Source organism: Aethalodelphis obliquidens, unplaced genomic scaffold (genome assembly GCF_003676395.1).
Source record: "Aethalodelphis obliquidens isolate GAN/ISIS:26980383/991018 unplaced genomic scaffold, ASM367639v1 scaffold63, whole genome shotgun sequence".
NCBI classification, from domain to species: domain Eukaryota; kingdom Metazoa; phylum Chordata; class Mammalia; order Artiodactyla; family Delphinidae; genus Aethalodelphis; species Aethalodelphis obliquidens.
In genome coordinates, this window is record NW_020838007.1 from 3,208,342 (window position 1) to 3,352,028 (window position 143,687).

At 43.0% G+C, this 143,687-nt stretch overlaps 3 protein-coding genes, 1 long non-coding RNA gene and 1 pseudogene across 9 annotated transcripts in view; 2 read left to right on the forward strand and 3 right to left on the reverse strand.

The window, feature by feature from the left end:
* Window positions 1-27,123: 27,123 nt before the first annotated feature.
* LOC113610556 (uncharacterized) lies at window positions 27,124-27,512 on the reverse strand. Its single transcript, XR_003429124.1, has 2 exons — window positions 27,412-27,512; window positions 27,124-27,238 (listed from the first exon to the last, which is right to left on the reverse strand). It is a non-coding gene; the product is annotated as an uncharacterized LOC113610556 (long non-coding RNA).
* PTPN2 (protein tyrosine phosphatase non-receptor type 2) lies at window positions 27,388-102,915 on the forward strand. 4 transcript variants are annotated; one of them, XM_027088819.1, is made up of 11 exons: window positions 27,388-27,629; window positions 53,281-53,371; window positions 67,646-67,746; window positions 74,274-74,372; window positions 78,777-78,914; window positions 85,891-86,100; window positions 87,286-87,438; window positions 92,398-92,579; window positions 95,997-96,098; window positions 96,885-96,969; window positions 100,095-102,915. In XM_027088819.1, the coding sequence occupies exons 1-11, from the start codon at window positions 27,468-27,470 to the stop codon at window positions 100,194-100,196; spliced, it is 1,425 nt and encodes a 474-aa protein (XP_026944620.1). In that variant the 5' UTR covers window positions 27,388-27,467; the 3' UTR covers window positions 100,197-102,915. The 4 variants fall into 4 exon arrangements, with proteins under 4 accessions (XP_026944620.1, XP_026944623.1, XP_026944625.1 ...); XM_027088822.1 differs by having other exon boundaries at window positions 102,548-102,915; XM_027088824.1 differs by lacking the exon at window positions 96,885-96,969.
* Window positions 94,827-95,628, reverse strand: LOC113610555 (prefoldin subunit 4 pseudogene; annotated as a pseudogene).
* A 22,462-nt stretch (window positions 102,916-125,377) lies between the features above and the next one.
* Window positions 125,378-142,656, reverse strand: PSMG2 (proteasome assembly chaperone 2). Its single transcript, XM_027088889.1, has 7 exons — window positions 142,497-142,656; window positions 140,865-141,036; window positions 138,119-138,177; window positions 130,065-130,183; window positions 129,034-129,207; window positions 126,514-126,634; window positions 125,378-125,677 (listed from the first exon to the last, which is right to left on the reverse strand). Exons 1-7 carry the CDS (start codon window positions 142,551-142,553, stop codon window positions 125,585-125,587), a joined length of 795 nt encoding a protein of 264 aa, XP_026944690.1. The 5' UTR covers window positions 142,554-142,656; the 3' UTR covers window positions 125,378-125,584.
* A 112-nt stretch (window positions 142,657-142,768) lies between these two features.
* Window positions 142,769-143,687, forward strand: part of CEP76 (centrosomal protein 76) — an 18,530-nt gene continuing 17,611 nt past the window's right edge. For 2 of the 3 annotated variants that reach the window (XM_027088886.1, XM_027088888.1), the window contains exon 1: window positions 142,769-143,051. In XM_027088886.1, coding sequence (XP_026944687.1) covers window positions 142,989-143,051 — 63 coding nt within the window. In that variant the 5' untranslated portion in view covers window positions 142,769-142,988. Of the gene's footprint in view, window positions 143,052-143,093; window positions 143,331-143,687 lie in introns of those variants that run through there. The other variant, XM_027088887.1, reaches the window with a different exon arrangement.

Sequence of the window (143,687 nt, forward strand, 5' to 3'; positions counted from 1 at the left end):
CATCCTTGCTCAACGTTTGGTGCTGTCACTCTGCTGTTAGCCCCCACCCCCACCCCCACCCCGCCCCAGTGGGTGTGAAAGGACACTCATTGTCCTTTGGTTTTCAGTCCTTTTGTTGCTGTTGGTGTTGAGCCCCTTTTCATGTGCTTATTGGCTATTCAAGAGTCTACTTTTGTGAAGCATCTGTTCAAGTCTTTTGTCTATTTTTAAACACTGGATTATTTGTCTTTTTGTTCTTCATTTGTGAGAAGTCCTTATATATTCTGGATGCAATGCTTTTTTCAGACAAATGACCTGGGGATATTTACACCCCTCCCCCCCAGGTCTATGTGACATTATTACTTTTTAATCTCCCTACGATGCCCAGGTGATGCCAAGGTTGAGACCACTCACTTGGTGCTTGTTTCCTTTGTTTTCTGGAGGACGAGATCAGCGTCCATGGGGCAGGGCTTGGAGTCAGAAGGCCTGGTGTTGACGTGGCTTCGACCCCAGCCTGCCTCGTGAACTTCGGCGAATCCTGTTAAATGATAAAATGAGGCACGTTAAACATTTCAAGAGTTTATTTGAGTGCATGAGTTGGAATGTGGTTAGGAGCCCTCCACAGCCGGAGCGAGGTCAGGTTTTTATAGAGAAGACGCAGAAACAAAGCGAGGGAATTATTTGCTTGGCTGCAGCTTACGCCGGGGCTCTATTTGGGAGAGTTGAACTGTCTGTGGTTGTTCTGATGCTTCGTCCTCTGGGATTCGATGCCCTGACTCTGGCTTTGGTGTGGGTTTGCTCATGTGGGCTGCCAAGGCATTGCAGCCATCCAGTCTGTCGGCCTCCGTGTTTAATTACTTTACCAGTCAATTAATAGCTCTGTACCTCCTCTTCTCACCACTACAATGGAGTTAATAATAGCACTAGGAAGAGTGTGGCAATAATTAAAGGCAATCGAATGCAGAACCCTTGGTGCTAACTGGCTCTCGGGACAGTGTCAGGGCTTCAGATCAGAATTTCTCATATTTACGCAGAATCTTAGGCAAAATTTCCAGGTCACCAATATTCACCCTGCGTGAAAGCCTGGTGAGGGAGGAGGGGACGGTTATAACGCTTTAGATACATAAGGAAATCCTTGAAAATAATGTCTCCACTGCGTATTTGGTTTCCAAACACCTGTGCATCAGATTCTCCAATTGACAGTGGACAGGAAAGGAGGCGGCAGCGGCTGACAGTCACACAGAGTCTGGCTTTGCAGGTTTTTTCTAAATGCAAAATTCCAAGACTGAAGGTGGCACTGTGCATGTCAACGATTCATAGAGCTGAACCAGGTCAATCTCACGACCAAGGCTCGTGTCTACCCCGCACTGCGTGAGCCTTGACACACAGACGAAGCAGCTTTAGTCAGTGTGCACACTTTAGAGAATGCTCTTTTGTTTTTATGTTAGGTTAGCTGACTGCGATACTCTTGTGGAAGGGATGGAAAGGAATGGCATGCTGTCTGCAGCTGCACACAAGGAGCTGGACTCGGAGGTCACGCAGCTGGTAAAACTCAGACCTGGCACCAGAGCTCGGGTTTTCCAGTTCCAAGCCCAGGGCCTTGCCCCCTTCACCAGGGTTTCCCAAACTCTAAGGTGTGTCGCCTAGAGGTCTGAGAACTGCAGATTCTGGCTCAGGGGGCCCGGGTGGGACCAGGTTCTTTATTTCTGATAAACTCGCAGGTGATGGTGACACTGACCCCCGGACCATATTTGATTGGCAGGCATGACACCACCCTTCGTTCAAGGAGTCAGCATGTCCAGAAGCCATGGTCCCATGCTGCTGCCCTCTAAGCAGACTCATGGAGGTTGGCTTCCAGCCAGGACCACCATCCAAGGGGGAGCCTCACTAATCACCAAACCACTGTAGTTTTCCCTTAGCTGTGCTCCTCCTTTTCTGGGATGAACTAGGGGAATAAAGCAAGAGGACATATCCAGGTGATGAAAAGCTCCTTGTGCCACAAACGTGTCACCCTAAACTTTGCCAAGAGCTCTGCCTGGAGAGGGGGCAGGAGAGGGCCTCACTCCTCACAGGAGCTCTGTCTGGGAGGAAGTGGGAAATGGTAGAGAAGATGTGACGTGTGGCCAGAAGTGCATGCAGGTTACCATTCTCATTCTGGAATCTTCCTGCGAATGTGTGAGGATGTATGTTGGTGTCAAAACAGGCAGGAATTAATAAAAAGATGCAAACAAAATAAAAAGGCATAGTTTTCTCTAAAAGCAAAGGACACAGAGACTTTTCCACACCAAGAAGGTGACACAGAGGAGGAAATAACGTGGCCTCCGCCCCCTGTACCCCTGGCTGGACATGCGGGTCCCAGAACTCCTGAATCCTCCTGGGACATGCAGCTGCCACTAAAACTTGCTCATGGAAGAGGGCATGTCAGGCACAGGGAGACCGTTTGGATGTCCTGAGGGGCCTATGCCCTCTGAATGCTCCTGATGGTCCCTGGAAGCTCAGTGCCCTTACTGCCCGGCCACTGTCCCACTACCTGGCAGGACCCAGGCGGGATCCAAGGAGTCCCTGATGGCTGTCCCACCAGCAGGTGCCTGTGTGTGTCCCTGTTCCTTTTTTATTCCCCTTTCTTGGCATTTCACCTTTTTCCTGCTGTTTTCCGTGAGGCTCCTCCTGAAACCCAGTCTCCCTAAAACTGAGTTCCTCTGCTGAATTTATGATTCCAACACCTGTTCCCCTCAAGACTGAGGAGTTTCAAAAGGGGGGTTGAAACCGAGAGGACCCTGTGGGGCCTCCCTGGTACAAAAGCCTTTCCAAGTCCTCTGTTTCTCACTTGTGGGAAAAAAGCTTCAGCCTCCTAGACCTTCCCTGAGTTCCAAGGGGCAGATTCAGTTACCAATTAGGGAAGTGAGGGGAGGCAGAAACAAAGGAGGAGCACTCACAGACATAGAGCAGGATGGGGCAGGGTCCTGGTTCCCCCTTAAGGGATGCATGTAACCATCTGATATAGATCTCTGAGACTTTCTATAGCAACTAAGGCCCACACCCAGGTGGAGGATGGTCACTTCAAGCCAAGCACAAGCATGTGGACCCTAGACTGGTTGGAACCAGAAGGCTGATGATTGAGATTCCTGGAACATCACTCAATACCTCCCCATCAACCAATCAGAGGAAGGCCACACACCCTGCAGACCTCCCCCCGGATTTTGCCTATAAAAACTCTTCCCCAGGGGCTTCCCTCTTGGCACAGTGGTTAAGAATCGCCACGGGTTCAAGCCCTGGTCCGGGAAGATCCCACATGCCGCAGAGCAACTAAGCCTGTGCACCACAACTACTGAGCCTGTGCTCTAGAACCTGCGAGCCACAACTACTGAAGCCCGTGAGCCACAACTACTGAAGCCCGCGTGCCACAACTACTGAGCCCGCATGCCTAGAACCTGTGCTCTGCAACAAGGGAAGCCACTACAATGAGAAGCCCACACACTGCAACGAAGGGTAGCCCCCTCTACAATGAAAAGTAGCCCCCGCTTGCCGCAACTAGAGAAAGCCCACGAGTAGCAGCGAAGACCCAAAGCAGCCGAAAATAAATAAATAGATAAATTTATTTTAAAAAAAACAAAAAAACTCTTCCCCAGAAACCATCAGGGAGTTCAGGTCTTTTGCGCACAAGCTGCCCATTCTCCCTGCTTGGCCTTGCAATAAACCTTTCTCTGTTCCAAGCTCCAACGTTCAGTGCATCAGGCACATGGACTTGGGTTCGATAACATTCCTACCCTGGTTTGGTCCAGATCAGAACACAGCTCCCACATCTCCTTCCCAAGGCCACATCTCCTGGAATGTTCTGCCTACTCTTTTGTACCTGGAAACATCAAGGGGCCAGAGGAGGGCGGGAGTTCGAGCAGGGCAGACGGTTCACTGGGAAGCCCCCATTCAGCCTGCGGATGGGCGTCCATCCTGGCTCTTCCACATTTCTCATGCCTCCTCTGGGCCTGGGGATGCAGAAGTACAAGCAGCTCTCAAGGGGGACCAGGGAGGGTCAAGCTCAGCACAGGCTTTGCAGGCAGAGCCATACCTGTACCTGGGCTCCTGCTGCCATCAGCCTCTCATTTCTGTGTCTGTGCCACACATGTGCTCAGAGAGCCAGGACCTGAGCTCACTTAACCCCTCAGTTTGGAGAGAGTAAGGAGTCTGGGCCTCTCTCCCTTTGACCCATCTTTAGAGCAGCAAGGACGTTGCTTATTCTGTCCCCTGAGGCTTTCCTGCATCAAGAAGCTCCTGAATGTGACAAGAATAGCACTGGGCCATCAGAGAATAACTTGCCAGGCAATTACTGTCTTCGGAAAGTGATGTTGCTTTGCAAAATGTTTTAAAATAAACTGCATGTGCACTTCCACTTAGAGAGTAAAAGCTTATCATTTGGTTTCATTTAATAATGATTTACATGATGGTAAGAAAAGCAAGCAAATTCAAATGAAATTATTGATTTTTATGATTATAGATGAGAACTTCAACAAGAGTAAACGACAGTTTTCTATCTGAGTAAATGCTAATTCTTAGAAAGCTGCATGAAAAACACATATTAGCCACTGTATTTGATGAATGGATATGCTGACATTGCTATTTATAAAGTCCTTGTTGAGCGCAGACCTTCTCAGTGAATTAGCAGATGGACATTTCCTCTGCAGATGCTGGAGGACGACGTCATGGTTCTTCTGCATCTATTCCCGTTGGTCAGGGCTGCACCACCTGGTGACGGATGCTTTCCAGGCAACTAATAGAAATTGCTAGTAATAACTCAGTATCCGTTGAATAATCTGAAGTAACAATGAAATCCAATTCAAAAACAAACCTCAGTCTACATAAATGTTTGTGATTCATCCATCATTATATTGATTCCGTTTCTCACATCACATCCACAGTGTTTTTTAATGGGGGAGCCTTATTTATACTACGGCTGGAAGACAGGAGTGAGATGGGAAATTTTATATCCATAGAAGTTTACTTCCAGGTGAGAGATTTGGAATAAGGAACTCTCACCTAGAAACAATTTTCCCATCTCTGGGAAACAAGGAGCACTGACTGCCAAGGTATTTCATTACTCGCTATACCTAGATCATAGTTTGTCCACCTGGAATGAATGATTAATACATTGGCAGGCGCAAATGTATTTGTTCAAATTGTAAACAAATGAAAATCAGCTCCATATATTCTTTCATGCTAAAATTTTAAGTCATACTCATATCCATGAACAATTTACGCTGTTTCTGCCTATAAGACTAACAGAAAGTCCTACATCATACTAAATATATTCCTGGGATTCTCATAAACTAAATAAGCCCCTAGGGTCTCGGACTGTCTACAACTTGGGATGTAACTTAAATCCCACCTTCACTTACCTCTGCTCACTCACTCACTGTAACAGAAGGCCTGGAACAAATTCCAAGTCCAGACCAACAGCCGCCAGATACCTCTGGTCTTCTCCAAGTGCTTGTCTCTGCTTCCCACTGACCTCAGGCAGGTGCCATCTCACGGCACTTGGCTTCCGTCTGTCCCTCTGGCCTCCTGCCCAGGCTCTCAGTTGACAAGGAGGCATGGGATGAGTGGACTCACCCTCAGTGCCCATGTGCTATGTGGGCGTTAACTCCCTGTGAGGTGATCTTCTGCCCAGGATGTTGGAGCTGGCGGCTGTTCTGAGGTCCAGTTATTCAGCCGCTTGCAGGACTGTCCCAGGGATGGTCGCCTGCACTCAGCAGTGCTGACTCCAAGCCGCTGTCTCCAAACCGCTGTCTCCAGCCAGCTCTTCTTCCTTCTGGTTTGGTTCCTCGGCCTTGACCTCTGCTCCCTGCAGCTGCACCCCTGAAAAATGGAGCACTTGACCCTTTGCCCCAGGCTCTGCCTTCTGGGCCTTCCAGGCAAAAATGGATTCCTTTGATTGAGGCTTGGTTTCCCCATTTTCAAAATGGGGTAATACCCCCCCTTAGAGGGTTCTTTGAAGATTCAATACAGGTTATTTAGACAACAGCATTTTGTAATGCATCATGTTCCTGCTGTACCTGTTCTCCCCTCAGTACAGTCGGGGCTCTCCCTCCTCCCCATGACGTCCTGAGCCCTGCAGTAGACAGCTCCTGTCCATTCGTCTTGACCCCTGTGTTTCTGCAGTTTCTTTGTGTCCTGCTCGGCTGACCTACTTGCTGCGCCCAGACTTGTGCACCTCAACTGTCGCCACCATCGTGCATCTTTGTTCATGTGGGAAATTCATGATCTCCCAGAAGCCGTCCAAATTCCTGTGCTGCGTTTCATGTCAAGTGATAGGATCTCATTTTATTAAACCACTTATGGGCTGAATTGGGATTTGGTATATCAGAAAATGAGCAAACTGATTCAAAATCTGTACTTTTATAATTATGCTGGAACTGAAATATTGTACTGTTTACTGTAAATGGCATTTGGTATAAAGTTAATTTGGTTTTTTACCGCATTTAGTGTATATCCATTGGGTTTCTTGGTTGCCACCTTAAACATAAGCAGCATTTATGGAGAGATATTGGGGTCCACAGAACCGACAGGAGGCTAGACGATCCAACCTGGAAAATAGGCGGGACCTGGAGTTTTGGAGGCAGCAGAAACTGTAGCAAAGCTGAGGCCATAGGAACGGTTTGGTGCACACAAGGCAGCTGCGTGTTACCAAGAAGATAGCATGTGTCAATTGATCAGGATACGTTTCTTGCTTCCTCAATGGTCCTCAGGCCAGTGCTCCCTGGGACAGCTCCTGTCCACGTAGGGACTCGGGGCGTCAGTCCACTTACCTCCTGCAGCTCCCAGGCTGTCTCAGGGAGGTTCAGGGAGAACTCGAGGGCTGGAAGGACATCTCATTGCCTCAATCTGCAACTGACATGCATCATTTTCTTTCATGGCCCATTGGACGTGATAAAGTAAAATACATATTTTATGGCAAGACAAGAAAAATTTAAACATAAAAATTTTCTCTGCCTGTTTGTGCCTCCTTCCTCCCCTTTAGTGTGTGTTGTGCACCTGCATTAACCAGACCTCCTTAGGAGATAACATTCCTTCCTAATGCTTTAAGGTATCACAATGACTCACTACTCACTTTGTATGTGCAGAACTGGACTAGGTAAATTGTCAATACGTCATTTGATGTATAACCCTTTGCCTCAAAAATGTGTATAACTGTGCTTTGACTTCTAATGGGCAGAACAGTCCTCGGAGCTTTCTGAAAGACTGTCTCCCAGGTTATAATCCTCAGGTTGGCTGAATAAATTTCTCCATTTCTTTCTTAGATTGACTATTGATGAATTTTTCCTCAACAGACAGAACTGGTCACTGGCTAACTACAAGGCTGCCAGGAGGATAGTTTGTCCTATTCCTGAAGTGCTCCTCTGCCACCCCTCCTCCTAGCAAACTTTCCTATTCACTTCATAGTGCAGCATAAGCATCCTGTCCTTTGTGAAGTTTCCCAGCTACATGGACACAGATGACAGCCACTCTCTCCTCTGTGCTCCCAGAAGCCGTGGTTCACAGCCTGTGGTCTTTAACTTGCAACCTAAGTCTCAGTGGGTCAGCCTTTCTTTCAAAGGTAAATGAAATATGGCTCAAACTAAGATCCCTATAGGACGGCTGACACAGCTACCCTGGGCCCCCCCTCAAAAGTCCTACGCTGTTCACTGGGGCTTGACGTTCCTCCCAGTCACCTTGTTTCCAAATTCGGCTGCCATGAATCCTCAACCTCTGTCGCACCCGGGTTCCTTTGCTGTGTTGATTAAGTTCCCTAAAATAAATTCACACAAAATATCTAAGTCACTGGCAAAGTTCAGTGAAGGGTTGGGGTTATGGAGGACATATACATCACATAAATACCATTTAAAATTGAATACCAGACATATTTGTCCTTTGATTTTGTTTAACCTTTGTATAAACAATTTACTCTAAATAGCAACACAGACAAAAAGCTATATAAACACAAAGGAAGTCATGTGGAAATGAGATTGTTTACTCTTTTTATTATATAAAAGTATTAAACGGTCATGATTTTAAAATTCAAAAAACAAAGGGAAAGATAAATACCCCTTTAGCACTTTCTCCCTTCTTCCTTTTCTGCTTTCCAGAAATAACCAGAATTATGTTTTTTAAAATGTATTCTTCCAGAAATTTATTACGCACATATATTTTTTCAAAAATTGGATCCTATTATAAATAAGATTACTTTGTGATTTGCTTTTTTCACTCAACATTATATCTTGGCCCTCTTTTAGGTATAGGTGTATGTGCATATATATATATATATATGTATATATATATATTTAACATGCTCTAAATGTTTCATTTTATGCATGTACATATGCATTCATTCATTCAATAAACATTTAGTGAGCATTTATATGTGCCAGGCATTGTGACCAGTCTCCCACTGGTGGACACTTGGGTCCAGTTTGTTGCTTTACACACAGCGCATAATGAGCATCCTAGTGAAGCCACTGGGTCACAGAGCAGGTGCACTGTGAGCTCTGACTGGATGGACCCTTTGCAATGTCGCCTCGGTCATAGCCTCACCAGCAACATCCCCATACCCTCTGGAAGTCCTGGGATATCATTGTGCTTTTCCATTTTTCCTTGCGTGATAAATAACAGTGGCCTTACTGCTTAACTCTGCATTTCTCGCCTTCTAAGTGAGGAAGTACATCTCTCCACATTTGCTGGAGACCTCTTTGTTCTTGTAAGTCTGGAACTCTGTCACCAGAAACGTTCTCCTGGCCCCCTTACTCCCCAGTCCCATTGGATTGTTGGCCCCTCTGGCTCCTCTCCAACCTCTTTTTTCTCTAGTTGCTCTACCCTGCCTCAAAATTCCTTTTAAGGGATTCAGGTCAACAATTGTGAAACTGCTACACATATATTGAACAATTTAGTAAATGGAAGATATTTGGTGGGAACCACGTTCCTCAATGTTGAAATAGGAGGTCACAGATAAGAAAAGGCGTGGAGTGGTACTTCCCTGGTGGTCCAGTGGCTAAGACTCTGCGCACGCAATGTAGGGGGCACGGGTTCAATCCCTGGTCAGGGAAATAGATCCCTCATGCTGCAACTGAGTTTGCATGCCACAACTAAAGATCCTGTATGCCACAACGAAGATCCCGCGTGCCACAACTAAGACCCAGCACAGCCAAATAAATAAATTAAAAAAAAAAAAAGACAGAAAGAAAAGGGGCAAGGTTAGAATGATTTTTATGGTAATGAAGTAGAGTTGGAAACGTCAGTATGAACTCCACTATTGCTTAATACAGATACAGATTTTTACGTTTTGAAATATTTCTAGATATTAGTAAGCACACGTTTCCTTGCTCTGTCAGCTGAGCAGGACCTGAGGCAGATCTTGGTTTCTAGTATCATCCTCAAAGGACACAGGAACCAATTGGAAGAGCTCCCAGGGCCAAAGCTGGAACAATTTGGTAGAATGCTAGCAATTCAGCGATCTTTCAATGACAATACTGCGCTCACATGTAAATAAGACAGTATTGACCCGTTGGTGCACAGCTGGAATTACCTGTGTTACTTCCCTGCCCTGAACAGTGGGTTTGCACAGAACAGCCCAACTTTCTTGAGTACTTTTTCAATGCACACTTCTTTACTAAGCTTATTATTAATATTATTATTATTTGGCTGTGTCGGGTCTTAGTTGCGGCACACGGGATCTTTATTGTGGCACACAGGCTTCTCTAGTTGTGGTGCATGGGCTCAGTAGTTGCCACACGCAGGCTCTCTAGTTGCTGCACAAGGGCTCTCTAGTCGTGGCATGCAGGCTCTAGAGCATGGGGGCTCAGTAGTTGCAGCATACCGGCTTTGTTGCCCCGCAGCATGCGGGATCTAGTTCCCTGACCAGGGATCTAACTTGCATCCCCTGCATTGGAAGGCAGATTCTTAACCACTGGACCACCAGGAAAGTCCCCCTCTTTACTAAGCTTATTGACATCATGTTTTTCATGAGTAGAATTTATTTAAGTATGGATTTAAAAAATCTGATCCTGAACTGTTTAATGCTAAACTTCATTCCCCTGAATGATGAAAAACAGCCATTAAAACAAAATATTTATGGTTCACAAAGTGTCCCTTAGGTAAGAATCTTTTTCTTAAGCAGCTAAAATGTGACATTTCACATGCTTACAAGAGCTTTTAGGTAAATACCAGGCTATTTGCTGTTAAAATGTTTAAAAGACTTTTCTAAAAGAGGCAGCTTGATGTTGAAATGGAGTCTTTTCCTCCTTTCCTAATCAGTGCTATCCAGTTGGAAAATAATAAACCTTTATGTATCAAGTGCCCCATAAACGTGATTTGGCGAAGTTGCTTGAGCAGTCGGTTACTTGGATGATCTTCGTTGACGATGCAGAGGCCACCGCAGCTGCAGGGAGACTCTGGGTGCCGTGAGAGATGTCAGGGGGATGGCATCCCCTGAGACTGAGACCCAAGACTCCCCATCCCTTGACATTCCCTGTCTATGATGACTTTTCTATGACATGTGGTTTATTCTGGCCTCACAAAGCCCTACACTTGTTTGTTTTTGTTTAACTTCTTATTTCTTTGCTGTTTTGAGCGTAGTTTGTGGTTTGGCAGCAAGACTTTTCTTTATGGCTCTTGTTAAAATTTAGTTTGGCACAAAGCTCACAAATGGGCATGAGGGACACATCACCTCTTTCATTATGGAGTCAGGGTGATCTCAGGCGCTTTTACTAAAAGCCATTAAATTTATAAAAGAATGGTTCTTTACGGTAACATTTTATATTATCATAGATCATTGCCCCTTTCTCTACATTAGTAGTGTGTGTGTATGAATTTCCAAAACCAAAGAGTTAAATTTCTTTATCTAAATTTAACAAACTTTACAAGCATATACTAAACTGAAGGCTATTAAGTTATTCTCAACAGAGGTGGATTGGAAATACCATTGGCTACATTCAGGCTTTCTATCTACACAGAAGGACCTGCCTTAATTCAGTAAGATCAACCTTTCCTATGTATCTATATAAAGTAAAATAACTTAAATGACTGGTAGATTCTAAATCTTTAAAAATTTTTTAATTCTAATTTTTGTATTGTATTAAAATGCACATAACAAAGTTTACCACCTTAACCATTTCTAAGTGTGCAGTTCAGTGGTATTCATATTGTTGTGCAGCCATCACTGCCACCCATTCCCATAACTCTTTTTACCTTGTAAATCTGAAACTCTATACCAATTAAGCATTAATTCCCCATTATCTCCTCCCCTAAGCCCCCGGCAACCACTGTAATACCTTCTGTCTTTGATTTTGACTACTTGAGTATTTCATAAAAGTGGAATCATATAGTGTTTGTCTTTTTTGTGACTGGCTTATTTCACTTAAGTCCTCAAGATTTGTCCATGTTGTAACATATTGCAGAACTTTCTTCCTTTTTAAGATGGAATAATATTCAGTTGTATGAATATTCCACATGTTGTTTATCCGTTCATCAGTCAATGGACACTTGGGTTGCATCCATGTTTTAGTATTGTGAAAATGCTGCCATGAACATGGGTGTACAAATGTCTATTCAAGACCCAGCTTTTAATTCTTTTGGTTATGTACCCAGAAGTGGAATTCTATTTTTAAATTTTTGAGGAACCTCCATAGTGTTTTCCACAGTGGCTACACCATTTTACATTCCGCCAACAGTGAAAAAGTGTTTGAATTTCTCCGCATCCTCACCAACCATTGTTATTTTCTGTTTTGGATAGTAACCTAATTTCTACCTGGGTACTGACAGAGTTAATTCAAGTTGAGCACGGAAAATTTTTTTTTTTTTTTAATGAGAAGGGTAAGGTTTATGAGACAGCTTGAAATAAAGCCTTCATACAGCTTAACATAGACTTTAAAAGTAGAGGGAGGGGCTTCTCTGGTGGCACAGTGGTTGAGAGTCCGCCTGCCGATGCAGGGGATACGGGTTCGTGCCACGGTCCAGGAGGGTCCCACATGCCGCAGAGCGGCTGGGCCCGTGGGCCATGGCCACTGGGCCTGCGCGTCTAGAGCCTGTGCTCTGCAACGGGAGAGGCCACAACGGTGAGAGGCTTGCGTACCACAAAAAAAAAAAAAAAAAAAGGTAAAGGGAAATACTTTCGGGGCAGGGCAGTAGTCCATATAATGTTCTTTTGAGATATTATTCTCACTACACTGAAAAATTAATTAACGTTTTTCGAGAATCAAATAAAACATTCATAACCTCATGGATTCAGAAGCCACCTTCAGACAACATCACACCTCCCTGTCTCAAACTGTAGTAAAATGACACATAATGATGAAGATGCTGACTCCAAGATAAAAGTTTTAAGAGTGCAGCACCACAGAAATTCATGCCATATTTGACACCTCTCACTTCTTTTTATCTTAGACCATCACAGTCTAATTATAATTTTATATAATTAATTTTTAAAAAATGAGAACAGTAATTATATGTGTATAAGTTATATTTAAAACAACAGAATAGGGCTTCCCTGGTGGCACAGTGGTTGAGAGTCCGCCTGCTGATGCCAGGCACACGGGTTCGTGCCCCGGTCCGGGAAGATCCCACATGCCGTGAAGCGGCTGGGCCCGTGAACCATGGCCGCGGAGCCTGCGCGTCCGGAGCCTGTGCTCCGCAACGGGAGAGGCCACAACAGTGAGAGGCCCGCATACTGCAAAAAAAAAAAGCACAAACAAAATTTTAAAATCAAACAATAAACCAGAAAAAATTTAAGCCATGGTGACAGATAATGGGTTAACTTGAAAATCTCTTACAGATCAATAAGAAAATGTTGACCACAGCAACGGAAAATAAGCAAAGGTCATGAACTCAAGGTGCGTGCATACACACATACACATGCACACACACAAATATTAGTGCCCATCAATATCTGAGAAAAAGTTCAATCAATAAAATGAAAATTTTAAATGAAGGACTTATTTTCAACCTAACATATTGGCATGGACAAAAAAAATAAGAATGACAAAAAATAGTAAGTTTTGGGGGGATGGATTTAAACAGGGGCTGCCATACACTGCTCGTCCAAATACAAGTTAGTTGAAGGCAATACGCAATACACATTAAAATATCCACACAGTCCAGCAATTACACTTCTTGGAATTCAGCTCTAGAAAAAAAATGTGGATGTATTCAGAGATTCAACTACAAGGATGCTTCTAATGCAAAATATTGGAAACAATGGGGAATTTATAAATAAGCTATGCTTGGTTTAACTCATAAAATGAAACATGTTGCAGGCTTCACAAACTAGCTGAATGTTTAGTGGTGTCTCAGGAAACTTTTGGTCTCTTTAAGCGGGTGTAAGTGCCCTAAGTCCCTGATGACTAAGGACTGGAAAGAATGCATCTGGGCCACACTGGGGATTCAAAGCCATCCGAGAGGCCGCCTCTCTCTGTGTTTCTGGGGCCACGAGGTCTTCACTTTCCACGGCTCTGTATGGACCCTCCTCTCTCCAGACCAGATTCCTCCGTGATGCGCTGGGCTTCTGCCTTCAACTGGTTGCAGCTCCCCAGGGTCTTAGAGCTGTAGGGTCTCCCTCTGTATGACTGGCTTGGTCTCTGTCTGCAAAGTCCCATTTCTTGAGAAGGAATGTCTGGCTGGCTTAGGTGAGCTGGTGGCCTGGCTCCCCTGGTGGGCAGTGTGATCTGAGCTGGGGCCAGGGCTGGGGCCAGGGCGGGGGCCAGCCCGACACACACAGGCTCGGGCAACTTAGCTTCCTGCTATTATGAGTCTTGGGCCCTCAGCATCCCTGGGGGACCTCTTTGGGATCCCAGCCATGGTGCCCTCTGCTTTGTGATTTGTGGGGATATGACTATAACGCTTGTTGGGGTTGGTTAACTGAGCCGGTGCCAGTCCTCTTCAACCCGGTGACCACAGAGCCCCTGCGGCCTCACACATCTCTGAGGGGCGACAGCAGGACAGGAGCCGGACTGTGAGGGCGTGAGGCTTTCCCTGGCTGCTCACCTCCCTCCTTCGCAGAAGCAGGAATTCTCCGCATTGGTGCATCGATGGGTTCCTAGAATAACAGAGCTACAAAGGGCAGAGAGGTCATCATGCAAACGCCATTTTACATCCTGCAGGCGTCCAAACTTGGGACCAGGAACACAAGAGGATTAGACATCTTTTGTAGACGTCTTTCTGTGAGCAGGGACTATGCATTCCTGCACCATGCCAATGTTCCTGGTTTTTCTGTATTTTTATGCCACCTATTGCCTGGGACAAAGGTGTAGCAAACATATAGAAACCACAACTTCATATCTTTTCATATCCCTGACTCTGTGATGCTGGTGTACTGTGAGGATCAGACTCAATCACTTGAAATTTTAAATTTTTGGTTAAAATTTGCATATCTCTACAACAAATTAAGTATGTCTAAATCTGTATACTTAAAATACACAAAGTATCGATTAGGTAAAAGAATTATGGACTTCCCTGGTGACACAGTGGTTAAGAATCCGCCTGCCAATGCAGGGGACATGGGTTTGAGCCCTGGTCTGGGAAGATCCCACATGCCGCGGAGCAACAAAGCCCATGCGCCCCAACTACTGAGCCTGTGCTCTGGAGCCTGGGAGCCACAGCTACTGAGCTCGCGTGCCACAACTACTGAAGCCTGTGTGCCTAGAGCCCCTGCTCTGGAATAAGAGAAGCCACCGCAATGAGAAGCCCTCACAGTGCAATGAAGAGTAGCCCCCCGCTCGCCACAACTAGAGAAAGCCCATGCACAGCAACGAAGACCCAATGCAGCCAAAAATAAAAAAATAAATGAATAAATTTATTTTTTGAAAAAATTGCTATTTGCAATTAATATTAGTGAATAGCAGCTTTCCTGGGGTGGTGAGAAGGCGTTTTAAGTGTACACGACTTTGGCAGCCCTCCTGGCGGGAGGCTGGTGACATCAGAGCAGTGTTTAACTGGGGAATTGAGCAGCTCAGCAGTGCGGGAATTACTTCTGTGATATCATCTATGTTATGCTGCCAGTAAGTGTTCTGAAAATACTCTGCTCCGGAAAAGCTATATCTGAATGAGAGAAGTCAGTTTTCCAAAACGATTCTAATCAACCCCTGCCCCCAAACAACCTAGTCATGTAGACCAGAGATAAATACAACAGGTTGGCTTTGCAAGGGGGCACTACTGAGAATTCAGGGGGAAGGGACTGTCTGCTGGTAATGACCTTCAAACATAGACACAAATGGATGTCATTAGATGGATGGCCCATTAACTGTGAACCCAGAAGTTTCTATCTTCTCTCTCTCTCTTTCTCCCTCCCTCCCTTTCTTCCTCCCTCCCTCCCTTCCTTCCTTCCTTTTCTCTCTCTCTCTCTTCCTCTCTTTCCCCCCACTTCTTTCCTCTCCTTCCTGTCTCCCTCCCTCCCTTTCTTCTTTTCTTTCTTCCCTGGAAGAGAATCAAAAAGGCAGAACTACTTATGTAAATTTTTCATTTGAAAGCTAATGCGACATCCTAGAGAATGCAGGATGGTTAAAGACTAAAAGTTTCACCAAGTTTAAAATCTATGCAATGAAGAAAAAATTATTCACTCTCACAATACAAGGAAGGTTCTTACCAGCCCATAAAAGATTAAAAATTGGTTTAAAAAAATTCCCCAAACTCCCACAGTCTTTTAAGCCACATATTTTTGTTAATTAAACCCTTACTTTTGCTTTAAAATAATCCCCGGAATATTAAAAGGAGAGTTGATACAGCATTTTTCACAAATCCAGACTCTGAATCTTTGTTTTAAAAAGGTTATTACTTGTTTCCTGGAACTGTTTTTTTTTTTTTTTTTAAAGTCATTCCTATCTATTTTGGCAGGCTCTGTGAAAACATTAGGCTTCCTTGCAATGACACTTTAACAAAAGTTAGTCTGGAAGCCTAGCTAAAGAGAGTAAGGGATCCAATAGCCTATGAAGCAGACTTGTAGCTGGAAGAGGAATACTAAAAAATCAGCATGAGAAGTTATCTTTAGTTGATAAGAACTATGTGTCCCCATACTTGCCTCCCTTCCTTTATAAGCTATTCCTGTACATTTTCCAACAATCTGGCTAAACAGAGCACGGGGGTGCCCCTGACTGGAGGGCATGAGACTTTCCACATTTGCTTGGCTGGTATTAGACTCACCACTGACAGTGGCAATAAAAATAATCCTCCCTCTCAGTGAATATACTGCAAAAGCCATCATTCAGTTACTGCTGTGGGTGGTAGCCTGGGCTATGCCTTTAGATGGGGGATCTGGAGCCAGAAGCTCCCTGCGTCCTGCATTTCTCAACATCTTCTGCCTCCCCCTGAGGCGGGGCCACCTGGGTGGGCACACTCGTCCCAGGCCAGGTCACTCAGAATCTCACAGCCCAGCCCTGTCCTTCAGGGCACACATGGACTCTCTGCTCTAGTCCCAACGAGCTGGCAGGGGTAGAGGGGAGGAGGGAGGGACCCAGGACTCTGTTGGTGGGGTAATTCGGGGGGGCGGCGGCAAGGGGACCACAACCCCTTGCTGGTACAATGTTTCTTTCCCAGAGAGGCTTGAGAGATGGGGTCCACAGCGGTGCTAACACACAGGTTTGGGCGACTCTCCATCACTTTGGTCCATGTGTGCGGCTCCACGTGGCCTATCTGGGTTGGATGCTGCTTTGGCCACAGCCCCTGAGGGCAGAGGGCTGACACCCAAAGTGGCCACAACACACCTACCTGTGGGGGCCTGCATGACCTCTGCTCTCCAATCCAGGCAGGACCTCCACTGATGGCCTCTTGCCTCCGATCACTGTGATGATGTCTTGCTTTACCTGGTCAGTCTCAAGTCCTTCAGGATGAACCTCTCCTTATCGACATCAAGCCCCCCCAGCTGGTGGTAGGTGGGGAAGCCAGGGTGGAGTCGATCCTGGAGGGGATCACATTCTAAGAGTGTGGTGATTATAGCTTAAAGAGAACAAGAAAAGACGTGGTTGGGAGGTTGTTCTACTTTGTGCCGTAAGATTCCAAACAGTACCTTCACCCCCAGAAAATGAACTTTCGCCTGCATGCTCCTGCTCACTCTGGGTAACCGTGGCGGGGGGCACGGCGGTGGAGCGCAGGGGCCCCATGGAAGCCAGGGCACAGACCCCCGCGTGCAGACCCCATGCTACAGCCCCTGAGGCGATGGTGCGCAGTGGCAGGACGGTCCCCACTGGGCAGCACTGACAGGTGCCAGGGCCACGCACTGCAAGCAGCCACCACGTGGCTGCTTTCTCTCAAATGGAAGCCAGGACACCACAGAGAACCTTCACAGGCCCTGATGGACAGCAAACAGGTGTGGACGTGTCTCTTCTCTGGCCGCTATTTTAAATCTTTATCAATAAATCCATTTACATCACACAGACCTATGTATGAATTTTGTAATACATTCATTTTTTGGAAAAGATTTATTTATCATTTATTTATTTATTTATGGCTGTATTGTTCTTAGTTGCTGCAGGCGGGATCTTTCGTTATGCACCGGCTGGCTTCTCTCCAGCTGTGGCGCATGGTCTCTGTAGTTTGCAGCATGTGGGCTCTAGTTGAGGCGAAGAGCTCAGTAGTTGTGGCCCGCGGGCTAAGTTGCCCCGCAGCATGTGGGATCTTAGTTCGTTGACCAGGGATGGAACCTGCGTCCCCTGCATTGGAAGGCAGTCTTTACCACTGGACCACCATGGAAGACCCCTGTAATATATTCTTAAAACGAGCTGTGCATACATTTGTTTTAAGACAAGTTGTATCCATTTGTGTAGGGCACCTCACATCCTGGATTTTCACAGCCAATTCGTATTTCCAGGCTCCCGGGCTTTGGTCACACAGGGGAAGGGAATTAGGATGGCGTCTCTAGAGGGAACTGTGGCAACACGCATTATTTTACTGTTATTTATAATAGTGAAAAGTTGGAAACAACCTAAATGCCCAAAAGTAGAGGATTGATTCAACAAATTGTAGTGAGACATTTCAATGGAACTATGAAAATTAAACTGAAGCCTGAAAGTCAGCTGTTGTATTTCTAAATTTAAATTAAGGGAATTTACTTTCTTTTCATGAGACTCAGCATAAGGCAACATGATTTCCAGTAGGTAGTCGTGTGAAAGTTTCCTTCTGGCGTCCGCAGGTGTCCACCCTGCCATCTGCCCGCAGAGATGCCAGCTCAGGGCTGCGTCCCTGCGATTGCATGGGAACAAGAGAAGGAGGAGCATTCTCAGAGCTGGGCCGGTGCTGGTGGCAGCAGGAGGATGGAGTCCTGCAGCCGCGTCCCCGAGGAGCTGCCACCTGAGAGGCGAGACCAGCAGGAAATTGTAACAGGTGCCAGGTGGCATCGCTGGGGCCGCTCACAGCACAGGAGGGACGTACCGCTCACTCTGAAAGCACAGGACCGACTTCCCAGAGAAACGAGGAGACCTGAAAGGGAGGGAGCAGCAGGTGATGGGACGACGGAGCTCATGGGGCTCTGGTCTCAGTGTGACTCAGATGGTGAAGGCCTCTGGGTACCACACTGTGGCCTATGCGCCCCACCCCACTCCCTGCTGAGCCGACGGTTGACATCCTCCAAGAAAAACTCTGCTCCGGTTTCCGTTCTTAAAAATTATTTAAGGGGGTCTTCCCTGGTGGCACAGTTGTTGAGAGTCCGCCTGCCGATGCAGGGGACACGGGTTCGTGCCCCAGTCCGGAAAGATCCCACATGCCACAGAGCGGCTGGGTTCGTGAGCCATGGCCGCTGAGCCTGCGCATCTGGAGCCTGTGCTCCGCAATGGGAGAGGCCACACAACATTGAGAGGCCCGCGTACCGAAAAAAAAAAAAAATTATTTAAGGGGACTTCCCTGGTGGTCCAGTGGGTAAGACTCCCGCTCCCAATGCAGGGGGCCAGTTTGATCCCTGGTGGGGGAGCTAGATCCCGCATACCGCATGTCGAAACAAAGATCCCCTGTGCCGCAACTAAGACCCGGCAGCCTAAATAAATAAATAAATATTTTAAAAAATTATTTAACAACAAGGTCCTACTGTATAGCACAGGGAACTATATTCAATATCCTGTGATAAACCATAACAGAAAAGAAATGAAAAAGAATGTATAACTGAATCACTTTGCTGTACAGCAGTAATTGACACAGCACTGCAATCCAACTATGTCAATAAAAAAACATAAAAATAAATTAAAAATTATTTATTAACCTTTATAATTTGTTTATTTATAAAAATAATTTAAGGTATGGGGATTTCGTCCAGGGTGATGAAAAAGTCTAGAAATGGTGGTGGTGACAGACATGGTGAATGTACTTTACATCACTGAATTATACACATTAAAAAGGTAAATTTTGTGTTGTATTTTACCACATTAAAAAAGATACCAAAAACAAAACAAAACAACACAATAATAAGACAAATATCCATGTAGCTACCACCTGGAATGAACAAATATGAACATCATGTCATATTTTACTTAATATAAGTTTTAAAAATAAAATATTACCAATTTAAAAAGTGATACAGAAGTCTTAATTTCAAGTGGGGCCTCAAGAAAATACATATGTGTATTTTCCGAAGTCAGCCATCTATGCCAATGAGGAGGATCCACAAAGAGAATCAAAAGTAGATTCACCTGGGATGAGCAGCTCAAATAGTGAACCAGTGCAGATGCCAAGAAGATCGCGATCCCAGAGGACCACACTATGACAGGAAGTCAAAGTCCTGGGAAAGATAGTGAGAGCTTGCTTCTGACCCCCTTTATTATTTATTTATTTATTTATTTATTTGCGGTACACGGGCCTCTCACTGTTGTGGCCTCTCCTGTTGCAGAGCACAGGCTCCGGACGCGCAGGCTCAGCGGCCATGGCTCACGGGCCCAGCCACTCTGTGGCATGTGGGATCTTCCCGGACCAGGGCACGAACCCATGTCCCCTGCATCGGCAGGCGGACTCTCAACCACTGCGCCACCAGGGAAGCCCTGACCCCCTTTATTGATGGATGTTGAGGAAAACAGCCATGTAATAAGTGCTGGAAACCACTGATTGCTCAGTTAGCACTGCGTTGGGCCAGGCACCTATGATTGGGTTACTACTTAGTTCAGTTTACACGCATCCACCCTTACCTTCCACGATCCTTCTGGCTTTTGATGAAGACCACCATCCTCCATCCTGACGTCCCTTCTGGTTATTACTCTCAGCAATTCCTCCTAGGATTGCTCCTAACTTTTATCTTGATGGGTTGGGGGCAGTTTCAGTGACTTCTCCCCATGGCTCTTATTCTACATGTCAGGAAATCCTTGTAAGGATTCTGCAAACTACTATGTATCATCCCAACTATATATGTGGAACTGGGAAATAACCCCAGGCAGGTCCCCAGTGGACCCAGTGGACCCGCTGCAGGGTGTTCTTGGATTGGAACTCCAATCCTCACCTGCCTTCATAAGCCCAACTCTAACTGCAGGAACATAACAGTATTTCAGTTCAACCCAGATTCTCTACCCATTTGCTTGGGCACCATTATCCTGACATGTGGCTGTAGGTTCCTCTGGGGAAGGGGTGGGTCATGTTTATCATTTTTACCATTGTAGTGGTGTTGCAGCGTCCTTCATCAAGGGGAAGCCTTGGCAGCCTTCCCTTCAATCATTGTGCTTTCAGGTCTGTGATTTGATTTGGCTTTGGACAGTGAATGAGAGATTGTGACTTTCCATTGCTGTGGCTAATTTCAAACTTCAGCTTTCCAACACTTGGACCCTAGTTGGCCAGCTGCTGTCTCTCACCCCCAGAGCAGAGCCCCTGGATCTATTGGTCACCAGGGCACAACTTCACAGGTCCAGCAACTTTTACTCTGGCCATTTCATCTGGTGCATCTCTCCCTCCACCGCTATTCCAGGACCCCGTCGGCAGCACGTTCCACTGGTCAGCTCTGGCCCACAAAGGACGTGTCCCGCCAGCCTCTCAGAGATGACCGTGCCTCCCTCACCAGTGCACTCCTTGTGCTTTAGGAAGGGAACTCCTCTCAAGTCTCCAAGGAACACAGCCAGGCGGTAGGGTCTCTGCTCCCACAAGTGGAGCCATTCTAACATAAGCTTCCTGAGCTTTTCTAGTACTCTGCCAATGAAGTTCAAACTTCACCTCATTCACTGTGGATCATCATCCTGTCTGCGCTTTGAGAAGCTATTCTAGCAGTGATTTAGGAGTGGATGCAGGTGTCATCACAAGGACTCCCAAATCACCAAAGTGTTCCTGTATCAATAAATTGTCCTCTACCCATCCTCATACTTCCCTCCTTCTCCATTCAACACCTTAAAATTTACAATTGCCCATTTTCTTCTCCTTTCTATTGGTGCATATGAGCCAGGCCTTTCAATTCTTTTGATTGTATAAGCTTTCTTCCTGAAGTATGAACTGTTTTTCCCAACTCAAGCTGCACTGAGAGTGGACCCTGATTATCAGTTAAGAGGCAACACATGGTGCAGGGTAAATCTGGAGAAGTAGAAGCACCATTTTGGGACACCTCTTCAGGCAAATCTAGCCAGAATGAGGGGTGTGCCTGGAGGGTCCAAAAGATCTGGAGTTGCAAGATTCTCAGGGTCATGCACCCAAATATTTCTTGTGTCTCTGATTTTGATGATGAGAACTTTTATGGCCATGCATTTATTCCCCTTTGCATCTCTGTTTTCATTACAACAGGTTTGGTGCCTGATTTTCATCCAGCACACTCTTGGGACTAAGGAGCTGTCTCCTTGAACATGGTCATAGGGGCTCCGCTGCCTCCACGACTTGACTCGAGTTGATAGATGGCGATCAAAACCTGTCTTTTACCTTGTTCAAGTCTTCCAAAGCATTTGACAAGTCCAGCCACCTCCAGTATCTTTATCCATTTAGGTGCTAGAGCCACCATGCAGCCCCATGTTTCATCCTCCCAGCTGCACCTCATCCCAAGCACTGCAGGTGAGATGCTTAGCAATTGTGATGTTACCGCCAGCCACTCACCTCCAGCAATGTGTTCCGGATTGCTGTGTGCCACGGCTCCAAAATCCCATCTGGAAAGTCTGTTTCTAGGACCACTTCTGAGACTAAATATCTTAGCTGGAATCCCTGAAAGCAGAGTCTGAGACAAAGGCTCATGCGCAGGAATCTGGGAAAGTGCTTCTAGGGGGCAATGGTATAGGATTGGGGTGTGGAACAGGTAAGGAGACAATGCTGACGGTAGGATGCCTTATCATGTTGGCCACCACTAGGGACAAATGGTGCTCATTGCCACTGGGGCCCCACAAGAAACCTTAAGAAATGTATCTCAGGACCATGTGCCTGGGGGTAAAAGAAGAAATCATCATTGGTCAAGGGTGACTCCACCCGTGCTAACTTCCCTGACCTTCTGAGTTAGGCGTGTTTGGGGGAACAGTGGGTTCTTTAGGGTGTGCCATGCGTCAGCATCAGAGAAGCCCCAGGGCAAGAAGGGAGAGGTGCTCAAAGACAGAATTCATACTGCTATGACGCTGAGTGCACCTGATTAAGATCTGGGGATTTGAATGTGTTTTCCATAGCAAAAACATACTTCATAAACAATTTTTAATAAAAAAAATTAATTAAAACTGTGTAGAGCCTCTGTTCCACCTGGCAGAAAAAGCTTTTTGCAACAACAATTCCTTTGTGTTTTTATATTAACTTAGTTGTAATTCAAGTGTAAATTGCAGCCCAATTTACATACAAGCATAAAATAATAGGAAGTGGGGAGCAGCTGTAGATAAACAAAAAGCAAAAGGAAAAAAATGCAGTGCATTCAAATATGCTAAGTTTCTTAAGAATAATGATAATTGCTAATGTTACTAGGGATGTGGGTAAACTCATATAGTTTTAGATGTCTACCTGTAGTATACATTGGTTTTCTTCCTTCATAAAGCAAATTAGTATTGCATTTCAAAAGCTACAAAAATATCTTTAGTAGATTCTCTAAGTGCCCTGCCCATATCCCCTCAACAGCCACCTATACTCTTAGAGGTTATTTTCTGCTTAAAGATGTTCTGGCCATGGGAACTGTCCATTTGGGCTGCTATAATCAAAATCCCATAGATGTGCTGGCTCAAGCATTTATTTCTCACAGTTCTGGAGGCTGGGAAGTCCAAGATCAAATGCCAGTAGATGTAGTGTCTAATGAGAGCCAGCTTTCTGGCTCATGGATAGCCGTCTTTTTTTCTTCTCGCCTTTTCCCCCTGTGCAGCAGTAAAGGAGCAATAGAACTCGCTGAGGTTTCTTTTAATGAGGCTCCACCGTTGTGACGAAATTGCTTCCCAAAGGTCCCCTCCATTTCAACATGTGAATCAGGGGGAGAAGTAGACACGCATCCACAGCAGGAACACGCTCAGCTTACACCAGGGCAAGCTGGAGTGCCAGAGCACCAAGAGCCTCTAGAAGCTTTCTTCAAACCATAACAAGTGGGGAGTTCGTGGTAACACCCCAGCTTCCTTGCCTTTCGGTTTGGATAGCTCAGCAGTAGTTCTGGACTTCCTCTTGGAGCTCTCCAGGGGAACCAGGTCCAGTTGCCTACAGCGGTAACGGGTTGTTAACAAACCCTTTACGGCTTCCTTCCTCTCTGTCCCTGCCTCCCTTCCACACTCTTTCACCAGGGTTTCCTGGCATCACCTCCCACATAACATACTTGCACTCAAATCTCCTTCTCAGGGCTTGCTTCTGGGAAAATCTAAATGGAGATAACAGTGATACCTTTTTGCCCAATAATTCCACTTCTGGGTATTTATCCAAAGGAAATAATCCTTAAAAAGGAGGGAGGAGTTATATCCAAAAAGGATATTGCAGCATTTTTTTAAAAAATTAATTAATTTATTTATTTATGGCTGTGTTGGGTCTTCGTTTCTGTACGAGGGCCTTCTCTAGTTGTGGCAAGCGGGGGCCACTCTTCATCGCCGTGTGCGGGCCTCTCACTACCGCCGCCTCTCTTGCTGCAGAGCACAGGCTCCAGACACACACGCAGGCTCAGTAATTGTGGCTCACAGGCCCAGTTGCTCCGCGGCATGTGGGATCTTCCCAGACCAGGGCTCGAACCTATGTCCCCTGCATTGGCAGGCAGATTCTCAACCACTGCGCCACCAGGGCAGCCCTGCAGCATTTTTATATGGCAGGAAAATTGGAAACAATCTAAATGTCCAACAGAGATCCATTCAGTCACATTTGTTTTTCATCTACTGTATTCCAGGCACTATGCTGGACGTGGGATTCCCAAATGGAACATCATACAGTTAGATGGGACAGGAGACAAGGCAGGAAGATGATGAAACCTCAACTAAGGGAGCAGCAGTGGGGGACAGAGTGGAGCAGAGAGAGAGAGTCCTTAGAAGGAAGAATCAACAGAACCAAGTGACCTGTTAGACACAGAAGAGAAAGGATGGGGAGACGGTGAGGATATCGTCCAGGTTTCTAGCTTGGGTAAATGGGTGATGGGAGAGAGAGTGCAGAAAAAGAAGCAGGTCTCAACAATAAGGTCTTGAGTTCAGATTTGAATAAGTTGAGTTTGAGCTTTACTAGATTGCTTCAACATTATTTAACGTCTGTGGACCCTCATGCCACTTGACTCTACAAGCCAGGCTCCTGGACTCCTGTCTGCATGAACTTTCACTCAAAAGAAACAAAAATCCAACTACACAAGCTTTGAAGAATACTTTAGATCTTTCTTATCAGTTTTCTTCAAGTCTTGTTTCAGGAGTTTTCACAGGATATACCCCAGAAACATCCCAGAAATCCTCTGGAGACATTGCTCCTTCTTCTCAAATTTCCTGTGGTCATAAAAATACCTCCTCATTGTCTCTGAAGCAGTAATTCTCCCACCACCGTTCTTCTCTCTCCATTCATTTCCTCCTCTGCTCTCTGCCCCTCCCATGTGTCTCACAACTGAAAGATACCATCAGGAGTACCAACCGCTGGAGGCCATGCTGAGCCTCTCTAGGGAGACTGGAGGGTCCAGGGCAACCCATCTCCCCCATGGAATGAGGTAGACGGTGCCACGTGGGGAATGTAGTTCATCTCTGTTCATTTCATGGCTCGCAGTCAATGCAGATGCTGCTGGGGTGAGAACCACTGCCTTAGAATCCTAGCTGCTTGCAGCAAACTAGGACAAACTGTTAGAGGGCCAGCGCTGCTTCCCCAACTGGGGGTTGACAAGTGAGTTCCTGAAGGATGGTGTGCATCTGGTGACAAGAACTGTTGCTTTGAGATCAAGATTTGATGAGGTGATTGATGCTAAGAATCATGGGGTATCCCAGGAGATACCATGCCTTTAATCTAAATAATCAGTTTCAAGGACAGAACTTCAGAAACCAGGACAATTAGATTGTGGGGCACTTCTGGAGGGAGATCTTATATATTCCTCAATTATACTCTGTAAGTAGAAAGGCTGATTGGCTGCTTAATTTTCTTTATTACAGTTTCTTCTTGCTCCCACAGCTTACTGGTTTTTTCTGATCAGTGTTTTCATTATTTTATGTAAGGACACTTTTTTTTCCCCAAGTATTTTAAACCCCTCATGTAGCTCTGTTCCACAGAACTTCGATGATTTTTATGCTCTGCAATACTTTAGCCACTAGCTCATGTGGCTATTGAGCATTTGAAATGTGGCTAATTCAACTGTGGAACTGAATTCTCAATTTCTGTTAAAGAAAAAAATTATTCCTGACACTTATAGAAGATGATGGGGTAAGGAAGACTTTATTCAGGTGTGTGTGGGGCGACTACTGTGACAGGTATAGGGACAATGGCAATGGGTCTTGTAGTGGGGGAGAGATTGGGCTCAACTCCAAATTCAGAATGGGAAGTGGGAATTTATAGCCAAGCTGGGGGAAGGGGGGGGGTGTCAGTGGATGGAAAATTACTAAGAGGTGTTAAAAAATGAAATTCAACTGAGTAAAATTTAAAGATCTTATTGGCTTTATTAAACGATTCATGTATTGGGCAGATGGACAGGAGCTCCAAGAAGCTACACAAAACTAAAGACTTACAGGCAGTAGGGAGTTGGAACAAGGGAGTTATCCCAGGCAGAGAAGTGAACTGGTTACTGCAGGGTCAAGGGCAGGGGTCTATCAGGCAGATCACCTAACCAGTGGTGATTAGTGATTCTTGATTTACTCCTTTAAGTTCCATTTCTGTGAGAGCTGAAACTACCATCAAGTTTAGGTTTGGTGACACGGGGCTTCCCAAGCGACTTCATTTTGGGCCTGTAGTCTTTTTTTTTGTTTTTGTTTTATTTGCGGTACGCGGGCCTCTCACTGCTGTGGCCTCTCCCGCCGCGGAGCACAGGCTCCGGACGCGCAGGCCCAGCGGCCACGGCTCATGGGCCCAGGCGCTCTGCGGCACGTGGGATCCTCCCAGACCAGGGCACGAACCCGCGTCCCCTGCATCGGCAGGCGGACTCTCAACCACTGCGCCACCAGGGAAGACCTATAGTCTTGTTTTTAACAGAGGAAGCACGGGGGGTTCTGGGTAAGCCTAATATGATTCTAGCTGAAGGCAGGCCACGGATATCAGATGTCACCCCGGGGGACGGCAGAAGATGCAGAACCTGGTTAAATATCAAGAGTGATCACAGACTTCCCTGGTGGTCCAGGGGTTAAGACGCCATGCTTTCACTACAGGGCGTGCAGGTTCGATTCCTGGTCCAGGGAAGTTCTGCATGCCGTGAGGTGTGGCCAAAAAGAGAAAAAAAGAAAAGAAAAATTAAGAGTAACCAGATACTGAGAATGGGGGATTCTGGTTAACTGACTTACCAGGATTCTTGCTAAAATTCGACAATGCAGAGAGAAACAGGGCAGCCCAAAAGTTGAGACTTAGCTGAAAAAGAGCTCAGAGGATCCTGAGTAGAGTTTGGTCAAGGAGAGAATCTTTGTCATTTCATTTAATTTTAAGTAAAATTTAAATTTCAGTGTTGGACAGCACACTAACATTTTTCTAACCCTTCACATTTCTTCCTGAAGATTATAAGGTGTCCTAAGCACATGAGTTTCCCTATGTGAAGCGAGATGATTTCCATAATCAGCACGTTTGTTTGGTAACAGACGATTTGCTCTTTTTACAGGTAACACTAACATTTAAGTTGTGTAACGTTTACTTAACAAGCTGTAGACTCCAACCTCCAGGAGAGGTTGCTTCTCCTTTTGCTGCAGCGGTTTATTTGGCACAAAACCCGCGGGCGCCCAGGAGCGGGCATCAGTCCTGGTTTACATTTTCCGAGAGGAGAAAGTGGGGCACAGGCCGTTAAGCTGACCTAGAGAAGGTTCAAAATAAAAATCAAACCCCCAAGCACTCAACCTGCTGGTCTCCCCGGAGTCCTGCCTCTGGCGCCGCCAGGCCCCGCCCCCTCCACCTGGGCACCGCCTGGACCACGACTCCCCCGCCGCCCGCCCCGCACGGCGCAGCCGGCGCGCTGACGTCACGAACCAGGTACTTTCCCTGCGGCTGGGGCGGCGTGGGGGCGTGGCGGGCCTGGAGCACGCATGCGCAGCAGCGGCTGCGCGCTGCCCGGATCGTGCGGGGCCCGAGCCTCTCCGCCGGCGCAGGCTCCCTCGCGCCAGCTCGCGGCCGCCGCCATGTCGGCCGCCATCGAACGGGAGTTTGATGAGTTGGACGCTCAGAATCGCTGGCAGCAGCTGTACCTGGTGAGTGGCGGGCTCGCGCAGCCGCCGCCGCCCCCTCCGAGGACCTGGCTTGCGCACGCCGGTGCCCTCCGGCACTCGCCGCCTCCGCCGCCTCCCGCTGGGGCGGAAGTGGCGGCGCGCGGGCCGCCTCAGGGCGCGCGTGCGCCGCCCGGGCCTCGGCGCTCGGGCGCTCGGGGTTGGGGCGGCCGCGTGCGCGCAGGCGCAGTGGGCTCCGGGGGGCGGTGCCGGGGGGCGGGCGTGGGCGTGGACGCGACGGTACAGGGGGCGGCTGGGGGGTCGGGGGGTCGGGGGGGCCGGGGAGGGTCGCCGAGCCGCGGTGGGGCGGCCGGACAGTCGCGGCCCGAGCGTCCCCAGTACGCCGTCGCCCCCTCAGAGCTTTCTGGAAGGAGCTCGGTGAGTCAGGGTAGGCGCCGAGGGGTCGTCCACGCCCCGGGACCCGGCCTGAGGGGCTCGGGTCTCCGGGCGTCGTGAGGCAGCTCCCCGAACGCGGCGCCCGGCGTGATTTCTGGTCGCCTCGTGGAGACGCGCCCTGGGACGGTCTCCTGGGTCAACCATGGAGCCTTTCGATCGAGCAGAACTTAATTTTATCTCTTTTAAAGTGACCTAGTTGTCTGCTTCCTACTGCTAATTATTGCATGTTATTTCCAGGATTGCAGTGAGTGGTTGTGAGCTAAATGCTGCTCCCGCTGTCAGCTCGCTCTGTGTACAGTAAAACGACAAAAAAAGGGCTTTCCTGTAAATCTAGATGCTCCCGGGCTTTTCTCCTTCCCGTTTAATTAGATGACAGTTCCTCTTGTCATTATGTTCGTAATGTAACGTTTTCTTCTTGAGCACATTAGCAGGACGTGTAATAAATACCCTGATTCACGTGGGTCAGAGTGTGTTAGAATAGGGTACTAACTTCAGAGAATGCTGGTAAGGACTTTCCCAATTATAGAAAGTTTTAAATGCAAATTCTCGTAGGAAGCTCTATGTGAGAGCCTGCCAGCTGTGTCTTCTCCAGTTGCATTTGTTTTAGGAGAGGCTGCTGTCCCCAGGTTGCGAGTGGTTTATCAAAATACAGGTTTGAGAGGAAACGATGCATGCTACAGCTTAATTCAGCTTGACATTTTGATTAAGTAGTTTGGCTTTTTTGGTTATGATTAATATCCATGAATATTCAGTGAAAAGTGTAATCCATCTCACCAGAAAAATGCATTTATATCCACTGAAAATTGCATTCAGTTTCATAGAGTTCAGGAAATCTTTCCATGGGCTTCTGCCTAGGAATCCTTTACTGGATTGGTCAAAGCTCTTATTATTTTTTTTCCTAGTGGAAGAACAAGAGCATTTGTTCGGTCAGTGCAAATCATGCAATATACACTGGTGTTTTGTTTAAAGTTGGTCACAAACCAGGAAAAATGGAAAGCAAGTCCAGAAAGAGTTTTGACTCTGAGTGTTTTCTTTTGACTCTAAACATCCTCTCAGCCATTCTACAGATTGTGTTGTGCACCCTGCCCTGAGCCTTGGGGATTCATCAGAGAGCCGCTGACCAGGTTCCTGCTCCTGAGGCACTTACTTTCTGGGACTTGGTCTCTTGAAGGCCTTATCACAATTCCATATTTTCATTTACTCACTTGTAACACCTTAAAATGTGCCAATGTTAGACGGAGTCCCTGCTCTCCAGGATCCAGCCAACTGGGGAGTGGTAACTAGGGAAGCAGATGAGAACATGAGAGTAAGAACGCAGAAGCTCGTGTTAAGCACGGTGTGCTGTGCATCCCCCACAGGATGCATCTGGGAGTCCTGGCACAGCTTCCTGGAGGAGGTAGGGCCTTGCCTGAGTCTTGAAGAACAAGTCGGCCAGGGGAGGAGAATGAGGGAGGGAGAGAATTAGTGTTCAGAGGAAGAAGAAATGTGTGCGGAGACACAGAGCATAGAAGACCAAGAGAATTGCCAACGGCTGAGCCTGGTGCAGAGTGCGGTGTGACGTTGAGGTGCCAGGGGGACAAGGCCAGACAGTAAGACGGAGCCCGTGGGCCCTTGTAGATCAGTCTGAGGACTGTGAGCTAGTAGATAGCACCCACTGTGGAATTTGATGCTTGGAAGTACCACAATCATATTCTCTTTACTCTTTAGCAAGACCATTCTAGCTGTGGGTTGGGTGTGGCTAACTGTGGGCAGCTGGTACAGGGAGGGGGGCTCTTTGGGAGTCAACCTAAGGAGAGATGTTGAGCTCTTGAACTCAGGCAGTGGCAGGAAGAATGAAGGGGAGATACAGATTTGAAATGCTAAGGGAATAGATTTGTTTGGTTTTGAAACTGTTCAATTTGCTTCCTGTAAGACATCGAAATGGGAATAGTTTAATATGTAAATTTGGAGTTCAGGAGAGGTCTGAGTTGTAAATGATTTTGGACATCATGAGCATGCAGATGGTATTTGAGGTCCTAGATGCAGGTGAGATCACTTAGGGAAAACAGAGAGGGTTTGGAAATGCCGAAAGCCAAGGACAAAGTCTTGACAGATAACAATGTTTAAGGGCATAGGTAGAGAAAGAGGAGCTTGCAAAAAGAAAGGCTAGAGAGGAATAGCCATAGAAGTGGGGGGAAGATTGGTGGTGGGTGTGGAGGGAGCTGATGCTCAGCAGGCACGTGCTGCAGGGGCACCAAGGTCAAAACCGAAAGTGCCCGTTAAATTAATGGCTAGAAGATCAACAGATTCCTTGCAAAGAGCAAGTTGAGAGGAATACGGAAGTCAGATGTGGGATGGAGTGGGGAATGGTGGCTGAAATGAAGCATGAGTATGTGACTTCCCTACTTTAAACCTTCAGTGGTTTCCCATTGCTCACCATGTAGACTTCAAACCCCTGCCACTGCTCACAAGACCACAGGTCCTGCCTCCCCATATGACTTTCTTCCCTCTTTGTCATTGGGTTCTTCTGTTCCTTGAAATGTGCTGTCTGTCCTTCCCTTAAGGCCTTTGTAGATATAGTTCTCTTTGCCTGAGCACAACTTTTCTTTCCCTTTTTCTTTCCTCCTTTGCTTAACTACCTCCTCATTCCTGGAGTCTCACTTCCTCAGGGTGAGGCGGTGGGAGGAGCTTCCCGGCCCTCCCTTGCAGGGTTGAATCCCCTGGTATGTACCCATAGTGTCCCATGGCCTCCCCTTTCAAGGCAGGGCATTGGATGTGATACAGCAGCACAGGACTTTGAGACCACAGTTTCTGTTAAGCAAACCACTATCCTTTGAGTAGGAAAAAGTGTTACAGTGGGCTTTCTTCTTTGTAGGTCACAGCAGTGGGTATATTGATGATAACATTTGAGAAGAGGTATGCTTTTTTTGGCGATACAAATTTGACTAGGAAAAGAAAGGTTTTGCTCCTGAGCAAAAAAGCTAAATATAACTAAGAGCTAGACTTGCTTAGTGGTGTGAGGACTTTTGCTTTATACCTTATTATTCAAAGTCTTGTAGGAAAAGGGAATGTATTATTTTGAGACTGATACTCTGGCCCCTTACCCTTTTTTTAAAAAAAATTTCTTATTTATTTGTTTTTATTTTTGGCCGCATTGGGTCTTTGTTGCTGTGCGCGGGCTTTCTGTAGTTGGCGGTGAGTGGGGGCTACTCTTCATTGCAGTGTGCAGGCTTCTCATTGTCGTGGTTTCTCTTGTTGCGGAGCATGGGCTCTAGGCACGTGGGCTTCAGTAGTTGTGGCACATGGGCTCAGTAGTTGTGGCTTGAGGGCTCTAGAGCACAGGCTCAGCAGTTGTGGCACATGGGCTTAGTTGCTCTGTGGCATGTGGGATCTTCCCAGACCAGGGCTCCAACCCCTGTCCCTTGCATTGCTAGGCAGATTCTTAACCACTGTGTCACCAGGGAAGCCCTGGCCCCTTACTCTTTTTACCCCCTTTGAACAGTTGCTCTTATAACTTTTGAAATGGGAGGTTTCTGGGAATGAATGACTGGATTGGAGCTGACTCTTCATCTTTTCTTGGCCTCATTAGCCTTCCTGCAGGCTGTGCCAATGCCTTGTGCAGATTCAGGCACCTAGTGGGCACTTGGTATGTGTTTGCTGAACATGACTTCCTACCACAAATGGGTGACTTGATGTGTCCACATGATTGGGGAGGGGGGAAGCCTAAAGAGATTGGAGATTGAAGAAAGAGAAGGGAAGATTATTGGAGCCAGAAACCTCAGGAAGCAGGAGCTGATGGGATCAGGAGCACACGGCAGAAGACTTGCCTTGAACGGGCATGGTTGGCAGAAGTGAGATTGCTGGAAAAGTCTAATTTGTCTGAGCGACAGACTAATAACATTAATGTAGTCTGAGGTTAATTCTGGCTTTTTGAGAAATGTTCATGATTGCTTTTTGCTTTTCCTTTGTCGCTGATGATTGCTGTCTGAATCAGGCTGGGGCATTAGAAGGGCAGAGGAAAGGAATGGAGTACTGTGAGCCGTTCGGGGAAGAGAGTAAAACTGTAGGGAAATGGCAAAAGCTAAGTCATGGAATAATGTTTCTAGTAAGTGGTAGCTCAGAAGGAATTTGGTTGATTAATCAGACTTTGTGGAACTCTTAACTGACTGGTCATTTTTCTTTATTAGAAATTCGTAGTTCAAATATTGTCAGAGTAAGAGCAGTTTTTACCATTTGTGATTCAACTAATTTTTAGAAGTTAAATATCAAATGAACTCTATTCTAGTACTTACAGTGAGCAGTCAGTGTGGAGGATAAATCAAAGCTATCTTATTGTAAAACACTTCCCTTGCAGTGTCTGTTGCACATTCTCCTGCCAGCCTTTAATTTAAGTTCTCAGTGCTTGCCATATTAAACTCCTTGAATTTCCTTGAGAATCACCTGCTTTCTCACACCTTGGAGTCTTTGCACATGTTGGACATAATCTGTGTCTACGTTATTTTCTGGGAAGTGTCTCCAAGACTAGACTTTAGTTATATGCTCCTTCTCTGATTCCTGAACCCTCTATATTCTTTTATTAGAGTATAAGTCACATTGTTTTATTTTTAAAATAAATTTATTTATTTATTTATTTTTGGCTATGTTGGGTCTTTGTTGCTGCATGTGGGTTTTCTCTAGTTGTGGTGAGCAGGGGCTACTCTTCATTGAGGTGTGTGGGCTTCTCATTGCGGTGGCTTCTCTTGTTGTGGAGCACAGTCTCTAGGCACGGGCTTGAGTAACTGTGGCAGGCGGGCTTAGTTGCTCCGAGGCATGTGGGATCTTTCCGGACAGGGCTCAAACCCATGTTCCCTGTATTGGCAGGCAGATTCTTAACCACTGCGCCACCAGGGAAGTCCAGTCACATTGCTTCATAACTGTCTACTTGTCTGTCTGGCTCCTTGAGGGCTGCCTCATTTTCCTTTGTTTCCCCAACATCTGCCTGTAGACCTGCAGTGTGTTAGATGCTCAGTTAGTATTCTCTAAACAAGAGTACTGCTCCCTTTGTAAGATGTCAGCACCTTGGTTTATTCCAACCCCTCACTCACAGCTGAGGAGACACCGTCCAGCACGAGGTTGTGACTTCTGTAAGGTTACCATATCCATTAGTGATACAGCAGGGACCTAAATCCTGTCCTTGTGATTCTCACTGCAGCACTGTCCTGCTTGACCAGCATGACAGCCTATTTGCTTTCTTCTTATGATCTACTTGAGATTAATGGTACTGAGAGAATCATTTACACTTTTGACGGCAAGAAGAGAGTAGAATGTGTTATAATAGGTTGGGTCATTTTGGGACTGGAGGCCTTTAAAACAGCATCTGGGATCCATGGATCAGACTGGAAAGGGATTTTCAAGTCCCCTGAAACTGTGCTAACTTGTATGAATGCCCTAGGGGATGTAGTTTCTGGGGGATTCCATAGCTTTGGTCAGATTCTTTCTTTTTTAAAAAAATTATTTTATTTATTTATTTTTGGCTGCATTGGGTCTTCATTGCTGCACACAGGCTTTCTCTAGTTGTGGCGAGCGGGGGCTGCTCTTCATTGCGGTGCGTGGGCTTCTCATTGCCGTGGCTTCTCTTGATGCAGAGCACGGGCTCTAGGTGTGTGGGCTTCAGTAGTTGTGGCATGCTGGCTTAGTAGTTGGGGCGCACGGGCTTAAGTTGCTCCGCAGCATGTGGGATCTTCCTGGACCAGGGCTCGAACCCGTGTCCCCTGCATTGGCAGGCGGATTCTTAACCACTGCGCCACCAGGGGAGTACAGCTTTGGTCAGATTCTTAAATGGAGCTCTGTGATTCCTCAGAAGGTAAGAACCACTGCTTTAAGGAAAAGCAGCTGGGGGAATGATTCTCCAGTGAAGAATATAGAACTCGAAATAATACTGTTTTGCCTTTGACAGGTTCTGTAGGTTACTGATACCTATAATCATGGAAATCCAGATAGCTGTGTTGTCCCCTACTCTTTCTAGCTTGCCTCTTGTTCAGTTTTTTTATTTTAACCAGAATCTCCAATAGCCCTTTTTGGCTTCTCCCAGATCATTAGTATCCACAAGAATTCCCTGTTCCCAGTTGGAGAACTATCACAGCTCTTGCAGTCTCCTGCGGTTCAGACACCCTGTCTGGTTGCTTTGTTTTCTTACTCTGTTCACTCTTCCAAAGAGTAAACCAGAGATATGGACAGATAAGATCTAGGAGAGCAGAATTAAAATTAACATAAGTGTGCTCTTCACTTTCTCAGATAAGCATTCATATGATTTGTTTCCTCTGAAAATTCTTATCTAGATTCTCCGTGCTCTGTTCCCTGTTGGTGGTGCCATTAAAATGATTTCTTATTGGTGAACTGTTAGGGGCAGAGAATATTTAAACCAACTAGTAATTTAGAACTTTGGATAATACCCTTTGTTACTTTGGATAATAGTGACTAACCGTATACTAAGTCAACTTAGCATATAAACTTAAAACATAGCAGCTGATAACTAAGGAACAGATACAGTTCAGCAGGCTAAGTGTTAAAGCATATAAGTTCTGACTCTGCTGTTCTGAGTGGAATAGTAAACTTTTCTGTTACATTCTTAGTTGGAATGCTGTTGTACCTTGCTGGGCTGTTGTCTGAAGTGAGTGTAGTGTTATTTTAAATATATTTAATGTAGTGCTAATTTAATGTTCTATTTATGGTACAGTAGTAGTAATGTTTCAGGAAGCTGTTTTGACTTAACAGTGAAATCCTTGCTTTTAAAGATTGTGGACACCTTTAGACACCTTTAAGATGAAACCTGTGAACAAGAGACATGCCCACATACATACAATTCCCCCACATTTGGCATGTGATTTCAAGGGTATCATAGATCCCTAAGGACTGTTGAGGTTGATGACCTCCAGGAAGCTTGTATCTGTGGATTTCTGGTATCTTTTTCAGTTTGGGAGGTTTGTTTGTTTTTATGTGCTCCTATTCCTTTCACAACCCAGGACTCTGATTTAATGTGCTCTTTGTTATATCACCTAGTTCATTTGGGTCATGTCACTGATCACTGATAACTTTGTGTTAAACTGCCTTCCTCCCTCTAAAGAAAATCTCATACTAAATTATTTTGTTTCTTCTTTCACTGTATTCAAACAACCTTATACTCTGAAAGCTATCATTTCCTCTGACAGGTTACTTAGTAGTGCTTCCAGGAATTCTTGAGGCAGTCTGGGGTAAGGTTCCCAGGGGTGGCCCACTCCTCCTAGTCAAGGCTGGGACCTTAGACCATCCAGGTGGTACTCCACGACAGCGGGAACTGATTTATGCCTCAACCAGTGAAAACATAGTTTCACATTTCAAATCTTAAGTTTTTATTTTTTTAAATCTCTATTACTGTAACATTGTCAGGGTGAGATAGTTATAACACTTTAGTATGATATAATATTAAATAATACTTTAGTGTTTGGTACATAGCTTTGTTCTATATAGTACACAGAAAACGTTATATCCTTGTTGTACTTTAGAATATTCTACCTCGAGCTGTTGTGATGGAACAGCAAATAAGAATTTAGGAAATTGGAAAAGAGATATTAATTTTATAAGAAAAAAGTAGGACTTTAAGGTAATCCCAAATTGATAGTTTCTACTTATGGGAGAAATACTGAAATTTCTTTCTTTATACTTAAGGTCCCTAAGTGAATCCTCAATTATATGATGGTTAAGTGTTCACTTTGTTTTATTAGTCAAATCTTTGTGTATATACTCTGTATAAAGATCCTGTGGATGGACACAGTGAAGTAGGAAGCTAAATATGTTGCATGTGTCAGGGTGTTCAGTTGGTCATGGTCCTTCGTATTATACCCATCGCTGGTTGGGGAGATAAGATTCCTGGTGGAATAAGTTCTGCTATGTATCACACTTCTTTCTGAGAGGCCCTCCTCTGTGAGGAGAAGACTTTGATAAGAATAAAATAGGGATTCCCTGGTGGTGCAGTGGTTGGGAATCCGCCTGCCAATGCAGGGGACATGGGTTCGAGCCCTGGTCCGGGAAGATCCCGCGGAGCGACTAAGCCTGTGTGCCACAACTACTGAGCCTGCACTCTAGAGCCTGTGAGCCACAACCACTGAGCCCGCGTGCCACAACTACTGAAGCCCGCGCATTCTAGGGCCCGTGCTCCGCAACAAAGAGAGGCCACCGCAATGAGAAGCCCACGCACCGCAACGAAGAGTAGCCCCGCTCGCTGCAACTAGAAAAAGCCTGCACACAGCAAGGAAGACCCAATGCAGAAATAAATAAATAAATAAATAAACAAACAAACAAACACAAGCTCTAAAATTCAGTCCTGGATTCCTATCTGGATCTACTGCTTAACTGCAGTATAAATTTGGAAAAGTTGAATCTCTGTTTTCTCATTTGTAGCCACCTACAAATAAGTTACATAGCATTTGCGTGATACAAAGTAAGAGTTTAGTCAAGATATGCTATTTTATTCTTTTTTTTAAAAAATAAATTTATTTATTTATTTTTGGCTGCGTTGGGTCTTTGTTGCTGCGTGCGGGCCCCCTCTAGTTGTGGCGAGCGAGGGCCACTCTTCGTTCCGGTGGCTCAGTAGTTGTGGCTCACGGGCTCTAGAGCGCAGGCTTAATAGTTGTGGTGCGCGGGCTTAGTTGCTCCGCGGCATGTAGGATCTTCCCGGACCAGGGCTCGAACCCGTGTTCCCAGCATTGGCAGGCGGATTCTTAACCACTGCACCACCAGAGAACTCCCAGAGCTTGTGGTTTAATACACAAATAAGTAATTTGGTTAGGATTACATGAACATGGCAAAAATGAGAACAGTACAGAAGGGTGTGTAGTGGAAAAGTAAGTCACTGCCCCCATGCTCCCTCATTCCTTCCCTGTAGGTGATCACTCTCCTCTCTCCCTTCTCACTCCCTCTCTCTTTATACAAACCCTGTGAAACAAACAGCATACTGTATTGCACCTTGCTTTTTTCACTTATATTTTGAAAATCCTTCCTTTTAGATCTCATGTGTTCATTTTAACAGTTGAATGGTATTCATTATTTAAGCACTCATCTATAATGGACATGTGGGTTGTTTCTAGTCTTTAGCTATGGTAAGCAATGCTGCAGTGAATAACCTTCCAAAGAAGTTGTACATGTCCATCAATAAATAGTATAAGAAAGTGCCTGTTTCCCTACACCTTTACCTAGTTTTTTAATCTTTGTCTGATAGGTGGAAAATGGTCTTACTCTTGTTATATTTTGCAGTTCTCTTATTGTGAATGAAGTTTAACAGTTTTTATTTTTAAAAGTCATTTGTATTTCCTTTCTCTTTCTGATATGTAAGAGCTCGTTACATATTAAGGAAGTTAAGTGTTTGTCATATATTTAAATACTTTTTCAATTTATGGATTATCTTTTGACCTCGTTTATGATGGTTTTTCATGTAGAAATTTTAAATATTTATGAAGTCAGATTTATCAACTTTTTCTAACTTTTTGTGCCATGGCTCAGAGAGAGCTTCTCTATGATTACAAAAAATTTTCTCCGGTATTTTTCAACAGTTTTATGGTATTTTCTGATGATGTCCATTCTAACTGGTGTGAGGTGATGCCTCATTGTAGTTTTGATTTGCATTTCTCTAATAATTAGAGATGTTGAGCAGCTTTTCATGTGCCTCTTGGCCATCTATATGTCTTTGGTGAGATGTCTGTTTAGGTCTTCTGTCCAATTTTTGATTGGGTGGTTTGTTTTTTTCATATTGAACTGCATGAGCTGTTTATATATTTTGGAGATTAATCCTTTGTCCATTGATTCATTTGCACATATTTTCTCCCATTCTGAGGGTTGTCTTTTTGTCTTGTTGATAGTTTCCTTTGCTGTGCAAAAGCTTTTAAATTTTTTAAGGTTTCATTTGTTTATTTTTGTTTTTATTTTCATTACTCTAGGAGGTGGGTCAAAAAACATCTTGCTGTGATTTATGTCAAAGAGTGTTCTTCCTATGTTTTCCTCTGAGAGTTTTATAGTGTCCAGTCTTACACTTAGGTCTTTAATCCCTTTTGCGTTTGTTTTTCTGTATAGAGTTAGGTAGTGTTCTAATTTCATTCTTTTACATGTAGCTGTCCAGTTTTCCCAACACCACTTATTGAAGACACTATCTTTTCTCCATTGTATATCCTTGCATCCTTTGTCATAGATTGGTTGACCATAGGTGCGTGGGTTTCTCTCTGGGCTTTCTATCCTGTTCCATTGTTCTATATTTCTGTTTTTGTCCCAGTACCATATTGTCTTGATTACTGTAGCTTTGTAGTATTGTCTGAAGTCAGGGAGTCTGATTCCTCCAGCTCCTTTTTTTCCCCTGAAGACTGCTTTGGCTATTCGGGATCTTTTGTGTCCCCATACAAATTTTAAGACTTTTTGTTCTCGTTCTGTAGAAGATGACATTGGTAATTTGATAGGGATTGTGTTGAATCTGTAGACTGCTCTGGATAGTATAGTCATTTTCAAGTCAATCCAAGAATATGGTATATCTCTCCCATCTGTTTGTGTCATCTTTGATTTCTTTCATCAGTGTCTTATAGCTTTCTGAGTACAGGTCTTTTACCTCCTTAGGTAGGTTTATTCCTAGGTATTTTATTCTTTTTGTTGCAATGGTGAATGGGATTGTTTCCTTAATTTCTCTTTCTGGTCTTTCGTTTTTAGTGTATAGGAATGCAAGAGATTTCTGTGAATTAATTTTGTATCTTGCAACTTTACCAAATTCATTGATTAGGTCTAGTAGTTTTCTATTGGCATCTTTAGGGTTATCTATGTATAGTATGTCATCTGCAAACAGTGACTGTTACTTTTTTTCCAATTTGTATCCCTTTTATTTCTTTTTCTGCTCTGATTGCAGTGGCTAGGACTTCCAAAACTATGTTGAATAATAATGGCGAGAGTGGACATCCTCGTCTTGTTCCTGATCTTAGAGGAAATGCTTTCAGTTTTTCACCATTGAGAATGATGTTTGCTTTGGGTTTGTCGTATATGGCCTTTATTATGTTGAGGTTGGTTCCCTCTATGCCCATTTTCTGGAGAGTTTTTATCACAAACGGGTGTTGAATTTTGTCAAAAGCTTTTTCTGCATCTTTTGAGATGATCATATGGTTCTTATTCTTCAATTTGTTAATATGGTGTATCACATTGATTGATTTGCATATTGAAGAATCCTTGCATCCCTGGGATGAATCCCACTTGATCATGGTATATGATCCTTTTAATGTGTTGTTGGATTTTGATGGCTAGTATTTTGTTGAGGAGTTTTGCATCTATGTTCATCAGTGATATTGGTCTGTAATTTTCTTTTTTTTGTAGTATCTTTGTCTGGTTTTGGTATCAGGGTGATGGTGGCCTCATAGAATGAGTTTGGGAGTGTTCCTTCCTCTGCAATTTTTTGGAAGAATTGAGAAGAACGGGTGTTAGCTTTTCTCTAAATGTTTGATAGAATTCACCTGTGAAGCCACCTGGTACTGGACTTTTGTTTGTTGGAAGATTTTTAATCGCAGTTTCAATTTCATTATTTGTGATTGGTCAGTTCATATTTTCTATTTCTTCCTGGTTCAGTCTTTGAAGGTTATACCTTTCTAAGAATTTGTCCATTTCTTCCAGGTTGTCCATTTTGTTGGTGTAGAGTTGCTTGTAGCAGTCTCTTATGCTTTGTATTTCTGCAGTGTCCGTTGTAACTTCTTTTTCATTTCTAATTTTATTGATTTGAGTCTTCTCCCTCTTTTTCTTGATGAGTCTGGCTAAAGGTTTATCAATTTTGTTTATCTTCTCGAAGAACCAGCTTTTAGTTTTATTGATCTTTGCTATTGTTTTCTTTGCTTCTATTTCATTTATTTCTACTCTGATCTTTATGATTTCTTTCCTTTACTAACTTTGGGTTTTGCTTGTTCTTCTTTCTCTAGTTTCTTTAGGTGTAAGTTTACATTGTTTATTTGAGATTTTTCTTGTTTCTTGAGGTAGGCTTGTATTGCTATAAACTTCCTTCTTAGAACTGCTTTTGCTGTATCCCATAGGTTTTGGATTGTTGTGTTTTCGTTGTCATTTGTCTCTAGGTATTCTTTGATTTCCTCTTTGACTTCAGTGATCTCTTGGTTACTTAGTAATGTATTGTTTAGCTTCCATGTGTTTGTGCTTTTTACATTTTTTTACCTGTAATTGATTTGTAATCTCATAGCGCTGTGTTCGGAAAAGATGCTCTATATGATTTCAATTTTCTTAAATTTACTGAGGCTTGATTTGTGACCCAAGTTGTGATCTATCCTGGAGAATAGATCCAGGAGAATAGCTTCCGTGTGCACTTGAGAAGAAAGTGTAATCTGCTGTTTTCGAATGGAACGTCCTATAAATATCAATTAAATCTCTCTGGTCTATGGTGTCATTTAAAGGTTTTGTTTCCTTATTAATTTTCATTTTGGATGATCTGTTCATTGGTGTAAGTGAGGTGTTGAAGTCCGCCTCTGTTATTATGTTACTGTCAATTTCTTCTTTTATAGCTGTTAGCATTTGCTTTATGTATTGGGGTGCTTCTGTGTTGGGTGCATATATATTTATAATTGTTATCTCTTCTTCTTGGATTGATCCCTTGATCATTACGTAGTGTCCTTTCTTGTTTCTTGTAACATTCTGTAAAGTCTGTTTTATCTGATATGAGTATTGGTACTCCAGCTTTCTTTTGATTTCCACTTGCATGGAATATCTTTTTCTATCCCCTCACTTTCAGTCTGTATGTGTCCCTAGGTCTGAAGTGGGTCTCTTGTAGACAGCATATATATGGGTCTTGTTTTTGTTTCCATTCAGCGAGCCTGTGTCTTTTGGTTGGAGCATTTTAATCCATTCACATTGAAGGTAATTATCAATATGTATGTTTCTATTACCATTTTCTTAATTGTTTTGGGTTTGTTTTTGTAGGTCCTTTTCTTATCTGTGTTTCCCACTTATAGAAGTTCCTTTAGCATTTGTTGTAGAGCTGGTTTGGTGGTGCTGAATTCTCTTAGCTTCTGCTTGTCTGTAAAGCTTTTGATTTCTCAATCGATTCTGAATGAGGTACTTGCCGGGTAGAGTAATCTTGGTTGTAGGTTCTTCCCTTTCATCACTTTCAGTATATCATGCAACTTCCTTCTGGCATGTAGAGTTTCTGCTGAGAAATCAGCTGTTAACCTTATGGGAGTTCCCTTGTATGTTATTTGTCATTTATCCCTTGTTGCTTTAAAATTTTTTTCTTTGTTTTTAATTGTTGTCAATTTGATTACTGTGTGTCTCAGTGTGTTTCTCACTAGGTTTATCCTGCCTGGGACTCTCTGTACTTCCTGGACTTGGGTGTCTATTTCCTTTCCCATGTTAAGGAAGTTTTTGACTATAATCTCTTCAACTATTTCCTTGGGTTCTTTCTGTCTCTCTCTCCTTCTGGGACACCCTATATTGCAAATGTTGGTGTGTTTAATGTTGTCCTAGTCTGTCTACATTTCTTTTCATTCTTTTTTCTTTGTTCCACAGCAGTGATATCCACCATTCTGTCTTTCAGGTCACTTACCTGTTCTTCTGCCTCAATTATTCTGCTATTGATTCCTTCTGGTGTATTTTTCATTTCAGTTATTGTATTGTTCATCTCTTTTTGTTTGTTATTTAAGTCTTCTAGGTGTTTGTTCTTTAATTCTTCTAGGTCTTTGTTAAACATTTCTTGCATTTTCTTGATCTTTGCCTGTATTGTTTTTCTGAGGTCCTGTATCATCTTCACTATGATTATTCTGAATTCTTTTTCTGGAAGGTTGCCCATCTCCACTTCATTTAGTTGTTTTTCTGGGGTTTTATCTTGTTCCTTCATCTGGTACATAGTTTTCTACCTTTTCCTTTTGTCTTTCTTTCTGTGAATGTGGTTTTCATTCCACAGGCTGCAGAATTGTAGTTCTTCCTGCTTCTGCTGTCTGCCCTCTCTGCAGTGTCATTTATTCCATTTACAGTGTTGTGCAACCATCACCACCATTTCCCAAACCCCTTCAGCACCCCAAATAGAAACTCTGTACCCATTAAGCAATAACTCCCTATTCCCTCCTCCCCCAGCCCCTGATAACCTGTGCTTTACTTTCTAGCTCTATGAATTTGCCTCTTCTAGGTACCTCATACAAGTGGAAACATACAATATTTGTTCCTTTGTGTCTGGAAAATTTCACCTAACATAATGTTTTTAACGTTGAAGCATGTTGTCGTCTGTAACAACCTTATTCCTTTTTTATGGCTGACTAATGTTTTTTTTTGTATGGGTATGCCATATTTTTTTTCTCTGGTAATGAACGTTTGGATTGTTTCCACCTTTGGGCTATTGTGAATAATACTGCTATGAACATTGCTGTGCAAGTGTTCATTGGAGTCCCTGGTTTTAATTCTTTTGGTTTGGACCTAGAAGTGGAATTGCTGGATAATATGGTAGTTCTGTGTTTAGCATTGGAGGAACTGCTAAACTGTTTTCCACAGTGGCTGCAACATTTTACATTACCGCCAGCAGTGTTTGAGGTTTCTGCTTTTCTCACATTCTAACACTTGTTATTTACCATTTTTTAAATTATGGTCGGGCTTCCCTGGTGGCGCAGTGGTTGAGAGTCCGGCTGCCGATGCAGGGAACACGGGTTCGTGCCCCGGTCCAGGAAGATCCCACATGCCGTGGAGCAGCTGGGCCCGTGAGCCACGGCTGCTGAGCTTGCGCATCTGGAGCCTGTGCTCCGCAACGGGAGAGGCCACAACAGTGAGAGGCCCACGTACTGAAAAAAAAAAAAAAAAAAAAAAAATTATGGTCCTGCGTAGTAGGTATGTCACTGTGGTTTAGATTTGCATTTCCCTAATGACTAAGAATGTTGAGCATCTTTTTCATGTGCTATTGACCATTTCTGAATCTTTGGAGAAATAACTATTCAAGTCCTTTGCCTTTTTTTGGTTTGTGTTTAATTAAGACTTTACTTTTCTAGAGTGGTTTCACATTCACAGCACAATTGAGAGGCAGATTTCTTATATACCCCCTGACCCCACACCAGAGTGACACATTTGTTTCAACCCATGAACCTACACTGACAGATAATAATCACTAAAATCCGTAGTTTACATTAAGTTTCACTCTTGGTGTTGTATATTCAGTGGGTTTGGACTGATGTATTATATGATATGTATCCATCACTATGGCATAATACAGAGTATTTTTACAAATCCTCTATGCTCCACCTTGTCATCCCTCCAACCCCTGACAACCACTGATCTTTTACTGTTTCAGTAGTTTTTTTTTTTTCCAGAATGTTATATAGTTGGAGTCATACAGTATGTAGCCTTTTCAGACTGGCTTCTTTAACTTAGTAATATGCATTTAAAGTTCTTCCATGTCTTTTCATGGCTTGATAGCTCATTTCTTTTTCACACTGATTAATATTCCATTGTCTGGATGTGTCACAATTTATGTATCCATTCAACCCTTGAAGGACACATTTGTTGCTTCCAAGTTTTGGCAATTATGAATAAAGCTGATATAAACATCCATGTGTAGATTTTTATGTGGACGTAAGTCTTCAGCTCCTTTGGGTAAACATCAAGGAGCATGATTGCTGGATTGTATGTGCAGTTTTGTAAGAAAGCACCAAACTGTCTTCCAGAATGGCTAGACCATTTTGTATTCCCACCAGCAGAGAATGAGAGTTACTGTTGCTCTACATCCTTGTTATCATTTGATGTTGTCAGTGTTTTAGATTTTGGCCATTCATAAAGTGTCTTTGCCTATCTTTTTTTAAAAAATATTTATTTTTTTGGCTGTACCGGGTCTTAGTTGCAGCATGCGGGGTTTTAGTTGTGGCATGCGGATTCTGACCAGGGATTGAATCCAGGCCCCCTGCACTGGGAGCATGGAATCTTAACCACTGGACCACCAGGGAAGTCCCAGGTGTCTTTGCCTATTTTTTAATTGTCCTTTTGTTGTTGAATTGTAGCAGTTCTTTAGATATCCTGGTTATTAATATCTTGTCAGATACACGGTATATAAATATTTTCTCCCAATCTGTGAGTTTTCTTTTCACTCTTTAGATAGTGTCATTTTATGCATGTAAGTCTTTAATTTGGATGAAGTCCAATTTATCTATTTTTCTTTTGTTGCCTGTGCTTTTGGTATCATAATTTAAGAAACCATTGCCAAATTCAAGATCATGAAGATTTTCAATCCCTATGTTTTCTTCTAAGAGTTTCTTATAGTTTTAGCTCTTACATTGATCATTTTTAGTTAATTTTTGTGTAAGGTGTATTGTAATAGTGCAACTTCATTATTTTGCATGTGGATGTCTCGTTTTCCCAACACCATTTGTTGAAAAGACTGTCCTTTCCACATTGGATGGTCTTGGCCCCCTTGTGGAAAATCAGTTGACCATAGATCTGAGGGTTTCTTTCTTTATTTTTTTAAAAAATATTTATTTATTTATTTGGTTGCACCTGGTCTTAGTTGTGGCAGGTGGGTTCCTTAGTTGTAGCTCGTAGGCTCTTTAATTGTGGCTCGCCGGTTCCTGTGTTGTGGCATGCGAACTCTTGGTTGCAGCACGCATGTGGGATCTGGTTTCCTGACCAGGGATCGAACCTGGGCCCCCTGTATTGGTAGCATGGAGTCTCAACCACTGCACCACCAGGGAGGTCCCTCTGAGGGTTTATTTCTGAACTCTGTTGTATTCCATCGATCTGTGTCTATCTTTATGCCATACCATATGCGTTTGATTACTCTAGCTCTGTAAGTTTTGTAATCAGGAAGTGTGATTCCTCCAACTTTGTTATTCTTTTTCAATATTGTTTGGCTTTTCAGGGTCCCTTGACTTTTCATATGAATTTTGGGATGAGTTTTTCCGTTACTGTAAAATTGTCATTGGAATTTTGATAGGGATTACATTGAATCAGTATAACACTTTGGGTAGCTCTGTCATCTTGATATTAAGTCTTCCAATCCACGAACATGAGATACCTTTCTATTTATTTAGGTTGTCTTTAATTTCTTTCAGCCACGTTTTATAGTTTTTAGAGTACAAGTCTTTCACCTTTTTGGTTAAGTTTATTTTTAAGTATTCTTGATTCTATTGTAAATGGGATTGCTTTCTTAATCTCATTTTTTTTTGAATTGCTCATTGCTAGTGTATAGAAACACAACTGATTTTTGTGTGTTGATTTTGTGTTTTGCAACTTTGCTGAATTCGTTTATTAGCTGTAACAGTCGTTTTGTGGATTCTTTAGGGTTTTCTACACATGAGATCACTTCATTTGTAAATAGAAATAGTTTAACAACTTTCTTTCCAACTTGGATGCCTACTGGGTTTTTTTGGCCTGATTGCTCAGGTAGAACTTCCAGTACTATGTTGAATAGAAGTGGTGAAAGTGGGAATCCTTGTCTTGTTCCTGATCAGTTAATTTTTTTTCCTAAATAACTGCTTGCTTTTATCATACTGTTTGTAGAATAATCCATCTTTCCTTCCCCCTGCCCCTCCATTTGCAACACCATCTTCATAATTTGCAGAATCCCTGTATGTGTGTTGGGTGAGTGAAGCATGAACAAATGCCTGCATAATCTGATTTCTCTCCACCTGTTCATCCTCATGTCTTGCATTTCCGTCTCTCATGTACCACAAGTCTTGTGTTGCTTATATACTTCTTGCAAGACATCAGTTAATCATTCTTTCATTCATTTGTTACATACATTCACATCTTTCTGGCTTTGCACAGCTCTTTTTCTGCTTGGACCCATCTTTCCCAGCTTGTTGACCTGACATCTGCTTGCTCATCCTTCAGGTCTGTTCATGCACTGTTATGCCCTCAGGCAAAAATAAATTCTCTTCCTGTGTTTACTTTAAATGTGAGCATGTTTTTCTTATGCCACTTATTAGACTGGCTCCTTGATAGTTCCAAGGAAAATTCTGAGGTCTGATTTTAAAGAGAAAATTGTCAGAGACAATTGTGCAAATAGTAGTAAAAATTGGCAGCAAGAAAAGTAATAGAAAATGAGGAAAAGATATAATTTTCTAGGTCTTTAATTCCATGCAGTAGAAGCTTTTTTGTTGTTCTTATTGATCACTGAAATGCCCAAAACACAGTAATAAGAAAAAATCCACATTATTATTTGACACTATAGAGAAGGGTCCCACCCACATATTTGAGACTCAGAGGATTTTGATAGTAAACAGTATGAGCATCCACAAAACCTTGGGTAAGGGCTGATCCTTTCTGTAAAGATGAACAAACAAATGCTAGACATACGAAAAACTCAGCACTTGAAGAAAATGAGACTGTATCATTTAGAGTATGCCAAATAGTATAAAAAAAGAGAGAAAAGTGGAATTCAGATTCCCAATATGACAAGTGCAGATTGTAAAAATAAAATAAGCTGAGAACAGGAAAGAGTTCTTGAAGTTATAGAATGTGACTGTTAAAAAATTCAGGACTCACTATCAGAATAGATAGTGCACAATACCAAGTTAGCTTGGGACAAAACCTTGCAGAATTTAGGAAAAAGGTACTTTAAATGAATAGTAAGAGAGCATTTAAAACACAGGAAGGGGGCTTCCCTGGTGGCGCAGTGGTTGAGAGTCCGCCTGCCGATGCAGGGGACATGGGTTCGTGCCCCGGTCCGGGAAGGTCCCACATGCTGCAGAGCGGCTAGGCCCGTGAGCTGTGGCCGCTGAGCCTGCGCATCCGGAGCCTGTGCTCCACAACGGGAGAGGCCACAACAGTGAGAGGCCCGCGTACCGCAAAAAAAAAAAACAAAAAACGCAGGAAGATCTCAAATCTGTGATCGGAGTTCCTGGAAGAGAGAGCAGAGGCAGATGAAGCAATAACTGAAGTAATAGTGGAAGAACATCTCTGAGCTGAGGAACACCTTGAGTCTCAAGGTCAGAGTCTCCACCAGGAATATATTTGAAAAGCATAAAAACCAGGATGCGTTCTGATGAGTTTTCTAAGTATTCAGGGTAAAGAAAAAGCAAGAGAAGTTATCTTTAGGGAAGAACAAGTCAGATTTGCATGAGTTCCTTTCCAGATCCTTAGGAAAAGGAGGTGTTGGGCAATCATAATATAGTCACCTCACACATGTATGTAAATTTCAAATACAGCTGAGGAGCTGAATGAATTATTCTCCCAAATAGCAGCTCAGTTCCATTTATTGGTTTGTTAATGCCTTTGTTTATGTCATATATTACCATTCCAGGAGACTGTATGAGTTTATGCGACCACTGGCATGAGCGCCTTTCATTTAAATGACTGTACAGTATTCATTTGGATGCACCATGATTTGTACAACCAGTCTTTTCCCTGACATTGAACATTTAGGTTATTTCTAGCCTTTCAGTGTCATAAATAACTCCATGAAAGACACTTGTGCATGAGTTAGCTACGTTTTGGATCATTGCCACTAAGAAAGAAATAACTAGTGAGTCAATTATTCCTAGCTTTTTTGAGCAAAAATCATATAAAAATCAATAGGATTAAAATTTTTATTTTGGTTAAATTATTTTTTAAAACAAAGATCTTCCCCATTTAAATTTAGCTTTAATTAAAGGTGGGAGTGGGCACTAGATTAGAACAGTGGTTCTCAGCTAGGTGTTGGTGGGGTGTATTGGTGGTAGATTTTGCTGTCCGGGGACATGTCAGAAGAGAATTTTGGTGGTCACATCTGGGAGAGGGGGTGCTACTGCCAATCTAACAAGTAGAGACCTGGCGCTGCTGTTAAACATCCTGCCAGGCACAAGAGGGCCCGCAACAATGTTAGTTATCTAGCCCAAATGTCAGCATTGCTGAGGTTGACAGGTTTTACTGCTAACAGAGACATCCTTTGTGTATTTAGGGCCAGTGTTTATGGGTTCTCTCTGCTATAGGAGGGGAACATTTCAGCATCAGAACATCAGTAGAGCCTTATTTTGCCGAATATGATAGACCTAGGGAATAGTTCAACGCTTGCCTTTCCCATCCCCATTTTGAGAAACACCTTGTATTTTATTGCTCACATAAAGTGCTTATAAAATTGTTTATTTTTGTGTCTTGGGTGGTCCTGAAAATGCCTCATCAGTGTCAGATCTAGTTATTGTTGAGATTTGGCTCTACTGTGTGTATTAGAGACCTGCATTTAGCTGCTTGGAAAGAAAATCAGGCAACAACAAACAGGGACTTCCATTTCTCATGTGATGAGAATTCTGGAGATAGGAGTCCAGAGCTGTTACTGTGGCTCCATCAAGTCATAGATGACCCAGTCTACTCTATTTCTGCTTGGCCTTCCTCAGGATGTGCTTTTACCTTGGGGTCACCAGACAGCTCCTGCCCTTTCCCACCCCTCGCCCCCCACATCAGAGCCTGTATTCAACTGAGCCAGCCCTTTTGATCAAAGCTCTCCTGCATCCCAACCTAGTGATTTCTGCTTATTCCCATTGATTGGCCAGAACTGTGTCCCATGACTGTTCTTAGTTGTACAAGAGGCTGGGAAATACAGGCTCTTAGTTGGGCTCTTTGTAAGTCAGAAAATACATTCAGAAACCTTTAGTAAGAAAGAATCGATGTTGGAATAGGCAACTAGTACGTAGCTCTGGAGCCACTTTCTAAAGTACTGGGGTTCTTCCTAAATGCACTGAAATTAAAGAAAGGTAAAGGAGAACAAATAATAATGATAACATTAGAAATTTGAGAAAATGAACTCTGTAAGAATTCTCTCTTTTAAAAAAAAGTAACTGAGAAAATGTATCTGTTTTATGGTGTTGTAAATTAAGATCTTTTCCCTACCCCAATACTTGGGGCCCTGCCCTATTCTTTTTCTGCAATATCAGTAATGATTAGTTATATTGTACATTTAAAAAAATGTTTTTTAGGCTAAAAATTGGAAACAGCAACCAACAGTTGGACTTAACTGTGGAAAATGGGTGTATAAGCATAACAGGAGTACTGAAGAAGGGCTTGTTTAATGCCCTTTTAAAAATTGTTTTATATTTTAGTTGTAGGAGTTTTTTAAAAAAGTATATTCTGGATATTAATCCCTTATCAGATATATGATTTGCAACTGTTTTCTCACAATCTGTGTGTTGCAACAACTTTTTGATGTGATTTTAAAACTACTTATTAGCATTAAGACTGATATTACACTAGTATTTATTACTATTTTAGCTAGTTTATTTTTAAGTAGTATATAAACTAAAGAATATGTGAATGTATGGTTTAAAATTTAAATGGCACAAAAGGTTTCCAATAAAAAGCAGTTAGAATGACAGAAGGTTACTTTGGAAAGCAGAGAGGAGCAGGGTAGAGAAAAGCTGTGTCTGATGTACTTTATACCTTTTCTAAGAGAAGAAATTTGAAACAAATATGGCAAAAGTGGTAACATGTTTAATCTCACTGGTGGGAACATGGGGTGTCCTATTATCTATATTTTTTTGTTTGAAATCTTTTATAATTAAAGCAAATTTTTAGTTATATAAATTTCTACCCTCCCCTAGATGTTCAGTCCCCCAGTCGTCTGCCCCACAAGTTACTAGTATTTTGACTCCTTCTAGAATTATTCATTGTGTTCTCAGGCATAGTTATGTTTGAGTGGATGGAGTTGGGAGCTACTCAACGTCTTTCATACCTTTTTCACAGTGTGTCCTTGAGACCAGCCCACACAAGTGTTTGCAGCACTTGTGTCCCTTTCCTGGTTCCCTCCTGTCCCCCTAGCTTCCCCTCACCTCTGCTTTACTCCTGCAGGGCACTGAGGTTGCTGCCAGTTTTCCACTGTTACATACAGTGAACATCCTGGTACACACAGGTATATGGCTGTATGCGATATAAATTCCTGGAGGCAAAATTGGTGGCTCAAACTTATAACCTTATCAAATTGTTCTCACAGAAACATTACAGCAGTATGCGCTCTGCAGCAAAGTGTTGGAGCACTTCTTCACTCTCCTCACCTGCCTGATGTTCTTAGAATTTCTTATTCTTGTCAATTATTTTCTCTGCATTTGATGCAGAAGATCTCTCAACATGCATGTTTTAGTATTGTTTTAAATTAATGTTTTTCTTTTATATCAATTATTAACTTGGAATATAAAATTACTTGAACTTTGTAGTGTTTCGACTCTGAAGTGTTTGAGATTATACAGATAAAAGCCAAGACCTGAATGTGTTTGACTTTACCTATAAAACTTATTATTTGACACTTAAAAACTTCTATAATTAATCAGTGGAAATGAAGCTTTATTTATTTTTTCATCCAGTCACAGTAATTTGTTATGATATGCTTTCATGGAAAAGTATTTGAAGCTAAAAGGTAATATTTCTGTCCAACTTATTGTATGAGGCTAGTAGAGCTTTGATACTAAAACTGAATAAATTGTATGGGACAAGAAAATTAGAGGTCAATTCAACTTAAAAATGTAGATACATACATCTTAAAATAATGGTGGTACACCCAAACAATAGAATATCATTCAGCACTAAAAAGAAATGAGCTATCAAGCCGTGAAAAGACATGGAGGAACCTTAAATGCATATCTAAATGAAAATCTATTATTGTAATTCAATACATTACCAGATTAAAGGAGAAAAGTTAAATATCCATGAATGCAGGGTAAACATTGAGTAAAATTCAACACCCATTCATGATGAAAGAAACATTTAGTAAACTAGAAGTTACTGAGGGGAACCTTCTTAACCTGAAAAGGGTATCCACCAGAAACCTAAAGCAAATATTACACTTAGTGGTTAAACCTTAGAAGCAGTTCTTTCAAAATCAGGGAAAAAATATTTCTATTTGACATTGAATAAGAGGTCCCAGCCAATGCAATTAGATAAGAAAAAGAAATAAGAGGTATGAATGAGAAATACGAAGCATAAGGGAGACAGAATTATCACTGTTTGCTGGTATCGAGAGATTCAGAACCAGCTACCAAATGTTAGAGAGCTTAGCAAGATTGCTGGGTGTGAGAGTAGCATTAAAAAGTCAGTAGCGGGCTTCCCTGGTGGCGCAGTGGTTGAGAGTCCGCCTGCCAATGCAGGGGACGCGGGTTCGTGACCCGGTCCGGGAAGATCCCACGTGCCGCGGAGCGGCTGGGACTGTGAGCCATGGCCGCTGAGCCTGCGCGTCAGGAGCCTGTGCTCCGCAACGGGAGAGGCCACAACAGTGAGAGGCCTGCGTAACGCAAAAAAATAAATAAATAAATAAATAAATAAATAAATAAATAAAAGCCAGTAGCAACAATTGTAACATGTGTATGTGTGTGTTTCTGTTCCTGTGTGTGTGGCAGATTGCATTTTCCAAAAGGACTGCACCAACATATGTTGAACCCCCATGCTCTTTGCACAAAGAGGCTGTGATTTCTTGCGCTGAGAGGTGGTCTCTGTTCCCTACTCTTGGGTATTGGAAGGCCCATTGGGTAAAAATATGAGCTAGAAAGTTACCTGTCCTAGGGCTGTTGGGTGGTGGCAGGCAGGACGGTAGGAAAATTACCTGAATAACTTATTTATGCTTAATTTATAAAATTACCTGGTGCCTAACTTTTTTTTTAATGGGTTTATTTATTTATTTTATTTTATTTTTGGCTGAGTTGGCTCTTTGTTGCTGTGCACGGGCTTCCTCTAGTTGCAGCGAGCAGGGGCTACTCTTCATTGCAGTGCGCGGGCTTCTCATTGCGGTGGCTTCTCTTGTTGCGGAGCACGGGCTCTAGGCACGCAGGCTTCAGTAGTTGTAGCACGTGGGCTCAGTAGTTGTGGCTCACGGGCTCTAGAGCGCAGGCTCAGTAGTTGTGGCACACAGGTTTCATTGCTCTGCGGCATGTGGGATCTTCCTGGACCCAGGGCTTGAACCTGTGTCCCCTGCATTGGCAGATGGATTCTTAACCACTGCACCACCAGGGAAGTCTTGGTGCCTAACTTTTAAAATACTGTTTTTCCAGACATGGTAGTGTGAGCAAAAGCCCAAATTAATTTTTGCTGTTAATGCATACTCTTTGGGGTATGGGTATGCTGTTAATGCATATGGGGTATGCATATGGGGTATGCATATGGGGTATGCTGTTAATGCATACTCTTTTTTTTGGTATGTTTATGTTTTTGTTTTTGTTTTTGTTTTTGCGTTATGCAGGCCTCTCACTGTTGTGGCCTCTCCCATTGCGGAGCACAGGCTCCGGACGCGCAGGCTCAGCGGCCCAGCCGCTCCACATGTGGGATCCTCCCGGACCGGGGCACGAACCCGTGTCCCCTGCATCGGCAGGCAGACTCTCAACCACTGCGCCACCAGGGAAGCCCCTGTTTCTGTTTTTATCTGAATTCTTAGAATAATGTTCCATTTGGGAGAAAAAGCTGGTCATGATGGATACAGCAAGTAGCTGAGTGCCTAGTGCAGGCATACTGGCACAGAAGTTCTTCTGTAGTGGAATACCAAGAACCATAAGGGTCCTAAAATGAGCATTTGTAGCTCTAGAAATAAAATTTGAGAATACCGGGGCTCAGAATAAAGTAACAGTTATATGGCATGAAGATAAAGAAATAGATTAAAATTTTAAGATAGAAGCTCTGAAATATAGGTAGATAATATTCAGAGAGTTTAGTTGGAAATTTGAGTATGATGTGGTAACCTTAGCTTCCTCCTTTGCATCAGTTGTCACATGAACTGTTAACGTTGCTGTAGGTGTTGAACATGGCAGGGCAGTGAACGTGTATGAGAGCAGAGCCTTCTGCTTGAAGGACCTTGGTTCAGTCCTGGGGTCTCACACTCACTAGCTGTGGGACCTTTGGTAGATCATTTAACTCCTGAAAGCCTGTCACCCCTGACATACAAAATGGGGAAGATAATCTTTCCCACTGGTGTTATGAGAATTGAATGAGGTCACGTCGATGATGTGCTTTGCATAGTACTTGACCTATACTAAGTGCTCAGTGAAAGTTATTCATTCATTCATTCATTCATTCATTCATTTATTTATTTATTTATTTTTGTGGTACCGAGCCTCTCACTGCTGTGGCCTCTCCGCTGCGGAGCACAGGCTCCGGATGCGCAGGCTCGGTGGCCATGGCTCACAGCCCCAGCAACTCCGCGGCATGCGGGATCCTCCCGGACCAGGGCACGAACCTGTGTCCCCTGCATCAGCAGGTGGACTCTCAACCACTGCGCCACCAGGGAAGCCCGAAAGTTATTTTATACTGGCTGGGAAAGTATCTGTTTTGCTATATAAAATTTAAGAGAAATATTAAAATATATTTTTGTTATTTTAAGGAAATTCGCAGTGAGTCCCATGACTATCCTCATAGAGTGGCCAAGTTTCCAGAAAACAGAAATCGAAACAGATACAGAGATGTAAGCCCATGTAAGTACTTGGGGGGGGTGTGGGTGTGTGTGTCGTAGGAGGCGGGACATGGTGGAAAAGGTTGGGGTCGGGGTTGGTAAGTATGGTGATTTTTTTTTCATACTAATGTAATATATGTTCTTTAAAGAAAATTTTCAAGGCATAAAATAGTAGAAGGAAGGAAAATTGCCCATAATTATTTCCTCCTCCAACACATTAATTGATGTATTTCTTACCAGCCTTTTTTCTTACACATGATTTTTCTCTTTTCAAAATAATTGTAATCATATATGTGTAGTCATATATATCTACTTCTTTTCATATTATTCCATAGCTTTTATAAGTATTACTTAAAATATTTATTGGTGTAATTCTTTTCCCCTGAATTACAAAAGTAGTGTGTATTCACTACTACTTGAAAAGTTTTAAAAGTTTTAAAACATAGAAATGTGTAAAGAAAAAACTCTCATCATTTAAAAACAAGCAAATACTATTGGGTTTATATTCTTTTGGTATTTGTCTGTGTAAATGTGTATGTACATTCTTTTAAATTCAGCTGGAATCCTGCACGCACTGACCTGCAGCTTTTCTCCCGTGTGGTTGCATGTTGTAGACGTTTCCTGTCCTGAACAGTCTTTTAGTGGCTTCCACAGTGGCTTTGGGCAGGTCAATCTTTATGTAACAGTTCCCTGTGGTTGGACTTAGATTCTGCTGTGCGTGTGCATGTATGTGCACGCGCGTGCGCGCACACACACACACACACACACACACACACACACACACAGGGTTTTGTGAACAGTTATAACACCAGGGCTTTAAAAATGTGTTCATCAAGTGATTTTATTTTTGTTCTGATCGATCCCACCTTCAGATATTGAATTAGGCTGCCTTACTGCTCAGAGGATTCGCATGTTTGGTTTCAGTGGGTGAGCGTAGGCATCCTCTTTAGGGCTGCTGGTGTGCTGCATTTGTGTTCGATGCCAGGTGCTTCCTCATGGGCCTCACGCTCCACTATCACCTCTCTTCTTCATAGCTTCAACCTCTTTCTAATAACTCTCTTCCCTTATTATTCAGATGTGCTCCAATCTCTTCCGACCTCAACCCCCATATCGCACTCCAGCTATCGCTTTGTCACCTACACAGACACAGGCATGTGCACGCGCGCACACACACACACACACACACACGCACACACAGAATCTTAGAAGCGTGCACCACCCTGTCTCTCTCCACTCTCATCACCCACGCGTTCTTCAGCCGTGGTTCTACCCCAGCCTCCCCACTGAAACTTTTATTCTAAAGTACTGTGCGCTTTCTAGTTTTCTAATGCAATGAGGGACTTTCCATCGGTGTTTTTTCTGAGCCCTCTGTGACTTCCGACATTGTCAACCGTGCCTTCCTTCCCTAAGTCCATATTCTTCTTGATTTTGCTGTTACTTCTCTGGCTGATCACGCCTTTTCAGAACTTCTCTTCCTCAGTTGCCTTTGTCTTCAGGGCTCTGTCTCTGCCTGTGTCTCCCCCTCTTCTACTTGTGTGAATGGCCTCATTTTCTGTGAGTTCAGTTGCCATCTCTCTGCTTCTGACCCCAGATCTCATCTGCAGCCTACGTCTCTATTCTCGGCTACAGACCCACTTACGCACTTCTCTGTCTTGATGTGCTGTAGCCACCTCAGGCTCAGAATTCCTTCCCCACAGTCCCTCAGTCCCAGCCCTAATCTGTTCTTTCTGCTTTATCCCCATGTTCATAAGGGCTACCACTAGCCGCACACTTGGCTGCAGCTAGAAACTCAGACCTCTCTTCCCTCATTCAGCTCCCACATCTGGTTGGTGACTAAGTAATTATAATTCCATTTCCACAGTATATTTCAAATCTTTTCTCTGTTCATACTGGCTTGGTTCAGGCCTGGGTTATTACAACAGCCTCTTAACTGGTCTCTATTCTGTTCCCACCTCAGTCCGAACCCCACATGGTATCCAGAGCAATCTTTGTGTGATGCAAGTCTGTCCTCCACTCCTGTCTTCAGTCATGCTCCTCAGTTTTATGAAAAGTTAAAGTGCTTTAGCGTTACCACACAAGGCCTTTTGTAGCCATTTTCCTACAAATTGTTTGTTTTGGTGACTCACTTGGCACCAACATGCCCTGTTTTTAACAGTTTTCGAATGTCATTCCCGTTTGGAATAGGCTTCCTCTCTCTTTGACCGACTTCACTCAAAGTCCTCTTCCCCCAAATACCATCTAAACAACCACTTCCCGGGGTGTTATCCTCATACAGGAGAGGAGGTCATGGAGCTGGTGACTTCCACTAAATCCAGGTGAACCTGGGAATAGGTATTTTTTCAAAGTTCCTGAGGTGATGCTGGTATACCTTTCTTGATTGAGAGTCGTTAGATCATTTCCATACAGAGTCCTGTACAGTTGTTGGCTTGGTTCAGAAAACGTGTATTGAAAACCAGCTGCATGTCCGCCATTGTGCTGTGCCTGAGAGGACTGTGAATCCACACGCCCTGCCTGCCAACAACATACGTGCAGTGTGGGGCGGGGTGTGTGTGTGTGTACGTGCCTGCTGTGCTTTGTGTGTCAGGAGATGGCACAGTGCTGGTGGAGCCGAGAAGAGGCACTCAGCTCTGCTTAAGGAGTTAGGGGCGGCTTTTAAGATAATTTTTTTTTTTTTTACTTTATTAAAATAGTCTTTTAAACCAGCAGTTATTTTTCATATAAAGAATTTCTAAACATCCATACAGGAAATAAACATAGATAATACTGAGTGCAAAGCAGACAATGACATGTTTGCAAGCAATCAAAAGGAATTGTTTTTCGTTTGTTTGTTTTTAATTCAGAATCACAGATCTTTCTAGATTTTGATTCATCAAGTCTGGAAATATTTTTTTTTTTTTTTTTTTTTTGCGGTATGCGGGCCTCTCACTGTTGTGGCATCTCCCGTTGCGGAGCACAGGCTCCGGACGTGCAGGCTCAGCGGCCATGGCTTACGGACCCAGCCGCTCCGCGGCATGTGGGATCTTCCCAGACCGGGGCACGAACCTGTGTCACCTGCATCGGCAGGCGGACTCTCAACCACTGCGCCACCAGGGAAGCCCTGGAAATATATTTTTAAACAAACTCCTTACGTGATTCTTATATGCCCAGCTTGAAACTACATTTGAAGGTATGAATATGAGGTACATATTCAAAGAGGGGTATTTTGTGGGGTGTTTTTTTCCCTCTAATATTTATTTATTTATTTATTTTGGCTGTGCCGGGTCTTAGTTGCTGCTCACAGGATCTTCGTTGTGGTGTGTGGGCTTCTTAGCTGTGGCATGCATGCAGGATCTAGTTCCCTGACCAGGGATTGAACCCAGGCCCCCTGCATTGGGAGCTCAAGAGTCTTAACTCTCTGGATAGCCAGGCAGGTCCCAAAGAGGGGTATTTTGAAATAGAAAGAATTTTAACAAGTCTACAGTCTTTGTATAATTGCCAGGCAGGTCCCAAAGAGGGGTATTTTGAAATAGAAAGAATTTTAAGAAGTCTACGGTCTTTGTATAATTGCCATGACTGAAAAGATGCCTTATTTGTCTCACTTAACCATGAGGTAATTGTAGAAGAGATTGGCCAGAAGGTGGTTGGTTGAGAAAAGAAAGGTTGTAGTCATCACTTTGAGAATTGTATTTGTACTGTTAGAGACAGCTGCCAGAGTTTGAAATATTCCTTACTATATTTGCTTTGCACGTAGAAATCCCAGTTTACTATTTGATCTAAAGGGAGGTGAAAGAGTAGTTTTTTGTTTTGTTTTTGTGGTAAAAACACATACCATAAATTTACCCTTTTAACAGTTTTTAGGTGTCCATCACGGTGTTGTTGGCTGTATGCACAATTGTTGTATGACAGCTCTTGTCATCTTGTGTGACTGAAACCCTACCCCCTCCCCTAGCCCCTGGCAGTCACCATTCTACTTCCTCTTTCTCAGAGTCTGATCACTTCGGGTGCCTCATAGAAATGGAATCATACAGTGTTTCTTTTGTGATTGGCTTCTTTCACATAGCATAATGCCCTCAAGGTTCATCCATCAGTGTTTAAAGTAACACATGGACTTCTGATTCCAGTAATGTGGCAGGTTAGATAGTCCATAGTTTCTTACTGCCACAAAACAAGAAGATTCTCAATAAACACACTTTTTAAATAAATTGCTAGGTGGGGAGGAAGTAAGGAAGACATCCAGGCTTTCTGTGCTCCCCACCTCCTGAAAAAAGATTTCAGCAAATGGCAGAGCTACTCTGAATACACATGGCAGTATCAGCTGTGACATTTGTATTCACCTAATAAAATAGTCTCAAGGTATATAAGGCAAAAATGAATAGAATTACAGAAATAAATTGACAATTCTATATTCACAGACTTTTTTTCATTTATTTGGTTAATTTATTTTTATTTTTGGCTGTGTTGTGTCTTCGTTGCTGCGCGTGGGCTTTCTCTAGATGCGGCGAGCGGGGGCTGCTCTTCGTTGCAGTGTGCAGGCTTCTTAATGCGGTGGCTTCTCTTGTTGCGGAGCACAGGCTCTAGGCGCGCAGGCTTCAGTAGTTGTGGTGCGTGGGCTCAGTAGTTGTGACTCGCGGACTCTAGAGCGCAGGTTCAGTAGTTGGGGCGCACGGGCTTAGTTTCTCCGCGGCATGTGGGATCTTCCTGGACCAGGGCTCGAACCCGTGTCCCCTGCACTGGCAGGCGGATTCTTAACCACTGCGCCATCAGGGAAGTCCCAACAGGCGTGTCTTAATAATAATAAAAACTCTTCCCGAGAACAGAAAAAGAGAATACTCCTCAATTCCTTTTGTGAGGCTATTAGATAATTTGGATGTCCAAACCAGAAAAGTTTAGTGAGAGGAATAAAAGTTACAGGCGTATCTACGTCATGAATGTAGATGTAAAAATCCTAAAGAAAGGTTAGAAAACTGAATACAGTAGTGTCTGTATTAAGTTTATTTTAGCAATGTAAGGGTGGCTTAGAATTAGACAGTCTTATAAATATAATTAACCTTAGTAACAAGGCAAAGGAGAAAAAGCCATGTGAATATCTCGATAGATGCAAAAAGATTATTTAAAGTCAGTTCTTGCTCCTGATTAAAAACAAATAACGTATTAAACTAGAAACAGAAGGAAACTTCTGTAACTAACATGAGAGGACACCTACAGTCACATCACTCTTAATGATAATGTGTTACAAACATTCTTAAAACTCGAGGAGAAGGCAAGGGTGCCCACAAGTACCACTTCCACTTGACATTGTACTTTGGGTCCCAGACACTACAGTAAGAGAAGAATAAGAAACGAAGGCATAAGGATTGGAAACCGCTGCTGTCTAACTAACCCCCTCAGACCCTAACAGTCACTCGCCACGTCTGGAATCAGGAGGCTGACTGGACGCAGGCGGGTCTTGCTCACCATCTCCCAGGCAGCATAGCTCAGGTGGTGGCCGGGCTGGGTCGCCTGGACCCTCACCCAGTGGTAAACCGTCAGCTGCAACACCTGCACATGGCATCTCCATGTGACCTGGACTTCCTCACCGGTAGCCCCTGAGTTGCAGGAGTGAGCATCCTTGGAGTCTAGCCGGGAGCTGCACTGCCTGTGTCACCTCTCCTTTGAAGTCACACATCACCTGCACCACATTCTGTTCATTAGGGCGAGGTACCACGTCATCCGGGTTCAAGAGGGGAGAGTTGTCACAAAGAACTGTGGGCATGTTTCAAAACCACTACAGTTATGAATTATATGGTTTTTTTCTTTATAGATAATCCAGAAAATTCACAGACAAGTAATTAATAAACATTTTGATAGTCTCAGAATTACAAGACAATAGACTTTCAATTTATGAAAACAGATTTTTATACATGACAAGAATGTGTTTGTCATCTTTCTTGCTAAGCACACTTAGATAAAAACTATTGTATAATAGTAATCAGAATAAGTATAGATATAACTTAAATGTTATGGTAACTGTTCTGTAAATATTTGCTAACATTCTTCCTCATCACATCTAAAGTTTAAAAATAAAGAGTGGGACTTCCCTGGTGCCTGCCAGTGCAGGGGACATGGGTTCGAGCCCTGGTTCAGGAAGATCCCACATGCCACAGAGCAGCTGAGTTCATGCGCCACAACTACTGAGCCCGTGTGCCACGACTACTGGAGCCTGAGTGCCACAACTCCTGGAGCCCGTGTGCCTAGAGCCCATGCTCCGCAACAAGAGAAGCCACTGCAATGAGAAGCCCATGCATTGCAAGGAAGAATAGCCTCCGCCTACCTCAACTAGAGAATGTCCTCGCATAGCAATGAAGACCCAACGCAGCCGTAAATAAATAAACTGATTAATTAATTAATTATTTTTTAAAAAGTCATTAAAAAATAAAGACTAAATGCACTTATTCTCAAAATCCATTGTGTAGACAGCTCTTTTACTTAAAAGTTTTCTCATTAACTGTTAGGATTTTGACCTTTGGTTCTATCTCCGTTTTTAGTTTTTGGTGAAGAGTTCTTAACATGATATCAAAAGCACAATCCATAAAAGAAAAAATATCAACAAATTGGACTAAACCAAAATTTAAAACTTTTGCTTTGTGAAAGACCCCGTTAGTAGGATGGAGAGACGAGGACAGAGTGGGAGAAAATATTTATAAACCACAAAGAACTCATATCTAGAATATATACAGAACTTTGAAAATACAGCAGTAAAAATCCACAACAGTCCAGTTCAGAAATGGGCAGAAGATGATGAACGTAGATGGCACATAAGCACACGAAAAACATCACTAACCATTAGGGAAAAGCAAATTAAAACCATGGTGGTGAGTGATTGTGACACACCTACTAGAGGAGTTGAAATGACAGGGCTGCAGACTCCAAGGATGTGGAGAAGCTGGATCTCCTACACAGCGGGGAGAACAGAGGACGGTGGATGGTGCGGCTGCTCTGGAACATGGTGTGGCAGCTTCTTGATTACCTTATATGACGCAGCCGCTGCACTACTGGACATTTATCTCCGAGAATTGCGATCTTATGTCCACACAGAAATGTGAACATGGGTGTTCAGAGCAGCTTTGTTTGTAAGAGCTCCAAATTGGAAACGACCCAAGTGTCCATCAGTGGGTAAGTGGTCAACACACCGTGATTCTTTTGTTCCTGCCGTGGGAAGCTCCCCGTGCCCTGCAGCAGCTTGGGTGGGCCCCAGAGGACTCCCACTGAGCAGAGTCCAGTCTCAAGGTTACCTCCTGCGTGATTCCATTTATACAGCGTTCTGGGAATGGTGCCGCCGTTACGGGAGAGGGTAGATCACTGGGTCAGGACGGGGCCGGGGAAGAGAGACTCTGAAGGGGGCACAGAGGAGCTTGTGGTGGTGGGTGCATGAGTTTGCACACGCGATAAAACCGCTCCACACGAGTGATGCCTGCAAAAGAAGAGACGGGGATCAGGTCTGAGGGTTATTCCAGTGTTTTTCCAGGTTTCTGGATTTCACAGCCTTCCTGAATCGGGTCCTGGGTAGGGCACTGTGCGAGGCGGGGGTGGGATGCAGTGAACTTGTCAGGGTCCCTGGCCATGCCGATGGCTGAGGCCTGGGCGCTGAGCGGGCTGGAGCCTCGTCACGGCAGGCCCCACCTGTAGCCACCGCGTCATGTGGACAGCTCTGGTGTTGGAGCTGCGCCGGGGCTGCAGGGAGAGCCCTTAAGTCAGTGAGGAAGCCGGGCACATCCTCCAGGACCATCCATTGTACTCAGAAAGGGCATTGGGGGAAGGAGTGGTTGATATATTAAAATACAGATACATAGCAAAGTAGAATTTTTAAGTTTCTGTAAATTTTTAAGATAAAATAGGACTTTTTGAGGAGTTCTGTACTTGACACGTTTAGGGTATAAATGAGGGTCAGTCAGTAGAAATAGTGGTGAAGGACGAGTGTAGTCTGGCTGTTTCCTCTTAACGGATGAGAAAGAGGCCCAGGAGACCAGTGCTGGGTTTCGGGTCCTGGGCCCGCACCTCCGGGGGCCGCCCTGCTCCGTGCAGGTCACAGCGGCTTCTTCGGCCATGGGGACCAATGGAGCCAGAGCAGACCCCAGGGCCACGCCCACGCCCCTTCGCCTCCCTCACTGTTCTCTCTCACCTGGCCACATGATTCCAGTTGCCCCTACTAAAAAGTCCTGAAGCTTTCTGAGCTCTTGTTTTTTGCTGAATTACTTTACTCCTCAAGTCAGTTGTAGTTTCATCTCCTTTTGACATTTAGAGTGTTTTAATAGTGATATGTCATTCTAAAAAAATTCTACCACAGCTTAACAGTTTGAATATGAACATTTTCTGGAATTCATTGTATAAACAATTCTTGACCACTTGCTAGCCTAAATTGTTATGACACCGTGCTGGTAGGTGCTACGAGAAAACGGAAGTAGAAGCCTCTATTCTCTGATAGTTGGATTTAGGAGTTTAGACTAATGAATCAGTACAGGATCTCTCAACTCTGAACCTAAGTTTCAGGCACTTCTCTTTCCTTTGTTCACGGGGCTTGTGCCGCAGTCGCCATCCCCAGACGTGAGGCACGTACCCATCACAAAGCCTTCACTCTTCTCTGTGCGTGGCACACTCTTGACCCAAATATACATGTGGCTGACCTCCTCTAAGTCTTTGCTTCAGTGTCACTGTCACAGTGAGGCCCAACCTGACCACCTGTTTAGAATTGCAACCTGCCCCCCTTCCCAGCACAGCTGCCCTTTACTCTGCTCTTTTTTCCCATAGGGTTTATTACTGTATAAAGTGATAAAAATACTTAATTATTTTGCTTATTGCTGTCTCCCTTGCGAGAAGGTAAGCTCCCCAGGAGTGTGGATGGGTTCCAGGGGCCTGGGTTTGTGGATGAAAGGGAAATACCATTCGTCCCCCAACCCCCTCTCCCTTCCTTTCTCCTAGAAGGAGAGATCTGAGCTTCAAGGAAAGTGGTGAGCTGCTCACTGATTGTGTGAGACCAAAGCGTGGTGTGTCTTGTTTTTTAATTAATTAATTTATTTATTTATTTTTGGCTGCATTGGGTCTTCATTGCTGCAAGTGGGCTTTCTCTAGTTGGCGGCGAGCAGGGGCTACTCTTTATTGTGGTGCATGGGCTTCTCATTGTGGTGGCTTCTCTTATTGCAGAGCACAGGCTCTAGGTGCACGGCCTTCAGTAGTTGTGGCTCGTGGGCTCTAGAGCACGGGCTCAGTAGTTGTGGCTCGCGGGCTCAGTAGTTGTGGCTCGCGGGCTCTAGTGCACAGGCTCAGTAGTTGTGGTGCACCGGCTTAGTTGCTCCACGGCATGTGGGATCTTTCCGGACCAGGGCTCGAACCTGTGTCCCCTGCATTGGCAGGCAGATTCTTAACCACTGCGCCACCAGGGAAGTCCCATGTCTTGTTTTATAGATGTTGTCGAAGAGGAAATGTGTCTGTGTTCAAGCGACAGTGGTGACTTTTACCCATTTTGTAAGGACACCTCCCAGTCTTTCCATCTCAGAGACTCTGGGGTGGGTTCAAGGTGCCCTTTTCAGTTTGGGGATGTGTGGAGGCAGAATTTAACCAGTTAACACTGTCCTGTCAAGTTTAGGAACTTGGAATCATGATGGATTCAGAGAGGTGGACATGTGCAGGCAGCTGGCCCCTCGTTTGGAGGAGGCTGAGCCCACTTGTGCGCTCCACACAGCATTGTTGGTGGCCGGTCCATGCGGCTGTGCCACGGGCCCGGATGGATGGGACTGCCTGAGTGTCAGGCCGTCCTCCTCGTTCCAACCCGTCCTCTGTCCGCTGCTCGTTCTTTCCTCGAAGCTCAGGTGCTCGTGCGGAGTTGCCAGGGCCTCTCCTCCTCCTGGTCCTTCTCAGCAGCCCCTGTGCTCCTCTTCCTGCTGCTCCTCCTGCTGGAAGCCCCCTCCCCTCCTCTTACCCTGGCCTGCTCCCACCATACTCAGCGCAGCATGGTACGGCACTAGGACTTATTTCCCGATAGGATTTTTTTTCTTTTAAAAAGCTTGAAACAAATAATGTCTTATCTCTCTGTCCTGGTTGCCTGGCTCCTGGCATGTATGTGTTGACCAAGTGTGGAAGGTGGTCAGTTTAAAGAGCACATCGTCTGGTGGGCGGGATGTGCAGGAGGGGGGCTTCCATCAGAGAAGGGAAGTCCTGGGCCAGGCCTTCAAGAGGTGAGGTGTGTGTGAAGAGATGGAGGCAGAAGTCATCCCTGAGGCAAAGAGCAGGGTGGGCGGCGATGCCGGGGAGGATCTGGGGCGTCTCTGGGCCTCTGCTGCTGCTTCTCTAGGGTGTGATCGAGGCTGATGACTTGACTGGCCCGAGTGTCAGCAAAACGTGCACAACACGACTCAGGGTATGAGGGGTGAGGATGGAGATCAGCGAGCACCTGACACGTCCCAGGAGTGAAAAGTCCTGCACAGCCGTTGTGGTTGGTTATGTCGTCAGAAAAGGAACCGTTCAGCTCGTATGGTTTTACTTTGCTGAGGAGACAGCTGAGATGCTGACCCTCTGCACGATGGCTTGTTTCTTCTCCACTGACATGGCCACGCCAATGCTGACGGGGGTTTAGCCCTAGCTTTGCTTTTGGCTCATTGCTTGATTTATGAGAGAAAATTCGTGTTATTTGTGCCTCCAGTATCTACTTGTAGAATTAAAGAGAGTTGACACATCTGTCAGATGCTTACATTCTTGGCTGGGAAGCGCCACATGGTGTGGAAATCAGTGCCGAACGCTTACTGTCCCCCATTGAGAATGGAGCCTGAAGCAGGAAGTCTGTTAAAGCTGTGCTGATAGTCAGTCTTCTGCCCAGTTTCTGTTCATTGTTCTTGATCTCTGCCTTGGCATAAATGTGAGCCCTTCCTGTTTGACCTGGGAGACTTTCCATAAGGAGATGTCTTTACAATAATGAAAAAACGTGAAACTGGGGGGTTGGGGGGGTGGGATGGGGGAAAAAAGCTCATTGTGACAGTATTGAAAGAGGAAGCTAATCTGTGTTGTCAGCTCAGGCCACAGCTAGAGCCAGTCATTTCTTGACAGATGAAGCCATTTCTCAGAAAACAGGCTGTTTGCGGGTGGGAGGTGCGGGGACTCATGGTTGGAAGTTTGCCTAATCCAGCTCATTGCCACAGTCCATGGGGTGTGCATTTCTTCCCTCACCCCGATGATGCCACTGTGGAGAAAAGTATGCATTCTTGATCGTCCTGCTGGTGGTGTTATTAGATGTTGAGAAATCAGATTTCCTGTGAGGTGTGGTTTGGCTGCTTTTTTGGCCTCTCCTGCAATGCAGTTTGAATCATCTTCATTTTCTCCCTTTGCTGCATCCTTTAAAAGATAAGGAAGAGGGGGATAACCATACACTTAGAATGATGATAAAGTGCTGATGGCCCCGATGTTGTGGGACTCTGATCTGGTAGTCTCATTTTCAGAGATTCTTAGGCAGGATCAACTGCTTTGGGGAGAGGAGAAAGCTTGTAACTTCCTGGGTTTTTTTCTAACTCAGAAGTCGGAAGTTTGGTTTGGAGTGAACCGTTCACAGGTTTGGGGCTGACCAGTCGTGACGGGCAGGGAGAGGAGACACTTGACCTCAAGTGTTAAGGGGACCCATGTCACCCTCACAGATATTTCAGACCAGACAGTAAGTGGTTCTTCGTGGGAAAAGAGGCTTTGTCTCTCTTTGTTATCATTGCCAGAGAATATAAATCATTAAGTCACAATTACTCATAAAAAGGCTTTGATAGTTTCACTTCCTGAAATGTTTATACTTAACTTGGTAGATAGTGTTAAAGTGATATGTTTTATTTAACACAAGAAACTCTTACGTTTTTTACTCTACACAGATTCTCTTCTGAATCAAAAAGTTACATGCTTTGCATTTTTTATTAATCTTCTTAATGGAACAGAAGAATTAAAATGATGTTAGATGTAGCTGAAAGTTTAAAAATATCAGTCCTGAGGAGAAAACATAGGTTCAGCCAACACTTGTAGCCAGTTCTAAATGGATAGACTTTTCCCAAGGATTACCTTCCTTTTGGGGGGTGCCTTTCAGGTAACACCCTGCTCCCCTACTGGTCAGCACTCGGGCTCCAGGGAATGGGTCTGGGGGTGTGTGATTCATGTTTTTAATGAGCTGGAGTGACACCAGGTATAGATGTTAACACTGGAGAGAAAATAACAGTGAACCCAGTTCAAAGTCCTGAAGGCAGGGTGTCAGATACCCTTAAAACACCCCTGAGGTCTTTCTCCAGGCTTATGGAAGGGTCTGGATGACTTGCCGGATAACTGAATTCCCAGCGCCCTGTAGGGGAACCTTCCCAGTGCCTATGGATTCTTGCTTCTTTTGCCAAATTGCTTTTTTCACTTGTGAGATAGATATGATTAGTCTCCGGGGTTTCTGTTCTTTCTGTGATTACAGCATGAGGAAATACGTTCCTTTAGTATTATATTTTGGCGGAACTTGAATTTTAGGGATTGTGTAGCATTCTGAAAGCATGCATTATTCTTCTGATAAGTGTTATCTAGGAGGTGTATGGTCTTTATTTTGTTAATTATGTAGCTGACTTTTTTACTCTCTCACGTAACAGTTAAAGAGTGATCAAACTGTTAAAAAAAAATGACTGTTAAAAAAAAAAGTGACTGTTGACATCATCTTTCCGAGAACACTAGTATAAGTGATTTACTATAACAAGACCTTCGCTTTTCCTGTTTGCACATGACGTGTAATATTTACAGAGGTCTTGGGTTCAATCCAGCAGAAACATCTCACATAAATTGATGTGTGGAACTAAAGCCATTTAACATTTTCTTTCACATGGAGGTAATGTGAACAGTTTTTTTACTTTAAAAGTGGGGGAGAGAATGGTTGTTTGGTATTGCCTTGAGGGGAGCAGTTTACAATAGAACGTTTTCTCTAGTTAGACATCAAACATGCATGTAGGTTATAATTCAGTCATATGCCTCTGCCTGTCATATATTTAGAATTCTGAGTTAACACTAGTTCTGTTATTATACGTGTGCTTCCTCTCGCAGTGTCTTCTCTTCCCTTCCCTCCAAAATGATATAGGTAAAGTTTTGTGCTCCACGTATTTAAATTAGCATCAATTCTAAATCTGTGAGATTTTCACTTTAAAAAACTAGTATATCTAAAATGTTATAACACAATCTAAGTAGTGAAGTATCTTTAGTTGTCTTTTAAAGAATTGGAATATTCCAAGTGTGTTAAATATAGTTTAGCAGTTGATCTAATTATATAATTAAGTGCTAAAAATTATTTATATATAGTTGAATGCACATCTGTTGAATGAAGAAAATGAAATGTAGTTACTGTGGGGATCTGGTCTTATTTATTTGAGGCCATTGTTGTTTTTTTTTTTTGCGATACGCTGGCCTCTCACTGTTGTGGCCTCTCCCATTGCGGAGCACAGGCTCTGGACGCGCAGGCTCAGCGGCCATGGCTCATGGGCCTAGCCGCTCTGCGGCATGTGGGATCTTCCTGGACTGGGGCACGAACCCACGTCCTGTGCATCGTCAGGCGGACTCTCAACCACTGCACCGCCAGGGAAGCCCAAGGCCATTGTTTTTTGTAGGTAGACTTATTAGTTCTTAGGCATCAAGAAGCTTAACCATCCTTTTACTTTTAGGAAGATAGGTGCTTTATTTCTTTTACTATGTTTTACTCTTTGGTCAATTTTTCTAGTTAAACAACAGCTAAACTACCACTAACAGAAGCACTTCCTTCTAACACACAGTAACAAACAAAAGGATTTCATCTTTGTACTTTCTTTTAAAAAAGGGAGTAATTTGGGGGACTTCCCTGGGGGTCCAGTGGTAAAGAATCCGCTTTACAATGCAGGGCACGCAGGTTCGATCCCTGGTCAAGCAACTAAGATCCTACATGCTGCGGGGCAACTAAGCCCATGTACCACAACTACTGAGCTCGCGTGCGTCAACTAGAGAGGCTGTGTGCCGCAAACTACAGAGCCCATGTACCCTGGAGCCTGCGTGCCACAACTAGAGAGAAGCCCGTGCACTGCAATGAAAGATTCTGCATGCCTCAACAAAGATCCCGCGTGCCGCAACTAAGACCTGATGCAGCCAAAAATAAGAAATAATCTTTTTAAAAAATAGTAAAAAGGGGAGTAATTTGGGATTTGACTCTACTGGGGTGCCAATTTATTTTTCTTTGTCTCTTCTATCATTTTATAAATATCCAGAAAATTAATATTAAAATAAAAAAGAAATGCAAGTTTGAAATGACGGTATGATTTGTCATGCTCTGTTTCAGATGATCACAGTCGTGTTAAACTGCAAAATGCTGAAAATGATTATATTAATGCCAGCTTAGTTGACATAGAAGAGGCGCAGAGGAGTTACATCTTAACACAGGCAAGTGGTGTGATGTGCAGCCGATGCCTGACCGCCATTCTTGTGATTGGCCTTCTTTAAAACACCAGCAAAAAGTGTGTCCTGACTTCTTTTGGAGATGAAACGCTATTTCAGTTTTTTCTGTTGTTATGTAATGAATGGTGTTATAATGTTTTGCAGCTGTGTATATTTCAGATAAAAGTAATCTTCAATGTTACACGTTCTCTGAAAGAAAGTTGTTCATGAAATTTGGCTAGGCCGGTTCTCTTCTGGCCAGTTGTCCTCCTTGCTTTATATTGAATATTTGGTACAAAGCCTTGGTTTGTTGATGCTTTGTTACTTTCTGCTTCTCTTTACATCACTTGAATCAGAACGAGAGGCCCTTTGAAAGCTCTTCTCTGCCCCGCCCTGGCGTGTATTTTCAGAGTGTGGACAGCCCTTGGATGTCAGGGCAGGTGAGGGTGTGAGCCAGGTGCCCAGACAACCAACAGGGCGGCCCAAGAGCCTGCTGCCCCTTTGGCCTCCTGCCCGATTGCGTCTCAGCACACCGGCCACACCCATGTTCCAGGAGCACTTTTCTTCCACTCTGAGATAGCAGAAATGATTTTGGTTTATCCACACCAGCTACCTTTTATTTATCTAATAATAGATTTAATTAACAGTGCTCTCATTTCCCTCAGTTAATGAATTTTAAATATTCAAAAGATAAGCTGTATTATTCAGTATCTTGCAGTCACCTATAATGGAGCATAATCTGAAAAAATATATGTATGTAACTGAATCACTTTGCTGTACACCTGTAACTAACACAGTATTGTAAATCAGCTATACTTAAATTTTAAAAAAGATAAGCTGTATATTTATAATGTTTGAGATTTTTAAAGAACCCATTTCAGATCAGAATAACCTGTTACTGAAAGTGAAAACCATTGAAAATGGTAAGAAGATATTCAAATTAATTTAACTATGAACTGTTAGACTATTTCTAATTCACAGGAAACAAGAATTAATTACTCTTTTTTTTTTTTTTTTTGCGGTACGTGGGCCTCTCACTGTTGTGGCCTCTCCCGTTGCGGAGCACAGGCTCCAGACGCGCAGGCTCAGTGGCCATGGCTCACGGGCCCAGCCGCTCCGCGGCATGTGGGATCCTCCCGGACCAGTGCACAAACCCGTGTCCCCTGCATCGGCAGGCGGACTCTCAACCACTGCGCCACCAGGGAAGCCCTAATCACTCTTTTTTACTTGAAGTAAAGCAGCTCCTGTAAATCAAAAAGAAAAAGAGAAACAGTCCATGAAAAAAACTGGCAAAGAACATAAATTCACAGTTCAAAGAAAAGAAATAAAGATAGACAATATACATATGAAGAGATGCTCAACTTTTCTAGTAATTAGGGAATATAAATTTAAACCAGCAATCGGTTACCACTTTTCTCCTGTCAGATCAGCAGAGATTTAAAAGTTTATAATACTCAGGGGTCTAATACGTAAAGACAGAAAGATACATGTGAGGATGTTTGTTACAACTTCATTTTAATAGCATAGGGCCAGAAATAGTAGAATTGAAGCAGTCTGCAAGGGGCTGGCTAAATAAATTATATATGTGCTCTTCTTACTGATTATTTCTGGAAATTAGGAAAAAAGAGAGACTTTAATTTTCCATTTTCTGTAATATTTGAAGTATTATGTGCATTCATGTTTTTAATAAACTCATTTTTAGAGTTAAAAACATTTACTTTCTATTTGGAAAAGCCATAATGATAAAAAAACAGAAAAGAATTATTAACCTAGATTCCTTATCACACCCTTTCTTTCTCTCTTTTTTTCAAGTCTTTTTTTATCCATTCCTCTTTCTCATCTTTAGTCTCTAAAAATGCAGTTGTTTCTCAAGATTCTGACTTAGGTTTTTTCCTCCATCCAGTCTACACTCATCACTTCAACTCCCTGGGACCACATTTTGAACCTTTGTATCTTAAGAAAGAGGGTAAACTCTGGATTCATGGTATCTGTATTTGAATCCCAGTCTGGCTGCTTCGTTGGATGTTCATTCATCCAGCAAAGCTTTGAGTACCTACTTTGTGGCAGCATCGTTTGAATAAAACAGCCATTCATAAAACTGCCATTATGGGGGCTTCCCTGGTGGCGCAGTGGTTGAGAGTCCGCCTGCCGATGCAGGGGATGTGGGTTCGTGTCCCGGTCCAGGAAGATCCCACATGCTGTGGAGCAGCTGGGCCCGTGAGCCATGGCCACTGAGCCTACACGTCCGGAGCCTGTGCTCCGCAATGGGAGAAGCCACAAGAGTGAGAGGCCTGCGTACTGCAAAAAAGAAAAAAAAAAAAAAGTGCCATTATGAACTTCACATCCTAGTGGGAAGTAAAATTAACAGCTAGCAGCTAGCAATCTTTTTTTAATTAATTAATTTATATATATATATTTATTTTTGGCTGTGTTGGGTCTTTGTTGCTGCACGTGGGCTTTCTCTAGTTGCAGGGAGCGGGGGCTACTCTTTGTTGCAGTGCGCAGGCTTCTCATTGTGGTGGCTTCTCTTGTTGTTGAGCATGGGCTCTAGGCATGCGGGCTTCAGTAGTTTTGGCACATGGGCTCAGTAGTTGTGGCTCACGGGCTCTAGAGCGCAGGCTCAGTAGTTGTGGCGCACGAGCTTAGTTGCTTCATGGCATGTGGGATCTTCCCAGACCAGGGCTCGAACCCGTGTTCCCTTCATTGGCAGGCGGATTCTTAATTACTGTGCCACCAGGGAAGTCCCCGACCTAGCAATCTTTTATTTATTATTTTATTGAACTATAGTTGATTTACCGTACTGTGTTAGTTTCAGGTGTACAAAAAGTGATTCAGTTATATACACACACATACATCTATATCTCTTCTTTTTCAGACTCTTTGCTGTTGTAGGTTATTACAAGTTACTGAATATAGTTCCCTGAGCTACACAGTAAATCCTGTTATTTTATAGATGGTAGTGTGTATTTGTGAATCCCAAACTCCTAATTTATCCCTTCTCCCCTTTCCCCTTTGGTAACCGTAAGTATGTTTTCTGTCTGTGAGTCTGTTTCTGTTTTAATAATTTCTTTTGTATCATATTTTAGATTCCACATGTAAGTGATATCATATAGTATTTGTCTTTGTCTGAATTACTTAGAATGATAATCTCTAGGTCCATCCATGTTGCTGCAAATGGAATTATTTCATTATTTTTTATGGCTGAGCAGTATTCCATTGTATATATGTACCACATCTTTATCCGTTCATCTGTAGATGGTCACTTAGATGTCTTCCATGTCTTGGCTGTTGTAAATAGTAACAGCTAGCAGTTTTTAACACTGTTCTATATTTTATGTTTTGTATAATTTAAGCCTCAGGATAACCCTCTGTGGTAAATACTATTGTTATCCTTATGTTAACACGAGGAATCACCTAAAAAGACAAAGGAACTTCAAATAACTTTACCAAGGCCATGCAACAAGTGGGATGAGGCCAGGATGTGAAGCTACACGGTCTCCATAGACTGCATGGTTCTGCTCTTAATTATTCAGATCTGCTGCCTTGAAACTACTGTGTGACCTTGGACACATTACTTATTCCCCAAGCCTGTACTGTCGTCCCTTGGTATCTGTGGGGGGTTTGCCTCCAGGATCCTCTGCAGATGCCACAACCCATGGGTGCTCAAGTGCATAGTTGTCCTTCTCTGTCCTTGGGATTCCACATATACAGATTCCACCAATCACGGATCATGTATTAAGTTTGCCATCTGAGGTTGGTTGATTCTGCAGATGCGGAACCCATGGATAAGAGGGCCAACTGTATATTTATTCAAAAAAATCTGCCTATATGTGGACCCCCGCAGTTCAAACCCGTCAAGAGTCAATTGTGTACCTATATTATTGATATATATCTCTATTATCTATAGAACAATGCTGATAAAAACTCATATAGTGCCTGGTACTATGGTGAGTAGTCCATGGAGTATTTATTGTGGCATTTGTTACTGCTTTTTATTGGTAGTAGTAATGATAGTAATAACCCTTTTATAAAACATTATAAATCTCATCACGTAAAAGAAAATGCCTGACTCATACCCTAGTGATCTCATTTAAACCTCCTGTCCATGTTGGAGAGCTTCTTTGTGTCCTGACAGAGTCCCACCCCTGCCTCCACCCCCTGCCTTATATTTTTCAACATCCATATGGGTGTTTTTACCCACGTGACCAATTGATGTCACAAATTCTGCATTTTCTATGTCAAACTCTTTCTTTTTTTTTAAACCATGCCAGCCGCCTTCCTATTTTTCTCATATGGGTTAAAGCTGTCCTCCTCATGTGTCCTTTGTTCTGCTTTCCTTTGTTCTGCTGTCCTGCCCTTCTTCAGAGCTCTCTTGAATTTTATCTGCACCAAAGTGGTAGCTTCTTAACTTATTTCCTTGTCACCAGTCCGTCCTCCCTAATCCATCTTTAACAATTCCACCAGAATTACTTTTTGTGACATACGGATCTGGTCGTATCCCTTTACTCCTTAAAGAAGAGTTCGGTGACTATTTCTTGGATTCGAGACCCTCCCGTTCTGCAGGTGCAGTTTCCTACCATGTACCTCCATGTTGCCCTCAGCAATCTAACTGTCTTTTCCCAGATGTCTCCTAAACTTGCACATGCCTTGCCTTATGCTGGGAATGGATCCTGATTCCCTACCCTTCCTTCCCCCATGTCAGTGCCCTCCTCATTTTTAAGGCTCTGCGCCAGTATCCTTCCTACTCCTGCAGACCTGATGGTTTACCCCTTACTGTTGTGGTGCTTGATGTGTTTCCGTTCCTTGCCTCTGTCGTAAGCTCTTTGACATCTGAGACTGCTTTTGCCTTTGTATCTAGTACGTTGGAACAGAGAACACGCACAGAAAATATTTCAAAAGATAGAGAAAACCAGAGATGCTAAGTGTTTATTAAAACTGCAGTTGTTCTCGTTTTCCTTTGTTGCTTATTATTTTTGTCATCTTTTCCCTCTGAGTTTTATGAAAACTAAAAACATATATATCAGTCCCTTGGTATAGATCTCCATTTTGCACAAGAAAAATAGGTAGTATTGCTGGTAAGTGGAAGGGCTGAGAAACCCTCTCCCATTTCAGAACCACTAACAGAATGTGCGTGTGTGTGTGTGTGTGTATGTGTGTATGTGTGTATGTGTGTGTCTGTGCGCGCACGCGTGCATGTGCGTGAACACACTAAGGAGCAACTTCGTTGGTGAACTGATCTGTCCATTTTTTTAGACAAAAGAAACAGCATTCATTTTACTGGGGTTCTTCTCATTGCTGTTTTTACCTTCACACTGTTTGGTTTTGGAAGTAACTCAAGCATTGGATAACATGCACCAAAGGAGGGGAACAGTCCCTCAAACCTGAGGGTGCAGCTCCTCAGGATTCCCAATCCCTTTCTAGCATTTGTATAACTTAGAGCTTAGAGTTTATTAGTTCAAATAATATTTACCCAACACCCACTACACACCAGGGATACAACTGCCCTAAAGCTGCTTTCAGTGTAGCACCACTTGAATTGCCTTATTTTCCATGTGGAGCTGAAGCTCTAGTCAGACCTGGCCTCCCAGTGTCCTGCGAGGTGAATGCTTGTTGAGTTACTGGAGGTACAGTCAAACCTTGTTCATGTTAATCTTTACTCACTTAAAATAGTTAAAGTTTGGGCATGGCCTTCTCATCTCTTGTTTGCCCTTTATTCTGCCCTGTGCTACCCATTAATCAAAATGTGAAGGTAATTGGAAATTCATAATATGATTTGATTTTTTTTCCCCATGGCAGTATTGTGATATGCACCGTTACCCCTTTTAACTCTGCTCTTGAGGTTACACATTCTCTGGTTTTGTAGATTAACAGTTTCATAGTGGTTCAGGTGCTTTGAAATTTCCGCTTTTTCTGGAATTCTCTTTGTAACTAACTTGGGTTGGTTGCAGGCCAGTGCTGGCACAGACTTCCTCCTTTGCAGGGCTGCCCTCATCATGGAAGGCAGGGCCTCTCTTTCTGCGGCAGAGACTGGAGGGGACAGAAATCGCCTTTGCCTGCCTCCTTTACAGCTAGAATACAACCCGTAGAACTTGGCGTCTGCGATTTTGACCCTGGTTTGCTTACAGGTTGTGCATGAGTACTACAGCCACCTTAGGATGGCAGTACCAGCAAAGCAGGTGATGTTAGTGACAGGTTGGGAGTACTGTCCCAAGCCCACTCCTCTTTGGACAAAATCTTGTCTTGACGTTTGTTCCTACCCAAGCCTGGTTCTCCAGCCCTCAACTCTGAAAGTCACCTGAGAGCCTGAAAATTTTTCTTTTCTGCCTAAGTAAATAAAAGTCAGTTTTGATCGTTGATAATCAGTAATCCTAACTAGCACAGACCTGTTTTTAGTTCAAGTGGATTTAAAGTCTCTATTTACTCTTTATGATCCGATACACTGTTCTCAGACGAGAAGCTTCCCTGAAGGAGTTTCCTCGGAGCCTTACTCTGTCCCCTTTCTCTTACCCACTTTCCCTTCTCTGTTCTTACAGGGTCCACTTCCTAATACAGGTTGTCATTTCTGGCTCATGGTTTGGCAGCAAAAGACCAAAGCAGTTGTCATGCTAAACCGAATTGTGGAGAAAGAATCGGTGAGTAATACTTGATATTTACAACTTAGTGTACTGCCTGTAATTGTTAACTTATAAATATTTTCTTATTTCTTTTGGGATATTCATTCATTAGTTTTGGCCTTTAATTGCTAAAGGCTAGTGGTCAGGGTGATTCTGACCAGAAGAGCTAATGTATCCTTTTCCTTTTTTACCTTAAATATTTAAATAACAATTGCGGACCACTACCCTCCAAAATATAAGTATAATGGAGCCAGTATTGGCTAGTAGTGGTATTTAGATCTTTGGAATCTGTAGGCTTTATCACAATCTTTACAATTTATTATTATCAAAATCCTGGAAATTTTATGAAAGATTAAAGTGACAGGTTTCTAAAACCTTTATAAATTACCATTGGCTCTTAGGTCACAAGGCAGTAAGTATGGAAATGTATAAATTCATTGACATTTGAAGTGCAGTCTAAACCCAGTGCTAATTAGTGGTGTGACGTTGGGTAAGTCTTTCAGCTTCTGTGGCTTTAGGGTCCTCTTCTGTCAAACATGCAAATTGGAAAGTATTGTCTGTCAGGTCTCTTTCAGCCCTGAGGTCTTAGACTACTCTGCTTTTCAGGTTCCTGATTCTTCCTTTTTTAAAAAAAAAAAAAGATTTAATTTTATTTATTTTTGGCTGCATTGAGTCTTCGTTGCTGCGCACGAGCTTTCTCTAGTCGAGTGGGGGCTTCTCTTGTTGTGGAGCATGGGCTCTAGCCCTGCGAGCTCGGTAGTTGTGGCACATGGGCTCAGTAGTTGTGGCACATGGGCTCTAGAACACAGGCTCAGTAGTTGTGGCACATGGGCCTAGTTACTCCGCAGCATGCAGGATCTTCCCAGACCAGGGATTGAACCCGTGTCCCCTGCATTGGCAGGCGGATTCCTATCCACTGCACCACCAGGGAAATCCCTCTTCCTTTTTTCTAAATTAATAGTTGCCAGTTTTCAATGGTGGTGAAGGTTTTTCTAGTCTGTTTCAGATCTGAAGTGGCGTTAACATACCAGAGTATCCAGCAATGTCAGCGTAGTCGTTTACACTGGTTTTCGTGCTTCAAGTGATGGGGGCTCTATCAGTTGGGACATTTTGAGCAGCGTTGCCAACTAGAGGATTATAAATGTCATCCCTCATTCTGCAGTATAATTAGTATAATAAAAAGATAAGACAGGGCTTCCCTGGTGGCGCAGTGGTTGAGAGTCCGCCTGCCAATGCAGGGGACATGGGTTCGTGCCCCGGTCCGGGAAGATCCCACATGCCGTGGAGCGGCTAGGCCCATGAGCCATGGCCGCTGAGCCTGCACGTCCGGAGCCTGTGCTCCGCAGTGGGAGAGGCCGCAACAGTGAGAGGCCCACATACTGCAAAAAAAAAAAAAAAAAAAGACTTCCACCAGAAATCATATTTACGGTGGTTGGATCTAGAGTCAGATTTAATTGTCTGGGGGAAGGTCACCTTGTGGGTGGGGGCATGTTTGTCAGCGTAATGATGGTGGCAGCTGTTGCTGGTCGGTGTTTAGCTCCTTAATTAGGGGATATAAAATAGTGATATTCCAGGATCTCTTGTTGGAATACTTCTATTAAAAAAAAGACACAACCTCCCACTCTTGTTACTTGGCCACTTTTATTTATTATTTTTTAATTAATTAATTAATTTGTTTATTTATTTATTTATGGATGCGTTGGGTCTTCATTGCTGTTCACAGGCTTTAGTTGCAGCGAGCGGGGGCTATGCTTCTTTGCGGTGTGCAGGATTCTCACTGCAGTGGCTTCTCCCGTTGCAGAGCATGGGCTCCAGGCACGCGGGCTTCAGCAGTTGTGGCACGCAGGCTCAGTAGTTGTAGCTCACAGGCTCCAGAGCGCAGGCTCAGCAGCTGTGGCGCACAGGCCTAGTTGCTCCACGGCATGTGGGATCCTCCCAAACCAGGGCTCGAACCCGCATCCCCTGTGTTGGCAGGCAGACTCCCAGCCACTGTGCCACCGGGGAAGCCCCTTGGCCACTTTTAAATAGGAAAAGCAGTTTTCAAAAGAAGTTGATTCCCTAGTGTCCTCAACATGTGACCACTTAGGTTTTCTTGGTGTGGGGGCAGGGCGGGAGGGCATCAGGTACTGTGAAGTCACGGATTCAAACATCTTTGATTCATTTCACTCCATGGCAGTTATTATCCTTATTTGTAGTCAGATTGCTCCTTCACTGGCCAGCAGGAAGCTCTTCAAGTTGGGCCCTGAGTTCTTTTACACAGACCCAGAGTCTTCATAGCTACTTGCTGTCTGGAATGACTCCATTATTGCAGGCTCATCTTAAACTTTTGTGTAAGAATCAGCCATTTCTTTAAGGGGCCTTAATTTCTTTCAGTGGTCAGTGGTATTTCAGGGTCACAACAAAAATAGGGATGTTTGTTGCCACTGGGTTGGTCTTTTCAGTGAACAGAGCTAAGGAAAAATATGTTTCTGTGTTAAGATAACACAGCGCTAGTGTTCATACTGATATTTCTGATTCAAATTTAGGCCTATAGGGGTTGGCCCAAGCCTTTCTATCCTTTATATCTGTTACAGTGTTTTCCATACCATGAATTCTGGTTCTCAAAGACACTAGTGATATCAAATATCTTATAGTGACTCTTTTACTTTGTCTGATATTGCACACAGAAAATAGTCATAATAACAAAATCAACTCCATCACCAAAATAACTACTGAAAAAAAGTTTAAAATGTTTTGTTTTTCCCATTCTGTTTTTTTTAAAGTTGTACTTTATGTACATTGTCAGAGTTTATAGCACATTATACTCTGTCCCTTATGCCCCTTTTGTGTAAGTCTGTATATGTTGAGGTGTCTCTCCAGTCATTTTGTCTGTAGGTTATACTCCAGAGGATCCTGAGGAAGGACTCATGGGCACCATAGTCCCTGATGTCTTACGTGCCAATGACAGTTCATCTGCTGGCTCAGTGCTTAACAGTCAGTTTGGCAGAATATAAAATCTTTGGCTCATATTTGCTTTTCTTTGAACAACTTAAATGTATTACTCCATTTTCTTCTGGCATTACAAATTACTGTCAAAGTCAAATGGACATCTTTATTTCCTTTATTAATCACTTATTCTTTTTACCTATGTTACCCAAAGGATTTTTTTCCTTCAAATCCCAATAATTTTACCAAAATATTTCTGTGTTGGTCATTCTGGGTCAGTTTGTCCAGGGGCATAGAGTGCTTTTTCAGTATGTGATTTCAGACATTTTTTCTTTCTTTAAAGAAAAATTTATTGAATTATACTTGTTGACATTTATTCTGTTCCCTTGCTTGCTTTGGTGTTCTTTTCTTGGGTCCTCCTATTATACATGTGTTAGATTTTCTTGCTTATTTTTTATGGTTGTCACATTTTCTCTAATCCTATTTGTCTCTCTCTTCATTTCTTTTTTTATTTTAAAAATGTCCTCCTTTTTCTCTTAAGGCATCATCTGTTGTGTTTAGTCACATCTCTTTTCCCTAGTTTAATTAATTAGTCTTTGTTGATGAAATGTGTTCTGTTATTTCTGAATCTTTTTTCTTTTCTGTCACCTCATTTCTGAGTTGTTCAAATTTATGCTCTTTCACTTCTTGTGCCATTTTTTAAATGTCTTTAAGCTGACCTTTTGAAGTGTCAGCTCATAGTATTCATTTGTTTTGGAAGCATTTTTATTGTTTGTTATTTGTAGCTATTTGTGATTTCGAAAAGGAGAAATGGCCATATTTTACAAGGATGTTTTTCTGGTGTTTTTTCCTAATGAAATGACTCTAGCTCACCTTACCTCAGCCTGCTGGCCTCATAATTTGGCTTTTGGGAAGATGTTTTTATTGTCACAAATACAAATTCCATGTCAATAGTTCTGCCAAAAGGTAACAACTCTAGGTAAAGGGAGCTTATCTTCTAATTCTTTCCCCGACTTAATTTTAGTAAATAGGTATGTAATGTTATTTCTAGATATGTAGTAGTATTTAGTGGCAGATTAACGGGTATTTATGGAAAATACTTGTAAAATAAAGCCTTTTCAATACTGTTTGAAGATAAGATTCTTGTAAGAGTTTGATATTTATAGAAAAATAGTGTGAATGCCAGTATGATGATAAAATATACGTTACCCTGCTTTAGAAATGACTAATTGATTTTCATTTTATGAACATGATATCTGTTTATGGGGTTTTTTTTAGTGTATAAGTTAGAGGAACATTTTACAAACCTGCTTTTGTAAGATGTTAATCTTATTAAAATACATTAAACATCAAACGTAGTGTGACTGTTCTTAGATTTGGGTACTTGAAAAATATATAGCGTGTGTGTGGTTTGTTTTCCTTTCCAGCTTTTTATGGTTTCATTATGTCTATAAACTAAAAAAAGTCATATGCATTAACCTAAATTCTTAAATTTAGGTTAAATGTGCACAGTACTGGCCGACAAAGGATGACCGAGAGATGCTGTTTAAGGAAACAGGCTTCAGTGTGAAGTTCCTGTCGGAAGACGTGAAGTCCTATTATACAGTCCATCTGCTGCAGTTAGGAAACACCAATGTAAGACTTTTCATGCCCAAACTATGGGGCTTTATATGATGATTTTAAGGATTATTCCTTGTTCTTAGATATGAAGTTTGCGGCAGTCCATTCATTTCAATAATAACCTATAATAGTGTACAGCCATAACCTATTCCTTATAGATTTTGTTCCTGTATGTGGTAGCTCTCTGAGGACTCTCAAGAAACCTTAGAAACTAAGAATTTTAAAGTTCAGGTAAATATTTGAGGATTCAGAATAACTTACTAAAATTAGTCGGGGATTAAGAGAGAGGGCTTTAGAATCAGGCCAACCTGGATTCACATCCAGCTCTGCTACTTAGTGTATCTGCTCCCAGACCTCCTGAAGTCTGTCCTCATCTGTGGGATGGAGATGGTGGTGCCTCCCTCTCAGGGCCGTTGTGGGGTCGGGTGAGGGTGTGTGTGCAGAGGCACTAACACAGACCAGGTACCCTGTAAACGCCAGCTCTGATACTTACTACTGTTGAGAGTGTTGTTAATTCAAGGGATTAGTCACACGGAAATTTGTCTTTATTGAACTGGTGAAAATGGTGAAGTAAATTTACCATATGGTCTCAAGAACATTTACTTGGATTTTTTTCCAGAAATATAAGACTCGTTCCTGGCACTTGGTTGAGATACAGGTACAGGGTGGGTTGTGAGCCTGCTGTTGTCAGGCTGAAGATTGAGATACTTCTTCCCTCTTCCCACTTACCTCTTTGCCTTCTTTGGTTCGTAATTAGAATAACTAGAAAATATGAAATAAGAGTGATTCTGAGATGCTCTCAGAAACTAGAAAAACTACAAAATAGGAAAATGTTTGCCCAAAAATGGCTTCGGGAATGTATCTAGTCTAAAGTGAGATACTGTTTTAGTTAACTATTAAGTGAATTGAGTGATTAACGTGTGATCATTAACCAAAAAAAAAAAAGCTTTGTAGCGAAGGGAGATATATACACTTTTTAGATATGCAGAAGTACCTTTTATGGTTGATCTCCTGAAACACCTCTCTGTTTTTTATTACGTACTATAAGTACAGATGTGTGCCGAGTGCTTCGGGCCAGGTCCAGCTTCCATGACTTTCATAGCTAAGCTTATTATGGGATCTCTTAGGTCATCCAGGGAGGAGGCTTCTTTATGAATCTCCTCACTGTATTTATTTTGCACCAGTGATTCCAAACATACATACAAACATACATACATTTGCATGTATCTTAAGCTGCATTGAAATACATCAGCTACTACTTGGTCCTGGGTTGTCCAGTGCTAATTCCCAGAAACAGAGCTGCGTTTCCATAAAGTTCTCATGGGTCTTGGAATCATCTTCTCATGGTGTTTACTGATCCCAGGTACCTCCTCTGCTTGTGGCATTAAAATTGATTTAGAAGGAGGTGGGCATAGGTGTTTTTCTCTGTCCTGAGCATTGATTACACCTCAAATAATAAGATAGAATAACTTTTGTATTTTCTTTATCACTTTGCAAAGTATTTTCACATATGTATCATTTGTCCTACAGTCTTCCTAAAATGTGGACAGAGTAAATATTCTTAATATCCCTGGTTTTCATACTTAAAAAAAAATAACCTGAAAATCCATGAGGTTAATGGATTTTTTTCCATAAATAGATTACTCAGTTAATAAGTGAAAAACCAGAACTCAAATCCAGATCTCCTAACTTCTAATGAGATGGGACCAAGTCTTTTGAAAAAGATGCTGATTGTTGTAAAGGAAGATCCTTGGTTCTAAAGTTTCTGAAGTTGAGGCCGCCCTGGGAGCAGGCCAACCCCTACGTTTTAATTGCTGGCAATTGTGTGATTTCTTACTGCCCTGGGTTCAGAGTACACCATAATTAAATAGCAACAGTTTATGTTCTATTTTACAATCTTTAGTAAAAGCTAGGAGTGTTAGAAGAATAAAGTAATGTTTCAGTAGGAAAGACAGAATTGCATTTGGTTGTGTTAGAAGAATAAAGTAGCGTTTCAGTAGGAGAGACAGAATTGCATTTGGTTAAGTATTTAGACTCAGGAACCATGTGGCCTGAGTTTAAATCCGAGCTCTACCACTCCTGGCTGTGTGACTGGTCCCATTATTTAACCTCTGTGCCTCCGTTTTCTCATCTGCAAAACGAGGATGATGACGCGCCTGCCTTGTAGGGTTGTTAACGATGATCGAGTGAATTAATGCTCTGACAGTGCCTCAGACTCAGTGTGGGGTCTCCTGTTGTCAGCGGCTCCCTTGGAGTTGGGAAGGGCTGCAGGAGCCAGGGCAGCGGAGGACGCGCTGCAGGAGAGAAGTTGATGATGAAGTAGGGGAGGGACAGCCGGCCTCACCTGCAGGTCTGGGTGGAGGTTCCTGAGTTTCAGAGGACCAGGTTGCTTCTAAAGGAGTCTTGCTGTGCCTTTTAACAGATCTGGGGCCAGAGCTGCCTCCTGTCAGGCCCTGTTCCATAGAGACTTCATGTCTGGTGGGCAGTAAAGCACCAGCTGCCCTTTCCAGCGTCGTGATGAGAGCTCAGAGTTTGAACTTCTGGCCCCACGTGAAGAGATTCCATGTCTGCTTTTAAAAGGGGCCTTGTGGCTTAAGCTATGAAGATAGTTTTGAGGGGCTTTTAAAATCCCAGGTCATCTGGAGAACTTGTCTTTTGGGCTTTTCTGTTTAGTTGGCCTTCACCATTTTCAGTAGTGTCCTCGACCAGCTTTATGTGTATCAAGTTCCAGGAAGGCTGTTTTCATGCTGAGTTCTGTTTCTCTGCCTCTAGATTTGCCCAGAGCAGGGTTAGATGCCACCCGGGTGTCCTCCTCTCCTGTCTGTTTATGTCCTGTGCACTCTTCTGTCCAGCTTGTGCCCATTTCTCACTTCAGTCACTTAATGTACCTGTGATGCATTCACTCCTAACAGCTAGGATCTTCTTACGCTTCTCTTCATAATTTAAATTTTACCATTTCCCAGCTTGTGCAGCACTTGCGCATGTGTACATTTTGACATCATAACAAGGTTTTCAGCTCCCCATGGGCAGGGTCCTTACCTGTTGCCCTTGTACCCCCTCTGCATTTGCACCAAGTACCCTGTTCACCACCCCACACCTGAGTGCTTGTCCTGAAACACGGCTTGGTCCTTCCACCGGGGTCTGGGAAGCCCTCCCGTGGCCAGTACAGGAGTCCCCGGCCGGCCCGCGGCTTGCCTCTCGCGACCATGCCTTGGGCGTTGCCCTGCCCCCTGCTTAGAACCCAAGCCCCTTGCCCCCTGCCCTGGTGCTCTCCTCCCCTCCCCACCTGGGAGTTCCGGTCATCTTCCAGAGTGAGTTATGGTGACCACGTATTTAACACGGCCAGTACGGGATCCTGCAGGAGCTGGTGAGGGACTGAACTAGGGCAGTGACCTCAAGGGAGGCGGGGTCGACAAGCTTGCTTCTCTCCAGGTGGAGCGGAAACACAGGTGAGGAGGTTGGAAATGTGGAGAGGTTACAGTTGATGGGAGCGGATCAGGGGCCGCGGTAAAGGCAGCAGCGAGTGTGTCATTGTGTCAGAGATCACCGCATCTCTTCACATGCCACCACGTGCAGGTGTTGCCTTGTTTACCCTTCACAGCAGCCTTGTGAGATCAGTACTTTCTTAAACCCCATTTACAGGTGATGGAACTGGGGCTTGTGAAATTCTTGGAAACAATCTTGCTACCTTCTTTCTGTGCCTAAAGTGTGGAAATTGGGCCTAGGGCTGTAGAGCTGTATAGATTTTTAAGTAATAATTAGAACATTTATAGTCTTACTCATATTGATAACAATTATAGTTAACTTGCATTTGAATGGCTCTAGACAGCGCACACTTAAATTACCCCCAGGCTCTCAGCTCTTGTACCTACTCAGCTCATAGTTTAGCTTCCTGGCCTCCATGGACCATGAGCTTGTCATCTGATTCAAAGACGTTACATTTAAAATTCTTCAAATAAATGTAAATGAGATTTTGCCCTAAGAAGAATGGTGAACTGCTGACATCTTTGTGCAGAGGGTGGTGTCCATGATGTAGTGCCTTATGGAGAAAACTGGGCAGGTGTGTGCAGACCGGCTGGAGTGGGGTGTGAGGGGTGGCAGTGAGAAGGGACGGAGCTGACTGGTTGTCACAGCAGGACTGAGGGGCTTGGTGACCGAGCAGGAGGGAAGAGTGAGTCTGCTATTTGAAACTAGGAGTTTGTCAGAAACTGTAGAGTCTAAATGTAGAGACTGTTCGGAATAAAGATGAATTTTGTTTTAGCTCTGTATGCTTTGGAACCCTTTCCCCCCATTCTCGTTTTTTTTCCAGCATGAAAAAGAGGGAAAAGGTATCCAATCCTTCATATAAACTTTTTTTTTTCTTGCGGTACGCGGGCCTCTCCCGCTGTGGAGCACAGACTCCGGACGCGCAGGCTCAGCGGCCATGGCTCATGGGCCTAGCCGCTCCGCGGCACGTGGGATCTTCCCGGACCGGGGCATGAACCCGTGTCCCCTGCATCAGCAGATGAACTCTCAACCACTGCGCCACCAGGAAAGCCCCATATAAACTTTTTTTTATACCAGAGTAGTAAACATGGATCTTATTACTTCTGTGGCCCTTTGGGAATTATGTGATTTTTGTGAGCTAAGTTTTTTGAATCTTGTTTCAGTAGGAGTGAATTAATACAAAATTAACCTCTAAGAAGTTATTTAGTCTGGTCCTACACGGAAGAAAAAGATGGATTTTCAAAAATCTATTCATGAGAAAGACTGTATTATACAGTGGTGAGCATTTCTGGAAACTGGCTTTGAGCATCCCAGACAGTGTGACCTGAATTTGAAAGAAATAAAGAGGCCACTAGTCTTGAGCCAAAACCATATAAGCAAAGAAAAAGCAAGTAGTTGCCCAGGATTGTGGGGTAACTGTAGGTTTTGGGCCAGGAGGTGATGCATAGTTGAACCTACACTGTATAGGCCACACCCTAGGGAACACTTCCCTGGGAGCAGGGCCCTGGCACCACCCCTCCTAGGCCTGGGACCTCCAGCAGGTCCACCTGGACCTGGCTGAGGCCCATGTGGACCAGGGCTGGGCCTCTGTGCATGGTCAGCACAGCGTGGTGGCTGAGGACTGCAGCAGGGCTGCTGTCGGGGGAGAGGGTTAAAGACACCCACTGGAATCTGAGGCCCCATTTAAAGGAAGATGCGGTTGAGTTAACCGTGTGCCTGGGCTGTTGGAGGAAAGGACTTAGGACCCCAGCCAGTCCTGTGTGGGTATCAGATGGCTGCCATTTACGGTTTTCTAGAAGGAAGCTACAGTTTAGCCTCCTTAATTTGGAATGTTTTAAACGCTGTTTTTACATACAGTAAGATACAATCTTTTTGATGTATAGGTCTGAGTTTTGACAGTGCATTCGTGTCACCACCTGCCCAGTCAAGATAAAGAACAGTTCTGTCACCATCCCCTAGATACACACACGCATGCATGCGCATGCGCACGTTCCTCATGCTGCCTGTGTACAGTCAGCCCGGCCCCACTCTCAGCTCCTGGCTATCACTGGGCTGGTTTCAATTCCTATAATTTTGTCTTTTCCATGCTGTCATGTAAATGGAATCGTACAGTATACAGCCTTTAGAGTCTGTTGCTTTCACTTAGCATAATTAATTTGGAATTTAAAAGGAAATGTTTTGAATTTTAATAATCGCAATGAGCATTTTAATTAGTAATAAGAAATCTTCTAGTGCCTTCAGTGTACTGAGAACCTATGGATCACAGTGTACTTGGAATTATGAAAGCTGGATGTCAAGAAAAATTAGTCACTAAATGCGTATAATTAAAAATTTTTTTTAACTTCTGCACTGTATTTTATCAGTGCTGTACCTCATATAACTGAGTCTGGGACTTAGGAGTCTTAATCTGTACTGAAAAAAGGGAAATATTGTTTTTTAAAAAAAGAAAGCTAAGTTTAATTTTGTAAATTTGTATTGAAAGGTAGATGCTGTAAAAGTAACCGTTAAAAAAATCAGGGTTTTTTATGCTGCTTCTGTGGCTCCTTCTTCCAAAATAGTCCTGTAATTAAAGCTGAAACATTGTGCAAAGATGTGTTAGCGGTTGCCACTCCCTCTGTGAATGAAGAGCAGAAGGCAGAGAAGTGCTCCTGGGGGCAGAGGGCCTTTGGCAAAAGCCAAGGAACGTTTTCATAATGAGTTAGTCAGAAATAAAGGTCGTTGAGAATGTCCAGGAAGTGGTGGTGAGTGCCAGGCAGGCTTTACGAGACAGGAAACACTTAGCATGTTGGTAAATCATGTTCGCACATCAGCAAAGCCGTGTCAGCAGTTCTAGGATTGGAAATTGTTACCATGGGGAAAAGCAGCAATTAGGAGAGCAATTTCAGTTAAAAATGTAAAGATTGTTTCTTTAAATTAATTCTTGAGTTGTTCCTCTGTGCCTGGATAGCAGAATCTAAAAGATAACTCATATAATGGGGAACATTATATTTTTTAAAACTTTGAAATTCTTAAAAAAGAAACCATTAAAGAATGTAAAATTAAACTGGTAGAGATTTTAAAAAATAGAATAGAATCCACTCATCATGATGTATGAATTAAAGAAAATCCTGGCAGCATGTATGGTGCAGGTCAGTGGTTGGGAACCCAAGTGCTGCTCTAATCCTGCCTCTGCCATTTTCTGATGTGTGACCTTGGGTGCATTACTTAACCCTTCGCCTCAGTTTTCTCATCTGGAAAATAGGTTTTAATAGGATTGTTGTATGGGTTGAGTTAATACATAAAAAGCCTAAAACATGCTTATAAAATAATAAGTGTTACAGAAGTGTTAGTTATTATTAATATATTCCAAATTCTCCTAAAGAAAATCTTCCCATACTTGTGTATGTGATTATCAAAAACCAAATGAAAAATCATGGTACATTACACAAAACACATCTTTCTGCAGTAGACTGTTAAAAGAAAAAACTCAGAACTAACATTTCCCCCCTTGATTTTCACTTTTTAGAGTGGTGAAACCAGAACAATATCTCACTTTCATTATACTACCTGGCCAGATTTCGGAGTCCCTGAATCACCAGCTTCATTTCTCAATTTCTTATTTAAAGTGCGAGAGTCTGGCTCTTTGAATCCTGAACACGGGCCTGCGGTGATCCACTGTAGTGCCGGCATCGGGCGGTCAGGCACCTTTTCTCTGGTGGACACTTGTCTTGTTCTGGTAAGTGACCTCGTTTCAGTCTTCTGTACCTTTTTATTGTTTCCACTGGCAGAAGTAAGCTCGACTGTCAGGATCCCAGAACTGTGTTTTTCAAACTTGAACTTCTGCCTTCTTTTAGAAAAACCAAAAACTCTCATTCACATCTTTTCAGCTGCCTCTTGCTGTGACTGGTGGGGCTGCATCCAAGATAATTCTAGAGCTCTCGAAGGAGACTTTTCCTGGTAGCTTTTGTTACCTAAATGATGGGTCCTCTCCCCCGCCCTTCTTATTTTTCAAACATCAGTTGGTAGATAATATTGAATTCTTTCTTCCCTTAGTTTCCTTATTTACAAACTGCAGAGAGTGAGAGTATTCTCCTCCCAGGACTGTCATAAGAATTAAGTGGATGAGTGCATTTAGAACACTTTCTAAGCCCTCGGTGAGTGTGGGTTTTAATATCATTCCCTGAGGTTCCTGTTGTGCCTGAGGGCTGTGTTCTTTCTCCACCAGCCTTCCCAGCCCCAGCCTGGGTACCGGCCTGTGCCTTTCCTCCCTTTAGGTTGATGGGAGGGTATCTTAGCACGTCTACTGTGTTACCACTCTGCCTAATATCCTATACTTCAGTCAAAAGCGGCTTGTTATGTTAACTTTGACGTGTTTAAGAACTCTAAGCATCTGTTCTGTTAATGGTAAATACTAAAACTGGATCGTGTGTTTCCCTGTTCCCTGCCAAATTTAACTTCAACAGCTGTTCTCTTTTCTGGTTGGGGTGGGGGTGTGTGGATCCAGCCCCAGCTGGTGCAGCGGCCCCACGGTGTCCTTGTGGGTCTGGCTGTTTCCGCCTTTCTGCTCCAGCACCCTCAAGTGGCTGCCACACACAGACGTGAAGGCGCCGAACGAAAAGATTTACTCCTGCCAAGACGTTCTTAAAAAAGAAAGGCACTAATCTCGATGTATTTATCCTTACATTAAGCCAGAATGGGCCATAAATCCTCCCTTCGACCAACCACTAGCCAGAGTGAATGAGATTCCTGTTGGTTGGAGCCAGCTGTGAGTTAGCTGAAGGGCCAGGAGTCCTCCCTCTGCTGCCTGGATGGGGCAGACGGGCAACCTGTCCTAACTTGCTCTTAGCGGTTTTCCTGTACTGCTTCTCTTTCCTGGACTCCTAACAACAAAAGGCTTGAACAATGTTTACCTTTCTTGCAGATGGAAAAAGGAGACAATATTAATATTAAACAACTGTTACTGAATATGAGAAAATACCGAATGGGGCTGATTCAGACACCAGATCAACTCAGATTTTCATACATGACTATAATAGAAGGAGCAAAGTTTATAAAGGGAGATTCAAGTATACAGGTAAACTGTGTATCAAATACGATTTGCATCACATAGCTGCACTCTGTTTATGCATGTGTCTTCTCCCTTCCTTCCAAAAAAGCATGTTTACATTAATGTGGTGAATCCAGCTGGCCCCTAAGATTGTAAAATGTATGCCCCCCTCCTCCTGTGTACCTCAGCCTCATGTTAAATCCTGCCTGTTACTCAGAAGCCCGAGTGGGGACACAATTTCATTAAAGAAAGTAAGGTTCCTTGTAAAGGAGGGTTTAAGCATTTCATCATTAAAATAACCAGAAAATTTAGCTACTTTTGCCCCATTAAAAACCTGATCTGGAGTTATACAAGAACACTTAGTTTATATCATAGGTATTTCATTTTTTATAACAATGAGCAAGCAACTTGAGTACTTGCAGCAAACGTAATGAAATTTCAGGAGAATGTTATTTTTCTCTGGTTGGTGGCTGTATTCTCATGAAGGTATTTTTATTCCACATTTGTAAAAGCTAAGTTAAAAGACTGATTATCAGAAATCTGTGTTTATGTACTAACGTAACATGTGAAATAGAAACAGAAGTAACAACAGACACCCGTTTCTTGTCTGAACTGATCATATGGAATTGGACATAAGCAGGTGGAATTCTTTATTTTTCTCTTACATGAACCATTTGCTTCCTCTTCAGCTTCTGTGATTACTAGCCAAAGCAGGAATATTCTGAATAAGCTCTCCTTTATAACTGAGATCACACCATCTGTCAAGATGGAATGAGATATAAGTAGTTAAGTGTTGTATGGATTACACAGACATTTAAATATTCTTAAGAAATTTTATTTATCAGCTGACTTTTTTGTTCTGATCATTGGTGTTATTTTAACTATTCAAGACAATCTATTGTATTTATCAATAAAAATTTTAAGTTTTATTTAAAAGGTTCCCCCCCAAATCTTTAGCATTATAGAATAATTTTTTTTAATTAATTAGATTATTTATTTATTTATTTTTGGCTGCGTTGGGTCTTCGTTGCTGCGCCTGGGCTTTCTCTAGTTGCGGCAAGCCGGGGCTACTCTTCTTTGGGCTTTTCATTGCGGTGGCTTCTCTGTTGCAGAGCACGGGCTCTAGGCGCACGGGCTTCAGTAGTTGTGGCACGTAGGTTCAGTAGTTGTGGCTCACGGGCTTAGTAGCTCCGTGGCATGTGGGATCTTCCCAGACCAGGGCTTGAACCCGTGTCCCCTGCATTGGCAGGTGGATTTTTAACCACTGCGCCACCAAGGAAGCCCTCTAAAGAATAATTTTTAATGAAGAGAAACGTCAGTCTGTGAAGTGCTTGGTATGTGAAGATTAAGCCCATGAAGCACGAGACCCTCTTCCGACGTTACCTCAGATGTTCAGGATTAGGAACAGGTCTCTCTTTAATCTCGGCTTGTGTCTGCCAGTTTACATGCCGAGGTTTTCCCCACACACTTCTGTTGCTTCCTTGCTAATTTCCTGGCTGTTCTTACAGACTAACTCTATGGAATGTGTGCTGTCCTTTGGATACTATCCCTTGCTCCACCTTAATGTTTTTTCAAGTTTTGTTCCTTTAGTTTTAGAATATATATGTGCTTCCTGTGCAGATCGTTTTCCCCACAGAGGTGAGTTATATGGACGGGCTTTTGTGTGGTCCCTATTGTTGTGACAGTGCAGTTTGTGGCTCGGAAGAACTTTTTCTCCCCCAGTTTATCTGGTGCGGTGTGGCCATCAGATCTCTGACTCAGCACCTTTATCCCTCATTCAGACAGACCCAGGCGTCCTCTGCCTCCATCCAGATGGGATGTTGGAAATGTCTGTATTTTTCAAGTGCTCAGGATCAGAAAGCCTGTTACCCTTTCGGAGGGCTCAGTTTCCACAGAAATGATCTTAGCAAGGCTCTAATAATTTATATGGTGCTGTGAAATTTTTAAAATTTTAGATAATTGATTAGTACATATTGAGTATAAAAGAATTCAGAGAATGTGAAAGTATATCATTTACAAAGTAGAAGTCCTCGCTAACTCACCCCCCAAATATGTAACCATTGAGGCCTGTGTGTATTCTTCCAGGACTGCGTATTTATGCATATGGGCTTGTTTATTTTATGTAGATATTTTCTCCTTCTGGAACCCTGCTGTCTAATGCTGGAGCCACGTGTTCTGTTGAGTGTTGAGATGTAGCCAGTCTGAATCAAGTTCTGCTTAAAGTATAAGATGTACAAATATAGGGAGAAAAAGTATAAAATATCTCAATAATTTAAAAAATGTTGATTATATGTTCAAATAACAATATTTTTAAATGTTGAATTAAATAAAACATCCTGTCAAAATTCATCTTTTTTTAAAACGTGGCTGTTAGACATTTTTAAAGTTATATATGTGGCTCGCATTACATTTCATTGGACAGTGCTATACTAGAGCCTTAGCTTAGACCAGAAGTCTCAGAGAAATAAATTTCCCTGAAATCTTAAATCATAAAACTTTATTGTTACAAAGATCTAGAGTTACTTTGTTAATGTGGATACCCCAAACTGCATGACTCTGTCCCATGTCCCAAAAAGTGTCTCATAGGACATACAAGGATGTGATAGGCAGTTTATGGACCTGTCTTTCTCTCCATACATCTGCCTCCTCCCCTTTGCCTCTGATTTTTGGGGAAAATTAATATTTGTAAGAAGAAAGAAGGAAGCTTTTCGAGTGTGAGTTGATGGCAGTGGGGTGAGGGACGCCATCTTTCCAGAAGCACCCATGCTGTGTAAGCTTCATCTCTGGTTCTTTTTCCTAAAGGGGGCCTCTGTCTTCACCTTCAGTCTTAATCTAGATTTACGGGATACAAGTGGTGTTTTCATTATTGGCTACAGTTTCATATTAGTTTTCCTGTGAAGATTTCTGGCATATGTGGATTTAAAATGATTTAGAACCTGCCAGGACAAAGAAGAGCTGTTAATATTCACATCTAAAGTGACTGTTGGGCTTCCCTGGTGGTGCAGTGGTTGAGAGTCCGCCTGCCGATGATACAGGGGACACGGGTTCGTGCCCCGGTCCGGGAAGATCCCACATGCTGCGGAGTGGCTGGGCCCATGAGCCATGGCCGCTGAGCCTGCACGTCCGGAGCCTGTGCTCCGCAACAGGAGAGGCACAACAGTGAGAGGCCTGCGTACCACAAAAAAAAAATAAAAAATAAAGTGACTGTTATCTGAAACCAGTAACTGTGTTTGTGATGATAATCACATATAATACACAACTAATAAAGTTATAAGTAAATATATACTTTTAACAAATTACAGTGGGTTTCGAGTTTAAATACATCACTTTACAGCTCCTTCGAGGGGCTTTCTTCAGTGAGAAATGGGGGTGGGGTTGCGGATGGTGTGGGGGCATTGGTCTGTGAGTGCGGTTCAGCTGAGTGTGCAGTCGGGGGAGGTGAGCAGCCCCGTCTGCTCCAAATGGGAGCCGGGGGCAGTGCTGGGTCCCCGGCCTCGCAGTCGGCAGCACCGGCAGCACCGCCGAGGCAGGTGAGCCTGGAGCCTGCTTGCCGGGTGTGTCACAGGGGAGGCAAAGTTGAGTGAGTTTGCTGCCCAGAGACCTGGCAAAATGACATTGCCCTTTGTTTTTTCTTTTTAAAATTCACTAGCATTAAATCTCTCTTTCTCCCCCACCCTCCTGCTGACTCTTCTTGTTGACAGATTCTGGATTTGTTGCATATTCTGGGAAGTGGTCCAGTAAGACTTGGTTTTTGGCATCATCTTGTTTATTGACATTGTTGAGTTTTGTCCAAGTATAAGGCCAAGTTGCTGTAACTAGATCTCAATGAAGAATTGACCAGCATGCATTCTGGAGACAGTTAACATTTTTGTTGGATACTTAAACTATCTGGTGTCTGACACTGATGATTATTTCCGAGATACAGAGCCTTGTGAGGGGTTCAAATTCCGACTCTGCTACTCGTTAGCTTGTCATCTCATTAGTCACAACAAGTCCCAAGGCAAGTGACAGTCCTGTTTCATTGGAGGAAGATAGGCTGTCTCTTCATCTTGGTCTGAATCCTGCCTGATCTGAAGTCCAGGCGTGCTGAGGAGTCTTCCCAACCCAGTGTCCAGCCAACTGCCTGGGCTGCTGGTGTACCTGGTGGGGACAGTCAACTTGAAGGCCTCTGGCACTGCAGGAACCTGCTGGGAGGTCTCACCATTGGTTCTCTGCTAAACTGGACAGTGGCAATGAGCAGGGCACACTGGGTCACGTTCAAGGGCCATCTTGGTCACTTTTCCAGAGGCACATGCCTCTGGATTAGGAGACGGCACAGTCTGACTTTGGCGAAGATCTTCTTACTAAGACCAATATTTTGGTGAGGTCAAAGTCACTACATTTTATTAAGATTATTGTATTCAACTACATACTGATGTGCATCAATATTAAATGCTTTATTATTGGGACTTCCCTGGTGGTGCAGTGGTTCAGAATCCTCCTGCTAATGCAGGGGACACGGGTTCAAGCCCTGTTCCGGGAGGATCCCACATGCCACAGAGCAGCTAAGCCCGTGCGCCACAACTACTGAGCCTGTGCTCTAGAGCCCACAAGTCACAACTTCTGAGCCCACGTGCCACAACTACTGAAACCCGTGTGCCTAGAGCCTGTGCTCCATAACAAGAGAAACCACTGCGTTGAGAAGCCCATGCACCACAACGAAGAGTAGCCCCCACTCACTGCAACTAGAGAAAGCCCACGTGCAGCAATGAAGACCCAACGCAACTAAGATAGATAGATTTATTAAAAATGCTTTATTATTATTAAATATTCAACTTAAAATAGACGTAGCTAGAAGTGGTATGACAAAACACGTTTTTCTTTTTCATTCATATGTTAGCATCACAGGGTTTTCTTAAGTTAAATATAGAATTTCAGTTTCATAAATTTTATTTAAGAAAAGTCAAAACTTTAGTGTTTGCATTTGTTTCTCATTTCCCTACTTAGAAACGGTGGAAAGAACTTTCTAAGGAAGATGTATGTCCTGTTTTTGATCATTCACCAACCAAAATAATGACTGAAAAATACAACGGAAACAGGATAGGCCTAGAAGAAGAAAAACTGACAAGTGACAGGTATACAGGACTGTCCTCTAAAATGCAAGATACTCTGGAGGAAAACAGCGAGAGGTAAGGTTACTGCAATAACAATGCTTGAAAAGAGAGACTTTTAATAAGTTCTGTGGATGGGAATTAATATATAGACCCTTAGTGTATTGAATTAATGTAACTATTTATTTATTACTTAAGGGCATTTAAGTAGTATGTAATGACATCATTGATCTCAAAGAAGCTAATACTTAAAGACGGAAACCTGTTGGAAAATGGTTTAACACAACACTTATTGAGTGTAAGAGTTAGTATAATTAGATGCTAAAATGTGTAGTATGATGCAGAAAACAGAGTATGAATACCTGCCATTTGTACAGTTATATAGTGTTCACGCTACTGTTACAATGTAATTGATAATATGCCTTTAATACCATTATGAAATAATTAAGTGAATATTTCAACTTAATTCTGTTATTGGAAGAAAAAAATATTTTTCAAAAAAAATCACATAAAATGCCCTATACTTTTTGAGTTTTGAATCCATATGAATGTGTAAACTCTTCAAGTTTTTAAATTTGAAAAATTACGTTTCTCAGGCTCCAAATATCTCACACATTACGAAGCTGGTGTCCTGAGGTGTGAGTCTCTCAGAAAAGTGAATGAGCTCTTTTACTCCCTCTCTTCAATATCTCTGAAAGACTTTTTTTCTTTTCTTTTTGTCAGATATGCTTTTTCTTGTGGAAAATTTTATGCTGTAGTCATATTTGTTACAGTGGGATCTTGGGATGTGCTGTGAAAATCGTTAAGGTCTCCTATACATTATAGCTTCAGTTCTGTATTTCCCCAATATAAAAATTGCCTGAAATTTTATAAAAGGTAGCGTATTACAGTACATAGTAAGTTGCTATATATCATATTGAAGAGTTTATTATGACTTAGCAGTGCTACTCCTTGTGTGTGGCTTCAGTGGTTTAGACTACAAGTTAAAGCATAAAGTTGTTTCTTCTTCTACGTTAGATTTACTAGTTTTAAGTCAGGAAATAATACTGGGAGCTCTGTATCCTTTTATATATTTTATATATGTTTTGCCTGATCTTGACTACAGTGTAATTTGTTTTATTGGAAGGTACACACATACTTGTTATAGTGAATTTTCAGTCTAGAGAGTGAATTCTGAGTAATAATTTTTGCAAGTCATTGTAGGAAGTATTCAGGTAGAGTTCACACAGCCAGAGATACCTGTGTGTGTGATAAGTTAAAGTGAAAAAGACATTAGGAAGACTGCAAAGCATATGGATATGAGCAAAATGTAGTCCCCAGGTTGCTAATACACTTAAGGGACAAAACGAGAACCCAGACGAGCAACATAAATTATTTACTATAAATGAAATGCCGTAGGATGAGAATAGAAGGGCTCTAGAGGGTGAGAGAACCAGAGAGAAGAGGTTTCTTAGTTTAGAAGGAAACAAACTTGGAGAACAGCAAAAAAGAAAAACATTTGGGCAAGAACGAGGTTGTACATGGCAGGAGAACACGTGCTCTTGTCTCTTGGGTGTGTAACTAAGAGTGGGATTGCTGGGCCACACGTGGCCACTCCGTGTTGAGCATTTTTTGGCCAGTTTTCCAAGCGGCTGCATCACTTCACCTTCCCACTAGCGATGTCTGAAGGTGCCAATATTCCCATGTAATTTAACGTTGATAAAATAATCTGATATGTAGTCCATATTCAGAGTTCTCTAATTATTAAAAAAAATCCACCTTAAAGCTTTACAGAAAATAACTGTACTGAGATATAATTTATATACCATAGAGTTCACAAAATTTAGAGCGTACAGTTTACTGGATTGAGTATATGTACAGAGTTTTGTGGCCGTCGCCATAATGTAATTTTGGAACATTTTTATGATCCCAGTCTATAACTATTTAAAAAAATAATTCAAGATCTGATCCAGGATCATGCATTGTATTTGGTTGATGTGGTTCTTTAGTCTCCTTTAACCTGGGACTGTCCACCACCTTTAGTTTTCCCCCGTTGCTGGACATTGCAGCTTATAGATGAGTTGCCTTTTAGGATGCCTCACAATCTGGATTCCTCTGATTGTTTTTCATTATTAGATATAGGTTAAACATTTGGGCCAGGAAAAAAGCTGCCTCTTAATGTAGTAGATGCTGAAAAGGCATTCAAGATTTTTAATCAAGCCATACCATCAGAGCTGTGCTTCAGAATAATTACTGGGGTGTATTTACTCTGAAGGCATGGAAACTGGTTAGGCTTTTGCTGTAATATAAGCAGTAAGTGAAAAGAGGAGATGGATTTTGTGAGATTTTTTTTTTTATTAACTGATTTTAATAACATGACATAAAACCCCTACACTTTATATAATTGTTATGCAAAATACATAGATGAATATGGTCTTCTTTTAAAAACATAAATAAGCAAGATGTGAAAATAGGCAAGTTTCCATTAAATAAGTGAAAAAAATTTTAAAGTTTTGCTTTCCATATCATTTGGTGTTATAAAATGTTTAGCTTTCATCAGCTTCAGGGTTTGTGTTGCTCCCCAATTTTTCATATAACTGAACTCTCAAATCTGCTAGCACCCACTGAATTGATTCCACTCTGGATGGTAAGGCGTCAGTTTCTTCTTGCAAGTTTTTCTTTGCTTCTTCTAGCATTTCTCATGTTTCTTCTTGAGAATGGCTAATGAAAACATCACCAGTCTGATGAGGTGTCATTAAGCGGTCCTCGTCTGCAAGCATGATGTCCTAACAAGCATCTTCTAAGTTTGGGAGTTGTTTCTTTTTTACTTCTGTTTCTTCCTTCAGCTCTGTGATTCTGCTTGTATTCCATGCAAATCTGTATGTCTTTTGTTGATTTGCAAAAGTAACATTGACATCTTCTGCTGCTGTCTTCTTCATGGTGGCCGCCATCTTAGGCTTGTGAGATTTTTTTCAAGGGAAGAAAATAGTAGTTTTCATGTTGCCTTCAGCCATTCTTTGTGTTGTTCCGGGACCATGGTCCCAGAGTCAAAGAGCTTCCTTTGGAACAAAAATTCTGTATTGAATAGGAAAATGGGAGCTAGAAAAGGGATGGGCAGACAGCAGTAGGCACTCGCACAGCAGAATATTCAAGGAAATGTTGAGTATAGGGGCCTTTGTGAAAAATCAAATATGAGCTCCAAAGGGGATCAGATGCCTGGGGACCCTCTGTCTTCCCTCTCCTGCTGGCTGGCTAGCAAAGAAAGAAAAAATACTGATACCATGCTTCTTTTCAGGTCCTACTAAAAATATTCATTTACATAAAACTGTACGAGCAATTGTCATTGAATTACCTGAGTGCATCTCTGGACCATTTAGAGTATTGAAGCTTTTCCCCTTTTTGTTCCAGAGTCTGAATGAGTTGAGAAGTGGGGTGGAGTGGGCGGGGGGTGGGGGGGCTGTGCTCTGCCTGCGTGGTTGAGCCCAGCCCTGCTGATGTGCTCTTGTTTGTTGACAGTGCTCTGCGGAAGCGCCTTCGGGAGGACAGGAAAGCCAGCACAGCTCAGAAGGTGCAGCAGATGAAGCAGAGGCTGAACGAGACCGAACGAAAAAGGAAAAGGTGGTTATATTGGCAACCTATTCTCACTAAGATGGGGTTTGTGTCCGTCATTTTGGTTGGCGCTTTTGTTGGCTGGACACTGTTTTTTCAACAAAATGCCCTATAAATAATTTTGCCCCGCAAGCTTCAGCACTGGTAGCTGACAGTGTTGCGTGAATCACAGGGGTTCATCTGTTAGCAAACTCCTCAGACACCAGACGGTGCAGTTGACTAGACACCCACAGAGAATTGGGGTGTGCAGTCACCTCAGCACCCCCAAGGCGCTGCCCACACTGTACCCGCTCCCTAAAATAAAGACTTGAATGCTTCTTAAGAACTGGTACATTTTCAACTGTATTCATACATGTTAAGTGTTTCACCTGACCAGACTGAGAAGTCCTTTATCATGAGGATTCGTTTTTGGAGGCTGTCTGGATTTTAACCTGCACTTGATATAAGCAATAAATATTGTGGTTTTATGGACATTATTACTGGAAAGAAAATGACCTTTAAGTAATGTGTGTAATGTATAAATGTACTTGTTCACATGGGCATCAACATTTTATATTCTTAACCATTGCAGGGTAAATATATTTTATAAGTACCTATTTAATCTTACTTTTGTAGTTAAATGTACTTTTTAAAAGCTCAATTTGAAAAAAAATCTGTTACCACAAAAAAATAATAAAGTGTATGTTGATTCAATTGTACTGGATACATTTTCCTAAAGAAAAGTTTGATATGAGCAGGTAGAACTCTGAATAAGCAATTTTTACTATATATTTGCATTTCTTTTATGTTTTACAGTTTTCCCAATTTTAAAAAGAAAAAGAAACAAAAATTTTCTCTAAAAATATCTTTGAAGGAAAATTCTCCTTACTGGCGTAGTCAGGTAACAGTTGGTCAAGACTTTGTAAAGAAACTGGTTTCTGTAAAGCCCATTATTAATACTGTTTATTTTTCAGGAAAATTTCAATGTAATTACCCTAATTTATAATTGGGGTAAACCATAATTTAGGAAATAAAAATAACAAGCAGCATTTTATCATCCATGATTTCAGTTTATTAGACTGAAGTTTTGCAGTAAAAACTTTTTTAAGTTCTTCTACTTCAATAAATAGTATAATGATGTTCAAACCTACACTGTCCCTTTAACTTCTTAATGGGTATTTTTAGAGCATATTGTTTAATGGATCTAACTGCTCATTTGAGTGCTAGCTTTCTTCAGATTGTAACATTCCTTTCAGTGTTTAACTTGTTTTACTTAAACTTTAAATAGTTGTTATAAATTTATCTGCTGAAATAATGAAATCACATTATTTCAGTGGTTTTCAAACTTTGCTTGTTGGATTTCTAAGGGGTCACCAGGAGGTGGTAGGAAGGACCCCAAGCTGCCAACCTTTACTTCCAGCAGATAAAGTAGGCTGTCTCTGCTTTATCCACTTTACATACTAGGTACTATTGCTGCACGAGGTTTAATTATTTTCAGCGGGCAGTGATCATTTAAACAACAGTTTGAAAACCTTCGGTATAGATAGACTTTTTAATTGGTTCGAATAGCCTTCTCGAGTGGGTTGAGTTATGCTGAGAGTATGAGAGCAGGACACAGGTGGTGCTGTGTGTAGAGGACAGTTTGTGTCACATGTGCCCACGCCCTGCTCAGCACCACTGTGTCCTGTAACCTTTATATGGAAGGAGGTAAGAAGGATGTTGCTGTGTCTGCCTGCATCACCCCTGTGTTCAGGCACCATGACCCTTACATTTTAGGTCGTTATTGGTTTAAAATCTTTCTTTCCAATTTGCTGTGGTTTATCTTTGCTAAAATACAGTATATTACTCTGCAAGTCAAATACAGGTAGACCTATTCAGTTCCAACCGTGGGTCGCCTTGCTTTCAATAAAAGGCAAAGACTTTATGGGAAACACAAGCTGATAATGATACCCTTGTCCCCGGGCAGGGTGGACGTGCTTCGTGGGGCTCAGTGCTTCAGCTTTGCTCTTTGCTTCCCGTCCTTCTGGAGATGTTTGCCATAATGTATTTTATTTTTTTTTTTTTTTTGCCATAATGTATTTTTAAAATCACATCCGGTGATTTTTAAGTGTCCGGTGTAGCAGACACTTGTTGATAAACTTCTGCTGCTGCAAACGTTAGTCATCTTTCCTCTTCCAAGCACATCCCTGAGGAGAGCGTGTTAATTTTTACCAGGGATTGTGTTTTTGGTGGGTGCCCTATACTAATTACTGAAAATGCGTGGCCACGTGCCTGACCTTTATTAAAGAAGGCATCTAGTCAGAGGGGCAGGCCAGGCGGGGTCCTGCCCTCAGGGAACAGCAGAGGAGTCGGCAACCACGGTGGGTGTGCATCTTCCCAGAACTTGTGTCTGTAGGTCTTCGTGATGTTTTCTAATTAGAACAGATGCTGAAAATCAGTTGTACGGTTTGACTTCGATGAGGTGCTGGTATTTTCTTAATAAAAAAGCCAGAAGCTTTATTATTTTTAAGAAAGACTATCTGGATTAATACCTAGTTCATTTGTGTTTGTATGTGCCCCTGCCGATAAACGGACAGCACCCCTGATTCAGCACCGTCTTTTCTGGCTGTACCAATGGGCTCCGTACTCATTTCCACGTGCAGCCAAGAATTTTATGCCATCCTACTACTGATTTTTATCTATGCTTGCATGTGTAGAATATCTACAAATACAGTTCTCCATATTTAGTTTATCCATATGTAGCATAAAAATGTTGTAAAAGTGCATAGAGAACTTTGGTAATGTACAGAGCACTTCCATGTTTAGATGTTTTATATATTTGCTCAGTCCTTATCCTCTTCTATATTTTTGGTCCATTTCATTATGTATTAGTATTTCTACCAAGGAATGAAAAAAAAAGAGAAAGGAAGTTAAAAAGTTGATTTTTTTTTTAAATAACAGGTGCATCAGAGGAAGGAATTGTGACCTTAAGTTAATTTTATGTACACTTGTGTGTGTCCCCTTTGTTTCAAATAAACTAGAATTGATGGTTTGAATAAAAAAAATACATCCTGGTTTAAAAAGTAGTTTCTGGCATGGAGCAGTCCTCCAGCTTCGTATCAATTCCGTCTTTGCTTTCAGCGTTCTTGACACTGATGGTTGTTCCCACTTAGAGGTCATTTCCATGGTGCCGGGCATTGTGCTGGGGCTTCCCACGTGTTCTCCTGGTAACCTCACAACAAGCCCATGCAGCAGGTGGTGGTGTTGCTGAGCCAGAGTCAGCCTGAGACTTGACCTTTCTACCTTCTCTCTTGTTGACTCTCATGTAGAGTGTATTTTAGAATTAAATTCTCAAAGAAAGATTTAACTTCTGAAAGTCGTTCCCCTCTTAGAAAAATATCTCTGACTAGATTCTGTGTGAACAGACACAGGCTAGAACCTGATTATGTTAGAAATATTTTATTGACCGTTGTATACTCTCTTTTAGTGAGTACATTTCCAGAGTGACTGCCTGGTTATTGTACAGATTTTAAAATCTAGTCTGCCTTGATTTTTACTTTCAGACACGAGTCTTACAGAGACTTTTAAAATGCAGTATATTGTAAGCCTAATGCCATTATGTCTATCATCCGTTTCTCCCAGGCAAGATTCTAAGAATCACACCTTCCGTCAGCACTGACTTATTTCTGGTTCCAGCAGGTCCCTGTGGGTTTGTTAGTGGGGTAGAAAGCGTGGACAAGGGCGGGGTGGCTGAGGTTAGGACTCCCATGTCCATCCCCTGCTGGAGCTGAGTGCCTGGCAGGGATGGCGTGTTCTGGGCTCCCATTTCTACATCACAGCTATTCAAGTCTCTCTTACTTCAGGAAACCCTTGTTTGGCGTTGACTTATCTAGATGGTAGTCATCTTATAAATAAAGTTTTGAAAAACAGAAATTCAGTATTTTTTCACATAATAAAATTAAGTTCTTTTGACTTAAAATACAGGTCTTGGTCGTCCCCTGGATGATTTATTCTGGAGTTGACCTGTGTCTTTCATCTTTTCCCTAGTTCATTGGTTTGGATTTGATTCCATCTTTCCTTGTATCTGTCTTCAAAGCACTGTTTCTGGGACAGCAGCACCCACAGCCCCTACAACAGCAGATAAGTTAGAAATGCCAGGTGTCCTCTTGTTCTGCTGAATGTGGATGAGTGATGTCATGTTGCAGAGTACTGCCCCGGCTAAGCAGTGACTCAGCCTGAGGGGCTTTTAGTTGGGTCGAGTGATTGTCTTTATCAGTAACAACCTGACAACGAGAATTCTCAAACGCCATGACCGTCTCTGTGCAGTCCAGTGGCAGAATGAAAAATCCAATCATTGGTACTCTTTCTGTTTGGGTTTTATAATTTAGAGTGGAATACGGGAATTTTAGGATTTAGGGAGGATATTACTTGCAGAGTCTACTTTAATACTATTGTCTGGTTTTCCATCACATGGTATATTGGGGGAGCTATAAGGAGAATGGAATGGGAATTTTTTTCTTTATGGAGACCATTTTTTAAAGAAAAGCATCAATTCTTTATTGTTGCTCTAATTTGGCATAGATTTTTTAGACATATGATGATGTTGATATTTCAAATTACTACTATAAAAAACCTGAAGTTATTCTGAGTTTGGTGAATTCGGGATTTTCCCACTGGGTAAATTGATGTTGTCTGTAAGGCAGTGAGTGCCTTGCTCACCGCAGAGAAGTGTGTGGGACTCTTTTCAGTAAAGCAAGGATGAGTGTCCGGTGGCAGGAACTACTTCGGTGTGGAGCCAGCCCCTGTCAAGACCTTTTAGTTGTTCTAAGGGGTAGTTCATCCTTGCTGAGTGTGTCTTTAACACACTGCTGGGGAGGCAACACCTGCCGGTTCTGCCAGTCAGTAGATACACCTCTCCAAGGTGCATCCTGTTACCCGATTTTCAGACAAGAAAACTGAGTCAAAGAATAAGTAACTTGCCCAAGGTTGTACATCTAGATCATGACAGAGCTGAGATTTGAACTCCAGTCTGTAGAATCCCAGTAACTCCAGGCCTCGCGCTTTCCCATTATGTCACACGCAACCTGTTTTTATGGAATATTTAAATGGAAAAGCATTAGACAGCTACTGTTGCCCATTAAAATCCAAAATAACCCTCTTTTTATTTTTTAAGTGAAACAAATCAAAGTTTTCCCCTCCAAAAAATTTTGTGGAACAGTTTGAACTACCACTGAGCCAGAGTAATACTGGAACATCAGAGCACTCTCTAAACCAAACCATTATTTCATTCACTCTGACTGGATCAGTTCCTTGGTTTTAACAAGGGGACTTCTGAAGGTGTGGGAAACACATGCATATTTTGCAGCACTCAGGGTCAGTCAGAAGCTCCTTTCCTCACATCAGCCACTTTGGTTCAGGCTTCTCAGGTCCCTGCAAGAAGCACCTGTGGCAGTTTCTGTGACCACAGGCACCTAACAAGAATGCTTCCTTGGTGTCTGGACATTTCTCTGTCAGTGCTGGAAATGAGACACCAAGGAGCCAGCAGTCAGGAAGAAGCCAACTCGTAGTATTGGGGGTTTTGACTAAATGTTTTGGATAAATGTGTGGGTGTGGTTTATATCTCCTATTTATACACGTGGAGGCACAATAATGACAAGTATTTAGATCTGGGGTTTTTTTTTTTTGTCAGAGCAAGGGAAGTTGAGGGGAAATACCAGTTACCACCTCAGAAGTTCAACTATTTGCAAATATTGTGAAATAACATTAAAAACTCACCTGCCCTTAAATTAGTTGTTATTTCATCTCTCTATCACTTGTTTAAACTCTCATTTATCTTTACTTTTTGGCATTAAAGTACAATAAATCTATCAATTATTTTATGTCTGTGTTTTCTTTTAATACTTAAATCATGTCACTTCAGTTCTGTATTTCTGTGATCATTAGTATTACCCTTCAGGACAAAAAGCATGCTGCTAACAGTCCGTGAGTTAAGGATATAAGCCAACTTTATGTTCATACATTACATTCATAATATTTTTAGCAGTATGATACAGTGGAGGTCCAAATTGGATTAGACTTTTGCATTGAATTCCAAAGTATTGGTAAGTCTAGCACATACCATATAATCTTGCTAAACTGTTGTGGGTACTTTTTTTTTTAACTGTCTGTCTGTCAGTATAGCTCACATGGAGGTCATTTCTTGAGTAATACAGGATGACCTAAAAAAATTCATAGTTGTTAATTCTTGTAAAAGAGTGAGAGTTACGGTGCTTTAACATGAGTCTACCTCACACCACCAATTCTGTTTGAAAATCAAGCACATAAGCAGTTTTACCAAGGTAACAGCAAAGCACTCAGTGTGATTGAGTGTGATGTGTTGGAATGTTTTTTGGTTGCCTTTTTAGTTCATTGTTAGTCCTTTTATGTTTGTGTGTATCTGTGTATGTCTGTGTGTTTGGTAAATATGAATTGAATAGATGACTTCTTATTTTATATTTTAGGCCAAGATTGACAGACACCTAAATATTCATGACTTGAGAATATTCTGCAGCTATAAATTTTGAACCATTGATGTGCAAAGCAAGACCTGGAGCCCACTCCGGAAACTAAGTGAGGCTTGATAAGCCTGTAGATTGCCTCACATTTGTCTGTTTACAAAGTAAACCTTACATCCAGGGAACGAAGAGCACCACCAGCAGAAGACTTTGCAGAGCCCTTTCATTTGATGCATTGTTAAGTTTTTTAATGCGTGTGTGAAATGTAGAGAGATGTAAAAGAAATAAATTAGGAAAGACTACTTTGTATTGTACTGCCATTCCTACTGTATTTTTATACTTTTTGGCAGCATTAAATATTTTTCTTAAATAGACTGTGTTGGTTTGTGTGCATTATCTTAGGACAGCTCTGCTTCAAATAATGAATGTTTTCCTAAGGGTTTGCTCTCAAGTTTTTATAACTAGCAACTGACATTTAAATTGAAATTGATTCAAAACATTGGCCCCTTGGTTTTTTAAGATGTTTATTTAGTTACCCTATCAATATAGGTTAGGTGAATGCAACAAAAGAAAAGTTATAATATCCCTTTTGTTACCTGGAAAAATATTAATATGGATAATGGTATTAAATCAATTTTAGATAAGGACAGCAATTCAGTGCGGTTTTTTTTTTTTTTTTAGTGGTACACGGGCCTCTCACTGTTGTGGCCTCTCCCGTTGCGGAGCACAGGCTCCGGACGCGCAGGCTCAGCGGCCAGCTCCGCGGCATGTGGGATCTTCCCAGACCAGGGCATGAACCCGTGTCCCCTGCATCGGCAGGCGGACTCTCAACCACTGCGCCACCAGGGAAGCCCCCTCAGTGCAGTTTTTAAATCACAGTGTTACTCTGTCCTTGGAGGTTGTGCTTTCCCCAAACACCGCCTGTTGTAAAGAGACCAAAGGTTCCTTCCTGCGGCGGCATTTGGCCTCTTGACTGTCTAATTTCCCGACCATGTGCTTGGTTTGGGCTCTGAATCCACTCAGTCCTCAGTCCTGGTGATACTCATCCAGAGACACTCACGTCTACGTCATGTAGCATCACTGTAATGTGTGACAACTCACTGTTGTTTTTGTTTTGACAACTGTGAAAGTTTTGTAACACCGTTCATTGAATAATCTATATCATCTTTAACAAATTTAATGACTCCCCTTTTCCTTTTTGCCTTGTTGTCCATGGGGTTTTAGTCTATTTTAGGAGTAAGCAAACGTTATTAATCCCTATTAAATCTTTCCTAAAGCATGCATGGAAAGTTTGTTGTACCACAAAGTACAGCAAGATAATCCTCCAGTGTGTCGACAAAGCTTCTTGAAAGCGTTCTCTGCACTCAGTTACCTCTATTTCCTGACTTCCCGATACTGTCCCCGAAGATTATGACTTTCTCTTGCATCACTCCAAAAATGGCCCGTAAAGGTTGTCTTAGCTCATGCTGTACCAAATGCAGTTGACACTCTTCAATTCTTCCCTCGAATGACTTCTCGACAGCAGAATGAACTCCTTTGAAGCTTCTCCGTAGACTCAAGTAAGACTTCTCTCTGGGTTTTCTCAGTCCTGCCTGACTCCTCCTCTTCCTCTTTTCTTTTTTTTTAATTTTAATTTTATTTTTTATTGTGGCAAGAATACCACACGAGACCTACCCTCTTAACTTTTTAAGTATACGACACGTTTATGGTACTGTTGACTGTAGCTACAGTGCTGTCCAGCAGACATTAGACTGTTCTCATCTTGCTTAACCGAAACTTTATGCCTGTTGATTAGTATCTACCCACTCCCCCTCCCACCAGCCCCTGGCAACCACCATTCCAGTCTTTGACTCTACGAATTAGACTCTTTTAGATACTTTTATGTAGAGGAATATCCAGTGTTTGGCTTTCTGTGACTGACTAGCTTGTTTCACTTAGCGTAACGTTCTCAAGGCTCATGCGTGTTTTTTAAGGCTGAGCAGTATTCCATTGTCTGTATATACTACACTTTTTTTTTTTTTTTTTTTTTTTTTTTTTTTGCAGTACGTGGGCCTCTCACTGTTGTGGCCTCTCCCATTGCAGAGCACAGGCTCAGTGAGCCCGCTCCACGGCATGTGGGATCTTCCCTGACCGGGGCACGAACCCGTGTCCCCTGCATCGGCAGGCAGACTCTCAACCACTGCGCCACCAGGGAAGCCCTATACTACACTTTTTAATCCATTCCTCTGTCAATGGACCTTTAGGTTGTTTCCACATATTGACTATTGTGAATAGTGCTGTAGTGAACCTGGGAGTGCTAATATGTCTTTAAGATCCTGACTTCAGTTCTTTTGGATAGATACCCAGAAGTTGGATTGCTGGATCATGTGGTGGTTGTATTTTTAATTTCTTGAGGAACTTCCATACTGTTTTCCACAGCAGCTGTACCATTTTGCACTGCCACCAACAGTACATGAGGGCTCCAATTTCACCTTATCCTCCCCATCACTTGTTGTCTTTTGGTTTTTTTTGATAATAGCATCCTTACTGTTATAAGGTGATATCTCATTGTGGTATTCATTTGCATTTCCCTGATGATTAGTGATGTTGAACATTTTTTCATATACCTGTTGGCCATCTGTATGTACTCTTCGGAGAAGTATCTATTTAAGTAAGTCCTTTACTCTTTAACTGGGTTAGTTTTTTTGCTGTTGAGTTGTAGGAGTTCCTTATATATTTGGAGACTAATATCAGATACATGGCTTACACATATTTTCTCCCATTCAGTAGGTTGCCTTTTCACTCTGTTTCTCTCCTGCCTGACTCGTATATTGGAATTCCCAAGGTCTCGTCTTTGGGCCTTTGATTTCAGCATTGGAGGATCTCATCTTTGCCCAAGTCTTTATCTAAAACCTCTGTGCTGACTACATTGCAACTGCTTCGACTCCAGGCCAGACATCACTGCTGAGTTGTACCCATACATCTAGATCCACGAATGGTCATTGCATTAATTCCTTCAGCTCCAAACCTGAGTGTGGTCTCTCTCATCCCCATCTCATCTTCCTCCCGTGTTTACGTGGTTATTCGGTAGCATGTGCCAGAAACCTGAAGTTCATTCTCAGTTCCTCCACGTAGGCTCCACATCCAGTCAGCTCACCAAATCTCTCCCACTGCCTCGCTTTAGCTTACAGCTTCATTGCATGTGGGGGGGGTGGCAGCAGGGTTTCCTGCCATTCCACTCTGCCTCACAAGTGATTTAAAGTAAAGATCTGGTTTTACCCTCCTTAAAATTCTCTGATGCCACCTTAGAAAAATTTGCCTCCATTTTAAACCCCAAAGCCCCCAGCATGCTGTTTGCACCATTTCATCTTTTTGGCTGCTGTGTGTCCATTTATATATTTCTTTTTCCCCAGTTTTATTGAGAAATAATTGACATACGTCACTGTATAAGTTGTACAACACGATGGTTTGATTTTCTGATACGGTTGACCCTTGAACCGTGCAGGTGCACTTAGGCACAGAATTTTTTCAGTAGTAAATACTACAGTCCTACATGACACGGTTGGTTGAATCCATGGATGTGGAACCGTGGATACAGAAGGCCAACTAAGTTATACAAGGATTTTCTGCTACTTGGAGGGTGGGCACCAATAAGCCCTGTGTTGTTCAAGGGTCAACCATATTGTGAAATGATTAGCACAGTAAGTATGGTTAACATCCATCATCTTACACAGATACAATAAAAAAGGGAAATTCGTCCTTGTGATGAGAACTCTTGGGATCTGCTGTCTTAACATTCCTGCGTATCATACGGCGGTGTTTGCTGCAGTCACTGTGCTGTACATCACATCACATCCCTAGGACTTACTGGAACTGGATGTCTGCACCTTTTGACAACCTTCCTCCAGTCCCTCCCCTGCCCCACTGCACCCACCCACCCACCCCGGTATCTACAAATCTAATCTCTCTTTCTCTGAGTTTGGAGTTTTGATATTTTAGATTCCACATATTTGCGAAATCACACAGTATATGTTCTTTTTCTTTGATTTATTTCACTCAGCATCATGCTCTCACTATCCATCCATATTGTTGCAAATGGCAAGATTTTGTTCATTTTTGGGGGTGAATAATATTCCATTGTATGCATAGCACATTTTCATTATCCATTTATCAATTGATAACACTTAGGTTATTTTTGTATCTTGGCTATTGTAAACATGGGGATGCAGATATCTTTTTGAATTAAGAGTTTTCATTTTCTTCAAATAAATACCCAGACGTGGAATTGCTGGGTCATATGGTAGTTCTACTTTTAATTTTTTGAGGAACCTCTGTGCTGTTTCCCATAGTAGCTACACCAACTTACATTCCCACCAACAGTGCACAAGTGTCCCCTTTTCTCCACCTCCTTGTCAACATGTTATTTCTTGTCCTTTGGATAATAGCCATTCTGACAGGTGTGAGGTGATATCTCGTGGTTTTGATTTGCATTTCCCTAATGACTAGCAATATTGAGCATCTTTTCATGTACCTCTTGGCCATCTGTATGTCTTCTTTGGAAAAATGTCTGTACAGGTTCTTTGCCCATCTTTTTAACTGGGTTATTTGGTATTTTGCTGTTGTATAAATTCTTTATATATTTTTGGATATTAACCCCTTATCAGACATATGGTTTGCAAATATTTCCTCCCATTCAGTAGGTTGTCTTTTTACTTTGTTGATGGCTTTTTTTGCTGTGCAGAAGTTTTTTAGTTTGATGTCCCACTTGTTTATTTTTTATTTTGTTGCTTGTGCTTTAGGTGTGACGCCCTGTCTTCCTTAATGGGCACACAAGTTGCAACTGTGCCAAAACATTTGGAATTAGTGGAATATTCCTTGTTCATTCATTTGTTGGATGAATGTTTATTGAACACATGCTAGGCGCTGTACTAGGCATTGCATATTCAGTGACGAGGGGAACGTGGTTGTGGTCTGCTGCAGTCTTGTGGGAAAGTCAAACAGCACACATGTAAATAAGCAAATACACATGCTGTTAAAACTAGTGGTAAGCACTATGGTGGAAGTGAAAAGGTACCGGGTTAGATGTGAAGAAACGGGCTTTGGGAAAGCAGAAGCAGAGACATCGTTCAGGAGCTCTGGGTCCTCACTCTGCTGCTCTACTTGGATAAGGATGTGGCCTTACAAGAAGTTTGGCTCAAGATACGAAGAGTCCAGTGTTTGAAGGTGTTGGGTTAAAGCGCAGTGCGTAGATTGCTAGCCTGTGTTCTTTCCGAATGCTGATGTGAGCCCGTTTGGAAAGGGCAGCATCAAAGCAAGGATCAAAGTTTCCAGATCTGGTGAGACCCTACCCGGTGGTCTCTGACAGTCAGGGGCACATCACTCCGAGGTTTCTGGAGGCCAAGGGAAGCTCCTCTGAAATAAGCTGTATCTGCCACTGTCCTTTGTGATCACCTACTTTTGATAAAAGTTTATCTTAGTTGAATCAGGAATTTAATGTAACCTGTGAGTCTTTGGATGGGTCTCTTCCTGACAATTCTTAGCCCACCTGAAATGCTGCAGCTACTCTAAAATAGGATGGATGTGAAAACCCCTCCACTGGGATCAGACTTGGGACAGAGAATTGGGAAACCAAGGAGTGAGCTGACTCCTCCCGGATGGAGCCAGGACAGTGTGTGGCCTGAGACACGGGGTAGTTGAGGGACCCCTCACTCCCACATCCCAGTGCTTCTGAGGGTCTGGTGCACAGGAAGGAAGCTGAGACAACAAAATTCGGTGCGTGTTTCTCTCCTTTGCAGCCTCTAAACCGGAACTATCCAGGGATGAAGGTCCTGGGAAATGTGTTCTCGGCTTCAGAGGGGAGCGGTGGTGGTGCCACATCACAGCAGGCAGCCGAGCACAGCATGCGTGGCTGACGTCCATGATGCCACCAAGTCCAGCATGCTCGCGTTTCAGAGCAAAAGAAGTAAAGATCTCAACATAGACATGCATCAGATAATCACGGCATACACTTTAAATATCTTACTTTTTTTTTTTTTGCAGTACGCGGGCCTCTCACTGTTGTGGCCTCTCCCGTTGCGGAGCACAGGCTCTGGACGCGCAGGCTCAGCAGCCATGGCTCACGGGCCCAGCCGCTCCGCGGCATGTGGGATCTTCCTGGACCGGGGCATGAACCCGTGTCCCCTGCATCAGCAGGCAGACTCTCAACCACTGCACCACCAGGGAAGCCCTAAATATCTTACAATTTTATTTGTCAGTTATAGCTCAGTAAAGCTACAAAAAAAAGGTAAAGATGAAGTCAAGTTGGAAGCACCAACATGAGCTACTCTCCACCCACAGGAATGTTCAAGGTGGGCCTGATAAACTGGAGACGTTTGAACCTTTGAAAGACCAAAAGACTGGTGATGCTCAACAAGGGTAAGAAATGTATAATATTGGGAAGTTGGAAAGTTCTGGAGATGGTGGTGGTAGTGGCTGCATAACAATGTGAATGTGCTTAATGTCACAATTGTGCAGATGAAAATGGTAAAATTTTATGTATTTTTAGCACAATTATGTGTGTGTGTGTGTTGTGGGAATGTTCTCCCTAATTATTCGTCTGTGAAGTGGGAATAATAGTATCTGTACTTCAGGGTTGTTGAGAGGCGTAAAGGAATCTAAAATGCTTAGCGCAGTTGCCAGCTCTTAAATATTCACTAATATCAACGTTGCTGTTACCTAAAGGATGTGTTGCTTATACCGCAATAAAAAATGCATTAGGCCTTGAGCCAGATGATCAAGGTCAAAGTCAGCAGAGATAAGTCGTGTTGATAGTATATACTCTTAGCACCATATGATGAGAAGGGCACTTTTCCTCTGTGGTCTTCCTCCCCAAAACACATAACCAGCCCTATCAGACCAGGGCCACCCTAGTGACCTCATTTAACCTAAGTGCCTCCCGAAAAGCCCTGTCTCCTCAAACAGTCATGTTGGAGGTTAGGGCTTCAACATATGAATCTGGGGACACAATTCGGTCCATAACACCTACCAACCCCATTCTTGGCCTCAGTGGGAAGCAGGATGTCTTCTGAGAAACAATTTTTTTTCTCCTAGGTAATAACATTTTATCTCTTTTTGAAGACATTTTAATGTATAAACTCTGTGCTTTAATTCCTTTGGGTTCTTAGCCTTTTGGAATTCAAAAATGCCATTTTTTTCTCAAAAGCCTGACTCCTTTCTGGATGTCTGGGGATGGGTTCCATGGGTTTTCACATATTTAAAAATCAAGCTGTAGGGGCTTCCCTGGTGGCACAGTGGTTGAGAATCTGCCTGCCAATGCAGGGGACACGGGTTCGAGCCCTAGTCTGGGGAGATCCCACATGCCGTGGTGCAGATAAGCCCGTGAGCCACAACTACTGAGCCTGAGTGCCACGACTGCTGAGGCCCGCGCACTTAGAGCCTGTGCTCCACAACAAGGGAAGCCACCACAATGAGAAGCCCACGCACCGCAATGAAGAGTAGCCCCCACTCACCACAACTAGAGAAAAGCCCATGCACAGCACAGCAACAAAGACCCAACACAGCCAAAAATAAATATAATAAATAAATTTAAATAAATAAATAAGTAAAAATCAAGCTGTAAATTTAAGATTTGTGCACTTTACTATCTGTATGTTATTACTCAATTTTTTTTTTTTTAATAAAAACAACCCAACCATTACTAGCAAAAAATGTTTGCTTTCGCGATGATGCTGTGGGTCTCGGAAACCTGGCTTTTAAGTCTCACAGTAAGCTTGGGTCTTCCTTGTTCCCTTCCTCTCAGAGCACTGGATGTGTCTGACCCAAGGGGTCGTCAGGGTCACTGTGTAACTTGCAGGAGGATCTGAGGGAACTTCAGTTAATATCTGATAGCGGATTGTGTCTTTGGTGGATTCACCAAAAAGGGAAACTCAAAAAGCATGGCCACTTCTGGGCAGGGGAACTGGGGGTGTGGGGTGAAGTTGGAAGCCTTCAATGGACTCAAGTTCCAGACTAGTTACATCAGGCAGGTTCTGCCAGTGCAGCGCTGTCTGGGTGGGGAGACAGATTCCTGGTGCTCCCTGTTCTACCATCTTCCCAGAGTCCTCTTCTTCACTTTTGAAGAATAGTTTAACAGGAAACAGAATTCTAAATTGGTGTTTTTTCTCTCAACACTTTAAATATTTTATTCAACGCTTTTCTTGCATGCTTTTTGAGAATTTGGATGTAATTTTTTTAATATAAATTTATTTATTTTTGACTGTGTTGGGTCTTTGTTGCTGCACGCAGGCTTTTCTCTAGTTGCGGTGAGCAGGGGCTACTCTTCATTGCAGTGCACGGGCTCCTCATTGTGGTGGCTTCTCTTGTTGCAGAGCACAGGGTGTAGGAGCATGGGCTTCAGTAGTTGTGGCACATGGGCTCAGTAGTTGTGGCTTGCAGGCTCTAGAGTGCAGGCTCAGTAGTTGTGGCACAGGGGCTTAGTAGTTCCTCCATGGCATGTGGGATCTTCCCGGACCAGGGCTCGAACCTGTGTCTCCTGCATTGGCAGGCAGATTCTTAACCACTGCCATCAGGGAAGCCCTGGATGTAATTTTTATCTTTCCTCTTTTATAGATAAAATACTTTTCCTCCTGACTTCTTTTAAAACTTTTTATTTATCATTGATTTTTTGTAGTTTGAAAATGATATGCCCAGGTGTAGTTTTTTGGCATTTCCCATACTTTGTGTTCTCTGAGCTTCCTGGACCTGTGGTTTGGAACGCTCTGGTGAACTTCAGAATGGTTGTTTTCCCCTCCCCCTGTCAGATATCCCCCTGTCTGATATTAATTTGGGGGAAATTTGTAATCATTATTGCTTCAAATATTTCTTCTTTTCCTTTTTTCTCTTTCTTCACTTTCTGGTATTCCCACTATGCATATATTATACCTTTTGTAGTTGTCTCACATTTCTTGGATTTTCTTGAAAAAACTTTTTTTTCACTGAAGTGTAGTTGACATACAATATTATATTAGTTTCATAGTGATTTGACATTTATATACGTTACAAATTTATCGAAATGGTAAGTCTAAAAACTATCAGTCGCCATACAGCATTATTGTAATATTATTGACTGTATTCCCTGTGCTATACATTACATCCCTGTGACTTATTTATTTTATAACTGGAAGTTTGTACCTCTTTTCCCTCCATACGATTTTTTTTTTTGGCTGCACCGCATGGCTTGGGGGGACCTCAGTTCTCCGACCAGGGATTGAACCCAGGCCCTCAGCAGTGAGAGCCCAGAAACCTAACCACTAGACCACCAGGCAACTTCCTGGAAATTTGTACCTCTTAACCCCCTTCACTTATTTCTCCCAATCCTTGGACTTTCTATTCTTTTTTTTTTTTTTTTCATTCTTTTTTCTCTTTACTTTTCAGTTTTGGAAGTTTCTATGGACATAGCCTCAATCTCAGAGATTCTTTCCTCAGCTGTTTCCGGTCTACTAACAAGCCCATCCAAGGCATCCTTTGTTTCTGTCAGTGTTTCTGAGCTCTAGCATTCCTTTCTGATTCTTTCTAAGGATTTCCATCTCCATTACATTGCCCCTCTGTTCTTGGATGCTGTATACTTTATCCCTTAGAGCCTTTATATTAATCATAGTTGTCTTAAGTTCTTGGTCTAAAAATTTCAACACTCCTGCCATGTCTGATTCTAAAGCTGGCCCCATCTCTTCAAATTGTGTGTTTTGCCTTCGGTATGCCTTCTAATTTTTTCTGTGTAGCAGGATATGATGTACTGGGTAAAAGGAACTGGTATAAATAGGCCTTTAGTGATGTGGCAGTAAGATGAGGGGATAGGGAAGCGTCCTGCAGTCCTGTGATTAAGTCTTGGTCTTAGACGGGACTGTGTCCTTCACACGTGATTCTCATTCTCATTCCCTGCCCCCCTCATGCCCCACCTCCATGGCCTCAGGAAAGACAGGAGCCTAGAGTGTAGGCTCTGATAAAACCCCAGCACATTAGGCTCTGGGGAAATAGTTCCTCCTGAGGACAGACCTTGTTAAGAACAGAACGCTCTGGTGAACTTCAGAATGCTTGTTTTCCCCTCCCCCTGTCAGAAACATGAGGATTTTTTTGCTCTGATATTTTTTTCTCTGATATTCACTGGTAGAGCTCCTGGAGATAAAACTCACAAATATATGGCCCCCCTACCCCGACTGGGGCCCCTGGGCTTTTTCACTTTCAGGCCTGTCCACACCGAGCCTCCAGCAATTTGTCGGTCACACTTCAGGTTTTCCTGCTCCGGGAACTTTTGCTCATGGGTTTTTGCCCCGATAAGTTGTGATTCTCTGTATCTGCCTGGCCGTCTCTCTAATTTGCGGGGGGCAGCCGTTTTCCCTGTGACCCCACTGCATCTAAGAAGAGTTGTTAATTTTTCAGTTTGTTCAACTTTTACTTGTTAGGACAGTAACCACTTCCAAGGCACCTTCCATGCTGGGCTGGAAACCAGAAGTCCTCTTTGCTTTTCACTCTTTAATATTTGGTTAATGTTAGTGGCAACAATAAAACTGATGATGGAGAAACTGTCCTTTGTTGCTGCATCCCAACGTGTTTTATTTCCCCAGATTCCTTTAAAGAGCTGAACCAAAGCTATTGCTAACAAAAGGGTACTGTCAGCTGAAAACTCCCTGTAAAAATGAGGCTTTCCAAAATTGGAGACACTTAAATGTCCATCGAGAGGGGCGTGGACTAAATAAATGGTTATTGATGCAGAATGGAACACCATATACTGACACGGGATGTGTCAGTGTGTCCACGGTGGATAGCTTAGTTAAGAAAAATAACAAGTTGTCTCAAAATCCAAAATACATGTGATCTAATTCAACTTATGTATAAATAAACAACTACACACATTCACTTACAGAAACATATAAGTAGTTTCAATATTCATGTTAAAGGTCTGAAGGGAAAGACATCACAGGATTAGCCGTGGTTCCATGGAGAAGAGCCAGTTGGGAGAGTGAGTTGCAGGGAGGTGGGGACATCTGCTGACAGCTATATACCCTCCTGGTTGTGTGTGCATATTATCATTCCATTTTGGTTCACCTAAATGAAACCAGAGATAATCCTTTGCATTAAATAAAATTCCTGGACCTTATAAATCTGATATAAAATAAATAACCAAGAAACTCAGTGACAAACTCAAAATCCAGGGAAATAATATTTTAATAATTGTGGCCATGCAGTCATATTTCACAGAGGACATTTGTGTACTTGAGAGCAAACAGTTTCATATTCAGTTTCTCAAATGGACCATTTTTCCCAGTCCTAAAACCAAATATTTGTGCACTGTGTAATCTGCTCTGTCTTACCTAGTCCCGGGGATGACATGACATTAACTCCTTCCGAAGTAGCTAAGCAAATAAATTCTGAAACCAAAATACTTTGTATTTTAAAAACTATAAAACCTCTAAGCTTTCTTGTCTTAGAACACCGATATGAAGAGGGAAAGAAGTGTATTCAGAGATTACCTTCAGCTACACCTGATGCAAACTGGAACCTGCATCTCTGGTCCTACACTGAGCCATTGGTTTGCACCTTATTTCAGTACTTCTGGGGACAACTTTGCCCTTCAGGAACTCTAAACACAGCTAGGAATGACCCCCTGGCACAATCTGGCCAAACAGGTCCACAGGCAAATGTATAAACCTCTTGAGGTTGATTAGTGTCCCCCCAAATTCATGTCCCTCCCAGACCCCTAATTAGAAATAGAGTCACTGCAGGTGTAATGAGTTAAGCAAAAATGAAGTCACCCTGGAGTAAGTGGGCCCTAATCCAACAAGACTGGTGTTGTTATGAAAAGAGGAGAAGAGACACAGGGGAAGCCATGTGAAGATGGACACAGGCACTGAAGTGACCAGTCTACAAACCAAGGATCACTGAGGGTGGCCAGCCACCACCGCAGGCTGGAAGAGGCAGGGAAACATACTCCCCAGAGCCTTCAGAGAGCACGGCCTTGTGAACAACTGGGTTTCCAACTTCTGCCCCCAGAACTGTGAGAGACAAAATGTCTGTGATCTTAGGCCATCCAGTTTATGATAATTTGTTTTCACAGCTCTAAGAAATGAATGCATAATGTCTGGTTTTTAATTTTTAAAGTTTTGATAAAACTGTATAAGAGGGCTTCCGTGGTGGCGCAGTTTTTAAGAATCCACCTGCCAATGCAGGGAACACGGGTTTGATCCCTGGTCCAGGAAGATCCCACATGCCGCGGAGGAACTAAGCCCGTGCACCACAACTACTGAGCCTGCGCTCTAGAGCCCGTGAGCCCCAACTACTGAGCCCGTGCGCCACAACTACTGAAGTCCGTGCACCTAGAGCCCGTGCTCCGCAACAAGAGAAGCCACCGCAATGAGAAGCCCAGGTGCCGCAACAAAGAGTAGCCCCCGCTCGCCACAACTGGAGAAAGCCTGCGTACAGCAACAAAGACCCAACACAGCCAAAAATAAATAAATAAATATATTAAAAAAAGGAAAAACTATGATACCTTATAGTTCTAGCAGAATTTCATGTAGAAATGTTATGATTTTATTTAAAAAATCATTTTTGAAAATACTTACTTGAAAATAATTGTGTGGGCATTTATTTTTTTAACTTATGCAATAGTTAAGGGAATTCCCTGGAGGTCCAGTTGTTAGGACTCAGTGCTTTTACTGCTGAGGGCCCAGGTTCAATCCCTGGTCAGGGAACTAAGATCCCACAAGCTTCACGGCACAGCACCCTCACAAAAAAAGAAAAGAAACGAAAAGAAATATTTACGTACTACAGAGAAAAGTAGAGAGAATAGTATAAATATATACCCATCAACTAGCTAGATATAAGGATTATTTTTTCCATATTTGCTTTATCTGTTTTTAGTAAAACATTGTGAAATAAATTACATACATCATATATGTGCTGCTAAATACTTCATTATACAATTCTGAAAAAATATAGAAAATGTCCTACACAGCACAGCCCTCGCATATGTACTTGGCGGGGTTGATGGGGCCAAGTCCCATCTCTCAAGTGCGTTACCTGACCAACCCCACACACAATCATTAGTTCAGGGTGTGGCTCCCGTTTCCGGGCTTTATTAGGCCCCGTGGAGAAGGGGAGCATTTCCACTGGACTTGAGGCCTGGCGGGTGTTGGCCTGGGCTTGCTGGGATGCCCCACCCCCACTGGAAAGGGTGGGGGGCGCCAAGAGTCCAACACAGCAGAAAGCAGTTAAGAAATGAAGGCGGTTTGGTTAAAAAGGAAAAAAAAATGGAGCGGGACAGAGTCCAGCTGACGTCATTAAATGTGTAGATTGCCTTCCTGTTACTGACTCAAAATTTTCTTTTATTCTCTTAAGCCATTTTGAGCTCTCTGTCATTACACTTACACTCCACTCTGCTATACTCACATGCCAAAGTTAAAATACAGTAAACCCTATCAGTGTCAATCATTCTCTAGAAATCCCTTGGTTGGTCGTACTCGCTGGCGAGTTAAAGACCCCTCCCCTGTGTTTGCCTGAGGGTTTCTATTTGACTGCTTTCCGGCGTCCTGGAGCTCGAGGTGGGTGGGCACAACCTGGCAGCCACCCGCTAGGGAACCTGTCGGCCTGGCTAGTTTCACACCAGGTGTCCCTTGTGTTGGGCCAAACACCAGAGCGAGGGTGGATTGGGGCTTCACTCTTAAGGTGAAGCTTCACAGGCTAAGAATTTTCAGTTGTTCCTCTTCATTGGTGATTGATGGCTCTTTGCGTCCAGGCGCACCCGCCCGGGGATGGGCTCTCCTACCCGCTCCCCCCGCAGACTCCCCACCTTGGCGGGGAGAAGAGGGCGCCCAGGGAGGAACTCAGGAAGAGAGACGGTGGCCTGCGGCCTGGGGAGGGGAAGAAAGACCCAAAGCGGAGAGGGAGGTGGGTCGGTGCAGCCTGGACGCACAGGGGGTCTGTCCTGGGCTCCAGGGGCTCAGACTCCAGGAGGTGTGAAGAGTGAGGCCGTTGGCGTGAGGCCTCCCCTGACTCGCCAGAGCCAGGCTTCATGTTTACCCCAAGCCCATCTCCAAACTCCCCTGGAATAAGTGACAGCAGGTCAGGGTCAGAAGGTGAAGAAGATGAGGAGTCCAGGGAAGAAGAAGGAGGACAGACCAGCAGTGGAGACAGAGCCTACGAGGCTACGGTGTGCGTAAGTCCTACTAACCAAGTCTCAAGGGTTTCACTTGCCCCATTTCGCCTGAGTTTACGGTGTTTGGGCTGAGGCTGGACCTCTCTGTGGACTTCGGCCTTTGACAACATTCTTTGTCCACTTGGCTCCTAGGAGCTTCCAAATGATCGGTTTTAACCTTTTTTTAAAACCTCATCAATTTGTGCTTTAATTATATTTGGCTTGTGTTCAAGTTCAGGGCAGTTTCCAGCAGGTGCTGTCAATAAAACCTTAGGGCTAGGGCTGCGTTTTCCTTGTGCCAGTCCAGGGGCCCCAGAGCAGATGTGGACTCTGCCAGACACCTGCGGCCTTTTGCAGAGTCTGTCCTCTGTGTCCTTCATGGACACAGTCACCGAAAAGCAATTCCTGGAAGAAATGTTCTCAAATGCCTGCTGACATTTCCCGCCTCTTGAAAAAGAGCTTCTTGGGATGTGAATTGTCGTGACCACGTTCAGAGTTATTGTATGGCATTGGCTATGGCTGGGCACAGTACACAGAATCTGCTGGACTTGACATCAACGGTAGAGAGTTGATTGAATGGGATTCTGACTGCTTACCAACCAGGCAGGCCATAATTTAGAGTTTTATAAGCAAGCAACCAAAAATCTTTCACAGAACAGTTCCGGAGAGTAATAGAAAATATAAGTGGCTTGAAAATATGATGTCTTACGTCAAATCAGTTTTATAAACAATTGCTCAAAGATTGAAAACCAGTGTTTGGCAGAGAGGTTGACAGAACCGCCTCCATCCTTCCTTTCACTCCTCTAAGAGCAGGGAGGAGGTCTGGTACCATCTAGAAGTTGTGTGCATGTCTCTCCTTAGTGGTTTGTACTTCACTTATTCAACAGCAGGGGTTTTTCTGGGGCCTATCATGTACCCATAAAGCAGCTGAGTTAAATCCTGAGGTGATGCTCACCCTCCAGGACTGATGTGGTTCAGCAGCAACTCAGGGAGGCCCGTGGTCCAGGGCCTCAATATGGGCAGTGGTTGGCAAACACCAGGGAGTTCAGAGGACCACAAGACGGTCCCCAAAGCCTTTGGGAAGCGGGCCACCCCTGAGAGGTGGGCACACCGTCCGCGAGTCAGACGGAGTTGGAGCCTGGCTTGGGGCCTGGGAGGCGGGGAAGCCAGTGAGGGTCCAGGCCTGCATGTGCACAGACGGCCTGGTTGAGGCGGGATGTGGGCCGGGAGAGGACAGAGGCTTGGGTGACACACTTACGGAGGTACCAGAGATGTTTAGTGTGAGAGTAAGACAGGGACGTTAAAAACTGCTCTGGCCCTGACTGCACCCCGGGCCAATCTTCCTTTCCTGTCGTGCCCCTGCCTTTCCACATACAGTACGCGATACGTTTTTACAGTGCTTCCTGTTCATGGCCTGTTCATCCATGTTAACTCCCAAGAGGGCAGGGGTCTGCAGTGCTGGAACCGTGCCTGGCACATAGTAGGTGCTCACTAAATATTTACTGACTATTACTATTTTCAAACTTGTCTCAACACCAAAAATACCAATTACTGAGAAGTGAAATATTGAAACATAAGAATGAATTTCTCTCTATTGAAATTCATCTGACTTCTAAGAAGGCCGTGATAGAGGAGAAGATGGAGGAGAAGATGGTCTGGTTGGGATGTGCTGGCACAGTGATGCTGGGTGGCCTCATTTTACACTGAAGGGAGTGGGAATCCCCCCGGGTGGATGAACAGGGTGGGGAGACGCCTCAGCACTGGCTCCCGTCCGGGAGCCACCCATGCTTTTCAACCAAATAAGGCCAGTGCAGATGGGATGGCCACTCCACATGCCGGACCTGCTTGTGAAAACGGGTCATTCAGCACAGAACCAGACATGCCTGAATGCTCAAAACTGAGTGTGTCACCTTACCTTTACACTCTACATAAGCGTATGTGGGCATGCTCACACAGAAGGACACGTGTTCACACACGTGGGATTTCTACATGTAAGACCATGTCATCTGCTAACAGATAATTTTACTTCTTCTTCCCAGTTTGGATACCATTATTTTCTGTTGCCCAGTTTCCCTGGTTAGAACTTTCAGGACTATGTTGAATAGAAGTGGCAATAGTGGGCATCCTTGCCTCGTTCCTAATTGTGGAGGAAAAGCTTTTTTTCCCCCTGTTGGGTATGATGTCAGCTGTGAGATTTTCATATATGACCTTCATTATGAAATTACCTTCATTTAGGTAGTTTCCTTATGTTCCTAGTTTCTTGAGTGTTTTTTATCATGAAAGGGTGTTGAATTTTGTCGAGACCTTTTCCTGCATCAATTGAGGTGATCATGTGATTTTTGTATTTTTTGTTAATGTGTTGTATTAACATGTATAGATTTTCTTAAGTTGAACTATCCTTGCATTCCAGGGATAAATCCCACTTTTTCATGGTGTATAATCTTTTTAAAGTGCTAGTATTTTGTTGAGGACTTTTGCATCTATATTCATCAGGGATATTGGTTTATAGTTGTTTTTGTTGTTGTTTTTTTCTTTGTGTCTTTGGCTTGGTATCAGAGTAATGCTGGATTCATAAAATGTGTTAGGAAGTGTTTTCTCCTCTTCAAGTTTTGGGAAGAATTTGAGAAGGATTGGTATTAATTTTTCCTTAAATATTTGGTAGAATGCTCCAATGAAGCAGTCAGGTCCTAGGCTTTTCTTTTTTCTTTTTTTAATTTCTTTTTATTTTTGGCTGCATTGAGTCTTCGTTGCTGCACACAGGCTTTCTCTAGTTGCAGCAAGCGGGGGCTACTTTTCATTGCGGTTCACGAGCTTCTCATTGCAGTGGCTTCTCTTGTCACAGAGCATGGGCTCTAGGCACATGGACTTCAGTAGTTGTAGCACACGGGCTCAGTAGCTGCGGTGCTCAGACTTAGTTGCTCTGCGACATGTGGGATCTTCCCAGACCAGGGTTTGAACCCATGTCCCCTGCACTGGCAGGCGGATTCTTTTTTTTTTTTTTTTTTTTGCGGTACGCGGGCCTCTCACTGCTGTGGCCTCTCCCGTTGCAGAGCACAGGCTCCGGACGCGCAGGCTCAGCGGCCATGGCTCACGGGCCCAGCCGCAGATGCTCCCAGACCAGGGCACAAACCCGCGTCCCCTGCATTGGCAGGCGGACCCTCAACCACTGCGCCACCAGGGAAGTCCCTGAGCTTTTCTTTGTTGGGTGGTTTTTGATAACTGATTGATTCAACCTTCTTTTGAAATAGGCTTTTCAAATTTTCTATTTCTTCATGGTTCAGTCTTACTAGCTTGTATGTTTCTAGGAATTTATTCATTTCTTCTAGATTATCCAATTTGTTGGCATATAATTGTTCATCATAGTTTCTTATAATCTGTTTCATTCCTGTGGCATCAGCTGTAGTCTCTTTTTCATTTGTGATTTTAGTTATTTGAGTCTTCTTCTCTTTTCTTCTTAGTCTAGCTAAAGTTTTGTCAATTTTGTCTTTTCAAAAAACCAACTCTTTCATTGACTTTTTTCTATTCTTTATTTTATCTTTAAAGTTATTTATTTATTTATTTGACCACACCACACAGCTTGCAGGATCTTAGTTCCCCAAGCAGGGAGTGAACTGGGCCCTTGGCAGTGAAACTGTAGAGTCCTAACCACTGGACCACCAGGGAATTCCCTATTCTTTATTTTTTTAAAATATATTTTATTTATTTATTGGCTGCATTGGGTCTTCATTGCTGCATGCAGCTTTCTCTAGTTGCAGTGAGCAGGAGCTACTTCTTGTTGCACTGTGCAGGCTTCTCATTACGATGGCTTCTCTTGTTGAGAAGCACAGGCTCTAGGCATGCAAGCTTCAGTAGTTGTGGCATGCGGGCTTCAGTAGTTGTGGCTCGCGGGCTCTAGAGCTCAGGCTCAGTAGTTGTGGTGCACGGGCTTAGTTTCTCCACGGCATGTGGGATCTTCCCGGACTAGGGCTTGAACCCATGTCCCCTGCATTGGCAGGCGGATTCTCAACCACTGCACCATCAGGGAAGCCCCTCCCTATTCTTTATTTTATTTCTTCTCTAATATTTGTTGTTTTCTTCTTTCTGCTAACTTTGGGTTAAAGTTGTTCTACTTCCCTGAGGTATAATGTGAGATTGTTGATTTGAGAAATTTCTTCTATTTTAATGTAGGTGTTTACTATTATAAACTTCTTTCTTAGTACTGCATCCCATAAGTTTGCATATGTTGTGCTTTCATTTTCATTTGTCTGAAGATATTTCCTAGTTTCACTTGTCAGTTGTTCTTTGACCCATTCATTGTTCAAAAATATGTTGTTTAATTTCCACTTATTTGTTAATTTTCCAGTTTTTTTTTTTTTTTACAGCAACTGATTTATAGTTTCATCCTATATTAGTCAGAAAAGATACTTGGTATGATTTCAATGTTCTTGAATTTGTTAAGACTTTTTTTTTTGGCCTAACGTGATATATCCTGGAGAATATTCCATGTGTACTTGAGAAGAGCATGTATTCTGCTGCTGTTGCGTGGAGTATTCTGCATGTGTCTGTTAGGTACAATCAATCTATAGTGTTTTTCAAGTCCTCTGTTTCCTTACTGGTCTTCTATCTGGTTGTTCTATCCATTATTGAAAATGGAGTATTGATAACTCCTACTATTATTGTGTTATTGTCTATTTCTCTCTTCAATTTTGTCAGTGTTTGCTTTGTATATTTGGGTGCTCTGATGTTGGGAGCATATATATTAATAATTGTTATATTATCCTTGTGTATTGACACTTTTATCTTGTAAAATGTCCTTCTTTTTCTCTAGTGAGAGTTTTTGACTTAAAGTCTGTTTTGTCTGATATTAGTATAGCCACCCCTGCTCTCTTCTGGTTATTATTTATGTGGAATCCTTTCCTATCCTTTCATTTTCAGCCTGTGTGTGTCTTTATATGTAAGGTGAGTCTCTTGTAGACTGTATATAATTGCATTTTTTTTAGTCCATTCAGCCACTCTATGTCTTTTGTTTGGGGAATTTAATACATTTACAATTAATTACTGATAGTGAAGGACTTACTGTTTTAGTCTGTTTGAACTACTATGCAATACCATAAACAAAGTGGCTTATAAACAACAATTTATTTCTCACAGTTCTATAAGCTGGGAAGTCCAAGATCATGGTGTTGGCAGATTTGATGTCTGATGAGCACCTGCTTCCTCATAGATGGTGCCTTCTTGCTGTGCCCTCATGTGGTGGGAAAGGGCAAGCTTGCTCTCTGTAGGCTCTTTTATGAGAGCAGTAATCCCATTCATGAGGGCTCCATCTTCATGACCTAACCACTTCCCACAGGCCCTACCTCCTGATACCATTACTTTGGGGATGAGGATTTCAACATATGACTTTTGGGGGATGGGAACATTCAGATGATAGCACTTACTATTGGCACTTTGTTATTTTGTTAGGCTTTTTTTTTTTTGGTCCCTCTTTTCCTCTTGCTGCCTTTCTTTGTGTTTCATTGATTTTTTTGTGTGTGTTGACATGCTTTAATTTTTTCCTCATTTTCTTTTGTATATCTTCTATAGATATTTACTTTGTGGTTACTGTGAGGCTTACATAAGATCTTGTAACAATCTATTCTATTTTGATAACAACTTGAGTCTACAAAAACTCCATTCTTTTATATCTCTCCACCTTCACTTTGTTTACATCTTTATATATTATTTATCCATTAACAGTTTTATAGTCATTTTTATGCTTTTATCTTTTAAATTCTATACCAGAATTAAAAGTGCTTTACACACCACCTTTACACCATTACTAGAGTCTGTATTTGTCTATTTAATTTTACCAGAGCGCTTTATATCTTTATATGCTTTCACGTTGCTGTCTAACATCTTTTTGTTTCAACTTGCAGGACTTGCTTTAGCACTTCCTGTAAGTCACATCTAGTGGTGATGAACTCCCTCAGGTTTTGTTCACCAGGGAAAGACTTTATTTCTTAATTTGTGAAGGACAGTTTTGCTGGATAGCATCCTTTTTTTTTTTTAAGTTTTTAAAATTTATTTATTTTATTTATTTTTGGTTGCGTTGGGTCTTCGTTGCTGTGCGTGGGCTTTCTCTAGTTGCAGTGAGCGGGAGCTCCTCTTTGTTGCAGTGCACAGGCTTCTCATTGCAGTGGCTTCTCTTGTTGCAGAGCACAGGCTCTAGGCACACGGGCTTTAGCAGTTGTGGCACGCAGGCTCAGTAGTTGTAGTGCATGGGCTTAGTTGCTCCAAGGCATGTGGGATCTTCCTGAACCAGGGCTTGAACCCGTGTTCCCTGCATTGGCAGGTGGATTCTTAACCACTGCGCCACCAGGGAAGCCTCAGGATAATATTCTTGACTGGCACATTTTTTTTCCTTTCAGCATTTTCAATATATCATCCCACTCCCTTCCGGCCTCTAAGTTTTCTGCTGAGATATCTGCTTATTATCTTACGGGAACTCACTTGTGATGAGTTGCTTTTCTCTTGCTACTTTCAAGATTCTGTCTGTCTTTGATTTTTGACAGTTTTTTGATTAAAAGGTGTCTTAGGTGGGGGCTGTTTAGGTTCATCCTATTTGGAGTCTTTTGAGCTTCTCAAATCCATTTCCTTTCTCAGATTAGAAAAGCCTTTTTTTTTTTGCAGTGCCACCTGGCATGTGGGATCTTAGTTCCCTGACCAGGGATCAAACCCATTCCCCCTGCATTGGAAGCACAGTCTTAATCACTGGACCAACAGGGAAGTCCCTATTATTATTTTTTTAAATATGCTTTGTCTCTCTTTGCTCCTTCTTGGACTCTCATAATACATATTGGTCCATTTTATGCTGTTTTATAGGTCCCTTAGGCTTTGTCCATTTTTCATCACTTTTTTTTTTATACCTCTGACTTGGTTAATTTCAATCATCAGAATTGCTGATTCTTTCTTCTGCCTGATCAAGTCTGCTGTTGAACCCCTCTAGTGAATATTTCAATTTAGTTATTATATTCTTCAGCTCCAGAATTTTTGTATGGTTCTTTTAAAAAATAGTTTCTCTTTGTTGATATTCTCATTTTGTTCGTGCATTGTTCTTAATCCACTTGGTTGTCTGTGCTCTTTTAGATCACTGTGCTTCTTTAAGACAATTAATTTGAATTCTTTGTCATATAATTCATAGATTTCTGTGTCCTTGGGATTGGTTTCTGGAGATTGGTTTCTTTTGTTCTTTTGATTGAGCTATGTTTCTGTTTATTCTTGTGCCTCATGATTTTGTGGTTGTTGTTGAGTTTTATGTATTTGATAAAACAGCCACCTCTCTCAGTCTTCTTACAGGGAAGACCTTCACCAGTTGGGCTAGCTGGGGAGTCTGGGGGCCTCAGAAATCCTTTTTGGAGGACGTAATTTCTCTGGGCTTGTGCATGTAATTTCCCAGTTCGAATTGCAGGTTTCTTTTTCAGGTGCTTGTCATCTCTTGCTCCCTGTGGTGTCCAAGGCTTGTTCTCTGGTGCTGCAGCAGCAAGGTGCCACTCTCCCCTTTGTCCTCAGCAGTCCCCAGGCATCCAAAGTATGCTGTCTCCCCATCAGCATCCTGAGTCAGGTGAGACAGATACTGGTCCCTCAACAGCCCTCTGAGAAGCTGGACTGTTGGACCCACACTTTATTCTTCTCTTTCGCTCCAATTGGGTGCCTTTGGACTGTGTAGAGATGTTACTGGCCTGTCTGTGGCACTGCAGGCTCTCTGGGGCTGCAGCACACCACTCCTGCCACCCCCCAACCCCACCTTTGCTTTCAGTGGCCCCCCTGCATCTAAACTCTGCCAGTTTCATCAGGGCTCCAAGTCAGTCGAGGCAGAAACCAGCCACTCCAGCGGCCCTGCAAAAAGCCAACCCGTTGGATGCAGTCCCCTCTTCCCTACCCCTCCATTCGCCCAGAAGCCTCGAGCTGGTGACTTTCTCCCAACATGCTGAGCTGTTGGCTTGAGGGAGGGACAGTTGGGGGTAAAGTGAAACCGCTCTTCTGTTTTCAGTGCAGCTGTTCTCAACTCTGGACTTGCCTGGGGAACTGGAACTCTTTAACTGGTTTCTGCTTCCCATAAAGGTATTTTGATTTGTAAGTGGTGTCTCTGTTGGGTCAAGGGCTAGGACTTCCTATCCCATCATCTGGCTGACATCCCGACCCGACAATAGTTTCCCAAAGGGAAACACATCAGGCTATAGAACCCAGAATAATTTATCAGAAATAAATCATTTACTGAGTGCTATGGAGTAGGGTGTACCCCTTAATATTATAAGCCCTCGTTTTACAGATGAGAAAGCCAAGGCACAGACGTAACACAACAAAATAGCAGGTAAAAAGTGACTGGTATGTAGTAGGCACTCAAAAATGAAAACCTTTTCTCTTATACTCAAACTCTTTTGAGATCGGGAAATTATTCTGGATGGAGGAAGGAGCCGTGAACCAATGAATGCTGCAGCTTCTAGAAGCTGGAAAGGGGTAGGAAACGGATTCTTCCAAGACCCTCCAGAGAAAACGCAGCCCTGCCAGCACCTTGACTTAGCCCAGTGAGACCTATTCTGGAATTCTGACTTCCAGAATTCTAAGATAATAGATTTATTTTGTCTTAAGCCACTAAGTTTCTGGTAATTTGTTACAGCAGACATAGGAAACTAATATAGAAGTCTGAGTTAAAAAAAAAATACATTCAGATAAAATTACTTAGGAAACACTTTATTGCACAAAATTTACATCTGTTGTATATGATGAAAAGCATGGCAAAAACAACCTTTTGTTAATCCATTTTTCTTTGCGATTTTTCTGTGAAAAGTAAAGATTTCCTAATACATTCTTTTTATATAGTTGTTTAACAGTTGTGTTGGTAATAAGTGTCTTGGGACATAAGGTATAAAACTGAAAACGGATCAGAAAAGTGCAGGGGGAAGACCACTGCCAAAGAGTAACCTCCAGGAACTCGGCATTTTCCATGGCAAGGCAGATGCTGAGGGGTCATCACACTGCAATTGAAGAACAAAATATGTAATCCTTCAACTTTATCACTAAATCTCTTTTTAACACGTATTATAAAACTGTCCCTTTGTTGTTGTTGTTCCTTTTGGTTTTGACACTTCTAGCTGTGATTTATTGTAAGGTAAAAACAAAGTAATACATTTCTGTGTCTTTATATCAGCTGAAGATAAATTTCCTCAATTTCCAAGCCATAAAGATACGAACCAGAAAGGCTATAAATAGAGTCCATGGAGCAAAATCAAATTCAAAAGAAACAGTGGTTAAAAAAAAAATCAATGCTGTGTGATTTGTATCAATTTGTTCTTCAAAAAAGCATGAATTAAAAAGACAGTCACCTACCTTGTAAAGTAGGCTTAGGTTACTTTTGTTATGCCTAAAGGCTAACTGATTTCCCCAGGTGTCATGCTCTTATTTCATAATAGAGAAAAGTATTTTAATTATAATGCATATTGATAGCTAAAGTACTGCTCACAAAGCTATACCTTTTGCTTAAAAGTAAAAGAAAAACCTGAATTCCAAAGAGGACTTGTTTATCCTTATAAAAAGCTGCCTGGTATAATTAATGCAACACTAAGAATGAATACAACGAAGTATTTAAGATTTTCCTTTTTTTTTTGAAAATCAGCCTTAATGAAACAACTGCAGACAACAGGTTGCTTAGCTGTCTTCTTTTGAAAAGTTCAGCTAACTTAAATTTTATATAAAGACGTCTAAATTTAACATAAACTTTCACTTACTTGGTCTACTTATATAGTATGTAAAAATGCAAGTTGATGAATACATAACCAGAGAAATCAGAGACTTAAGCTTTAGTGAAACTTACACATGGTTTGATTATCTGAAGCCATTCATTAAGATATTCAACAAGACCTAACGCATCTGGGATATTGTCTCCTTCCGAAACGAATTTCAGCAGAATCACCATTGGGATTTCTTTAGAACAGCTACAACAATTAAAAAGAATAATTAGATATTCTTCTACTGATACAAGATGATGGTTCCAGTGTGCCTGTTTTTATAGCTGAGATAATCTGCCAGGTTTTAGGCAAGGAGATGTCACATCACAAGATCACTTATGTACCTTCTATTTGTAGGGACAAAACTAGGAGCCATGTAACACCCACCCTGGGCACATGAATGTTCCTGCCCCACACCAAGATTTGTGCTGGAAAATTAAAAGAACATCAATTTTGTGAGAAATATCTGTAAATAGCATGAATTTTAAAGCTACAGATGGTAGAGTTGCAGTATCTTGCAGATACAAACATTTAATTCAAAACAGAAAACAGACCAAGAAATTAGTAGTGGTAGTTTCTTCTGGGTGACAGAAGTGAGTATTTAAAATATTGTTTCTTTTGACTATTCTACATTTTCAAAATGTTCTATGAGGAACATGTCTTTCATAGTATTTTGTCTAGTGTTGCTAACTTTGTGGGCAAAGTTATCAGCTGCCCAGAGGTTGTTCTCTGCCCTCACGGTTTCACCCTATACTTGTGAGCTCAGGGTTGAGGAGGGTTCAGGCAGGCCCCAGGGCTCTTCCCCCAGCAGCTGTGTCCCTCTGGTTCTCTGCCTCGTACTCTCCAGCTGTGTCAGCCACCCCAACTCTGGTTTCCAGTCCCCTCGACTTAGCAAGACGGCTGCACTCTGCCAGGGTCCCCCCACCCCATGCTGCAGTCCTGCAGGAAGCTGGGGCAATAGCAGGACTCTACTGCTTTCTCCCAGGCTTCACAGCTGTGTGCTGCATGGTGTCCAATGTCTGATGAACAGCTGTTTCATTAATGTTGTCCAGTTTCCCATTGTTTATGGCAGGAGGGCAAGTCTGCTATCAGCTACTCTGACACCGTCAGAAGCAAAGCTAGGAGACTGACTTGCAAAGAAGCAAGAAGTCAGTTTGAAGGGGCAGAGTGCGGGGGGAGTGCGAAGACAGCAGAATCCCCCTCCCCCTGCGGAGAAGGGCGAGACCAGCAAGGACAAACAGGAAGCGACGTAGGACTCTGGCAAACTGGGCAGGTTGTTGCAAAGGAGACGAGGAGAAAAGGAGAGGGAAAAAAAGCAAGGAAGAATGCGACAGCTCTGGGGACACTGTGAGGGCCAGGAGGCCAGCATCTGTGCAGAGCGCACCCAGGGGGCCAGGCCAGAGGGGCCTGGAGGGCTCTGGATGGCACATTGCGGAGGATGAACCAGATTCCGCAAAAGGCAAGTAAAACTGCTGATGGATTTTTACTCAGGGAGTCTTGTGATCAGTTTTGCATTTTAGAAAGTTAATTCCAGCATTGCTGCTGAGGTGGTCAGGGCAGGTCAGAATGAGGCAGTAGGTGATCGATCAAGAGACCCTGACAGCAGCTGCTATTGCCTGGACTGTGTCCCTCCAGGGTCTACAAGTGGAAGCCTCACCCACAGGCGACTGTATCTGGAGGCAGGAGGTTTAGGAGGTAATTCAGTGAAAGGTCACAGGAGGGGGCCCCAATCCGATGGGACCATGGCCTTACAAGGAGAGAAGGAGCTCTCTCTCTGCTGCGTTGAGGACACAGCCAGAGGTGGCCGTCTGCAGGCCGGGAAGAGGGCCCTCCCCAGAACCTGACCAGGCCAGCACCCTGACCTCCAGCCTCCAGAGCTGTGAGCAAATACATTTCTGTTGTTTAAGCCCCGCAGTCTATGGTCTGACAGAAGTGCAGGCCACGGGTGATGTGGCCTGAATGGAGCGAGAGAATGATTCAAAGCTGGTGGTTTGCAGGGCAGGTGTGGAGAATAACCAGGTGGCCAGGGCTTCTAGGCTGTGGTAAGAAAAGAGGTGAAATAATATACTAAAGGGCATAAGCTAGACAGGGAAAGAAGTGAAAACACGAATGGAAGATAGACTACGAAAAAAAGAAAAGTTGAAGGAAATGATGGTTTTAATAAGAGCATAGATTTTCAGGTATAAAACAGGAGTTATTTAATGAGTACAGATCTTCTGTTTAGAACGATGACAAAGTTCTGAAAGTGGATGGTGGTGATGGGTACACAACAATGAATGTACTGAATGTCACTTAACTGTACACTTAAAAATGGTTAATTTAATGTTATGTACACCTCACCACCACCACCACTGCAAAGAGGACTGACTGCAGAGGTTGCACAGAATATGTATCAGGACCCCTAACATGACACACATACTAAAGCATTAAATATGGCTTTTCAGGAACCAATTCTATAACCACATTTCAATCTTTCCCCTGAATGTAACACGGTACCTATTTAATGAAGACATTTTCAGAGTTCCAGTAAGTACTCCAAACACTATCCCAGTTATCTTACTTTCATTTTCAGATAAGATGCGCAGCAAATATACAGGTAAGCTCACCCTTCGTCATAGAGTGTTTTTGTGATACCTCCTCCAGGAATACGGACACAAAACTCAGAATCGTCTATTTCAGGAATGCATGGGCTTTTTTCCATTTCTTCCCAGTTAAGGCTCCGTATTTTATTCTGAACACTTTTTTTCGTGGAAGGTGTAAGTAGGTACCTGAAGGGAGTACTGGAAACAATCATATAATTAACTAAAAACTCACAAATACGTACATTAAGACAATTAACAGTTCTTTTAGCAAAAATTATCTTGTTCTCCATATATTCTGCTGCACAAAGCAAAACACGTGTTTCAGCAGTCTATGGAAGAGCAACATGTAAAAATATTGCTCTGACTTGCTATTTACAAATTTAGGGGAGAGCGGAGAGACAGGAAAACTTAACCCAAGGCCAGGCCAGCGTGAAGATGTCCACAGCCATGCTCCCACCAGGCCCACTGTGAGAATCCCAGAAACTAAGTCTAGTCTTGAAAGGTTACTCTTGGCTAATAATTTCGTCAGAATTTTACAGGTGAAGAAATGATAATGCAATAAACTAGTTTAGATTTCTAAGTCTTGGATACTTTGTCTTCTACCTAAGAATTCAATCTGACATGCCTGGGAGCTATACTTAAAGGCAACTGTATTTCTGCAAATACAAATGGTTGAATATATGGAAATAAATAGAAACATCAATCCAGTCTTTGAAAAACGATCAACCAATAAACATCAGGTACCCTTTCTTCTTTCCCTTCATCAGCTGAGGTTTGTGGCGCTGCCAGGCACGTGATACCACACAACAGAGCACAGCCCCAGAACCATTCCCACCTTTATCCTAGGATCCCAGTGCCGCAGCCCTGGGAATGTCAAGGGCCCCCCACCTCTACTCCTCCTAGCTCATGTTCTTTACCTCCTTCTTTCTAAATTGCAGGGAGGACAGGAAAGGATATGCATGGCTTTAAAATTTTATTTTAACCTTTTAATAGAGAAATCATCCTAATAACTGTATAAATCATAGCAAAATACTTTTCCAAAGACACAGACATACCTGCGGAGCTGGAAGTCATTACGGTGATACGAGTGGCTGCTTGAAAGAACAACAACTTTGGCACAGTTGCTGCTTTTCACCCAGAAAAGCAGTTTCTCACAGAATGACTTTGATTTATACTTTGTATACCATTCAAAGAATAAAACAAAAACAGAAAAGTTAGATCCTAGAGTTACAATAAGAGTAGTCTATATAGTATTTCACCCACATTATGTGATGATATATAGTTTATATATACTAAAATTATAATTATTTTTACATCTACTTACCATCCTTAGACTGAAGGTGAAAGATGAGGAGCAATGACTATTTTTTTATTTTTATTTTTTAACATCTTTATTGGAGTAGAATTGCTTTACAATGGTGCGTTAGTTTCTGCTTTATAACAAAGTGAATCAGTTATACATATACATATATCCCCATATCTCCTACCTCTTGCGTCTCCCTCCCACCCTCCCTATCCCACCCCTCAGGGTGGTCACAAAGCACCGAGCTGATCTCCCCGTGCTATGCGGCTGCTTCCCACTAGCTATCTACTTTCCATTTGGTAGTGTATATATGTCCACACAACTCTCTCACTTTGTCCCAGCTTACTCTTCACCCTCCCCGTATCCTCAAGTCCATTCTCAAGTAGGTCTTTGTCTTTATTCCCGTCTTGCCCCTAGGTTCTTTGTGACCATTTTTTTTTGTATTTTTAGATTCTATATATATGTGTTAGCATACGGTATTTGTTTTTCTCTTTCTGACTTACTCCACTCTGTATGACAGACTCTAGGTCCATCCACCTCACTACAAATGACTCAATTTTGTTTCTTTTTATGGCTGAGTAATATTCCATTGTATATATGTGCCACATCTTCTTCTTTATCCATTCATCTGTCGATGGACACTTAGGTTGCTTCCAAGTACTGGGTATTGAAAATAGAGCTGCATAGAACATTGTGGCACATGACTCTTTTGAATTATGGTTTTCTCAGGGTGTATATATACATATATATATATATATATATATATGTATATATATAGTGGGATTGCTGGGTCATATCCTAGTTCTATTTTTAGTTTTGTTTTTTTTTTGCGGTATGCGGGCCTCTCACTGTTATGGCCTCTCCCATTGCAGAGCACAGGCTCCGGAAGCGCAGGCTCAGCGGCCATGGCTCATGGGCCCAGCCGCTCTGCGGCATGTGGGATCTTCCTGGACCGGGGCACGAACCCGTGTCCCCTGCATCAGCAGACGAACTCTCAACCACTGCGCCACCAGGGAAGTCCTTTTTAGTTTTTTAAGGAACCTCCATACTGTTATCCATAGCAGCTGTATCAATTTACATTCCCACCAACAATGCAAGAGGGTTCCCTTTTCTTCAGACCCTCTCCAGCACTTGTTGTTTGTAGATTTTTTGATGATGGCTATTCTGACTGGTGTGAGGTGATACCTCATTGTAGTTTGATTTGCATTTCTCTAATGATTAGTAATGTTGAGCATCTTTTCATGTGTTTGTTGGCAATCTGTATATCTTCTTTGGAGAAATGTCTATTTCAGTCTTCTGCCCATTTTTGGATTGGATTTTTTTTTTTTGCTATTGAGCTGCATGAGCTGCTTGTATATTTTGGAGATTAATGCTTTGTCAGTTGCTTCCTTTGCAAATATTTTCTCCCATTCTGAGGTTTGTCTTTTCATCTTATGGTTTCCTTTGCTGTGCAAAAGCTTTTAACTTTCATTAGTCCCATTTGTTTATTTTTGTTTTTATTTCCATTTCTCTAGGAGGTGGGTCAAAAAGATCTGTTGTGATTTATTATGTCATGGAGTGTTCTGCCTATGTTTTCCTCTGCCTATGTTTTCCTCTAAGAGTTTTATAGTGTCTGGCCTTACATTTAGGTCTTTAATCCATTTTGAGTTTACTTTTGTGTATGGTGTTAGGGACTGTGCTAATTTCATTCTTTTACATGTAGCTGTCCAGTTTTCCCAGCACCACTTACTGAAGAGGCTGTTCACTGTATATTCTTGCCTCCTTTATCAAAGATAAGGTGACCATAGGTGGATGGGTTTATCTCTGGGCTCTCTATCCTGTTCTGTTGATCTATATTTCTGTTTTTGTGCCAGTACCATACTGTCTTGATTACTGTAGCTTTCTAGTATAGTCTGAAGTCAGGGAGACTGATTCCTCCAGCTCCATTTTTCCTTCTCAAGACTGCTTTGGCTATTCAGGGTCTTTTGTGTTTCCATACAAACTGAAATTTTTTGTTCTAGTTCTGTGAAAAATGCCATTGGTAGTTTGATAGGGATTGCACTGAATCTGTAGATTGCTTTGGGTAGTAGAGTCATTTTCACAATGTTGATTCTTCCAATCCAAGAACATGGTATATCTCTCCATATGTCTGTATCATCTTTAATTTCTTTCATCAGTGTCTTATAGTTTTCTGCATACAGGTGTTTTGTCTCCTTAGGTAGGTTTATTCCTAGGTATTTTATTCTTTTTGTTGCAATGGTAAATGGGAGTGTTTCCTTAATTTCTCTTTCAGATTTTTCATCATTAGTGTATAGGAATGCAAGAGATTTCTGTGCATTAATTTTGTATCCTGCTACTTTACCAAATTCATTGATTGGCTCTAGTAGTTTTCTTGTAGCATCTTTAGGATTCTCTATGTATAGTATGTCATCTGCAAACAGTGACGGTTTTACTTCTTTTCCGATTTGGATTCCTTCTTTTTCTTTTTCTTCTCTGATTGCTGTGGCTAAAATTTCCAAAACTATGTTGAATAATAGTGGTGAGAGTGGGCAACCTTGCCTTGTTCCTGATCTTAGTGGAAATGGTTTCAGTTTTTCACCACTGAGAATGATGTTGGCTGTGGGTTTGTCATATATGGCCTTTATTATGTTGAGGTAAGTTCCCTCTATGCCTACTTTCTGGAGGGTTTTTATCATAAACGGGTGTTGAATTTTGTCGAAACCGTTTCTGCATCTAATGAGATGATTATATGGTTTTTCTCCTTCAAATTGTTAACATGGTTTATCACATTGATTGATTTGTGTATACTAAAGAATCCTTGCATTCCTGGGATAAACCCCACTTGATCATGGTGTATGATCCTTTTAATGTGCTGTTGGAGTCTGTTAGCTAGTATTTTGTTGAGGACTTTTGCATCTATGTTCATCAGTGATATTGGCCTGTAGCTTTCTTTTTTTGTGGCATCTTTGTCTGGTTTTGGTATCAGGGTGATGGTGGCCTCGTAGAATGAGTTTGGGAGTGTTCCTCTTTCTGCTATATTTTCTAAGAGTTTGCAAAGGATAGGTGTTAGCTCTTCTCTAAATGTTTGATAGAATTCGCCTGTGAAGCCATCTGGTCCTGGGCTTTTGTTTGTTGGAAGATTTTTAATGACAGTTTCAATTTCAGTGCTTGTAATTGGTCTGTTTATATTTTCTATTTCTTCCTGGTTCAGTCTCGAAAGGTTGTGCTTTTCTAAGAATTTGTCCATTTCTTCCAGGTTGTCCCTTTTATTGGCATATAGGTGCTTTTAGTAATCTCTCATGAGCAACCAAACCAAAACACAAATCCACCAATGATAACAAGCGCTAAAAACTATGCTAAAAAAAAAACCCCAAAACCAAAAAACGCTGTCAGAACCCTAGGACAAATGGCAAAAGCAAAGCTATACAGACAAAATCACACAAAGAAGCATACACATACACACTCACAAAAAGAGAAAAAGGAAAAAAATATATATATATATATAAAAGTAAAAAAAGAGAGCAACCAAATCAATAAATAAATCTACCAATGATAATAAGCTCTAAATACTAAACTAAGATAAACATAAAACCAGAAACAAATTAGATGCAGAAAGCAAACTGCAAGTCTACAGTTGCTACCAAAGTCCACTGCTTCAATTTTGGGATGATTCATTGTCTATTCAGGTATTCCAGAGATGCAAGGTACATCAAGTTGATTGTGGAGATTTAATCCACTGCTCCTGAGGCTGCTGGGAGAGATTTCCCTTTCTCTTCTTTGTTCACACAGCTCCTGGGGTTCAGCTTTGGATTTGGCCCTGCTTCTGCGTGTAGGTTGTGTGAGGGCATCTCTTCCCCACCCAAATAGGACAGGGTTAAAGAAGTGGCTGCTTAGGGGGCTCTGGCTCACTCAAGCTGGGGGGAGGGAGGGGTACATAATGTGGGGTGAGCCTGTGGTGGCAGAGGCTGGTGTGACGTTGTAACAGCCTGAGGCGTGCCATGTGTTCTCCCGGGGAAGCTGTCCCTGGATCAAAGGACTCTGGCAGTGGTGGGTCGCACAGGCTCCTGGGAGGGGAGGTGTGGATAGTGACCTGGGCTTACACACAGGCTTCTTGGTGGCTGCAGCAGCAGCCTTAGCATCTCATGCCTGTCTCTGGGGACCGCACTGATAGACGCAGCTCACGCCCGTCTCTGGAGGTTGTTTAGGTGGTGCTCTGAATCCCCTCTCCTTGTGCATCCCAAAACAATGGTCTCTTGCATTTTAGGCAGGTCCAGAGTTTTCCCTGGACTCCCTCCCTGTTAGCTGTGGCACATTAACCCCCTTCAGGCTGTCTTCACGCAGCCAACCCCAGTCCTCTCCCTGGGATCTGACCTCTGATGCCCGAGCCTCAGCTCCCAGCCCCCATGCGCCCCGTCGGGTGAGCAGACAAGCCTCTCGGGCTGGTGAGTGCTGGTCAGCACCGATGCTCAGTGCGGGAATCTCTCCACTTTGCCCTCTGCACCCCTCTTGCTGCGCTCTCCTCTGTGGCTCCAAAGCTTCCCCCCAGCCACCCCCTGTCTCCGCCAGTGAAGGGGCTTCCCAGTGTGTGGAAACTTTTCCTCCTTCACAGCTCCCTCCCGGAGGTGCAGGTCCCGTCCCTATTCTTTTCTCTCTGTTTTTCCTTTTTTCTTTTGCCCTACCCAGGTACATGGGGAGTTTCTTGCCTTTTGGGAAGTCTGAGGTCTTCTGCCAGCATTCAGTAGGTGTTCTGTAGGAGTTGTTCCACATGTAGATGTAGTGATGTAGTTTTGATGTATTTGTGGGGAGGAAGGTGATCACCATGTCTTACTCCTCCACCATCTTGAAGGCACCCCACAATGACTGTTTATTTTATCTTTACAACTAGAGATAAGCTAAGTGTGAGGAATCTAGATTTCAGTTTCCCAGTTCTGTACTTCAGTGATCTATTGTTACTCAAAAACCACCACGCGGTTATCTATGAGACGTCTTGCCAGAAATTTCTGCCCTAAATCTGATCAGAAAGAAACAGGTGAATCCAGAAGGCTGAACATCTGGCCTGGGTCCCTCAGAGGAGTCAATATTGCGAATCACAGAAGGAGGAGGGCAGCTCTACACTGAACCCCAACTGAAAAGATATAACAGCCTAAGGCAACACACAAACCTTGCCTGGATCCAGAATTGAAGGATATTTGGGGAACAACTGGGGAATTTGAATATGCCGAATGCTAGTACTTAATAATTCACTAAATGCTGACTTTCTAGGTGTGTGGCAGTGTTGTGGTTGTGAGGTTGTGTGTGAAGGAGAGTCTCCTTCTTGTATGGAGTGAGCAGCATGATGTCAGCAGCCTCCTTTTGGACTGTTTGGCAGGAGGAAACTGCGTGTACTTGTGCAAAGAGAATCAAGCAGGTGTGGCAAGATGTGAACAGATGACTGATCTGGGTCATAAAATTTGGGGGGAAAACCCATTTTATGGAAACTCTTTTCAGAGACTGTTAATAAAATAATTATTCAATAAAATATAAAATGCAGGTAAGAAATGGCTACCTTTTAAAAACAGAAGGGCAGTTTGTGTCGTGGTTAAGAGAGGCCAGCTCCAGAGACAGGCTGCCGGGTCTAGAATGCTGGCTCCACCCATGAACCACACGGCTTGAGCAAGCTGCCTGAGCTTCTGTGTTTCTGATTTCTCACTTGTAAAATTAAGATAATTAGCATCTGCCTCCTAGGATTGTTGTGAGGACTGAGGAGAGCAACATGCTTGAAGTATTTAGAGTATTACTGGTGCAAAGAATCTATGCTCAAAAAATGTTTGCTACTTTGAAATCACTCTTTATTTACATCTATCAACAATTTCAGGGACTTCCCTGGTGGCGCAGTGGTTAAGAATCTGCCTGCCAATGCAGGGGACATGGGTTCAAGCCCTGGTCCGGGAAGATCCCACATGCTGTGGAGCAACTAAGCCCGTGCGCCACAACTACTGAGCCTGTGTTCTAGAGCCCGCAAGCCACAACTACTGAGCCTGTGTGCCGCAACTACCAAAGCCTGTGCGCCTAGAGCCCGCGCCCTGCAACAAGAGAAGCCACTGCAATGAGAAGCCAAGCAGCCCCCGCCCAAAGCCTGTGCACCGCAACCAAGAGTAGCCCCTGCCCGCCACAACTAAAGAAAGCCCACATGCAGCAACGAAGACCCAACACAGCCAATAAATTAATTAATTAATTAATTAATTTTTAAAAATTCGTTTAGAAGTGTCTGAATTGTCCATCTTACTTCTCGAACTTACAGATATTAGGAAGAGAACAAAAAAGCCACGTGGCACAATGTAAAACTGCTAGCAACTCTCACTGCCAAACTTTTTGTGTGATATTGTTAACTAAGGAAAGAGTAATAAATATTAAAATAACCATAGCTCCATTCATGATAGCCTCAAACTGGAAAAAAATCAAATGCTCCATCAACAGTATGGGTAAATCATGGTTTATTTACACAACAGATTCATGCACAGAGGTGAGAAGGAAGTAACTACCTCTACCTGCAACAATGTGGAAGCACCTAGCAGACAGAATGTGGAGTAAAGGAGGCCAGACGTGAAGTGCACCCGTGAGATCCCGCTCCTACAACATGGTGACTGTGGGTGTGTGTGGAGGGGCCCCCGGGAAGGGGAGACCTTTCTGCCCCCCTGAACAGGTGGTACCTCAATCCACTCTACACCAAGGCTCTGTCTAGAAGCCGAGGATACAGGAGTGAATGACACCTTGTCACTTTTCTCAAGGAACTTCCATTCTATCAGGTGGGAAGTGAGGAGTCGTGAAGAAAACTAGCTCAGGATAAGATAAGAGAAAGGATGCTGGGGGGAGGTCTTTCTGATGAGGGACAGCTAAGCAAAGACTAAAGGAAGTGAGCCATTCAGGTGTCCAGTGGAGAAGTGGTCCAGGCAGAGAAACTACTGTGAGGACTGAGACAGGATGAGCTTAATGTGTTTGAACAGCACAGGGTGGCCAGTGTGGCTGGAGCAGGGCAATCAAGAGCGGGAGCAGGGGACAGGCATGCAGGACAGCTGGACGTGGGGCCAGGGACAGAGCTGCCCCGCAGATGCTCCATGGTAACCAAATGCTCTTTATGGCAGCTGCTCGCCACGCATGGCTGTGGAGAGCTTGCAATGTGGCTACTGGGACAGAGGAACTGAATTTTTAATTTTACTTACTTTTAATGAATGAGTCAAAATTTAAACAGCTACATGTGTCTAGTGGCTGCCACATCAGAGATGTAGGGCCTGTCGGGCCGTGGTGAGGGCTGTGAACTCGCTTTGAGATGGGAAGCTACTGGCGGGTTTGGAAGGCAGAAGTGACGTGCTTTGATTAAGATTTAAAGGATCACGGGTAGAGCTGTCTGCGGGGCGGGTGGTGCAGGAGCAGAATCAGGGCATGAGGGAGGGGGTGGTTGGACTGGAGTGGTGGCAGCGGAAGACGAAAGAAGTTGGATTCAGAAAATATTTTCATATATATATAATTTTTATGTAGATGCCACTGGTTTGAAATGTAACTCAAATAGAATAAACCTGTAGTATTTATATGCTTAAAGTTTTTCACCAATGCTACCTGAATCAGGAATATATAAGACCCAAGCTATATGTCCCAATTCCTTTCAATATATTCATGAAACAATACTAACAACTCTGAAATTTTATGAGTATTTCTCTATAGAATCAGACCTTGCTTAACTGTATAAACATAAACAAAGAAATGATTTTTGAGTCTTAATGATAATGACTCAGTATTTTCTCATTATATTGCACTTTAATAAACTTAAGAAGGTAAAAATAACATACTAACCTTAATAAAAATGGATCTTAACTGAAGAGCCACTAGTTTCTTTGAAGGCGATGCATACACTGCAAGTCCAAGAAAATGAAACCAAATGATAGTTAAATTGAAGGAGTCGTACAAGTGAAGTTATAATGATAAAAAGCTGAACTACGAGAACTTCTGTATCTAAATGTTTTCGATAGTTAAAATATAGAACATATGCACTATATCATTTAGTTAAAACAAAACACTTTAATACCTCAGAATTCACCTGTGGGCTTTATTCTACAGAATACATTCAGTGCTGAAAAGTTAACTGTAAGAAAATTATCAAAAATTATTTCTCTTCTTTGACTGTAAATCCAGAGAAGTATTCCCCTGGAAATTTCTAGCATTATGACAAATGACATCATTCTTAAGATCGTTTTTGGTTTCTGATATTCTTTCCTCTTTTCTCTAGAGAACAGCAACAGTCATTGGGATTAGAACAAGGAAGAATAAAATGCAGCGAATGTTAGCTGGGCAATAAAATACCTGCAATAGGTACATGTGTTCTTTAGGAGTTTTTGAAAGACCTGAAATAACATGCAAAAATTTTTGTGAGTCGACGTGTGTGAATTTTTTCTGCAAAAAGGATCCACAATTTTCATCAGATTCTACAAGGGGCCTACTTTACTGACGCTTAAGAGGTCCTGCCCAACTTCACCTCCAAGAATGAGATGCTCCAAAATGACCCAAGGACAAAATACAGAGTGCCTGAGGACACGTGATTAGGCCACTGTGCCCAGGGGTAAGCTTTCAGTTACTGTAAAAAGATTACAAATAACCCTAGACTTGGGCACAGCCTTTGGTGGATCACGTCTCTCCTGTTATACAGGTCTTTTTGGGGTTGTCTCATTGGACTGGTGCACGTGGGGTGGCCACGGCTGTACTCCATCAGCGAGTCTGCTGACCACCAGGTATGTGTGGGGCAAAGGAGGCTAGAGCAGGTCTAGGAATTAGGGAAAAGGGCAGGCTGAGCTTTAAAATATAAGATGTACCACTTTCTACAACAGCAACACTTGTGTTCTCCACCAGTGTATCACGAAGGTCTTTTTTTGTTGTTAAGACCCTGTTTTCCAGATCCTTTTTCTTGTCAGGTGATGTAACATCGCCTTTCACATATTCTGGCTAAAAATATTTAGCTTTTAAATAATCAAGCCTTTATTCCTAACTCCAGTTTCAGAAAATACAGAAACTAGAGGAACGTGGCAAATGACACCACAGGAAGCAATCAGACAAACGTAGAAGGTGGGACATTCTATAGGACAATGTGTCCAGTTTTTTCCTTCAATAAATCAGTTTTGCAAAGAAGGAAAAGAGATTATGCAGGGTAAGAGATTTCAAAGGCACGATAATCAGAAGTACTATGGCCTGGTCTGGACAAACTAACTTTAAAGGACAGTTTTGGGTAAACTGGGCCTCTCTGGATAGGGTATAGGAAGATATTGCTAATTTTGTTAAATGCAATGGTGTTTTAGCTATGTAAGAAAATGTACTATAAGAGGTGCATACTTACATATTTGGGGGTGGAATGTTGTGATGTCTATAATTTATTTCAAAAAGACACCTCATCTTAAAAAATAAAAAAGTGGATTAAAGAACTGTCTCCAATGGACCTGCTGCCAGTTTGTGTCAGAGGAAAAAGCCAGTGGGTCTTCTGCTGGAGCGAAGGTGCATTAGCAGGTGACGGGGAGGCAGGTCTCTGGGTCAGGCTGCCTCGATTAATCATGGGACCACGATTCCCTGTGCACTGGTTCCCTGATCTATAAAACCACCCATGGAGTAGTTGTGAGCATTAAGTGAATTAACACATGTAAATGCACAGTGTTCAGCTCAGAGGAGATACTCAACAAATGACAGTTGTTATCATTAGTCTAAATATAAAAATTCTAGTTCTACCATTTATAGTCCTTTGTCCTTCAAGGCAATACTTGAAATTACCTAGTGTTAATAAAACCATCTTTCTAAAGTGTATTTCATTATTGCAAGCTAATGACATGGTTAGTAAGACTGACAAAACCCAAAATGCTTCCTCACTTGTTTCTCGGTCCACCTACGGTCTTTCATGCTCCTGTCACCTTTGGCTTCTAAACCGAAGACTGAGAGGCCAAGGCAGCAGCTGCCCATCACGCGAAGTAACTGGAGGCCCCTTTGTTTTCCTCTCCTCCCGAGGGGCAGTCTCATCATGAACACAGTGGTTGGGGGCTGTAAACTGTGTGCCCCAACTAACCCAGCTTGACAGTCCAACAAGGAACTGTGGAGACGTACGGCGTGGGAAGAGCCCACACCTACTGCAGTGTTAGGAAACTCGGCCTCTCTGAGCCTCGTCAGTGTTACGACGGATTCTACAACGTGACAGGATGGCAGAGGACTGTGTGAGGTAGCGTATATTAAACATACGGGACTGAGCCCAGTGGAATTCTCTCTCCCTGATATTAGTGATGCTTACCCATGCCAGTAAGGAGAGAAAATAAAACTGAGGATAAAAGGGGAAAAACCCCACGTTAAACAAATAGGTATCTCAAATTCCATCCAAGGATACAAATACAACCACATCTCTCAAGGGAGCTGCCATTTAGGAAAGGCTAAGGACTAAACCAGGGTGTATGCAGGAGAGGAGAACACAGTGTCCTGAACTCTGCACAGAGCCGGTGCCAGGTGCTGCAGGACATACTGGGAGGGTCTGGTTCTGATTTAAAACAACTCTACCTTGTAGGAGAATATAACACACCTTCAGCATTTATACTGAGTTCTGTTGAATTTTCTTCTGCAGTTGCATATGGATTGTTTCCAACCATCGGCACAAGACAATCAGTATAGAAGTAACCAATCTTATACATATTCAGTGTAGAAATAATCAGATCTATTGCAAGCTGGCCAACATTTCCAACAGATACTGCTGGCTGAAACAGTAAAATAATATATTCATTAAGTCAACCAAATTAGCAGCACTTTAAAAAGTTTAGTCAGAAGACAACAATCACAGCACTGGTACTGCACGCTTACGCTCAGGTGAATCACAGCTGGATTCTGACCCCTTCATTAGCTCCACCTTTCAGACTACTGATTGAACACTTACTAAATACCCCAATGGAATGAATCTTCCATTTCTTCAACCTAACATGGCTTCCCTCTTCACCACTCCACTGTCAAGGGTACCCCTAGTATCTTTTGGACATTACTTTCTCTATGACATTTTTCTTTTTCTTTTTTTTTTGCCAGGTATCTCCTGCAAAAACACTTCTTGTTTTTTGTGATTAATAAATATTTTTCAGGGAGATACTTTGAAATGAAGTCTAATTTCCTTTCTCAGTACACTATCACATGCTAATTTAAGCATTTATTGACATTTTATTTCTTTTTTGGCCACGCAGCATGCGAGATCTTAGTTCCTGGACCAGGGATCAAACCCGTGCCCCCTGCAGTGGAAGGGTGAAGTCCCAACCACTGGACCACCAGGGAAGTCCCCATTAATATTTCTTGTGTGCACTATTATGAAAATTATCAAAAAGTAACTTTTCTATTACCATCATCCTTTTTAAAAACTGAAATGTAATTGACATATAACATTATATTAATTTCAGTTGTACAACATTGTGATTCGACATCTGTACATACTGCAATATGATCACCTCAACAGGTCTAGTTAGTAACCAATGCCACACAGTCAGAAAAACCTTTTTTTCTTGTGATGAGAACTTTTATGTTATCATGTTAACAACTACTCATGTTAACAACTTTCAAATGTACAATACAGTATTAACTATAGTCATCATGCTTTGAGTTACATCCCGGGACTTATTTTTGACTAGAGATTTGTACTTTTGACCCCCTTCTCCCATTTTATCCACCCCTGCTGGCAAGCACCAATCCATTCTCTGTATCTATAAGTTTTTGTTTGTTTTTTTAATTCCAAATATGAAGCTTTTCTTAAGAGGTCCTCGTGTCCCTCCCCCTCCCAATAAATCCTAGGGCCTTTCTGTACCTTTTTCAACGTTCTAACCTTATTTATATACATGTGTTTCCAACTAAACTGCAAAATCCTTGAGGAATCTAGTCTTTTTTGTCACATTTTGACACCACAGAACGCTCACTGAGTGAGCCAAAGTCTTTAGCAACCCGTCTGTAGTTTCCTGGCTAATGACAACGATTCGCTAGCTTGAACCTGACTCCCGAACTAACTGAGAAAAGGTTTTCCAGGATGAAATGTAAAGCGAGTGGCCCGCACGACACTAGCCAAGCACAGGTCACTCCCCAGCACGTTCCGCTCTCAGCCACCAGGACTCGGGGCCGTAGACCCGCGCGCGTTCGGGCACCGCCGCTCGGACCCCCACTCCGCCCCCTCCCTCGGGGCCGGACTCACCATCAGGAGCGTGCACCCCGCGAGGTCGGGGACAGAGTCCCCGCAGGGAACAAACATGGTCTAGACGACTGCTACAGCGGGAAAAGCCTGCGGCCGGAAATGCGGACAGGCGGTGCGCGGGGTCCTACGAGACCTTCGGCGCGGGGTTCTTCGAGGCCTACGGCACGGGGTCCTGAGGTGCCCGTGCCACCGCCTGCCGAGGCGGCGTGCGACAGGGCCTGCGTGGAGGCGCGGTGGCAGGGGCGGCGCCGCAGGGAGCCGGCGGGCACCGCGCGGAGGCGGCGGGCGGGGCCGACCGGGGGGCGCTGGCCGAGATGACTGACAGGCGGCGCGGGGGCAGCCCGGCCGCCGTTTGGAAACTGCAGTTGGCGCCGCCAGGTTTCCCCGCCGGCCAGACGCGGCGGCCCGGGAGCGCGCGAGTCGAGCGGTCGCGGGCTCTCGCTCCGCCGCGGAGACGCTGCGGCGGCCGGGGAGCCCGAAGGGGAGCCCAGCATGTCGCTGCCTCCGGAGAAGGCGTCCGAGCTGAAGCAGCTCATCCACCAGCAGCTGAGCAAGGCGAGGCGGGGCGGGCGGCGGGGGCCGGGCTGGGGCGGGAGGCAAGCTCTGCGGAGTCGCGTCGAGCACAGCTGTGGGGCAGCAGGCCGTCGCTTCACCGGGGAGGTGGCGGCGGAGGGGCTGCCGGTGCTCTGGAGTGGAAGTGTTGCCGGTCCTTGGGGCTCAGCTGGGGCCCCGCAGCAGCCGCCTCCCGCCCGCCGCGTGCCTGTGCCGAGTGTCGGCGTCTTTCAGCCCCGCCGTGGTCTTGACACGGCATTGTGTCCCCCAGATTCATAAAGGGTCAGTCAGTTAACTCACGGTCACATCTAAAAAGTTGAAAGCTGACACTTAGCCTTTGATCGTCTCCTGCAGGTCTCTACTCTCAAAAAATTGGTTTCGGTTGAGTGTTATTTGTGGGGAAATGCTAGCAAAGGTAATAGATAAGCAGTAGAGCTTATTTTTAGAATTCGTACTAAAAAATTCATCTTTAAACGTGTTTTTCCTTTTAAAAACGTTATCTTTATTCTCAGTGAATTTCGGTGAGAGTTTCACATTTATTGTTACTTTAGAGGTCTTTCTGAATTTAGTCTACACTCTCATTATGATTATTTTTTGGGGGGCGGGTCAGTATTTTAGAAAGAGGTTAGCTAGTTGGCA

Excerpts from the sequence above, each read along its gene's own strand:
- PTPN2 (XM_027088819.1), top strand. The coding sequence starts at position 27,468 with ATGCGCAGCAGCGGCTGCGCGCTGCCCGGATCGTGCGGGGCCCGAGCC. Across the intron at positions 74,373-78,776 it reads GAATTGTGGAGAAAGAATCG|GTTAAATGTGCACAGTACTG; the intron begins GTGAGTAATACT and ends TCTTAAATTTAG. Across the intron at positions 86,101-87,285 it reads TGGACACTTGTCTTGTTCTG|ATGGAAAAAGGAGACAATAT; the intron begins GTAAGTGACCTC and ends CCTTTCTTGCAG.
- PSMG2 (XM_027088889.1), bottom strand. The coding sequence starts at position 142,553 with ATGTTTGTTCCCTGCGGGGACTCTGTCCCCGACCTCGCGGGGTGCACG. Across the intron at positions 130,184-138,118 it reads TAAGATCCATTTTTATTAAG|TATAAATCAAAGTCATTCTG; the intron begins GTTAGTATGTTA and ends TGGTATACAAAG. Across the intron at positions 125,678-126,513 it reads TTCAGATAATCAAACCATGT|TGTGATGACCCCTCAGCATC; the intron begins GTAAGTTTCACT and ends CTTCAATTGCAG.